Genomic DNA, 118,417 nt, shown 5'->3' on the forward strand with positions numbered 1-118,417 from the left:
AAGTTCGGTTTAAAAGTTTGGTTTCAAAGTTCGGTTTGAAAGTTCAGTTTGAAAGTAAAGCTTCTTCTTTAATAAAAACTTTAGATCTGTCTATGGTAAATAATGAAAGCCCTGCAAGGAACCAAATTGCATCTTTTAGCTTTTGGCAGTCTATGAAAACTGAAGTCCTGGGCTATGAGCTGCAGCCTTCCTATAGTCATTGGAAGACATCCTTTGCTCATTTTATTTTGGATGAAGTACGGAATCTTTCCATTTCTTTGGAAGACTGGGTCTTCCAAGGATCTTGTCTGTCTTTTTTAAGAAGTGCAAATATATATAACTAGGAAAATTACTTCAGGAATCTTCAGATGTAGAGTCGGGCATGAGCTGAAGAATTCATGATAACTTGGTGGGTGGACTTTTACTCCTGTGGAATTGGAAGGAAATGTTTAGCAAATCTTGCTGGAGTTACACAGAATACTGTTGCCTCTGTGTTGAGGCATGTCTGATTTTCTCACTGAAGTTTCAAATACATCATCCAAAGCTAGCTTTAATATAGTCAGCTGTAAAGAAAATAATAAATAAAAAATAAAGAAAATCCTATCATTTGTTACCAGGGATTTGTTAGAGAGCAGTGAGGTCACCCCTCAACCTCCTTTTCTGCAAGTGTGACTAAGCCAGTGTCTCCAGCTGTTCCTCACAAGAAATCTTCCAGTCCTTTTACCAGTGTTTTGTTCTCTTCTGCATGCATTCAAGTAACCTAGCATCCTTTTTATACTATGGAACCCAGAACTGCACACAATATTCCAGGTGAGGTTGTACCAATACTAAATATAGTGGGATAACCACTCTTTTGACTGGCTGACTATGCTGAGTTTAATGAACCCCAGAATACATTTTGCCCTCTTGTCTGCCAGGGCACTCTGCTGACTCATATTGATCCTGTCAACCTGCACCCCCAGATCCCTTTCTGCAGGGCTGATCTCTATCTACTTGCCTCACAATCTGTAAGTGTGATCAGCATTACTCTGTCCCAGGTGCAGAACCCAGCATTTACTGTTTTTGTGTTTCATGCCATTGATGAGTGCCCAGTCCTCCAATCTATCTAAACTCTTCTGCAAGGCTCTCTCATCCTCAAGAGCATCAACAGCATCTCCCAGTTTAGTATCAACAGCAAACTTGCTAAGGATGCATTCAAGTCCTGCATCCATATTATTGATAAAAATATTAAACAGAACGGGACCTAGAATTGAGCTCCGGGGAACACTACTAGTGACCAGCCACCAACAAGATGTAGCCCCATTCACTAACCCTTTCAGCCCTACCATTCAGCCAGTTCTTCACCCAGCATAACATATACTTATTGATCTCACAATGGGACAATTTGTCCAGAATGATACTACGAAGGACAGTATCAAAGGCCTTTTACTAAAATCCAGAAATATTATGTCTGCTGCCTTCACTTCATCAACTAAGCAGGTCACTGTTGTCCCAAAGCTGGGTTCCTTTACCTGGTGTGCAAAGAGCTGATTTACTCACAGAGTCGAGATATTTGTTTGTTTCATATCTACACAGAGATGGGTCCTTGGTGGTAGCTACACAAAGCTAGCACATCTCTCAACACTGAAAATACACCTTTATAATCATCAATTATATACAAAATTACTCCTGTTGGTGTTTAAGTGAGCATAACAACTTCTCATTGGCTAATTCCCTTTAAGGGGATTAAAGGAAAAAGGGGGGGGGGGGGGGGAGAAGTGTTTAAAGGAAAAAAAAATAAGTGACTCTCTAATTCATTGTGCATGCTCCATGAGTAGTGGGCTTAAAGTGAGGAACGGGCTCTTTTTGACCTGCAGGTGTGGTTTTCTGTTGTAAATGAGGATAGGTCACTTGAAGTTCAGTTAAGAAGTCATTCTGTTTCTTTGGCTATTCTTTATCCTTTGTTTTTGACAATTATTTTTGTACATGTTTTGCTAGAGCTCCTTTTCCTTTGTTCTTAATTCCTGAGTTTATCACCAAATCCTCCATTTCCTTGGGCTATAGTGTCCTTGTTTACATATTTACAGTTTGATCACCTGTGATTAACCTTCTATCACACTTCCTTCTCTGAAAAATTCCACTAATTTTTACTTCTACAACAGCTTTTCTCAAACTTTGATCACTTGAACATGTTCTTTCCATTTTCTGATTGCATAACATACCTGTCACTACTACAGCAATAAGGATTTGAAGAAAGTATAGAGAGAAAACGATGAAAAACTAAGTTTTAATTTCCCTGCACCAGAATAAATTTTAGATTGTCTATGAAAATATCAGGATTATCCTGAATATAGATGGGTGGAATCTAGTACCTTTTCTATTTAATGCTCTGTGGTATGATATATAATTTTCTCTTTTTACAGAAAAAGAAAAAATAATTATTAACATATTAATAAGAATAAGAAAGTTCAGACAGCATTATTTTACATGGCAGTCTGAGGATAACCTATTCCATTTATTGTTGACAGATCTCATATTTAGTTGTAAGGCTGAAAATTGTTCAAGTCTTAAAGTCTGTGCTTTAAGAGTTATAAATAGATGATGAATTTGAGTATATCTTTTAGTGACTAGTACTGTTTTTGACCACTGTGGGGAAATACCAGTTTCTTCATAATTGAAGTGGAAGCTAGCATAAACCCAATTAGGCTAGACATCAGGAAGAGGTTCTTCACTGAGAGGGTGGTCGCACACTGGAACAAGCTCCCCAGGGAAGTAGTCACTGCACCCAGCTCGTTGGAGTTTAAGAAGCGTTTGGACTGTGCACTTCGGTGCGGACCTATGTTTTCTTTGGTTCTCCTTTTTCTGTTCACATATCTAAAAAAAACTTCTTTTTTTGTCTCCCACAGACATGGCCAGCTTCAACTCTAGTTGGGCTTTGGCCACACGAATTTTCTCCCTACAAACACGAACAGCATCCCTGTATTCCCTCCTCATCGCCTGACCTTCCTTCCAGCAGCTGTACACTTTCCTTTTTCACCTAAGCTCCAGTAGAAGATCCCTGGTCAGCCAGGCCGGCCTTCTGCCCCGCTTGCCTGACTTCTGATATTTTGGAATCGCCTGATCTTGTGCTTTTAGGAGGCAGTGCTTAAGGATTGACCAGCACTGATGGACGCCAATGCCTTCAAAAGCAGTTTTCCAGGGGACCTTGGACCAGGAGATGAGGGAACTTTTGTCTTCTGCATAGCAGGAGACATTTGTGCTGCGGCAGGCTCGTGAGTCTGTCTCAGAGAGGGTAGAGTACACCTCCACCAGTCAATTTCCCTCTCTGACTCCCTGATGCTCCTGAGCCTACTCACCTCCTCCCGAAGCTCCACTACCTGGCTGAGCAGCTCTTCAATCTGGGCACACCTGCCACAGGCATGCCTCTCGCTGCTGCTGTTGGATACCAACAGAAGACTTGGGCACACCCTGTAGCCCAAGACCTGGATGGCTGCGTGTTTCCCTGAGCCCTCCGTCTGAGTAGCCACATCGGTGACTGTGGCTAGAGAGGCTGCAAGAGATGCGGAGGCCATGGTTTTCTGCCTGGGTGATACCATGACCAGGTTCCTCACAGGCAGGTTACAAGTACCGAACGGAAAGACTGCTGCAAAAGAGCGGCGAGGGGCCCTCCCTGCTCGAACTGCCGCGCAAACTGCCACGCCACGCCCTTCTGACGCGCCATGCCCCTTGGGGGTGCTTTTGAACAGCCGGGGAGAGGGCGCTGCTGGCTCCGCCTACGCCTCGTCAGCCTCCCTTGCGAGGGCTGCCGGCTCCTGGTGGTTCCCTCGCTGCTTCGAGTGGCCTCGATGCAAAAAAAAAAGCCCTGCCTGTCTCGATCCCCTGCTCTGCTGCAGAATGCGTCTGCTCCGGAGCCGATCGCCTCGGCAAGAGGCGATAATTTCCTTGTTATTTGTCTTATACCTGACAGGCAGATACATGCATAATAGTGTCAAGCTCCTTGCCAAATTCTCGTTGGCTAGGCTGGTGCTTCATTCACTCTAATCAGATTTTTGCCAAACAGACATAGTTTTGCCCACTTCTTCTCACTAATGCAATACACTATATTAAGTTCTCTATATTAAGATGTGTGGCTTGGATCCTGTTAGACTGCAAAATGCAGAATTGACTGAATTCTCTCTCTTTTTTTTCCCCACATTTTTGAAGTTTTGGTTATATCTTTGGACTTTCTTTGCAAACGTTATCTTGCTGACTAATTTGCATGAGTTGGTGCAGACCTGTTTACTGTCTCTTCACTCTTCATTGCAAACCACATGTGGAAACTACATGGAGGAAACTTGAAAATGTTACTGTTTCATAAGGTCCTCCATCAAAATCAAATGCCACTGAATTAAGCTGAAGTGATCATCAAGAAGGACATTTGATTCCATAAATGACATGCTATAGATCAAATATTCAGCTTCTATAAAGCTCTAAAGAAGAACTTATACTGTTTTTTGCTGAGGTGGAGTTAATTTTCTTCATAGTAGCTTTTATTGTTCTATGTTCTGGATTTGTGACCAATACAGTGTTCATAACACCCTGATGGTTTACCTATTGCTGACCAGTGCTTTGCACAGTGTGAAGGTCTTTTCTGTTTCTGACACTGCCCCACAAGCACGTAGGCAAGGAATGTGCAAGGAGACACAAACTGACCAAAGGAATAGTCTATACCACTGGACACTGTGCTCAACAATAAAATCTGGGTGAAAAAAAGAGGAAAGGGAGGACATGTTTTGGCATGTCATCCCAAGTAACCATTATGTATGAAAAACACTACTTTCTTGGAAATAGCTAAATATCTGCTTGCTGATGGCAAGTAACAAACAAATTTCTTATTTTCCTTTGCTTGTGCAAACAGCTTTTGCTCTACTTATTAAACTGTCTTTATCTCAAGCCAGGAGTTTTCTCACTTTTACCCGTTCCCCATCTCACTGCAGGGGAGAGAGTGAACAGCTGCCTGGTGTTTAGCTCAATCCTGGGATTAAACCACAACATGCATACAAGGTCCTGACATGGGTAGAGGGATGCAGCCGAGCTGTGCGCAGCAGAGGCAGTGGAAAATTCACTGCATTTGACCATCCTGGTTGTGCTCTTCTTCCAGGTTTTTGCACCAAACTGTTTACTGTGTGTGAACCTGAAATGATTACTGGTACTATTGCAGCCTCCATGGTTTCCTGCCGACACACTTGCTGTGCTTGCAGTTGAGTTGTGGAAGTTCTAGGTTCTAGGACTAGTTCTGCAGTTGAGTTGTGGAAGTTCTAGTTCTAGGAATGTGGAATCAGTCCTAGAAATCACATTAAAATCTGACTTGCCTTTTGGTCTATAGAGAATTGTTTGGGTAAATACAGGTCAAATTTTTAGTTTATTCTTTGGTATTTACATAGCTCTGCCTGTAAGCAAATTCCCATTGCCTCAAGAGCATTCAGGAGTTGACTCACTTATAACAGATTTTTCTTACTGTAACCGAAATTAAACAGCAAGAGCCTGGCTGTAGGATGTCCTACATCTAACCTCTCACATTTAGAGTAAACCAGAGTGGTCTGTGCTCTAAACTGAATTGAACCTATTTGTAGCTCCATAGCACGGTCAATAGTATGTGGACCACATCTAACTGCCATAGCAAGCATCTCACTCTTGTCAGCAGAGTGTTTCTGCAGGCAAAACTCAGCAAAGAGCAGTCTACAGGGGGAAAAATGGTTGTTTCCTGGTCACTGCTGACTATTAGAAATGCCAGGTCAGTAAGCATTGCTCTTATTTACAGTATTTCTGCTGCAGTTCTGCATGGCTCAGCACATTTTAGGTCTGTGCTTGTGGCAGCATCTGGTTTTCACTCTACTCTGCCTCCAAGCTGGGAACATAACATAACTGGTTTAGTGGGTGATAGTGGCGGTGGGGGGTTGGTTGGATGAGATGATCTTGGAGGTTTTTTCCAACCTTAATGATTCTGTGATTAAAAGGTTAATATTGAATAACAGCTCAGTTTGTCAGTTTCTATATTGCTGTTGCCAGTAAAGGAATAGTCAGCCTCTCAACTGGTAATATTGCATTGTGCTTGATGTGTGTGTCCCTTCTTCTGGCACCAGTTATTTCTGCCCAGCTGTTGCAGGTCAGCTACTCAGGAGGGGTGGTATCAGTGATGGGTCAGTAAAAACAGTGAAACTGCTGCCATAAAAGTTGGTCAAAAAAAAACTCTCTAAAGACTCAAGTTGGAGTTTTAGAAAGCAGGCATTCTTTAATTGCAGTGCCGGACACATGGGGGATCACTCTGCCTAGTGTGCATGCCGAATTGTACAAGCTGTGAGAAATGTCTCACAATAATTTTTTCCAGGTGGGTTCTCTGGTGAAGGAAATATATTTATTCACAATGACAATGGCGGGCATCCTGCAAGCAGGAGTGTACCTACTAGTTACATGGCACAGTTTATACACTTTATGTCACGATGACCATCCCCTGTTTCCCCACTGACTGGGTACTCCAGGTTCACAACCTATCCAACGCTTCACAGATCAGGCTTTCAGTTGCCAGCCTGTTATTTTTCAAGTTTCTTGTGGCTTTTCACTCTGGGGTGGTAATATTTCTTCCCTGATCAGACTTGACACCATGATTCTGCCTAATTCCATTAAGGAGTCTGGTCATTGTCTGCATTTTACAAGATTGTCTGGTAGGTTTCTTATCACTGCAAGCATATCTCAACACCACATTCCTTCCTCCTAAACAGTGTAACATCTCTTTGCAAAAACACAAAAACACTCTTTCTTACAAAGCTTCAGGAATTATATACAATCAAAACATATATATTCATTATATTTCTGAGAAACAATCAGCATATTCCTACTATTTCCTGTAACACGTTAAAATATGTCAAATTTCCTAATGCATGCACAATCGTTTCTACTGGTGGTCTTTTGGGGGTCTCTGGTGGCCGTTGGTAGTCTTCCTCACTATGGTCGCTGCTTGAACCTAGTTCTTGCACATGCTCAGACCATCTTCTTTCTTATATTGTTGTTCCAACTTAGCCATGCATACTAAACTAAGTCATTTACACATCCAAAGACATGTGCATACCATAAGTTCCTCACCTATTCTTTACAGGCCTAGGTTATATTGCCCCTCTCCCTCATCCTGGTATACATTTCTGTATGGTCTTACAGATGAGGCTGACAAATTAGTGAGTAAGGTAGCATCAGGGTTACAAAGATTCTAGAATTCCTTCTATCTAATTAAATGTAGTAAAATATTTCAAATTTGGTTCTATTATTCTATCAGGGAGAGAACCATATGTACTCAGTATCAAAAATGTTTCACTGTTTAAAAAAACAAAACAGACACAGTGATACAATCAGTGCATCTTGGTTATACATGAACAGTAAATTTTAGTCACCTGAGCATCTTTTTGTTAGGTTATGTGATGAAAACTCATCTGCACACTCAAAAAGGTGCAGAGAGAGAGACAACAGTGGGGAAGGGGAACCCAGAAGAAATGCTAGCTCCTTCTGAGAGAGGGAGTTAAGAGAATCTTAGTAGATGGGATGCTGATTAATGAATATCTAGATTGTTGTTTTGAACTAGTAGATGTTGCTGCTAACTATTGTGCAAATTAACTGAAGCAAGAAGTTTTGGGGCCCCTCATAAAGAATAGCTCCTGATAAAGATGAAGAACCTGTCTCAAGAACTGGCTGAAACCGCTCCTGTGGTTTGGACAAAGGCCAAGGATTTAAAAATGCAAGCGCCAGGGAAAAAGGTGAAAAGTTCAGATATGAGGAAGAGGAAGGAAGAGCCTTACTTCATCTTAAGAGACCACCAGAGACAACCACCAGAGAGCAGAACACAGGTGTGGTTGGGAGGACCACATGTAGATTAGTTCTCAGAACTAATTATAATATGAAGTGGGGATAGGTTATGCATATGTATAAGCGTATTGGGAAACTTCATGCATATGTAACTCTTTACTGCATATAACCAAGGCAAGTTGCTGCGCTGGGGTGCACATGCCTTTGGGAGCTATCCCGCATGCGCCTGGCGCCGAAATAAACATACCTACTTTATAACTCATTTGCTTTGAGTTGTGGAGTTCTTCCACAAATCACTTCTGAGCTTTGTTGGCTCCACAGGGAAAGCAATTGCTTTTGTCACCCACATTTTGAATAAAAGTGTGGAGCAAATCAAACGACCAGAAGCTGCAGACTCATACTATCACTCTTTTATTATTATTATTTACAGTGCGGAAGGCAATACTTTTAAGGCCCACTCGGTAAATTTCAACCAGGAACTTTGAAACTTTCAGAAATTAATCTGTGATTCTAAAAAACTATATAAAATAAAAAATCACGCAACATCAGTTTATCTGAATTCACCTTAAAGGTTTCAACCAATATCAGTTTTTGAAAAATTCTCTATTGCCTACATAAAAGAATAATAAAAAAAAAAAAAAAGAAAATATTGCCATATTTGGAAGCATCCCTGTGAGACATGGAACAAGATAAAGGATGTTGATTCCATAGCTCTTAGCTAGCACAATTGTATGTTAACGACACCAAAGATAAGGGAGTAAAAGACTGTACGCATAGATAATGGAACCAGCAAAAACTGGCTTGACTGCTGAAGTCTGTGAAAGACAGGAAAGGTCAGAAGTTTAGCAGTGAGGAAGACTTCTGGCCTTCATCAAAAGACCACCAGAGTATGCCAGACGACCACCCAAGGACTCCAGTACGCATGTGAATAGGGAAGGGAACCTATGTTAATGATTCTTCGGAGACCTGATGAATATGCAAGAGACTTATGGGAAATGAAGTGAATATATATTTATCCCACTAATATAAGCACACTGCCAGTAACCCTTGGTGTGTGTGTGTTAGGCGGAGTGAACCCCCACACACCCGTCACCATAATAAAGAATACCTGCTTAATAAATTTGGTTATTGAGCTTTCACTGCATCAGATTGGCGACCTAGATGGGACACCCTGTTAGGCTCTGGAAGGCATTGAGATGCAGGAGAATTGTAGCTGTAGACTTGAGTGTTGAAATTCCTCAACTTCCCAAGTTTGTCACCATTTGCTCTAAAACACGAGTTTTACATGCTCATCTTAAGTGAAAAGGAATTGGCAATTCATTCCCCATCAGACTCGTGGTCTCAGGTCCCTCACAAAGGATGCTCCAGCCTACCCGTGCCTCAAGTACAAATGCTGGCCCCCAAGACTGAAGCTGCACTGAGCCAATGCCCTGAGGGGCAGCAGAGAGATTTGAGGATTGGGGTGGCTTACATTATTGCAGAAACTTGAAGGTGTCCTCCAACAATAATGATTCTACGATTCCTCCACCACCTATTCCTGCACTAATTCCTCCTCCTCCTCCTCCACTTCCACTGCCTCCTCCTCGTCCACCACCTCCATCAACTCATTCACGTTCTCCTTCTCCTCCTGATTCTCCTCCTACAATGCCTATTCCACTTCCACCGTCCCTTCCTTCTCCACATCCTTCTCCTCCTCCTCCGTCTCCTCCTCCACAAGCACTGCCACCTTCTCATCTACCGCCTCCTCCTCCTCCACCGCATCCATCACTTCCTTCTCTTCCTCCACCTCCACCATCTCCTACTTGTCCACTGCCTCCTACTTGTCCACGGCCTCCTACTCGTCCACCTTTGGCCGTTATATAGGGAAGAGAAACCACACCCCCTATAGTTGACAAGCCAGTTACAAAACAGGCAAAAATCGCTAGCCAGCCAATCAGGGGACAGGCAACGAATCACAGAGGGTCAGGAAGATGCTAGGAGCAGCGAGCTCCTGCCTTACAGGGCCACGGTGCCATGGTCCTGCTGGTTGACAAATGGAAGGAGAACTATGAACGGTGGGCAGCACTCACGACCTGACCCTCCCACAGAAGCCACCTTTCCACACCTGGTCCCTGGCAACTGCTCCTTACATCTCTGGGCTCATGATAATTGCTACTACTGTGCCCTAGCCAGGGGCACGCAGAGCAAGTTAGCCAGGAATTTTCTGCCAAGGTGGAGGAGGCGATGAAGGAGGAAAAGGCAGTGGGGGAAGAGGTGGTGGACGAGGAGGAGGTGGCGGTGGACAAGGAGGAGGCGGTGGTGGACGAGGATTCATAGAATCATTATTGTTGGAGGAGACCTTCAAGTTTATCCTGTCTAGCCATCACCCTACTACCAACGTCACCAACTAAACCTTGTCCCAATGCGCCAGGTCCAACCTTTCCTTGAACAGCCCCGGTGACACTGACTCTACCAGCACCCTGGGGAATCCATCCCAGTGCTCGACTACTCTTTCTGAGAAGAAATGTCTCCTAATTCTAACCTACACTTCCCCTTGGCGCAACGTGATGCCATTCCCTCTACTCCTTTTGCTAGTTACCTCTGAGAAGAGACTGACCCCCAGCTCCCCACACCTTCCTTTCAGGTCATTGGAGAGAGTAACCAGGTCTCTGCTGAGCCTCCTCTTCTGCAGAATAAACAACCCGGTTCTCTTAGCTGCTCCTCATAGGACTTGTGTTCCAGGTCCTTCATCAGCTTTGTAGCCCTTCTCTGGACACGCTCCAGGACATTGATGTCCTTCTTGTACTGAGGAGGGGCAGGTGGTAGTGGAGGTGGTGAGGGAAGAGGTGGAGGAGGTGGAGGATGTGGAGGAGGAGGTGACGGAGTTAGAGGATGTGGAGGAGGAGGAGGTGCTTTCCTACCCTGATTTAAGCACTGGCTTCTGAAATGTTTAAAGAGGTCCTCACAATGTCCCTTACTATTTGGGTTTATTTTGTGACAAATAGGACTTTTGAGTGCAATGTTATGCCTTTAGGTCTTTATAATCCTCCCTGTACACACTGAAGGGAGTGAGGCTATCAGCCGTTCAAGTGCAGAGGTGAGAACACAGGAGACACCGTTGTGCAATGCTGGTGACAGAAGGAGAATTGTGGCTGTAGACTTGAGTGTTGAAATTCCTCAGCTTCCCATGTTTGTCACCATTCTTTCTAAAACACAAGTTCTCATGCTCATCTTAAGTGAAAAGGAATTGGCAATTCATTCCCCAACAGCCTCGCTGGGGTCTCAGATCCCTCTCACAGGATGCTCCTGCCTACCCGTGCCTCAGGTACAAATGCTGGCCCCCCATAAAAAGTTGCACTGAGGCAATAACCTGAGGGGCAGCGGAGAGATTTGAGGATTTGTGTGGCTATGATTCCTGCAGAAACTTGAAGGTCTCCTCCAACAATAACGATTTTACGAATCCTCCACCACCTACTCCTGCACTAATTCTACCTCCTCCTCCTTGTCTACCGCCTCCTCCTTGTCCACTGCCTCCTCGTCCACGGCCTTCTCCAACTACACTGCCTCCTCCACCTGCACCGCCTGCTCCTCCTTCTCCTTCTCCCCCTCCTTCTCCTCCTCCACTGCCTATTCCACCTCCACCTCCTCCTCCTCAACCTGCTTCTCCCCATCCGCCACCTCCTCTACCTTCACCGACTCCTCTTTCGCCTCCTTCTCCACAACCGCCATCATTTCCTCCTCCTATTCCATCACCTCCTCCTCAAACACCGCCTCGTCCACCTCCACCGCCTCCTCAATGGCTTCCTCCACCTCCACCGCCTGCTCCACAGCTGCTGCCACCAGTACAGTACCGTCAGCTGTCACCCCTCTCCAGCGCTGTCTCCCACTGTCCCACTTTGGCCCTTATAGAGAGAGAAGCCACACCCACTATTGATGAGAATCCAGTGGCAAAACAGCTAACAATCACTAGCAAGCCAATCAGGGCACAGGCAACACATCACAGATAGTCATGAAGATGGTAGGACCAGCCAACTGCTGCCTTAGAGGCCCACGGTGCCATGGTCCTGCTGGCTGACAAATGGAACTAGAATTACGAGCAGTGGGGAGCGCTCACGACCAGAACCTCCCACAGAATACACCTTTTCGCAGCTCGTCCCTCGCAATTGCTCCTGAAATCTCTGGGCTCACGATCACTGCTACCACCATGCCCTAGCCAGTCACATGCAGAGCAAGTTGGCCAGGAACATTTTGCCAAGGTGGAGGAGGCAGTGGAGGAGGAGGAGGCGGTGGAGGAGGAGGCAGCTGCGGCAGAGGAGGCGGTGGCGGAATGTTCATCAGCATTCTTTCTAAAACACGAGTTTTACATGGTCTTGTTAAGTGAAAAGGAATTGGCAATTAATTCCCCAACAGCCTCCTTGGGGTCACAGATCCCTCACAAGGAATGCTCCTGCCTAATCCTGCCTCAGGTACAAATGCTGGCCCCCAAGACTTACTCTGTACTGAGGGAATGTCCTGAGGAAGAGTGAAGGAATTTGAGACTGGGGTGCCTTCACTTATGGCAGAAACTGGACGGTCTCCTCCAGCAATGATAATTCTATGATTCGTCCACAACATACTCATCCTCCTCATCCACTCCCACCTCCTCATCCAGAACCTCAACCTCATCCACCGACTCGTCCTCCCCATCCATCAACTCCTCCTCCTCCACCACCTCCTCAACATCCACGCACTCCTCCTCCACCGCCTTTTCAAAAACCATGCCTCCTCCTAATCCACCTTCTCCTCCACCACCCCCTCCTCCTCCATCACCTCCAACAACACCTTCTCGTCCACCGCCTCCTCCTCCTCCACCGCCTCCTCACCCTCCACCGCCTCCTCCACGTCCACCGCCTCCTCCACATCCACCGCCTCCTCCACATCCACTGCCTCCATACACGTCCACCGCCTCCATCCTTCATCGCCTCTGCTGCCACCAGTTGCAGTACCGTTTAGTCACCCCTCTCTAGCACTCTGTCTCCCACTGTCCCACTTTGGCCCTTATAGAGGGAAAATCCACATCCACTATTGATGATAAGACCGTGGCAAAACAGCTAACAATCGCTAGCAAGCCAATCCAGGCACAGGCAATGCATCACAGAGGGTCATGAATATGTTAGGACCATCCAGATGCTGCCTTACAGTCCCACAAGCCATGGTCCTGCTGGCTGACAAATGGAACGAGAACTATGAGCGGTGGGCAGCGCTCACGACCAAACCCTCCCAGACAAGCCACCTTTTCACACCTACTCCCTGGTAATTGCTCCCTACATCTCTGGGCTCACAATCATTGCTCCCACCATGCCATAGCCAGGCACATGCAGAGCAAGTTGGCCATGAAGTTTCTGCCAAGGTGGAGGAGGCAGTTAAAGAGGAGGTGGCGGTGGAGGAGGAGGAGAAGGCGGCGGTGGAGGAAGACCAGGCAGTGAAATGTTCATCAGCATTCTTTCTAAAACATGAGTTTTACATGCTCATGTTAAGTGAAATGGAATTGGCAATTCATTCCCCAACAGTCTCGTTCGGGTCACAGGTCCCTCAGAGAAGGTGCTCCTGGTTACCGCTGCCAGAGCTACAGATGCTTGCCCCCACGACTGAAGGTGCATTGAGACAATGCCCTTAGGGGCAGAGGAGGGATTTGAGGATTAGGGTGGCTTCACTTATGGCAGAAACCTGAACGTTTCCTCCAACAATAATGATTCTAAGATTCCTCCACAACCTAGCCCTCCTCATTCTACAACTCCACTGCCTCCCCCTCCTCCACCGCCTCCTCATCCTCGTCTACCGCCTCCTCATCCTCCTCCACTGCCTCCCTCCTCCTCCTCCACCACCTCCCTACTCCTCAACAAGTGCAACTAGAACTATGACATGTGGGCAGCGATCATGACCACACCCTCCCAGAGAAGCCACCTGTTCACACCTGGTCTCTTGCAATTCCTCCTGAAATATATGGACACAAAATCATTGCTACGACCATGCCATACTCAGGCGCATGCAGAGCAAGATGGCCAGGAAGTTTCTGCCAAAGTGGAGGAGGCAGTGGAGGAGGAGGAGGAGAGAGAGGAGGAGGGGGAGGAGGAGCAGGCGGTGGAGGAGAAGCGTGCGGTGGAGGAGGAGCAGACTGTGGAGGAGGAGCAGGCTGTGGAGGAGGAGCAGGCCGTGGAATGTTCGTCACCATTCTTTCTAAAGCAAGAGGTTTACATGCCCATGTTAAGTGAAAAGGAATTGGCAATTTATTCCCCAACAGCCTCGTTGGGGTCTCAGGTCCCTCACACAGGATGCTCCTGATTACCGCGGACACAGGTACAAATGCTGGCCTCCAAGACTGAAGCTGCATTGAGGCAAAGCAATTAGGGGCAGAGGAGGGATTTGAGGATTGGGGTGGCTTCACTTATGGCAGAAACTTGAAGGTTTCCTCCAACAGTAATGATTCTAAGATTCTTCTGCTACCAAGCCCACCTCATTCTCTAACTCCACTGCCTCAACCTCGTCCACCGCCTCCTCCACCAAGTCTACCGCTGCCTCCTCCTCCTCCATCGCTTCCCTACTCCTCCTCCACCGCCTCCCTGCTCCTACTCCACCGCCTCCCTGCTCCTACTCCACCACCTCCTCTTTCACAGCCTCCTCCTCCTCCACTGCCTCCTCCTCCTCCACCGCCTCCTCCTCCTGATCACCACAACCACCTCCCTCTCTTCCACCAGCTAATCCTCCTTCACCACCTCCTCCTCCTCCACCACCTCCTCCTCCTCCTCCTCCACCACTTCTTCGTCCCCTGCCTCCTCCTCCTTCACCGCATCCTCCTCCTCCACCGCCTCCTCACCCTCCTTCTACTGCTCCACAGACTCCTCCCCCCCCATCACCTCCATCCCCCTCCACCGCCTCCATCCCCCTCCACTGCCTCCATCCTCTTCCTCCTCATCTACAGCCACCTGCAGTACCTTCTGCCATCAGCCTTCTCCCGCGCTCTGTCTCCCACTGCCCCCCTTTGGCCCTTAGGTACGGTGAAGCCACACGCACTATTGATGACAATCCAGTGGCAAAACAGCTAACAATCACTAGCAAGCCAATCGGGGCACAGGCAACGAATCACAGAGGGTCATGCATATGTTAGGACCATCCAGATGCTGCCTTACAGTGCCACAAGCCATGGTCCTGCTGGCTGACAAATGGAACGAGAACTATGAGTGGTGGGCAGCGCTCACGACCAGACCCTCCCAGACAAGCCACCTTTTCACACCTACTCCCTGGCAATTGCTCCCTACATCTCTGGGCTCACAATCATTGCTCCCACCATGCCATAGCCAGGCGCATGCAGAGCAAGTTGGCCATGAAGTTTCTGCCAAGGTGGAGGAGGCGGTTAAAGAGGAGGTGGTGGTGGAGGAGGAGGAGAAGGCGGCGGTGGAGGAGGAGCAGGCGGTGAAATGTTCATCAGCATTCTTTCTAAAACATGAGTTTTACATGCTCATGTTAAGTGAAATGGAATTGGCAATTCATTTCCAAAACAGCCTTGTTGCGGTGTGAGGTCCCTCATTCAGGATGCTCCTGGTTACCGCTGCCAGAGCTACAGATGCTGGCCTCCACGACTGAAGGTACACTGAAACAATGCCCTTACAGGCAGAGGATTTGAGGATTCGGGTGGCTTCACTTATAGCAGAAACTTGAATGTTTCCTCCAACAATACTGATTCTAAGATTCCTCCACAACCTAGCCCTCCTCATTCTCCAACTCCACCGTCTCCACCTTCTCCACCGCCCCCTCCACCTCATCTACCTCCTCCTCCTCCTCCTCCACCACCTCCCTGCTCCTCCTCCACCGCACCCTCCGCCTCCCTGCTCCTCCTCCACTGCCTCCCTCCTCCTCCTCCACCACCTCCCTACTCCTCAACGACCACCACCCTCCTCCTAAATGGAACAAGTGTAGCTAGAACTATGACATGTGGGCAGCAATCATGACCACACCCTCTCAGAGAAGCCACCTGTTTACACCTGGTCCCTTGCAATTCCTCCTGAAATTTCTGGGTACACAATCATTGCTACGACCATGCCATAGCCATGTGCATGCACAGCAAGATGGCCAGGAAGTTTCTGCCAAAGTGGAGGAGGTGGTGAAGAAGGAGGAGGAGAGGGAGGAGGAGGGGGAGGAGGAGGAGGAGGCGGTGGAGGAGGAGTATGCGGAGGAGGAGGGGGAGGCAGAGGAGGAGGAGCAGGCGGTTGAACTTTCATCAACATTCTTTCTAAAGCACGAGTTTTACATGCTCATGTTAAGTGAAAAGGAATTGGCAATTCATTCCCCAACAGCCTCATTGGGGTCTCAGGTCCCTCACACAGGATGCTCCTGATTACCGCTGTCACAGGTACAAATCCTGGCACCCAAGACTAAAGCTGCAATGAAGCAAAGCCCTTAGGGGCAGAGGAGGGATTTGAGGACTGGGGTGGCTTCACTTATGACAGAAACTTGAACGTTTCCTCCAACAATAATGATTCTAAGATTCCTCCGCTACCTAGCCCTCCTCATTCTCCACTTCCACTGCCTCCTCCTCGTCCTCCCCCTCGCCCACCGCTACCTCCTCGCCCACCGCCTCCTCCTCCTCCACCGCCTCCTCACCCTCCACTGCCTGATTCTCCTCCATCACCACAAACCCCTCCTTCTCTTCCACCACCTATTCCTCCTTCACTGCCTCCTCCTCCTCCACTTCCTCCTATTCCTCCACCTCCTCCTATTCCTCCACCTCTTCTTCCTACACCACCTGATCCTCCTTCAAAGCCTCTTCCTCCTCCACCGCATCTTCCTCCTCCTGCTAATCCATCTCCTCCTCCCCCTCCACTGCCTCCTCCTCTTTTAATGACTCCATCCTCCTCCACCGCCTCCATCCTCCTCCACTGCCTCCATCCTCGTCCTCCTCCTCCTCCTCATCTACCACCACTTACAGTACTGTTTGCAGTCACCCCTCTCCACCACTCTGTCTCCCTCTGCCCCCCTTTGGCCCTTAGGTACGGTGAAGCCACACACACTATTGATGACAATCCAGTGGCAAAACAGCTAGCAATCGCTAGCAAGCCAATCCGGGCACAGGCAACACATCACAGAGGGTCATGAATATGTGAGGACCATCCAGATGCTGCCTTACAGTGCCACGAGCCATGGTCCTGCTGGCTGACAAATGGAACGAGAACTATGAGTGGTGGGCAGCGCTCACGACCAGACCCTCCCAGACAAGCCACCTTTTCACACCTACTTCCTGGCAATTGCTCCCTACATCTCTGGGCTCACAATCATTGCGCCCACCATGCCATAGCCAGGTGCATTCAGAGCAAGTTGGCCATGAAGTTTCTGCCAAGGTGGAGGAGGCAGTGGAGAAGGAGGAGGAGAGGGAGGAGGAGCAGGCGGTGGAATGTTCATCAGCATTCGTTCTAAAACGTGAGTTTTACATGCTCATGTTAAGTGAAATGGAATTGGCAATTCATTTCCAAAACAGCATCGTTGCGGTGTCAGGTCCCTCACACAGGATGCTCCTGGTTACCGCTGCCAGAAGTACATATGCTGGCCCCCACGACTGAAGGTGCATTGAGACAATGCCCTTAGGGGCAGAGGAGGGATTTGAGGATTAGAGTGGCTTCACTTATGGCAGCAACTTGAACGTTTCCTCCAACAAAAATGATTATAAGATTCCTCCACAATCTAGCCCTCCTCAATCTCCACCTCCACTGTCTCCTCCTCGTCCACCGCCTCCTCCACCACGTCCACCGTCTCCTTCTCCTCCACCGCCTCCTCCTCCTCCACTGCCTGGTCCTCTTCCATCACCACAATCACCTCCTTCTCTTCCAGTGCCTGATTCTCCTTCACCGCCACCGCCTCCTCCACCGCTACCGCCTCTTTCACCGCCACCGCCTCCTTCACCGCCACCGCCTCCACATCCTTCACCTGATCCTCCTCCATCACCACCAACACCTCCTTCTCCTCCAACGCTTCCTCTTGCTCTTCCACTGCCTCCTCCACCTCCGCCACCTCCTCCAACTCCCCTGCCACCCCCACCTCCACCGCCTCCTCCACCTTAACCGACTCCTCCACCTTAATCGACTCCTCCACCTCCACCGTCGCACCCTCCTCCTCCTCCTCCTTGTCCTCGTCCTCGTCCTCATCCTCCTCCTCCTCCTCCTCCTCCTGCTCCTGCTCCTGCTCCTGCTCCTCCTCTGCTGCTGCCACTTCCAGTACAATCTGCCATCATCCCTCTCCACCACTCTGTCTCCCTCTGCCCCCCTTTGGCCCTTAGGTACGGTGAAGCCACACACACTATTGATGACAAGACCTTGGCAAAACAGCTAACAATCACTAGCAAGCCAATCAGGGGACAGGCGACACATCACAGAGGGTCATGAATATGTTAGGACCATCCAGATGCTGCCTTACAGTGCCACAAGCCATGGTCCTGCTGGCTGACAAATGGAACGAGAACTATGAGCGGTGGGCAGCGCTCACCACCAGACCATCCCAGAGAAGCCTCCTTTGTAAGCCTGGTCCCTGGCAATTGCTCCTGGAATCTCTGGGCTCATGATCATTGCTACCACCATGCCCTAGACAGGGGCACGCAGACCAAGCTGGCCATGAAGTTTCTGCCAAGGTGGAGGGGGCAGTGGAGGAGAAAGACTTGGTGGAGGAGGAAGACGCGGTGGAAGAGGAAGACGGGGCAGAGGAGGAGGAGGCGGTGCACGAGGAGGAGTCAGTGGCAGAAGAGCAGACGGTTGACGAGGAGCAGGCGGTTGACGAGGAGCAGGGGGTGGACGAGAAGCAGGGAGTGCACGAGGAGCAGGGGGTGCACGAGGAGCAGGAGGTGCACGAGGAGCAGGAGGTGCACGAGGAGCAGGCGGTGCACGAGGAGCAGGCAGTGGATGAGGAGGAGGTGGTGGATGAGGAGGAGGCGTTGGAGGTGGACAAGGAGGAGGTGGTGGTGGAGGGCTAAGTGAGCACTACCCACCGGTCATAGTTCTAGTTCCATTTGTCAGCCAGCAGGACCATGGCTTGTGGCACTGTAAGGCAGCAGCTGGATGGTCCTAACATATTCATGACCCTCTGTGATGCGTTGCCTGTCCCCTGATTGGCTTGCTAGCGATTGTTAGCTGTTTTGCAATTGGCTTGTCAACTATAGGGGGTGTGGCTTATCCTCCCTATATACGGACCAAAGGAGGGGTGGGGGGGCGCAGTGTGAGACAGAATGTTGGAGAGGGGAGATGGTGGAATGTGCTTCAACTGGCAGTGGCAGCGGAAGAGGAGGAGGATGTGGCGGAGGAGGTGGCAGTGGTGGAGTAATCATAATATCATAGAATCACTAAGGTTGGAAGAGACCTCCAAGGTCATCTGGTCTAACCATCACCCTACTACCAATGTCACCCACTAAACTATGTCCCTAAGCACAAGGTCCAACGTTTCCTTGAACAGCCCCAGGGACGGTGACTCCACCAGATCCCTGGGCGACCCATTCCAGTGCCTGATTACTCTTTCTGAGAAGAAATGTCTCCTAATTCTAACCTATACTTCCCTTTGGTGCAACGTGAGGCCATTCCCTCTAGTCCTTTCACTTGTTACCTGTGAGAAGAGACTGACCCCCAGCTCCCCACACTTTCCTTTCAGGTCGTTGGAGAGAGCAACCAGGTCTCTGCTGAGCCTCCTCTTCTCCAGACTAAACAATCCCCGTTCTCTCAGCTGCTCCTCACAGGACTTGTGTTCAAGGCCATTCACCAGCTTCGTAGCCCTTCTCTGGACATGCTCCAGGGCCTCAATGTGCTTCTTGCACTGAGGTGGGAGAGGAGGAGGTGGTGGTGGAGGAGGAGTTAGAGGAGGTGGTGAAGGAAGAGGTGGAGGAGGTGGAGGAAGAAGAGGTGGGGAAAGAGTTGGAGGAGGTATTGGAGGATGTGGTGGTGACAGAGGAGGAGGAGGTGGTGCAGGATGAGGCGTTGCAGAAGATGGTGGAAGAGGAGGTGGTGGTGGAGGAGGTGGTGGTGGTGGAGGTGATGGTGGAGCAGATGGTGGTGGAGGAGGTACTTTCCTACCCTGATTTAAGCACTGGCTTCTGAAAAGTATAAACAGGTCCTTGCAATCTCAACGACTCTGTGTTGTTTTTTGGTTTTTGTTCTTTTTTTGTGTGTGTGTGACAAAGTGGATTTTTTTCAGTACAATGTTATGCCTTCAGGTCTTTATAAAGCTCCCTGTACACACTGAAAGGAGTGAGGCTATCTGCTGTTCAAGTGCAGAGGTGAGAAAACAGCAGACACAGGTGTGCAATGCTGGTGACAGAAGGAGAATTGTGGCTGTAGACTTCAGTGCTGAAATTCCTAAACTTCCTATGTTTGTCACCATTCTTTCTAAAACAGGAGTTTTACATGCTCATGTTAAGCGAAAAGGAATTGGCAATTTATGCCCAAAAAGCCTCACTGGGTGTCTCAGGTTCCTCACACAGGATGCTCCTGCCTGCCCCTGCCTCAGGTACAAATGCTGGCCCCGAGACTGAAGATGCACTGAGGCAATGCCCTGAGGGGCAGAGGAGGGATTTGAGGATTGGGGTGGCTTCACTTGTGGCAGAAACTTCCTGGCCACCTTGCTTTGCCTGCTAGGACATCGTGGTAGCAATGATCTTGAGCCCAAAGATGTCAGGAGTAGTTGCCAGGAACCACGTGTGCAAAGGTGGCTTCTCTGGGAGGTTCTGGTCATGAGCTCTGCCTGCCCCTCATCACAGAATCACAATATCACAGAATGTTAGGGATTGAAAGGGATCTTGAAAGATCATCTAGTCCAATCCCCCTGCCAGAGCAGGAACACCTAAATCACATCACACAGGAACATGTCCATGCAGGTTTTGAAAGTCTCCAGAGGAGGGGAGTCCACAACCCGCCCGGGCAATCTGTTCCAGTGTTCTGTCACCCTCACCGTAAAAAAGGTTTTTCTCATATTGAAGCGGAAACTCCTATGTTCCAGCTTGCTCCCAGTGTCCCTTGTCCTATCATTGGATGTCACTGAGAAGAGCCTGACTCCACCTTCCTGACACTCACCCTTTACATATTTATAAACATTAATGAGGTCACCCCTCAGTCTCCTCTTCTCCAAGCTAAAGACAGCCGGATCCCTCAGCCTTTCCTCATAAGGGAGATGCTCCACTCCCTTAATCATCCTCATAGCTCTGCGCTGGACTCTCTCAAGCAGTTCCCTGTCCTTCTTGAACTGAGGGGCACAGAACTGGACACCATATTCCAGATGTGGTCTCACCAGGGCAGAGTAGAGGGGGTGGAGAACCTCTCTTGACCTACTAACCACACCCCTTCTAATACATCCCAGGATGCCATTGACCTTGTTGGTCACAAGGGCACAGTGCTGACTCACAGTCATCCCGCTGTCCACTAGGACCCCCAGGTCCTTCTCCCCTTCACTGTTCTCCAGCAGGGCAGTCCCCAACTTATACTAGTGTCTGGGGTTGTTCTGGGGTCCATTTCACTTTTTAAAGGTTACAGGTAGACTATGCTGCCAGCAAATGGTTATAAAAATCTACTGGTAATAGCAAATCAATTATCTGGATGAGTGGAAGCTTTCCCCACAAGAAAGACTGACATGAACAGAGTAGTTAAGGCTCTATTAAAGGATATAATTCCAAGATATGGAGTCCCACAAATCAGACAGGGGGACTCATGTTATGCCTCATAAAACAACTTCATAAAGTCTCAGCGATCAAACAGGACCTACACACTCCAGGAGGAGAGAATGAATTGGACATTAAAAGAGAAAATAGCAAAAGTATGTATCCAATACTGGATTGAAGTGACTGGAGACCCTGAACTTAGCCCTATGGGATGTCTGAAATGCACCAAGGCAAACCCTTGGGCTAACAGCAAATTAAATTCTCTTTGGTAGACATTTAGCTCTACCAGGAACCTTTATCCCAGCTAAGACCAGCCTGTTAGACAGATGAACAAGTAACTCAGTACGTAATGTACTTGCAAAAATGATTTCAGCACAATCTTAAATATACACAATGTTATCAAGTAGTACCACCCAGATTACAGGTGCATAATATGCAACCGGGGAAATTATTTAGTAATTAAAATATTTTTATCAGAAAACCAAGCTAGACCCAAAATGAGAAGGACAGTATAAGGCTGACGATTTGCACAAATTATTAGACTATATATTAGATAATGTACAAAAAATCTTAATCACCATCCATCATGATGCAAAGGAAATACATACTCTTCTGAAGAGGGTTAAGAAGGATGGTGGATACCACTGGTGGGAAGAACTATTGGAGTGGTCTCCCACCACTAATGGGGTTTTAAATCTCATGTTACATCCAATCATTGCATTGATTATAACGTTGATAACAGTAGATAGTTAACTCTGTTTTGTGTGAAAGAGATAAAATATGTACTTTGAGGAAAGGGAAAGATGACCCAGGCCTTGGAGGTTTCTAAAGGATGATTAACTGAGGAACTGCTAATCAGAAAGACCATTATTTTGACATTCTTGAAGGAAACACCCAGACATATGCCCCTGATTATGTCACCAATCAATGTAAGGTGAATAGTTGGCTGAAAAACAAAGATTAGGAGTATTATAATGTGAAGTATCCATGAACTATCCTCATTATAATAGTAAAAATCACGCCCTTAGGCTGAAAGATTCCAGCCCAACAAGGGACCCTTCCTCTCTGAGGATGTATAGAATGATTCTGTCATGTTAGCAGTATGCTAACTGTGTAACCAGTTGGAGGCTAGGGGATTGTACAAACATGTAGATATATTGATAAGGGTTTGTACAAGAGTGGCACAGAAAATCCTTAGGGATGCCCAGCTTCGTGGGAAACCACCTGGTACCCACACATGCAACTGAAATAAACATCTCGATCTAGTATGTGGATTGGATCATTACACACCAGGTAACAAATCTGAACTTTTTATTGGACAACAGTGTCAATGACCTGTCTCTGTCTCTGTGTGTCTATCTAGGATACATGCTCAGCTTTGCTATTGGTTGCACTTGCAAAGGAGAAAGCAGCAGCTGTGTCTCCCAGTCTGGGCAGAGACCCTGGGTCCCCAAACACTTTGGTGGGCCCCAGCAGTGAGGCAGGAGCAGTTCTGGGCCAGAGTGGTTGGAGGAGGTGGCTGCATTGGCTGCACTTTTTACCTCACTTAACCAGTTTTTTATTGCAGAGCATAATGTCATGCAGTATAGAATATCCCTTTGGTCAGCTTAGGTCAGCTGTCCTGACTGTGCCCCTTCTCCACCTCTTGCCCACCCTCAGCCTACTGGCCTTTGGGAGTTGGGGGGAGTTGGAGTGACAGCCTTGATGTGGTGCCAGCAGTGCTCAGCAATAGGCAAAACACTGGTGTGACCCGCAGCTCTAGCTACACAGTGCAAAGCACAACACTATATGGTCTGCTGTGGGAAATGTTAACTCTATTACAGCCAGACCCTGCACATTGTGATGCTGAAGTAGAATTCTCAATGGAAATAATTGCAGATGTCTTCTTGGAAAACAAGCCCATCCTACACAGCTAGTACAGGGCTACCACATAAAGTTTGCACGTTTGTAAAAAAATAAAACAACAAAGCAACTTGTCACTTCATCCATAACACAATGCATGGAATGTTGTTGTGGTTATTTTTCCACTTCTGCTTTTCCTTGCTTATATGAGCAGCCATTGTCAGTGATCAGGAGGAGTAGGCTGTTAAGAGCATCGTTTCTGGCCATGTGAACTTGGTCCCAGGTTTCACCTAAGGTGCTTCACATTTAGGCTTTCCAGAAGGTAGAGTTGCACCTCTCCCCTTCAGGCTGATGTAAATGAGCAACTTCTGGATTTTAAACCTTACACTTGGCCGATAGTTTTGAGCTGTTGCACTTTAATTAGTGTAGTGAGTCACCAAACAAATAATCCTGTATAGTTCAATTCTGTTATTTCTACCAATTATGTGTTTTCTTCATGAGACCAAAAAAAGGCTGTCCTGGGTGACCATTTCTGAATCTGAAAGAACAGTTCTAATAAATATATACAAGTATCTTATGTATACAGTGGCCAGTTGTGCATCCACCATATGAATAGTGCCTGTCAACTGGCTTATGCAGACCATGAACTGCCTATGGGGATCTTGAGTGCTGTCAAAAATACCCACCTGCAGAACTCCTGTAATGGTGTGTCAAATACTTTGTTGTGAAAGCAACTAGGATTTCAACCAATCACCTCATATCATGTCAATCAATCACCTCAAATTAGTTAAGACAATTCTCAACCACCAGAAACTAGCTGTAGAGTGCTTCAGTCACTAAGACTGTGCTGAGCGTGCGCACTGGCACAGGTATAATACCCATCTATACTGTGATGGTAACTTGTTCCAAATGAATATATCTGTATAAATAAATATCAGGTAGGGAATTACAGATTGCCAGAAGTGCTTAGAAAGCTGAGAAATCAGGTTGGTTTTAAACTGTAAAATTAAATTTTTACTAAATTCATTTATTAGCAACACACTTCTTGATAACAGTTCTTGTACAATACTATCTTAACTACATATACAAAACTGTTACTCTATAACAACCATATTTTAAATTACTTGTGAGTATACAATATCATGGAACTGATGCTGTACAGTTAGCACTACTGGCTCTTAGTCACAGAAGTCAGGATGATCAGCAACAAACCAAGCTGGAATATCCTGAAGTTAGGGAAGCCCATTGTCTCCTTCAGGAGAATCGGTCTCCTCAGGCATCTGGAATTCACTGAGTCGACTCTCATTTAGAGCAGAGAGAATTTGATGGTACCCATATGGTACCCAGGTCTAGTGGGTTTCTTGGAGGAACCTTGACGTTCCTACGTGTGGAGCTGGGCCTGTAGAGCGCTGAGCAGTTACCACTCCTTTAGGATGCCGGTGGCATCAGTGGCTTTTTATTTTGCAGCATCTGTGCCACAAGTATTCTTACCTGATCTGGATGGAATTCTGACACTGGAACAAGTGAGAAATACTGTAGTTGGGGATGTTACCCTTTTTCTCTCTCTCATGTTTCATCTATTACCTGAAGGAAACAAAGCAAACCATGAATATAAAGGTCCCAAAGGGACCCCATTCAAGACTTACCCTGGGTTCTTATACCCATAAAATCATTTTGCCCACTGTATTCCAGTCAGATCCTGACACACATACCAGATTGGAGGTTCTTTGTTGTGGGGCAGGATGACTACTGTTATCTCTGGGGACAGGCTCCCATATGGCATCATCCTTGGTCAGCACATCCTCCCTTCCCCCATTGGTATCACCCAGAGCCTCATACAATGTGACTCACTGTTGCTCAATCACCACTACGTACAACGTAGAGTTCATGCTGCAGCCTAAGGCTTCACCAAATTTACTCTACTAATGTCAAGCAATAGCTACCCGAGTTCCTTACCTACCAGTGGTTTCTTTCCTTTTCACTGATTATTACACTAACAGTTTATAGCTTCCACAAGCCTTTGCCATAGCCACAAACTAAAGGAGAAACTTGAATTTCAATCTTATATCACAATAAAAGCTTAAAATTAGATAGATCAAGCCACAAGATCCATTCATGATCGTTGTCTTCTTAGGGTATTTTCTAATGTGAAAAATTTTGTCTCTTTCATTCACAACTATAGTTGTGCTGAAGATAATACAGTGTTTAGATATGGCAGAGTATCACTCAGCCACAATAACTTTTAAAAATCTAATCTAAAACCATATAAAACACGTTTAGCCCAAGGGAATAATGAAGATTAGACTATTTATTTGACAGTGCTCTCTACCTGACTATGTCCTAGACCTCTCCTGCTGTCTTCCTCTTGCAAACCACAGTGTGAAGAGTTTTGTTTGATCTTTGATACTGCAAATTTTAAGATTCTAATTGGCAATAAAACATGTTTGGTTTGTGCTTTATCTGTGTTTGGATGGAAAAAATATTTGGTAAATCTTTGTAATACGTGATCATGTCCTATTATATTACCTGAAATGAAAATCCGGGTGGTGTCTTTGCGTTTAGGGAGCATTTTGTATTCTCTTCAAGCATGTGCAAAATAAAGAATGTACAGCAATCAACTAATTCTCCACAACCCAAAAGGCAGATTAATATTACAGGTTAATATGAATTTAGATATTAATATTGTAGATTGCAATACTGGAACAGAGTAAATAACAGGCATACAGTAAACCGGAGGCAGAGACTAAGCTTCTAACCACGTGTATTTCACCCATACGTGTCAGAAATTTCAATAAGCTTTCCCATTAAAATTGTTCTTCAAGGTCTATACTTCTCTTTGACCATCATTTCCAGGGACCTTTATAGGATTTACTGTGGCTTAAAGCTATATATTTTTATTTATTTACTCTGACAGCAAGACACAGAGTAACATATTATTTTTGAGAACATCAGGTCTCAAATTTCTCGAGCCATTTTCTCCCAGAATGAACATGACCTTTCACATGCCACTTTGAAAACATGCCTTAAATATACTTGTAACATGAATCTTCTATGTTTTTAGATTACTCTAGGTTTCCTTTCACCTGCCTACCTTCTTTGGAAGTTGGTACACACATGGATTAAATACTTCCAAATCATCATTTTTATGTATTTCTAGAACATAAAGTGCATGAGAGAACATGTGCCTTTTTCTTACACTTTAGACTGATTGTATTTAATTTATTGGGGACCATCATCAGGCAGTATTATAAGCAAGTACGACCTAGCTTTGGTTCAGTTCTAGACTAGTTCTGGAAAATAAGCCACATTGCTCCAGCTCATGAAATACATGCAGACTTTCTTATTTTTCTTGTTTTTGTGGGATGCAACAGGATTTGGGCAATTCTGTCTGGAAGAGGAAGGAAAAATGTAAACTGGGAAGAAAATAATGCCAACCCCCTATCACAATTAAAGTTGCTTGCTTGTCAGTATTTACAGCTGAACTCACGAGCATGTGTTGAAAGAGAGTTGTTGAGCAAATACTGAGACACGTAACAGAATGAATTACTCTATATGACAGTTATAGAAGAGAATAAGACAGACAGCTATCTGCCAGACCTGACTTAAATGGCTGCAGTGATTCTCATAGACCTTCTATTTAAAACACCTTATGAGAGTGCTCTCAAAATGTTATGCATATCCCTGAACATGGTAAATAAAATACCTCCAGCATTTTCCAACCTAACAAGAAATCAATAGTCAATCCCACAACAAAGGTGAGAGAGAAAAAGAAAAAAAAAGAAAAAGAAAAAAAAAAGGAGAGTTGACGATGGGTGAAAAAGATAAAGTGAGAGAAACCAAGAATCACAGAATCACAGAATGGTTGAAATTGAAAGAGACCTCTGGAGGTCTTCTGGTCTGATACCCCCAGCTCTAGCAGGACCAAATCGAGATGGCTTCTGGATATCTCTAAACAGAGACACGCCTCAATGGGCAACCTATGCCCAGTCCCCTGCACAGTGAAAAACTTTTCTGATGTTCAAGGGGAAACTGCTGTCTTTCAGTTTGTGCCTATTGCCTCTTGTGCTGTCACTGAACCACAGAATCACAGAATCATCTAGGTTGGAAGAAACCTCCAAGATCACCTAACAAGTGAGCTAACACTAACAAGTCCTCCACTAAACCATATCACTAAGCTCTACATCTAAACATCTTTTAAATACCTCCAGGGATGGTGATTCAACCACTTCCCTGGGCAGCCCATTCCAACGCCTAACAACACTTTTAGTAAAGGCACCACTGAAAAGAGCCTGACTCTGTCCACTTTGCACCTTCTCTTCAGGTACTTATCTACATGAAGATGCCCCCAAAGCCTTCTCTTCTTTAGGCTTTTCGGGCCCACCTCTCTCAACCTTTCATCAGAGGAGAGACGCTCCAGTGCTGTAATCATCTTTGTGGCCTTTGTTGGATTCTCCTGAGTATGTATGTCCTTGTCTCTCCTGCACTGGGGTGCTTAGAAGTGGACACAGTACTCCAGCTGTGGCCTCACCAGTGCTGAATAGAGGGGAAGGATTACCTCCCTTGACCTGCTGAAAATACTTTGCCTAATGCAGCCCAGAATACCAATGACCTTCTTTGCAGCAAGGGCACATTGCTGGTTCATATGCAACGTTGTGTCCACCAGGACCCCCGGTTCCTTTTCTGCCAGGCTGCTTTCCAGCCAGGCATCCCCCAGCATGCACTTGTGCCTGGGGTTGTTCCTCCCTAGGCACAGGACTTAGCACTTCTCCTAGTTGTGCTTCATTAAGTTCCTGTCAGCCCATTTCTCCAGCCTGTCAAGGTCCCTCTACATGGCAGGGTGACCCTCTGGTGTATCCAACACTCCCACGTTTTGTGCCACCAGCAAACGGCCTGGGGGTGCACTCTGCCCTGTCATCCAGATGATTAATGAAGATGTTAAACAGGACTGGACCCGGTATTGACCCCTGGGGTACTCTACTAGTTACTGGTTCTCAGCTAGACTTCATGCCACTGACCACTACCCTCTGGGCCCAGTTTTCAAAGCACCTTACTGTGGATTGAAGATGACAGACAACAGCGACATTAGGCAAAAAAAAAAAAAAAGACAGAAGTAATCTCAATTATTTCAGCTTCATCAATGGTCTAGTCAAATTCCTTTAAGCCTGTATGACACAACAATTTAAAAGTTAAAGTACATACTGTAACCTAAGAGGAAAAAAAAAAAAACGAAACTACTAAGGTATCATACTTACAAAGCAACAAAATACCCTGTTTGAATGAAATCAGGATATTTTTACTTCTCTGACCTTCACCTCATACTTGTTAAGGAAAGTAGCTGTAGAGAAAAGCAGGGCAGATGAAACAGAAATGGGTCTTTCATTTAAATATAAAAATTCCATCTGATTCCTGCAAACGAGACAGAAAGAGTTTTTCACAAAAATGAAAGTTCTTTAAAAGCCATCACACAAGAGCAGAAAGTGACAATATAGCATGGAAGCTGGTAATTTCCATTTCATTTCAGTAAAGATTGGGTACATGCTTCTGAGAGTACCTCACCTTTCTTCTGATATGCCGTGTGCCCAGATGAAATGTTCTCTGTCCACTGATAGCTTATGAAGGAGAGCATTACAAAGTAGTTTAGCTCTTCAAACAAATACATACCCCTTCTCTACTGTGAGCACTAAACAAAATGCAAGCAATAGTCTTTTACTTCTCTGAACATATTTTTTTCTGTTAACACGTTGGCTGCATTATCAAATCATTTTGGTACAGACGCGTACATACAGATTCTTTGTTTTTCAAGGCTTCAGGAGAAATATCATTTCACAGAATCACACAGAATCACAGAATCACTGAGGCCGGAAAGGACCTCTGAAGATCACCTGTGGTGGTGCATATCTCCCCCTCGCCCTTGCCCTTGCCAGGGCACTCTGCAATCTCAGGATAAACTAACATTATGTTCTTGCCACTGTTACAAGTTCAGTGAGTTGGGATGATTAGGCACTCCATAACTGTACCTGGAACTCCTGCTACCTGGATACCAGAACTGTACAATATGGAAGGTACTGGAATGTATGGTTGTATGGTTGGTGGGCAACACAAGAATTACCTAACTTGAATTGTGGCCAGGATGGAAAAATACTTCCTAAAGCCAATCACCTCATGGTCCTCTAAATACTACTAATAGTACCCCCTGAGATGGGATGGGTCTCAGGGCAAGACTCCTCAAGGTTCAATGGTCCACTGTATATGCAGATGTAAAGAAGGGTGAGTAATTCACCAAAAGATGAAAAGTTCTTGACCATGCAACTAAGTTTAGAAATCCCCAAAACCTTGTTGTACAGAAATCCCTAATGCCTCACTGTATAGAAATCCCCAATCCCTTGCTCTATAGAAACTGCTAATATCTTACCATAATTCGTGTGTGAACCTTGCCATTTATGAAATCTTTAACTACTTTGCTGTTCTGATTGTAGCAAAAACTACTGAATTATTGTGTTAAATAGGCTAATGATTAACTGATGATTAAGTGCTACTAAAAAGAAAACAAACTAACAAACTAACAAAAACAGTCTAATTTGTGATTTACCATAAAAGAATTAATAAATCTTGAATTGTTGATACATCAGACCTGTGTAAAAATTTCATCTGAGACATCACCTAGTCCAATCCTTACATGCAAAGGACTATCAACTAGACCAAATTGCTTGATTTTGAATATCTCCAAGGATGTAGACTCAAAATATCTTTGGGCAACCTCTGTTTGGTCACCGTCACAATATAAGGTTGTTTTCTTGTTTTTTTTTCTTAGCATTCAATGTCCCGTATTTCAATGTGTGCCCATATCCCAAAGGAAGGACTGGTTTTTTTATAACAGAACACTCAAGCGTAACAAATGCAATAGTTTAACACTGATCCATGGCATGTGAATATTTATTGTGACCTATAGTGCTCTTCTACTTTAAATTCTCCTATCTTCAGCTGTTCCATCACCGTTAAACATTCTTTGCCTGTCATGGCTACCCTGTGCTTCTCCACTTGCTACAGATTTGTTCACTTTCCCTGTCAGTCCTCTTCTGCCAGTCCTCCACCTGACCTGCTTCATTTTCCACATTTTCTTTTCCTTTCCTTATTCATCCTTATAATTCCAGTCCATGCAGTTTAACTGGAGCACTTTGATTGTCGATCTATTGCCATTGCTTTGAAATGATGCCAAATTGTCAATGCTTGAAGTACATCTTACCCACTTCATTGGGATCATTACAGCAGCACCCTCATTTCATCTTCTTCCCCCAAAAATTTATTTTGGAGAGAAAGTTTAATCAGAGGAAAAGATGTTCTCTTGTTCATGTATGTGTTTTTCTTTAGCTGATCACATATTTCAATGATGTTGCAACAGAAACAAAATGGCTTTCCTTGATGTATAAAGTTCAAAGGGTTGTGCTTCTTTATGCAGCAAGATGCTTTTTTTTGGCCAGCATTTAGTCTGAATTTCCCAAGCCATGACTTGAAGCTGTTGCATTCTTCATGTCACCTGACATTACCAAGAGGAGTTTGGTTCTATCGTCTAACAATTCTTAAAGCTAGTCATAAGCCACTACTGAGTGCTTGACCTCCACTGCACCATACCCAGCAAGCTCTACTTTCCCCAGAGGTTTTGTGCCATAACAGACCATCTTGGTAATCATCCATTGAACCATCTCCAATGTGCCCACCTATTTCTTGAACCAGGGGACCAAGAACTGGACAGAGAATCAAAGATACAGTCTCAACTATACCACATAGACAGATCATAACTTCCCTTGATTCATAGGCCACATTCCATTTAATGCAGCTAATCATTCAGTTGACCTCTTATGCAGTGAAAAAGCATAATGAATCATATTCAACCTAGCTCTACACTCCTATCCTGTAACCCCTAGATGCTTTCTACCAGGACTGCTCTGCAGTCAGATTCTCAGTCTGTACCTATGCATGGGCTTATTTTACCTCAAATGCAGACCTGTGGATTTCACCCAAGCTAATGGCAAAACTGGGAACAAGCCTGATCCTCCAGAGGGTTAGAACCACAATATTGCCACACTGAGCAAGTAACAGAGCATTTGCAGCCACAGCTGCTACTATAGAAATAGGAAGTAATAAATGCTTCCTTTTTCATTTTCTCTTCAGCTCTACTCTACTTCTATTTGTGACCTTCATATTTACTTTACATATCATGCATTCAAATTCAGAATGTTTTTGACATCTCTTAGCTTTGTTACAAACACACTTTTACTATTATAAAACTATTATATATGTGACAGTGCTGTTTTCTTTGAGATCTAACAAAACAAGGGGTCAGAAATATGTTCCAAAACTCAGTCTCAATGGCCTACTTTCATTCTTAAGTATTCTCAGTTTCGGTGTTCCTGTGAATTTCAGTATCAACAGGAAATTGCACTGAGGCCTGTATGAAGGTCTGGCCAAGTATATGTGCGTACACATACATATTTGTATGTTTAAACACAGTGGTTTCAGTCTTTGAAAAGATATTTCTAATTGATTCTTGCAAGGAATAACTTCAACACACAAACTGAGTAAAAAAAAATAATAAAGTTCTGAAGGACAAATAATTTTCCCTTTGAAATAAAACAGCTTACAGCAAATGGTGTGTTTTCAAGGCAGTTTCCTCAATCACACATAGAGCATAAAAGGAGGACTGGAGGAGTGAGGACACGAACCATCTGGAAGATTTTCAAATGAGTTCAGGGCCAAAATACTCATCCTTATGCTGGAAACCCTGAGACTGGAAGGTTTTCCTGTAAAGTGCTTTTTCCTTCTGTAAAGCACTAGGTTCAAGGATGAGCAGTCAGGTATCGTGTGTTAAGAAAGAAGTGGAAGAAGATGAGAACAAATGCCAGGTCAAGTCACATAATATCTGAAGTGGAAGAAGGAAGGATCTATATCAAATCTCTGCCTGCTAGTTTTGCTAGTTGCTGAGTGCTTTTGAAAATCTGATGCTTCATTTAATTGACTAAAGAGCGATTGAGCTGAAACTAGAAATACAGACTTAGCTGTCAAAGAAAAATGGAAAACATGTCCTAGAGTTGTTTTGAGTAATCTACTTCTTGTTCTCTATATAGAACACAGGTTTACTCTAAAAGGTTTTATTAAACTAATCTTAGCTATGTGTATTACCTGAAAATAAAGAAGATACTCTAAAAGGTTTTATTAAACTAATCTTAGCTATGTGTACTACCTGAAAATAGAGAAGATACATGAAAACTATGTAGGTCAGCCAAAATGCATGCTGACTAAAATTTCATGCACTTGCTAATTATCAGATATTCATGACATACCAGAAAAAAACAAAATGAAAAAAAGGATTGCAGAGACTTTCATTTTCTATTTGCACATTTTTTTTTCTTATCCCTCCATCTAGAAATCAAAGTTAATTAATGAGAAAATGTTCCATAGCCCAAGACTAAGGGCAACTTTGGAATACTCTAAAATAGCTACCTATGAATTTTCATGTTTTGAAAGTTTTAAGACCTTCAAGAGCTCTATGAACGTCCCCTCAAAAACAGGGAAAATGCCCTGCTTCCACATCTGTTGCCATTTGAACCTTATACAGAAAGAGTGTGAAATAAATTCCACTTTATAAATAAAAGACTAGTGGGTGATTACTGAAAAAATTTAGCAACAGTATGTACCTAATGAAAGCTCTTGAGATGTTAGGATAAATTTGATCTGAAAGGAAAAGCAGGCTTCTGAACAACTGAATAATCAAATGGCTTTGCAAAATATCTTACAGAGGCCCAGTATGAAACTGCATGGCATGTGTCTCTAAAACATACTCTCATATTCGGAAACATTTCCATATCGTACCATTGTCCCCTACATGGCATGTTCTCATTGCCATTTGACATATCAGCATGTCACATACCTTCAGCTTCCCTGGGTTGCTTACTTCTATGTGATTTATTGCATATCCATGAAATCTGCTGCACACCTGCTGATCTGTGTTTACTCTGAACACAAATTTATCGAAGTCATTCAAGTAAAAGGCAGAAATTAGCTTATTTAATTTCTTTGCACCTAGTTCCTTATCTCCATGGGGTGGGAGAATATTTTTGCTCTCTGCTCCTTAATTTATATTCTCTATCCCCATTCCTCCACCCCTGGAATATTTCAGCCTCCTGTGCACGGGTGCCTCCTGTGGTTCTGGCAGTAGCTGATGACATGTCAGTATTGTAGAGCTCAGCTGAGGATAAGCTGTAATTAAAAGACATTAAAATAGTGTGTAGGGGACAAAAAAGCAAAATCTATCACTATCTCTCACTGATGTAGCATCTGAGCAGGATACATGCTTAAAATAACACACAGAAAATAATCTTTCAAACCTTTTCTTCAGGTCTCTATTGACACCCCCAGAAGAAATGATTTCAAACTATTCAGAGAAAAGCAATCCTGCTCTAGTCCTTGAAATCCTACAAGCTACACACACCCACACACCTGCATTATTTCCTCACCTCCTCCGTATAAAAACAAAACAAAAACGTGAGAACAGTGGGCTGGAAATGGAGCTGCAGAATGTGAAGTTGGAAGGATTAATTATGTAACACACCCCCACTCCTACCCATACCCACAGCAATACGAGTGAGGTAAACCTAATTCTCCCAACTGGAAACTCCGAACTAGAAAGGAGAAAGCGATGGAGGGGATGGAGGAACAACAGCTCGATAAACATGTCAACAAAATGAGTGGAACGTTGTGATGCATTGTCATGGAGGAAGATGGCATTATGTAAAGATGTCTAATAAATGAATAAATAAATAATCCAAGCTTACAAAACATCCTTAGCCCCAGCGAGACCTCTTCTTCCCCACCCCCCTCTCACCCTCCCTCCCACCCACCTTTTTCAGCGGTAGCTGCATCCAACCTGAAACTGTATTTTTACAATTCATGGTTATCCGATGGTGTGGATCCTGCTGAAAAATTCAAGTGAAACAGAAGATGGGTGCACATACAGGAAATTAAGATAAATTAAGAAACCAGGTTTGCTACTTGGAGCAAAGAACTCGGAGGAAAGAAGCTGAAGTAGGCTTCTTCAGCAGCCCTGTAAGATCCTTGACGAGTATCTTTGCAAAGAAAATATTGCTGATTTGAAAGATGAGACAGGATGGAAAATGTTGCATGCCTGTGTGAGAGGGAGACAACGTAGGTGTGCGTGGGTGCGTGCCTGTGTATGAGAGGGCGTAGGCAACGAGTGGGGGGAGCTTGAGATAATGCTTTTCTACGAAAGTCACGTGAGTGCAATTCCCAGAGAAGGGCACTGAGCATTTAACAAAAGTGGAAAGGGAGGAGAAAGATTGCTCTTTCAGAAGACATTAATGGAAAGACAGTGGCAAATACTGTGATCATCTTTAAAGGAAGTTTCCTGGAGACCTAGAGAAAAAGAAGCCCAAAGAAGGAAACTAAAGGGCTATGATTTCCTTGTCCTGTTGCTTTGTCTCTGGCTCCCTCTGCCTCTGGAAGAATACCCACAGGACACAAAGATGCCCAGCTGGTCACTGCACGCCCAAGTTCGGTTTAGCTGGTGCTTCTCTCCTGTTTAGCCTGACTGCTTTCTCTGAAGGGGAGGATTCGCAACCCGACAGCCCTTTAGTTTAACCTGAAGAGTGTGTGCCGCCTCTCTGATCATCTTAAGAGCCTACTAGAAGCGCAAGTGAGAGGAAAAGAGGAGAACTTGCAAGTGCCCAAGGAGCTCCTGATGCCAAAAGAAGATAAACATTCCTGTGGATGAAGCAGAAAGAACAGAGAAGACTGATTTATTGCTGCTTTCCGTAATATTTTTCTCCCTGTCCTCTGGCACACACAAGTGTTCGGAAATCTTTGAAAACATAAAACAAAACACCAACCCCGAAGCCCCAACCCCTTGGCTAGCTCTTATGGGAATGAAACACTCCTCCCGCTGCCTGCTCCTGAGGAGGAAAATGGCGGAGAACGCTGCCGAGAGCACTGAGGTAAGGACGCGAGGCAAAGCCCTGCACCCCAACTCCCCCACCCCCCGGGCTCCCTTAGCAGAAACAGCAGTAAGCGCAGATAAACTTTCCTGGATCCTTCGGCATGTCCCTGCCTCCGCTGTTCTATGGTTTTCTGCATGTGCTCCCACCCTCCCGCTCCGTTCCCCCCTGGCAGAGAACTTTGCACTCGGCTGGACCGTCTCGTCGCTCAGGCGGCTTCCCGGAAGCAGCTGCTCTACGGCTTCTTCCCGAGAGGCTCGGTGAGCGAGAGCGGGCTGGCTAGAGGAGAGGCTTTGTGTCGCTATGGGGAACGGGGAAGGGGGGGGGGCGGCGGTAAGGGAGAGGGGGCTGTTACTGTGTGTTTGAGGAGGCTGTCATGGACAAAGAAGGTCTTTTTCTACAGCACCTTGGCCAGCTCCTAGTGTTTCTTTCGCCTGAGAGAATGCAGTGGTGGGGCAGGACTACTTGGGGGAGTTAAGGAAAATATATCTCTGCAGCACCCCAGTTATCACCAAGCGCAACTGCCTGAGCAAGGAGCGGAGGGCAGGAAGAGCATTTCCCCTTGCGCCTGGCTCATCTGAGCTTTGCATTTCATTTGGGCTGAGTGGGTATCCTGCGAGCTCTCCATTTTTTCTTCAAGAAATCAGCTGCCCCCCTCCCCCAAATAATGTTTGGTTCCCTCAACCTTTCCCATCTCAGCAACAGCCCTCATTTGCTTCCCTAGGGTTGTCTTGACCTGACTGAGTCTTCTTAAATGATACAGCGGTATGCAATGTCTCAGCTCTGGGAAAGCAGAAGGATGCAGGATGCAATCCCAGTTTCTCTGGGAGCATGTGAGAAGGAGGCAGGCAAATGTGCTAATGCGTGCCAAACTCCCCGTTTCTATTAATAGACTGTGCCTAACACTCCCACTGAACATTTAACGTATGGTTACGCGACATACAGCACAGCCATGTGCGGGCCCCCAAGGATATTGCACCCCAATCAACTTCAACGGCTTTGCCATTACATGCGCAGGTAACACTGACCCTCCTTCCCATTGCCCTGCAGATAATAAAGAACAAAAGCACCGCTTCAGTATTAGTGAGAACATGACTTCCCCCTCTTACTTCTTCCCATGTCTCTGCCAAATGCCTCCTGCTTTCAATTAGTCCTCACAGTAGGTATCCTGCTCCCTCACGAATCCCATGTTACTCCTCCTAATAGGGCAATAGTGCTCCCTCTGCTAAGAAAGATGTGCTTGATGTTTATAAATATGCCTGCATTGCCATGCCAGATGAAGACCAGAATTATCTTAAAGTAGTTTAATGTAAGCAGTAAATCAAAGAAAGTGCCTGTTACTGCATTACAACTCCATAGAGTACCGTTTGCAGAAGATACATCTATATGTAGCAAGAAGTCTAGCTGCACATCTGTAAACTGTCATAGTACTGACAGAATGTATTACATTAAATGACCCAGGATACTGGACCGTATTGCAGGGAGAAATATACAGGCATAACCAGTTCATTTTAAAGCCCCTATTCAGTGGAAATCATCTTTAGATGATAGCAGACAAATAGGTGAGAGAAGATTTTTTAAATATTCCTCTTCTATTTCAGCTCTGTATTAGTACATTTTTGTTGTTTCAACAGCTTTGCTTTTCTGTTTGTGCAATGCTGCACACACTGCAATGTGCTGTTATGGAGAAGGCTTTCTTAACGATAAGTTTCATTACAATGCTGCATACAGGACTATATTAAAATGCTGTGCTTCCTCTCCTCAGAGTATCCACCAGTGACAGATTTGTGAAATGAGAGTGAAAATGTTGTAGATTAGGCATCTTCTAATGTGCCTTAAAACCAGAAGTGTTATACTCATAACATGTGCCAAGATATTTCCTATTTTATTAATTTTCATCTTAGTGATGTTAAGCTCTGTTTTGTTCTGAGAGGTCTTAGAAATGCTCCAGATAAAATATGCCAGGACCTTTGAAGCTCTTTCACTAGTCAAGCATCTATATTTAGCAAAGTCATATGATACCAGTTTGACCTTCAAACCTATATTTCTCTGACTTTCTTTTGAGGTTATCAAATGTTCTGTGACAGAAGGAATGCAGATCAAAGCACCTCACTTTTGGAGTTGTCATGGTGTAGGAGAAAATTAGGAATTGGTATAAATTTGCTTCATTTGAAACCAGTTGTTTTTCACTAATGTTCAGGGTCTGATACTCATTGAATTTCTGAAGTATTTTGTTGCCATGGTGACAGGCATGATTTGAAAAATGTCATCCAGAGAGAGATGAACAGTTAAAACACTTAACAAATGGTCAAAATGTCCCACTGGCAAATCATTCCAAAAAAACATTATAGTTCTTATTCAGACTGATTTGAAGTTCCTAGTGAACATATGATACAACGTCACAGTAAAATACATTGTTTTGTTGAAATCTACCACAACTAAAAGAGTCTTAATCTTTTCAAGGTCAAATATGGCAAGTATACTGTTTCAGTAGTAGAACAGTTTACAAAGAATATGTTAAAACAGAGAACATGGACTCTGTATGAGAAACATTTTACTCTCTTGATTCCCCTCTGATGACCATCATGCTATCTTCTTAGCCCCAAAACCTTTAAGAGACGATGACAGCAAGTCTAGACAAATGAAAACCAAAGCTACACTATGTCAATACTCACGATATTCTGCAAACAAGGATACAATGTAGTAAAAAAGCAATATCTCACCACTAAACTTACAATACCTTGTTACCAGATTGTACAAACATCTACATTATCAGTATACCCACAGGTTTATATCTTGATCCAAAGCCTAGTTAAGTGAATAGAAGTCTTCCCACAAGTGCAGATGGATATTGGATCAAGCTAAAAATAGTTCTGTAATTTTATTCAACAATTATGTAAGTGTGCTGATAACAGCCAGATATCAGTCTGTCTGCCAGAGTTTTAACTGGAACAGTTTTTGCTTTTTTTCTTGTGTTTATAGGAGTCTAAGTGCTTTGTAGAATAGTAAATGTCAATGGAAATAAAACCCTCAAAAGTCCTTTCTGTTTAGAGCCTCAGTGAAGGCAATAGGGGTCCCACTAATATAAAACTTGCTAGAATGGTTTCAGATAATGTTTTTCAGATTTCGAAGATTGCAAAATGAAAACAATTACTTAGAAAGTTTTTATTCCCCTAGGCCATCCCATGAACTTCAAGAGAACATTGTTCATTGGAACAAAAGCTCTAGAATCTCTCAGAAAAACAATATAAAAAATTAATCTCTGTATCTTTAGTCAAGAAAGAAGGCTTGTATACATAAATCAGGTCTGTTTTCATAAATAAAGGTCCATAATTGGGTTCTCTACAGATAATCAAATGCATTCAGACAGAAAACAAAATAAAAGATAAATTGTTCTTTGTAGAACATACACATGAAGATTTCTCAAATGTCACAGTGCTGACCTGCCATGGATGTCAGCTTGTGGAGCTTTTTATATTAAATGTAGGTGGATATTCACGGAAGCCATATTAATAGTAGGCCTGATATCAGTGGTGGGAAAGAAATTGAAAGAAGTGAGATTTCCGAAGGAGATATGTGCATGAGTGTGTCTGGTGAACTTGTGCCAGGTGAAAGGAATAGCAAAAAGTGCCAAGGTTTATGTACACATCCAACAAATATACACATCTACATGTAATAGGTTAGTTATTCACTTCAAAGTGGCAAACATTAATTTAAAAGTGGCAAAACTTAGATTCTAGGACCTGAAACTGGGATCATTTTGTAGAATGCACAGTGACTTCATAAGATGCAATTCTCATGCTGAAGACTTTGCAGTGTTGATAGAAAAGAAGTCTGTTGTACTGCAGAGAAAAGAGAGATTAGGCAATTTATCAATGGTAAAAAAAATAGACTCCTCCTTGCAGGTCCTATTATATAAACCTTAGGTTCTGGTTAGAAAAAAAAATCTTTTGAAGATTTGAATTAACAGACATAATGGACATGCTTCCCCATACATATGAGTGTAACTGTTACAGTATCATGAGATTGTTTATGCACATTTCTCCAGCCAGTCCAGGTCCCCCTGCACGGCAACACGTCTGAAGTGGTTTTATTAGACACTCTTCACAATTCTGTGTCATCTGCAAATTTGTTGAGGGTACACTCTGCCCCGTCATCCAGGTCACCGGCACATACGTTAAGCTGTATATGACCCAGTATTGACCCCTGGAGGTACATCACTAGTGACTGACCTCTGGCTGGACTCTTCCACTGATCACTACCCACTGGGCATGGCTGTTAGACAGTTTTCAGTCCACCTCTTTATCCAGTTATTTAACCCATAGTTCATCAGCTTGTGTATGGGAGACAGTGTCAAAAGTCAAGACAACATCCAGTGCTCTTCCCTTATCCACCAAGCCAGTTACCTCATCAGATGCAGAAAACTAGATCAGTTTTCTTAAGCTCAATTTCCCCTTTGTAATTCCATGCTGACTACTCATGGTCACCTTCATGTCTTTCATGTGGACATAATCCTGGAAGTTGTTTCCAAGATTATTTGCTCCATAAGCTTCCCAGGAATTGAGGTGAGGCTGACTGGCCTGTAGTTTCCTCAATCCTCCTTGCTCTTTTTCAACAATGAAAAGACATTTCTTTTTTTTCCAATCTTCAGGAATCTCTCCCGGTCAGCATGATGAAAGATTATAGAGTAGCCCTGCAATGACATTGACTGGCACCCTCAGCACATGCAGATACATCCTGTTAGACTTCTGGGATGTATGTAGGTCTGGTCGGCCTCAAACATTCCCCAATCTGATCCTTCTCCAAGTGAGAATGAAGCTTCCTTGATCCAGGCTCCTGTGTTCTCTATGACATGGGATTCCTGAAGGCTGATCTTGCTAGAAATGACCACGGTGAAGAACACACTGAGTACCTTGGTCTTTTCCATGTCCTTTGTCACCAGGGCTGCTTCCTCATTTAATGTATTAGAGCTTCCTTGAAATTCTCCATTGGAATTTGTTTTTACCAGCTCCAGCACTGTCTCACAAATGTTTAATCAATGGTTAAGCTCAGAAATGATTGACTCAACATATTGTGTAATGAGCATGATGTTTCACTGATCATTATCCAGCAAAGCCAAGTGAGTCAGAAAACATAACACACCTTACGTATTTTGGAGAGTTTCTGCTTTTACCTCAAGGTTCAGCTCTTGAATGGCTTCCTTCCCTGTTTTTCAGTGTGCACCAATGGATGCTTTCCTCATGCTTTTCCCATTTTTTATGGGGAATTCTTAAGTACCCTGTATTCAGTTCTCACATCTTTTCATTCTCTATTAGCAGAAGGTCAGGATGGGCTAATCTCTCACAGAAGCTTGGAAGTATTTCATAGACCTGACTGGAAGTACATCTGTTCAAAACAGATGCCCTTCCACAACATGTGATAAGTAAGCATCTGGAAAAGGGAATGTCTGTAGTTTAGCCATCTGACAATGTGTATATCTGACTACAAAACATGACATGGCACCATCACCTGCCACATAGTTATGACAATGCTTCAGAAGCAATTTATCTGGAATCAGCATAGTCTTCCATGTTTAAAAACTTGTAGAGGAAAGGGCAGCAGGAAATGGATCCAGTTCATGGACTGGGCAATACTTACTCCTAATTTATATTTCATAAATGCCTCCTCTTCTTCATAACAAAAAATCAATCACCACCTCATTGGTGTTGATTTATAGTGGCTCCAACTAAAATTTAGGTGTCTGTTTCTGACTTTTATGCGGCAATATTTAGCCATCATCTTAGCTTTAACTTAGATTTAAAGGTATAACTTTTTTTCTCAAGCTCTTCCTGTTTCCTGTTTTTGTGCTCACGATGGACAATACATTTCTTCTGCCTAACAGGCCTTTGGTGTAGGCATTGCATTCAAATCAGATCTCTTTAAGGGTGTTCATTTTGAAACCACGTTAGTTTTATTGACACAAGTGGAAAAGTATCACCCAGACACTGCTAGGTTTACTTTATAAGAAGAGACAGACTCTGACAGTGAAAACTTTTCATGCACTCTCGTTGCCATGCACACACACATATTGTTTTCTAAGATCTATCCCAATCACCTCTCCAATGAGTAGAACCAGAGGAAATGGAACACTACTTCCCACCAGTCTCAGTCTCAGTATCTTGGGCAGCAGCTCAGCATCAACTCGCCACAGTTCCACCTCATGCACCTTCTCACCTTCATATCTGATCACGGTCTAATTGTCCTTGCTGAACCTGACGCATATAATCTTGATTCTGTCATCTACTCTGAATACTACTGTGAAGATCATTTTCCTAGCTTGTTTTAACTACAGTACTATTCTATTAAGAGAATTTTTATTTAAGCAGATGAACCCTAAAGGAGACAAGTATAGATAAGGATCTCAAGCAAAGAAGGTGCTATTATTTATTACTATCTGATTTTCACAAAAACATGAAACTTTTCTTCTAATTTTTTTTAAACAGAAGATGTGCTGTCATGTAGCCTCAAGTTAATTATTTTGTTAAAGAAAAAAAAAAATCTCTGTGCCATCTTCCTATATGATAGGTCTGTTCTTTTCTCAAAAGAGAGCCAACAGTTCTTCTCATTAAACTCATAAAACGTCTTTGTTCCCTTGTAAGTTGGAAGGCAACAGTGTTTTTGCTTGCAAGGTATTTTTTCAGCAGATAGAGTTGAGTATTCTAAGACCTCAAAACAGGTTTACCCTGATGTAAGTGCACCTGTTTCAGCAGAGAGAGATCTTGACAAATTAGAGGGCTGGGCAATCACCAACTACATGAAGTTTTACAAGAGCAACAGGGAGGGGACGTCCCTGGATATATGTGCAGACCGGGTGACAAGGGGCTGGAGAAAGCCCCTGTGGAAACCTGTGGAAAGGGCTCTGGGGCTTTTGGTTGATGGCAAGCTGATTATGAGTCAACAGTGGGCCCTGGCATCCAGAAGGGCCTACTGTATCTGGGGGTGCATCAGGCACAGCATTGATAGCCAGTCAAGGGACACAATTGTTCTGCTCTACACTGCACTGGTGTGGCCTCACATTGAGTACTGTGTACAGTTTTGGGTGTCACAATATAAGAAGAACATAAAACTATTACAGAGTGTCCAAAGGTAGGCTACAAAGATGGTGAGGGTCTAGAGGGCTAGACGTATGAAGAATGACTAAATTCACTTTGTTTGTCACCAGCCTAGAGAAGAAGAGACTGAGGGGAGACCTCATGGGGACCTACAGCTTCCTCATTAGGGGAAGCAGAGGTACAGGCACTGATCTCCTGTCTGGTGACCAGCAATAGGATACCAGGAAATGGCATGAAGCTGCATCAGCGGAGGTTCAGGCTAGATGTTAGGAAAAGGTTCTTCACTGAGAAGGTGGTTGAGCAATGGAACAGGCTCCCCAGCGAAGTGGTCACAGCACTAGGCCTACTGGAATTCAAGAAGCACTTGGACAACACTCTCGAAAATATAGTTTGGTTTTTTTGGATGGTCCTGTGTGGAGCTTGGAGTTGGGCTCAATGAACCTTGTGGGTCCCTTCCAACTCAGGATATTCTACGATTCTGTGATTCATACAGTCAAAAACAGCTCATATCTGTATATAATGACTGTATTGAAAAAGATGAGTGTCAAGTGATTTTGCTCAAGAATTGAGGGTTGATCATTACACGATTGTATGAAATGTTAGGAGCATATGTTCTCTTATCCCTTTCTTAACTATGTTTAAAAGATGGGTGTGGAATAACAAAAGCTTATTCACAAAGCCGTACAAGCTTGGTTTTTATCATCATGGTTATCACCAACTGCTTTCAAAATAAAATATGTAGCTACCTTTTTAACAGGTGCAGTTCAGATCCTACTGGAGTTGAACATATATTGATGAAGATTTTTGAACACTTTAACAAGTGTTCTATTGATAATGAAAGAAATACTGAACATCCTGCTATGCTTCTGTGTGAAAGTAGCTCTCAGCATGATAATTTATTGTAGAATCCTATGAAGAGAGGCTGAGAGTGTTGGGATTGTTCAGCATGGAGAAGAGGAGCCTTAGAAGGGATCTTGTCAATGTCTATAAATACGTGAAGGGAGGGTGCAAAGAGGATGGAGCCAGTGGTGCCCAGTGGTAGGACAAGAGGCAATAGGCACAAACTGGAATATAAGAGATTTGTTCTTAGCATTGGGAAGCACTTATTTACCGGGTGGGTGACAAGACACCAGAATGGTTGCCCAGAGAGGTAGTGGAATCTCCTTACTTGGAGATCTTCAGAATCCGTCTGGATATGGTCCTGGGCAATCTGCTGTAGGAGTATCATTTCAGACTCTGACTCTTAATGAACTACCAAGATATCCAGTCACATTGACACAACAGTTTCTACTCTAACAATGTTTCAAAATAAGAAAGTTACTCTATTCATCACATAAAGACTGAAATGCAAATACAATACACAATGCTAGTTCAGGATCATCAAGGCTACGCTATTAATAATTGAATAACTGTCTTAGCATTGAGATCATTTGTCATTTCAGCCACACTTTAATATGTTTGCTTACAAAATTACTTATCACATGTATGTCTTTATGTATGCATATATATACAGAAATGCACACACAAAGTTACATATTTACATAAATTCAAACTGCATGTTATGCCATGACTTTCATTTCTTTGCACAAAGTTGTAAGAGTTATAGAACTATGTCAGAGAATACAATACTGAGCTGATCTGGACTGATATACTGAAGAATAACATCCTGTTTAAAGTCTGATATCACATCAAACATTTATATACTTCTCTGTTGATATTGCGATTAAGTAAATTAAAAACTGTAACTCTGTGTTTAAAAAGGCAGTCTCTCAGAAGAGTCCTAGCTTTTCATTCAATAACATCTTTTATATTCACTATCTTCCTTGGTAAATATATTCTGACAAAATTCAGTTTAGTTGTGGAGAATACAGGAAGCCTTCCACTTCAAATTGAAATAACAAGCTCACATTTCAGATACAGTACTAGGAAAGCTCTAAAGTCAGTTTCAGACCAGTTAACTTGGTGATCTGTTAGGAATACAAACTCCCAATTCAGAAAAGGAACATTTGAAAATATTTGACTGTCAGTATAGATCACTTCCAAGCATTTATACCTTTGATTCATCAGTTAAATATAACTTGTCTTGTGTTCTTAAATTCTGAAACACCTACACATCTCACAGAGGTCTGAGAAGAAGACACTTAGCACACTTGCAAGTCAGATGATATGCAGTTTAATTACTCTCACAAAGGTCATTGATTTTAACATTTTTTCCAGGTAAAATACATTCAGAAATTTGTAGAAGTTCAATTCTCAAAAATATTTTTTCTTCAATACCTCTTCAGTAATTTAGGCATTGTTGTTATCATTGTTAGGGGATCCCGTTGTTTCCCCTAGCAGAATGGATCTCCCCAGGCATCTGAAATTCATTCTAAGAGTCAACTCTTATTTAAAGCAGCAAGAATTTAATGGTACCTGTATATCAGCTCAAGCTGGGTGCCTCCAGGGAGGGACCTCACTTGAGTCTTTCCCTGAGATCTGTGCAATCTTTGTTTCATTTGCTGTAGTCTAATCAATTCTTGACACATATATGTTATGTTCCTTCAGATTGGCTGTTCTTTGTTTCAGGGCAGGATGGTTTCTGTTATCTCTGGTGTCAGGCTCCTATACTGGCACCATCCTTAGTCAGCACATCCCCCCCTTCACCCATCGGCATCCACCCAGACCCCCACACAATATCACTCACCGTTGCTGAATCAACCAATATACCATGTTCAGGTTACGCAGAGTTCATGCTGCAGCCTAAGGGTTCACCAAATTTACTCTATTAATGTCAAGCTACTAATGCCATGCAATAGCCTCCTGAGTTCCTTACATACCAGTGGTTTCTTCCTCTTTCAATTCACTGAATCGCTCTGTTCAGGCATCTTTCACCATGCCTACAGAATCTCTTTTATGCAGAATATGTACAACTCAGAAATACAAAGGAATTATTTGTTGCCTAACATACCAGAGGCAGCTATTAACAAGCTACTGGGATGAGCACTAATATGCTTGTCATTCCCAACACAGGATGTACAAAGATTTTTTGCTAACTACATAATCATGAAGCAGGGAGGGTAGGTCAGCTTCTGTTGCTCCCAGGAGTGTTCATGTTTTCCTTTGTGCTTTATATTCATGTTCATGCTTCATGCTTCATGTTCCTGTTGCCATCTTTAGACTCCTTTAGAAGGTTATACCTCTTTGTGTTACAATTTTTCTTCCTGAGTCCCTCGAATTTTACATCTGTGTTTCACCTCGTTTTATCTTTCATGGATCTATGCTACAGGCTTTTTCAAACTCTCTCTTACAATTCAGGAATTTTCTCATCAGTCTGAGCCAAGGTTACACATCTGGGCTGTTGGTCATTGCTAGGCCTTGAATTCCAGACTTGCTGAACCCCTAAGAAGAGGGGCTGGAAGCTACAGAGAGAGTGGGATGCAGCACCTAGGAAGATACTGAGCTCAATGGGTACTTCTGAAAGTAACAGATGTACATTTCTGAATATTTCTCTGCCTACATACGTTTGAAATCCTGGCCCTCATCTTAGCTATACTCTATGCCTGTACTTACTTAGACCTTTATTCTAGTTTTGCATGGAAATGTTGTATAGGTTAAATATAAGGATTTTCAAAAGTTTACGTACAATTATACTACAATTGGAATGGCCAAGTAAACCCAGTGTGTTTTGAATGATGATTACTCTGCACACCACAAATAAACCAAGTCTGTGACTTTTTGTGCAGTAAATTCAATGCCACACAAATATGCTGAAAGTAGTGTATATGAACCACAATTGTCTGTGCAGGTGATCAGACATTTCCTGAAACATACACATATTTCTGTCCATTAAATCATAGACAAATATAATAAACTTATTTTAACTGGCTTAAGACTCCAAGCCTTACTGAAATACTAGTAGATCCACCATTTATAAGTAGCTATAAATGACTATAGATCCACTAGGAGAATGACATGGAAAAGTCAATTGTACCTGTAGATTAGGTACAAATAGGTTAGATTAACTGTGCCAAATACAGATCATGTATTAAATCAATAAAGTCTTAACGTATGATCAAAACCTGTTACAATGTTCTTCCTTGAAAACTGGTTATATACATACATAAACCCATGACCAATACAGTTTTACAAAGCCAGACAGAAATGCAACAAGTTATGGTGACAATTTTTAACAGGATTTAACAATTTCAAATTATGTAGAGATTGTACTGCACGCACACAGTATCTTGCTTCTAAAGATGAGAACAGTTCTCTAGCAGCTCGTGTTTCATAAGTTATTGGCAGTACATTTTTCCTATAAGATGTTATCATAATGAACATCAATATTAATCATATTCTATAAAGCACCATTTATATTTTCCATGACATTTGCTATTTAGGACCTCTTGACTGCATCAGATGTTTTTCATTACTTGAAGACTTTCCAGAGGTGTGAAGGTCTAAGCCTGTGTTCAAAACACATGGGCCACAGGGCCACTTTTAAGTTTCTCTTAAAAGCCATTACCTCTCACATCTCTGCTAAAGGACTGGAAGTTATAAATGTATAGGAAGAGTGAATAACAACAGAGGACTACAATTTTGACCAAAAAAAAGGAAATCTGGTAAGCAATTCCTGTTTCTACCCATTTCCTTGTTTTGGTGATCTCAAATGACAGGGAAAAATACAAACATAAAATAGCCCAAACACCAATTTTACGTCCAAATAAATCTGAATAAGCAAATAAAACACAAGATATAAGAACATTGGGAAACTAAAAATTTTATACATTCTATTAATTTTCTTCCCTTGTCTGATTAAACAAACAAACAAACAAACAAAAAACAGTAAATTAAGGAATTTGTAACAAACGAACACAGTCCCTGGGTCTCCTTAAGCATTTAGACCTGTGAAATGCTGAGTATACTCACATCTCTATCATCTCTATTGACTATTTTTCTATTCCACCCAACAATATGAAGGTCTTAATAAAATGAGTTTTTATGGTGTGGTTTTTTTTCCTATTTTTTTCCCCAAAACAACAACAACAACAGCAACAAAAATTATTTCTTACAATTGCTGGACTGTACAGAGTATGCAATTCAGAACAATGGAAATCAGGACATTTAATTGCATAATGCATTTGTCAGCAATTCTATATTTAGCTTTTATCTAGTTGCATTGTTTAAGTCTCTTAGCTGTTGGATACAGCTTCAATATCTCTAACACCAACTTAAAATCAAAATCCTACTTAATCAAGATCCTACTTAATCATCTGTTTTTAGTGAGAAATCTTAGGTGGAATAGAGATGGACTTAGTTTGGATGGACATTTTTAAGGAGGTAGAGAAGATGCTGTTCTTCTCTTGTTCTTCTTTCAATCATTTAGACTTATCTTTATGATATGGTCTTTAAAAGGTAGCATGGTCTTCAAAAGAAACCTTACTGCTTCTCATACTTAATTTGTGTCAGTAGTGCTACTGGTAACAGAACAGGTGCATTCCTCTGAATCTTATCGTGCTTTTGTTAGGGTCCTAATATTGTCTATCACCAGATCCATTATCAATTATTTTCTATTACTATATTTTAAATCAATGAACTAGGATCTGGCTTTTGCTCACAGAACTTCAAATGACTTAACAAAATGTCTGAGTTGGTGGCCTACTTGTCCTGTCTCATCAACAGAGACAAATACCTCTGAATTGCAACTCTGCCCATCTCAAACCTGAATCATACTTTAAAGGAGCTTCTTTCTTTATGTGGATCCCAGATAGAGCCTAGGGTGGCTAGGCTGCCAACCTAGAGGCTTCGCTTAACTGTCTAGAGTTAATAGTATGGTTCTGTGCCTACAAGTACTTTTGTATAAACAAACTGATTCAAGGTCATGTGCTGGAACCTTGATAATAGAATCATTGGGTACAGCACATCTAGTTTTTGTGATATTGTAACTGTGCAGATGTGCCACTTCACTGCTGTGGTCCCTGCAGTAATGATAACAGACAAACCACAGGTATTTTCATTTGTATAGCAGCTCTTAAAAATATTCCCTTGATTCAGTCATGTTGAAAATCCCATTTCTTCTGTGTTTCTCACACTATCTTTCAGATTCTTTTTCCTATCATAAAGCTCTCCCTCTCTATTAATTCTGAATGTACAGCGAGATCAGATGTGAGAACTGATGATTCTCTTCCTATCCCACTGAGATGACAGTCATTCCAGGAACAGAAAAAATATTTAAAGAAACAGGATTCCAATAAGCTTGATATGTTCCAAAAAGAAAGAGAAAAAGAAAGAAAGAAAAAAAAAAGTACCCATTAGTGTCAATAAAATCTCGAATCTTCTATTCCCCATGTTAATCTACTGTACTTTCCAACACCATGTAACAATCACCACTAGGCAGGCTGGGAAAGAGGTTTCTTTCTTGGGAATGAGGCATGAGTAGTACTGGATTGCAACAAATGCTGTTCTTGTGGCTCTGAGATTCATAAAAAAGATAAATAAACTTTAGCAGATCTGAATACAGTGACATGTCCAGCAGCACGCTCTAGGGAGAAACTTTTTGCTTATATTATTTTGCTCACTTGTGGTTGCTTTCTGTTATTTTTATTTGTTGTTGTTGTTGTTGTTTTTATTTATTTCTGTTCCTTAAATCAGATTAATGTTCAGAAAAGTAGCAAGTGAAACTTTCAGTCCTATCCTTTGACTCACAGTTATCTTATATAATGCACAGATTTTGCTGGATTTTTTTAATTATTATTATTATTTTTTGGCCCATCATCAACATGTCAGAAGGCAAGAGAAACTGAAGGCCTGTCCCACCATCAGAACACAGAAGGGGTTGGTGCAATAAGGAAATTTACATTGCTGCACATCATGCTGTGCCCATATTGCGGCTAAAGAGCAATAATGCCAACATCATATGTGGAAAGGTGATGAGACTAGCTAAAAAAAGATACTGAATTTGCGTCATCGAGTTCTTTTTATAGACCCTTCAGTACCAGGAAACTTTCACTTGGTGTTTTCAAGGTTTCTTCATAACTGTGAATGGTGATAACCTTTCTAAAGCAGAAATTCACCGTCTAAGATTTTCAGGGCAAGAAAAGTCACATGAATCTGTGAAAATCACAGGTCAGAAGCACTTTAATCAGAGAATATCAGTCTTCATGCTAATCAACTTATTTACATATGCATCAATGCAAGATTATTTTGAACAGAAGCCTAGTTATACAGATAGTTCTACTGTCAGTTACACTTTCTGCTCATGTTGTTTCTAATCATTTCCTTTTTGCTCTACATTTCTTCTCAGTGAAGACATTTCTGAAGAACTTCTTGAGCCTGTAGGGACTCTACAGCAATTCTTTGATTTATTCCTCTATTATTGCACAAGTAAAGACAAAACATTTGTTCTCATATATGCAAGTCTTAGTGTCCATGGGTTGTTGTGCATGCATTAAGCAGAGCCAAAGCTTTTCCCTGCAAGAAGGAAGAATGAAGCACCACACAGGATGTCAGCAGAAAAGCATGTGAGGGTGTGCAGCAGCAACAGAAATGGGGTACCAGAATACAGGCTGCATTTTCTTGCCTGAAACCTGCAGGAAGGATTCAGCTTCAGCAGAGTGTGAGGTTCAAGTTGCAGTTTCTTGTTGCAAGGAGGGACTGACTACTGTCAGGACAATCACAGGTTTGAGTTTGTGGACAAAGCATTCTATACTGTGTCCATAAATGAGGCTAAGATTTCCATCCAGTCCTATCCAAGTGTGTGCCCTCCCTTAGCACACAATAATATATGCTGCTTTCTGAATTAGCATCAATGAAAATGCTGTGACCCAATCCCTTATGCTGGGTATCTTCCTGAACTTCCAGGTGCCAAAGAGAGGTCGGAGGCAGAACTATCCTCCCACTGCACACTTACCAGTCTTGTGAGGCAGAAAAGCTACTATTTTTGTTTTAGCAGCTGTGGCTGCTGAGCACAAGGCAAAGGCTTTCTGCCAATTTTCTTCTCAAGGATTTGTTTGCGGTTGGAGCCTGTACATTTGATAAAGTTACACTTTGATTCTTCTCACAGGCGTTTTATTCTAATGTTTCCAAATTAAAATATTAGTTGTGGAGAGGATGAAATACTCTGATAACCCACATTAAGAGATGGCTAACTCCTTCAAAGTCACACAGTGAGATGGACTTAGAATCAACATGAAGGACAGAAGATAGCCAGTTGTGTCACGACAAGAGATTAAGAGAAAATTTGTGCTGTAAGACACAGTGAGTTACAGCTTCAGAAGAAGTGGGAAGATGTCTTTACTCTGTGCAGGGAAACACTATTTTTCAACTAATTGACAAAAGAAAGTGCCAAATGTGGGACCTTATTCAATATTGGTCTCTGTTAGCTCTTAGTTCTGAAGCTGCATTGAACTGTGTAACTCCGTGTATTCATTTTCTCTGGCACTTCAGCTCAGCAACTGTCATTTCTCAACGTTTTTCTCCTTCCTGTCCTCATTTATCCTGCAGAGGTTAAAAAGTAATAATGGATAAATCTGGATACTCCTTAAGCTAAGACCTCTTCTAGAGTTTAGAAACATCAGAAACTACCCTGAAGTGCTCATCTAAAGCTTGGCTAGGGCATGGAGTAGGTGATCAATTGCTGGTATTTTTTTAGCAAAGTCTATAGGAAATACTGTCTTCCTAGAACTGTTGTTCTGAAATATCTGAACTTCAGTGATGAGGAGGAGAATGTCTGGGACACAGGATGCAAAGTGACTTTCAGGGGTCAGTGCATTAAAAACTTGCTAAGCACACAACGGACTATATGCACAAAGCCTATTAAAAATGAAATGAGTTGCTTGACTCCCTTGTTAAAAATAGTACAGTTACATCAAGAATGGGAAATGAAAATATGGGGAATTTAATACTCTCAGTGGTTCTATAAAAACTCCAGTAAAGAAAGTAGACTCTCAAAATATAGTCCAGCCTGAGTACTAATTACATCATAACCACATTCACAAGGATTAATTTAGGATGCAACTCCTCTATCCTAAAAGTCTAAATGATTTTTTTTTTTTGTAAACATAATTGTTTACCTTTCTGAAAAGATTTTTCTACAGGTAAATAATTTAACAGTTATGAGGAAACACATATTTCTATTAAGCTGAAAGAGCAGTGTTCTCTGTAGGCAGAAATTACCATGCATGTTGTCTGTCAGTCTCATTATACTATAGGTCTTTACATGAGGTGATCTTTTTGTCAGGAGTCCCATTCCTCTCTGCCATTTACTTTTCCTAGCAGAATCTCAGCAATGCTTTGTCTTGGAAAAAGAGCTGGGAATACTTACTGTGTAATAACTCAATGAGCCATCCTGGACAGTACCTATGCTGAATTACAAGTGTTTATTTTAAAGTAATAAGGAAGTAGATGAAGATAAAACCCACAGAGTGACTTTGGATTCAGTCTCAGTGTCCACATGGAGAGAAAAAAAATGATTAAGTATTATGCTCTGAACCTGAACCTTACTTTATTTTGTGGAGGCAAGAGGTGCTGCAGATGTCCAAGAGGACTAACTGTGGTTGCTCTACCTGGGTTATCCAGGTCTTGCAGTATGTTTGTTCTAGTCTCCAACCTTTAGGCTCCTATTAGAAATGTAATTCATCACTAGCACTATTCCCTTACCCATCTGATTTTTCATCCCTTAAAATGTAATATCAAGAAATAAAAGTCAAGAGCACATTTTCCAGAGTAAAGACTGCTCTCTGGAGTAAGAGCTATAGATCTTGGTCCTCTGATACGGAGTTTCTATGAGCAACAACCTTATAGTTTTGGTCGTCTCAATGCAGGCAAGGGGATGAGCACTAGTCTGGGCTCTCCTCACATGGAATTCAAGCCAGATTGAGGTACTTTGGCAGAGCAGATGGTAAACATCTGTTATGTAGATAAAATGAGGATTTTATTCTTTAGTACTGCCAATCTGCTGCCTTTCATGAACAGTAAATATTTCAGACAAAAAAAAAAAAAAAAGAAAGGAAAAAAAAAAAGAAAGAAAAAAAAAGGCAACTAGGCAGCTGACAAGATTAAAACCATTGGAGGAGGGATCCAAAACCTGCTACATGTATTGGATTCAGTCTTAACACCTGCAAGCCACCACTCCACTTGCTAGCTGAAGTCAACAGTTCTTTCAAGTAACCATTAAAGTAATTGGCTAAATAATGTCTGAAAACTTATTTTCTATTTCTTGTTCTGAGGCTTGTACCTCAGAACAAACCTCAAAATTTGATGAACAAATTCGATGAATTCTTCACCCAGACTTCATAAAATAGAACTCTGGGTGAAAATTACACCATCTCACTGATGTTGCCTATCATTTTATTCTAAACCAGCCCTAACCTGTTTCTTCATTTTGGGTGAAAGCTGTCTTTTTGAGTTTGGTTACTTAAGCCTTCTACTGTAGCGATAGAAAGGCTTCCATTACATTTAACTGACCCTTCTTCTAGCTTAAGAAAATAATTTGTACAGATTCTGTACTATTCTGGCTATTTTTATTAATAATTACCCTCTAAAGATATTAGAGTTCTATTTTTTCTTGCAAATTTCAGCTTATTCTCTGATACTGGGAAAAGACCTCAAAATAACTGTTCTCATAGCTTATTATCATTTTCTGATTCTTGTTCTTCATGTCACAAGACACTCAGTCAAGATGACGATGGAATGCCAAAGAGGCTGTCCAGTGGTACAGCTGCTCCCTCATTACAAGAAACACATCATGAGCATTGATAATGGGGCCTATAGGGTGATGTAACATTGTAACATGATGTAACATGATGTAGCATAACCAGGCTATTTTTGTTTCCTTTCCCTTTGTGTCCATCTGGAGGAATTTCTCTGAAGAGGGTATATTACTTTTTATTTATTTGCATGTCACTGGAACCATGATTCTGTTCAGCAAGGCAGGCACTTATGCAGCAGCAATGATAACAGCAACCAATTAGAAAGTCATAATGGTGGATCTAAACAAAAGTTCAAAGATCTCAGGTTTTGTAGCTTCATAGCTCATTATGCAAAGAGCTGCAACAAACTCATTGCACTGTGTTCAACTTTGATATATTCAGTACAAGTTCCTAGAACTTCTGTGCCTTGAGATGCGAGATGTAAAGTAATCTGGCTCATGAATATTTTTCTTCACTTGTAGGTGAACAAACACCACCAGTCCTATTTAAATTTCTTGTCACTGCTCCTAGATAACAGTAGCATGTCTTCCCTAGCTTATAGGTGATCACAAAGTGAAAACAAACGTTAACAAAGCTAGGGTTTCATGACTCAGGAAATGACCTTGCCACAAAAAAACAATTTTCTAACAGAAAGAGGTGAATTGCGTCCTTCAATTACAAGTAAACTACCATTTGTTAACCGTCCTTTAATATTCTGACAATAGATCCCTGTGCACCATTCATAGCTTCATAGCCATAATAATAAGTAGTCTGTAATTCAGAATTTACGTGGAATTACATCAGTTGACCTGGGTGACCCACCACAGACTACAGAGGCTTCTTTTAAAGGGCCTGGTACACTGAATCTTGGACTCTGCAGAGAAGTGAGAGGACAGTATTTATTCTAAAGTGCAGTCTATCTACACTGTGAGCTATACCAAAGAAAATAAGTCAGGTGACACCAATGAGTCCTCTCCGATGCACATAGAAAGGAAAGGCCCATCAAGGGCAGAACAGCGAGAAACCTGTATCACCCTCCAAGCTAGTCCAGCTAGGTCTGAGTAAAGTAGAAGCAAAGGCAGTCCTAAAAAACTGCTTTATTATTTACTGAACCCTACAGTACAGGAGGAAGAGGAGCTGAATCATGACTATCATGACTTCCTAAATAACAATATAGGCTTTGAGCTACCCTTAGGGAAATGTAACATTAAACAATTTCTTCAACATATTTGATTGCAAAGTGCCAAATCTAGCCAAGCAGCAGCGAACATCGTTTGAACTATCAATGGAGACCTTAAACTATGTGTCTGTGTGCACACAGGAGGAACTGTTACTCTGAGACCAGCTACTCAGGTGCCCTAGAACAAGTGCTGGATTGACAGGACTTGAAGACACCACCCATATAGACACATATAAATCTGAGGTTTCCCATCCCATCTCAAAAAATGAGTCAAGACTGGTGCTTTTTGATTGTTGATAACAAATGCACCTGCTATTGCAGAACTAGTGCATTGACACAAGTTGGACAGCTGAGGCTGCAAGACCTGAAGGGAAGGAGAAGACTGACAGCTCTAGTTTAAGCCAGTACTGTTCCAGCAGTAAGACACTTTCATGATATTCTCACTCTGCTATGCCAAACCTGATCACAGGATTTGGAAGTGGTAGTGTGAGTTTGGCCCCTGAACAGCATGACATAATTGGGTGTTGCTTGTTGTTGGTATAGAAGTTCTTGCCTGATCAGGCCAGACAGGACATTCAAATATCAGTGCAATTAGTAAGCACTTAATGTTAACAATTGCCTCTACTAGATTTAGAGCGGACTCTGCAATGAATAGCCAGGAATTTAATTGGTATAGTTTATTTTTAGATTCCTTGAGTCCATGACCAACATTTCAAAATCAGCTGTAAGAATTGATGCACTTTAATAATACAGAGATATTTCTTCCCCTTGTACAGCTCTCAGAAATGCAGGTAAGAGATGAACTGATGCTAAACTTGTAAAAGATCATTATTTCCCAAAAGCTGTAGCCTAGTTCAAAAGGAAAATTCTGCAATCACCTTTTCATCTTTCCCCACTTTCAACAAACAGGCAATAGGTATACCCCAGACCTTCCCTCTCAACTAACACAAAAGCCTCTAATAGCCTTGTCAGAACAGCAGGCTATTTCCTCTTCTTACATTTGTGCATCTTGATTGCCTTTGTTCTAGAGAGTTTTGGATGTAGTACTGCAAGAGAAGAGATCTGGTATTTCTGGTCCTGTCAAAACTCCTAAGAACTAGAAACCTCAGAACAAAAATCTGTTACCTGAAAACATATAGTTTGTACCTGCTGCTTTTCTTCCTGGATAATTGAACGGAAGAAAAACAAAAACATTTCATGGTGATCAAACAATTTAAGTGCCCCTGGGCCTTTAAAAGCTACTTTAGATATTAGGTGTGCTTCCAATTTTGGTAGCAGTAACATCTTATTCTGTAAACTATGGCTGGCAATTACATTCTTATCTCTCACAGATGATCTCAGTTTTTATTTTAAATTCCCATGATTATATCAGTTCAACCAGTCACCACCCCTTATTAGGGCACCTTCCTATTTTTTACTACTGTAAGGTCTCATCTCTTCCCAAATGAATGAATGATGAAATTATGTTAAATTCTCACCTTCTTTTGTCAGAAAAAGAGAGGCTTAATACACTACTAAAATAAGAAGGATTTTTTGTCTTCATTTGCTTTTATTTCCCTGTCATGAATCCTTAAAAATGGTCTCTTGGTGGAAATTGTTGACTTGCAGTGTTACCATGTCACACCTAGCTGTAAAACTGTATGAAACCAGAAGCCACAACCTACCAGAGCCCTGTGAGTCTACTGATTGCAGTTTATGCTGCTCTGTGATCTGCACACCAAACTCAACTCTTCAGACTGGATTCTGGAACAGGAGAAGGACTGGGCTGCTCTAACCTGCAAAAACCGAAGAGCAACTTCTTAGCAAGGCACCAAATTCAGAAGAGCTCTATTAGAAAGCATGCTATATCTGAGCCACAAAAAGGTTGAAAAGTCTTGCATACCTCTCATAAACACAGTAGCCCTTATTATCTAACCTTTATTTCTCAGCCTGCTGGATTTGCTTATGGGTGTTAAGCTTGCATCAAAATAACCAGTGTACTTGAGTGAGGTCACCTGTTCCATTCTTGATCACACTGAAGAATGGAAACAAAACCTCAGAACATCTATCCATAGAACATCACAGCTTGTCTCCTTCATGAGCTTTAAAATTCACCTATATCAATTCTCTACTTTTCAATTCTTTAGTCATGTAAAGAGAGACCATTACACTGTAATGAGTCTGTACACTGTATGTTTATTGGGAAGGAACAACATGGCTATCAGTGGAGATTCACATCCATACAATTGATTGCAGTGATTTAGACTTTGCTGCTTGAAATGGAGAATGAGTTTAGCAATCTGCCATCTGTATTCCGCTTTAACACTGTCTTCCAGATGGTTCTTGATTTACTACTGAGTTGAAGCATACGAGACTTGCTATGACTTCAATAGAAAGAGATTTGATACTAGCCAGTACTTGAAACCCTTCACAATGGAACTTAACTCACTTGTCATCAGTCTTGAGGCACTTTAAACAGATGGACAACAGAGTCTAATGAAGTATTTTTTTTTTTTTTTTTCTGGAGAATACTGTTAGTAAGGTCAGAGAAGAAAGGGACTGGGGCAAAAACAAGGTGAACATAAAAAAGAGTAATTCCTGATAATTTACTGTAAAATTCAGCTGAGCATTTTCATTTGCTCATACTTGTGCTCATGGACATTGAGCTTTTGCATTTGATTTGCAAAAATATTCACAGAACACAAAATAAAGATGGATACTTTTATGTAATTATTTGTATTTGAAGTGGGCCCTGTACTGTGAAAGGCTCACAGGATCATCAGAATTTATTGATACCTTTGTAGAAATTGCCATACCAGATTCAAAGTGTGTGTATGCTTCTAATTCTACTCCAGTACCCTCCCTGCAAAACTAACATAATTATTAGAACAGAAGGTTCAGACAAAAATGAAGAAAAAAGTTCAGAATGGAGAGAGAAATACATTTCTGTGCAACAAATTCTTTCAGATTTAGTCTCATCTGTGTTGTGCCACCAAGCTTCTAGTCCTTTACATCTTTTTTTTCCAAATTCTTTTTCGGGTCTTTTTTATTCATAGATAAACATTTAATACTTGGCCAAAACCTACTAAGTGCCACATCAACATTATCTTTTTCCAAATGTTAATTATACACTTGATGAATATTTATGCTAATAAAATTTTAATTAGTTTGCCTTTTAAATTTAATTTATTTAGTATTATGAAGCAAGTAAATAAGGTCTAGCTGACCAGGACAGCTATAATTACAATCCCTTCAAACCTTTGTAGACTCATTCTTGAGTTGAGCTTTTCTGTCCAAAAATGGCATCCTACTATTGAGCAGAAAATGAATCACATGACATCGTGAAGATTCACTTGCATCTCACAAATTCCATAGCTAATGCCGTTAGAAAAGAGCATGCATACACACAAAAAAAATATGGATGCACGATAGACCATCTGCTCTACACAATAGTGTGTAGATGAAAGCACAAGGCGTTTCTCCAGTTTTTTCTTGTAACAGTGATCATGTAAATTAAGATGTTGCAGTAAAGTCTGTGACATTAAGTCTAAAACAATAGCTCTATCACATGCCAAAGATAATCAAAACACAACCTTGTCCTAAGGAAAGGCACATCTCAGCACATTGTAAATAATGCTTTGCTATCCTTTCATGAGTTAGTTTGCAAAGAGTAAATTTCAGTTAATAGGAGTACGGTTCTCTCATATTTCCTTCTGCTCTATGCTGAAATGGACTGTCGTAATATATACTGTTCATGCTGTACATTGGACCTTCTACTTTACATATGTTGCAAATTCTCTTTATAAAAGGGAACACAACTTCCATTAAACTTCAATGTCCATAACTGCAGTTTGTCACCTGAACCTGTTTTTAGCTGCTGCACCGGAACTGCACTGTAATATGTAGTAATCAGTCAAGAGGGCAGACCAGATGCATAGCATTATTATTATCTGTACTAGACATGGACTAAAACTGCTTAAGCTTTTAGCTACAGCTACTTAACATCACTCCCATCCTTACATACATCCATAGACCTGCTGTTATATGTAGCTTCAAAATCTTTTCCTTCCAGAGTTTTATGTCTTGTTCTTCTGACAGTGCGCATTCCTTAATCTCGTGAAAACAGGTTCTGTTTCTATTGCATATGTAAATTTTTAAATCCATATTTATAACCAACTCTGTAATCTGCACAGAGATCAGGTTTATAAGTTTATCCTACCATTGCCACTGTATCTCCTGCATAGTACTAATATAACTGTCCATGTCTTGATATCATATAATATAGGTGGAAGGAACCTGTGAAGGGACCTCTTTTCCCCATTAAGAATCTTGACAGTATCTAATATCCTGGGCGAGATCCACAAAAGTATCTCAGTTCCTGTCTCATATTTGGCTTTGGATACCAAAATTACTTTTTAACTTTCAAAGAGTAAGTAACAGATTGCACACCTTTGTGATCTTTGCATTCTTTTTGCTACTTGGTGTTATTTCTGCTGCAGCCTAGATATGCCAATTGTTGCTAGCATCTTATACTTTGACTTTTGGGGGATTTGACCACTCAGTGTATAATCAAGTTACTTGTATGATTCCTCAGTCTCAGTTGTTCTGGACAAAAGCTTTATTCCAAAGCAAGCAATAGAACCTTATATTTGAGAACCTGCCTCAGTGTTTTCACAGTATTTTTGTTATCACCATAGGGATAACAGGTAGCAATTATAATGTGCTCTAAGCTATACTTGTCAGTAATGGACCATGAATTTCCTGATAGTAAGTGGACAGGTTTGTCTATGATGGGTTGATCTGACATTGTACATTTCAGATACACCATTTGAAAAGTTTAGAGAAGTGCATGACTTTGAAGTGGCTGAAAAAGTAGTATCTTCAAAGCAAGCAGTTTTCAGAATCAGATCTCTATCCCTATTTTCTTAGAGTCTAACTACTGAGAAACTCAGAATTTCCATGCAGAGGACAGATTTACAGCTGCATTTAACTCACAGTTATCTGCAATTTAGAATACGTATGAGGCTCTTCCATAGAATGGTTTGGGTTGGAAGGGACCTTAAAACCCAGCTGCCATGGGCAGTTCCACCCAACCCTGCCATGGGCAGGGACACCCTCCACTACACCGGGTTGCTCAAAGAACCATTCAGCCTGGCCTTGAACACTTCCAGTGATGGGACATATACAGCTTCTGTGGGCAAGCTGTCCCAGTGCCTCACTGCCCTTATAGTAAAGAATTTCTTCCTTATATCTGATCTAAATCTACCCTCTTTTAGTTTAAAGCCCCTTGCCCTATCACTACATTCCCTGTAGAGTCGCTGTCCAGCATTTTTGTAGGCTCCCTTTAGGTACCAGAAGTCTGCTACAAGGTCTTCGTGGAGCCTTCTCTTCTCCAGGCTGAACAACCCCAACTTTCTCACCTGTCTTCAGAGGAGAGGTGTTCCACCTCTGTGCTTATCTTTGTGGGCCTCTGGATTCATTCCAACAGTCCCATGTCCTTTTTGTGTTGGGGGCTCCAGAGCTAAATGCAGTATTCTCAATATTTGCCTTCTCCATCTTCCTGGTTGAGTGGCCTGTAGCAGACCCCCACTATAATGTCACCTGTCTCTTCCCTCCCTTTAATCCTGACCCATAAGCTCTCTATCAGCTCCTCATCCATCCCCAAGCAGAGCTCCATGCACTCCAGCTGCTCATTGGCATAGAGTGTGATGCCCCCTCCTCGTCTCCCCTGCCTGTCCTACCTAAAGAGCCTGTATGCTTCAATTCCAACACTCCAGTTATGGGAGACATCCCACCATGTCTCCGTGATACCAATAAGATTATAGCCCTGCAGGTGTGTGCACACCTCTTATCTCTTCTTGTTTATTCCCCATGCTACATGTATTTGCATAGAGACATTTAAGTTGGGTCCTTGATGAAGCTGATTTACTGGCAGCAAATAAACAGAGCTTAATTTTAATCAAGGAGAAAATAGATTTATAGCTGCTGAGGAAATGGCTATTTCAGCCTGATTGTGAGAAACATCACAACATAAAGACGCCACTAAGAAAAAGAAAATCCACAAGGAAAGGCAAATATTCTTTACTGGTCTTTCAAAGCCTCACTTCTTGAAAACATTTACCTAAGACAGACATAACTAAGGTCCTTGTTTCCAAATAGTAATGTCTGTCTGCAGTTCAATGTTTGTCTTACCTGGTCTCTGAAGGAATCCTTTGGTCTCTGTCCACATTGCATTGCGTTCCTTGTATGCTTCACATCCTTTGCATAAAAAGGTTTTTTCATGAGTAGGGAAGCTAATGAAACCTTGTTTCCTGCAAGTAGGTACTCTTTATCCCCTCATCTGCCATCTTAGTTCTGAGCTCTGACTAGAATTTTTCCTATATTTTTATTAATGATCAAACAGTATGGTTAGTCTGGAGACTACAGAGTACACATGTAACACAAACCAGTTAGCTTAATAAGTTGCTAGCAAGTAGAAACAATGACAACTAAAATCTGGCTGCTTCACCTTCAGTGGATCATTAAATTGTCAGTTCTTCTACCAAATTTCTGATTTAAAAAAAATGTGTAGGAATACATCCGAGTACAGAAATGCTGTCCAGATGTGCAGGGATGGAATCAGGAAAGCCAAGGCACTGACAGAACAAAACTTGCCGAGGGATGCAACGAATAACAAGAATAACAAGTTCTACAGGTATATTGGCCGCAAAAGAAAGGCTAAAGAGAACATATCGCCTCTGCAGATGAAGATGGAGAACTGGTAACAACAGATGTGGAGAAGGCAGAGGCGCTTAACAACTTCTTTGCCTTGGTCTTAACTAGTGATAAGGCTTCCCATATCTCTCGAGTCTCTGAACCTCTAGGTGGGGGCTGGGGGAGCAAAGTCCCTCCCACTATAAGTAAAGAGCAAGTTTGGGACCTCCTGACGCAACTTAAAAACTACAAGTCTATGGGCCCTGAAGACATGCATCCCAGGGTCCTGAAGGAATTGGCTGATGTAGTCGGCAAGCCACTCTCCATCATATTTGAAAAATCATGTCTGTCAGGTGAAGTCCCTGGTGACTGGAAAAAGGGAAACATCACTCCCAGTTTTAAAAAGGGTAGAAATGAAGACCTGGGGAACTACAGAGCAGTGAGCCTCAACTCTGTGCCTGGCAAGATCATGGAATGAATCCTCCTCGGAGGCAATGTTAAGGCACATGCGGGACAAGGAGGTGATCAGGGGCAGCCAGCATGGCTTCACCAACGGTAAATTGTGCCTGACCAATCTGGTGGCCTTCTATGATTGAGCAACTGCATCAGTTGACAAGAGGAGCCCGACAGATGTCATCTACTTGGACTTCTGTAAGGCCTTTGACATGGTCCCACATGACATCCTAATCTCTAAATTGGGAAGATATGGATTTGAAGGGTGCACCATCTGGTGGATAAGGAATTAGCTCAATGGCTGCACCCAGAGCATAGTGATCAATGGTTCTATGTCCAGGTGGAGGTTGGTGACAGGTGGTGTCCCTCAGGGGTCTTTCTTGGGACCCGTGTTTTTCAGTTTCTTCATCAATGACATAGACGATGGGACTGAGTGCACCCTCAGCAAGTTTACAGACGACACGAATCTGAGTGGTGCAGTTGATACCGAAGAAGGAAGAGATGCCATTCAAAGGGAGCTGGACAGGCTGGAGAAGTGGGCCCATGTGAACTTCATGAGGTTCAACAAGTCCAAGGTGCTGCACCTGGGTCGGAGCAATCCCAAACAGGAGTATAGACTGGGAGAAGCACTCATTGAGAGCAGCCCTGGGGAGAAAGACTTGGGGGGTTCTGGTGGACAAAAGGCTCAATGTGAGCCAGCAGTGCATACTTGCAGCCCAGAAGACCAACTGCATCCTGGGCTGCATCAAAAGAGGTGTGACCAGCAGGTCGAGGGAGGTGATTGTCGCCCTCTGCTCTGCTCTTGTGACTCCCCACTTGGAGTGCTGCATCCAGGTTTGGGGCTCCAAGCACAAGAAACATGTGGACCTGTTCGAGCGAGTCCAGAGGAGGTCTACAAAGATGATCAGAGGACTGGAGCACCTCTCCTATGAAGAAAGGCTGAGAGAGCTGGGGATGTTCAGTCTGGAGAAGAAAGGGCTCCAGGGAGACCTCATTGCAGCCTTTCAGTGTTTAAAGGGGCCTTATAAAAAAGATGGAGCAGGACTCTTTATTCGGGTAGATAATGATAGGACAAGGGGAATGGTCTTAAACTAAAAGAGGATAGATTTAGTCCAGACATGAGGAGGAAATTCTTCACTGTAAGGGTGGTGAAGCAGTGGAACAGCTTGCCAAGAGAAGTTGTTAGTCGGTCAAGGGACGTGATTGTCCCACTCTACTGTGTGCTGGTGCAGCCTCACCTCAAGTACTGTGTGCAGCTCTGGGCACCACAGTACAAAAAGGATGTGAAACTATTGGAGAGTGTCCAGAGAAGGGCTACAAAGATGGTGAAGGGCCTAGAGGGTAAGATATATGAGGAGAGGCTGAGGTCACTTGGCCTGTTCAGCCTGGAAAAGAGGAGGCTGAGAGGAGACCTCATCGCGGTCTACAGCTTTCTCACAACAAGGAGTGAAGGGGCAGGCATCAATCTATTCTCTTTAGTGACCAGTGATAGGACCCGAGGGAATGGTGTCAAGCTGCGACAGGGGAGGTTCAGACTGAATCTCAGGAAGAGTTTCTTCACTGAGAGGGTTGTCGTGCACTGGAACAGGATCCTCAGGGACGTAGTCATGGCACCAAGCTTGTTGGAGTTTAAGAGTTTTGACTGTGCTCTTAGTCATATGCTCTGAATTTTTGGGCAGACCTGTGTGGTGCCAGGAGTTGGACTCGATGATCCTTATGGGTCCTTTCCAGCTCAGGATATTCTATGATTCTATGATTCTGAGTTGTGGATGCCCCATCCCTGGAGGTGTTCAAGACCAGGTTGGATGGGGCTTTGGCCAACCTGATGTAGTGGGAGGCATCCCTGCCTATGGCAGGGGGGTTGGAGTTAGATGATCTTTAAGGTCCCTTCCAACCCAAGCCATTCTATGATTCTATGAATGCAAAGGTGTTTGATATTTCCACTGTTCTTTCAATTTAAACTGCTGAAAAGGCAGTTCTTTCAAATGAAACTGCTCAAAAAGCAGACGAGCTCAAAAGTTATCACTGGGGTACACAGACAAGATATTGTGACAGCTTCATTTCCTTAGAAAATCAGGTTAAAACTGCCCTTCCACAGATAATGAACCAAATTTTTTGCTCAATCCAAAGATCACCCAAGATATGCTCCCACTTACCTGGAAAAAGATTTATTCCACAAGAATACAAGCCAAAGGAGTCAAGAGAGGTTTTAACCAGTGCCATTGTGTAACGATTTTCAAGAAGACATTGTAGAAGTAAGCCTCAGTTTTGGGAGGAGGATACCAAACACCTCTTATATGTACCTACGCTCTTATATCTGCAGCAGGAAGAAGTTGTATTGTTGGAACTGCTAAGGTGGTTGCATATCAGGTGATAATCTCTTGCATGTTAAAGGAGTAGATTATTACATTCAGACTGATGAAGATGGAGCTAGGCATATTTTATTCTAGTAGTTCTGACATAGAAAGCTATCTGGCCCAGCAAATAATTATACTTTCGGATATCGTGAAACTATTTGTTTAAAAATAAAAGAGAATGCCGAAAGTTATTCATATTAAGCTGTAACACCATTCTTAATGAGTGTTGTTTCTTAATGAAAGGATAGACATTAATGAAAGGGTAGACAGAAGATATTGTTAACCTCTTCAATGCCATTAGAATGCCATAAAAGATTAAGAATTTGACAAGCAGAAAACACTGTGGCTTGAACAACAGTTTTATAAGTATTTGAATTTTAACTGCCAGACCTGCGTCTCCCAAGCAATGTCAAGAAACTGGCATTGAAATGCAGGTTTATTTTTACTCCATACACCTCAGCTTTCGTCACAAACCTCCTAAAAAGAAGTAGTGCGTATTTCCCTTTCTCAGCCCCATCTTACCTTTCTGTAGGTAGACCAATATACCTAAAAGACTCAGATTTTCAAAACAGGTTGACTACCAAGGTAGTCTTGAATACCCAGTTCTCTTTTGTGTTATGGGAATTGTACATCTAGGTAGCCTCCTCAGCCCATGTTGACCTAGGTACCTAAGTTTTCAAGAAAAGAGAATTTCAACACTTCCCATTGATGAAAATGGACAACTCCACATATCTAAATTTTAGATTTTAATTTTAGATTTTTAATTTTTAGATTTCAATATTTTTTTTTGATTTTTGATTTTTTTTTAATTTTACTGATGTCAAGGTATACAAATGTGAGATTTTGAGAAATGAACGACAGTTATGAATCTTGCCCTCTGTAAGAACACAAAGCTTTTAAAAAAGTGGTCCCGTACTAATATCTTTAATGCAGCTGTAGTCTGCCAACTTTGTCCACAAATAAAAAAATAAAAAAAAAAAGGAATTAAACTTTCTTTAATTTTAAAATACAGGAAAATACTTAGCTAATTTCCTCTGACTTAAGTGTTGAAATGACATAGAGTACCAGGATCTAAGTCCCATAGTAATGGTAGAAAAAGATTCCTTCTGAGATCCTTCAGATCCTCCAACTGCAACAAATGGGAGATGGAAAACTACAGGGATGCATGTTTATCACAGTGATGAATGCATTCTGAAGCAGCTGCTTGCATTCTTTCAAACTGTATTGGCAATGGCATTGGCCAATGTTCTGGAACTCTGTGCAGCTGGCTGGAATCCATATTTTTAATAAAAATGATTTACCCAGATCTAATTTATTAGATCACTTAATTGATGTGAGGTTCACATCTTGCCCAGATGCTTTCCCTTTCCAGGACTTATTCAAAAGATATGTTTTTAACAGGTAGGGTATGTGTGTGCTAGGCTTGTAAATCGTATCATGGATTTTTTTCAGTTCTGGAAGGGATACAGGAAGGTATCAGTGATCACCCACATACACACAAACATCACTCAATAAACACAGATAACAACATCCTTCTTTTCCTTTCCAGCTGATCAGGTTCATGCAGAAACTAGTTAGAAATAAGATTTAAATAGTCTGCAGTTTGGGTGCAGGGCTTAGTCAGATGAGCTCTCTGACCAATACCCTGTTTGCATAAAACTAGCCCTTTTACTACACATAATTTTGATTTTACCATGCTTGTTCTTCCCCCATCCACCTTAGCCCCACCCTTTCTCTACCCTTCATCTCTCAAAAAAAAAACACTTTATATTTCTGATACCATTACATGGGTAACTTTGACTTTACATGGTATTATTGATGCAGTTACGTAGATGCTGCTGGCCTTGCAATTTCTACTCACAAAAAAAGATCCTTGTTATTCCCCTCCAATTATCCGTGAATTTAGCCATCACATAACCATATAACTCCTCCTTAATCACCTGTGAAGTCCAGACATCACTCATTGTGATATCTGTAAATATTAGCTTCTCACTTTCTTATTTGTTATATTTAGACTGTCTCTTGTCATGTCCGATAGCTACTCACAGTCTGTTTGGTTAGCTAAACCTCAGACCAGGTCCTAATCATCTCTCTGAATGCCTTAAAAAACAATTATTTGTTGATTAATGCTCACAGAAGATAGGTATGACTAACATGCTACAAGGCTTTACTTTTAGAAAGCTTCATCTGGCCAGCTGGTCATCAAACAGATGTGGGAATTGTAAGCCTCCAGTATTTCTTGATATTAATTGATCCTCTGTCTTGCTGGATTGCTGTTTTCTGACTCTTCACCAGGGTTTTATACCTCCTGTCAGTATTTTTCTCAAATCCATCAGAAACCTAGTACTGTCTTAATAGCAATGATGCTTTATTCATCTTTTTTTTTTTTCCATCTTTTTGTTTGTTTGTTTGTTTGTTTTTCCTTTTCCTTTTGAATTTAGCTTGTTCACAGCACCCCCATAAAAGCTCGTTGGTAAAGATAAGCCAAGGTCATAATGCATTTGTTCATCATGAAACTGGACTCTGCTTCATGAAGCCTCCTCTGGTGGGCTACACAGATTTTTGGAAACACAGATGACGGCTTTGTACTGGAACAGATAGGAATCAAAAGCCAGTAGGAAGGGGCATACAGAGCACAAGTGTATTGTGCATATTCCTACTATGCTGTGAGAGCACAAAACCAGTTTAGAAGTGACTAAAGTGCTGATACAGAAATTTTGAATACAAGAATTGGCAAAGCTACAGGACATTTTAGCTACAGAACATTGTTTTGTCTCATGTCAGACTCTTCCTAACAGTCTTTGGACAAAATTCGTAGCTTGTGTAATTTCAGTGATGGTAATATCTTCCTTTAGGGATGTAAACTACTCTTGCAAATTTCTCTTACTGGAAAATTGCCAACAAGAGTGAATAAGTAATTCTGCTGAAAGATTGCTTCTTACACTCAGCCAAATTCATCCGTCTTTTAAGTTCACAAATGTAACTCCTTGACTTAGTAATCTTTCTTCTGATGCAACTTTGTGTATAGTTAAGTTCACAAGTAGTGCTCACCCATGTGAACCTTTTGAGAGGATGATCAGCTGGTAGGAGAAAGTGGAAGAAATGAATCTTCTCCAACTTGTCAGGTACCCTGTATTGACTCATCTTTGTGTATCACACATGATGCAAATACTATCACAACAGAGCACCAGCTCAACATGAGCTGGCAACGTGTGCTTGCAGCCCAGAAAGCCAACTGTATCCTGGGCTGCACCAAAAAAAGCATGGCCAGCAGGTCAAGGGAGGTGATTCTCCCTCTCTACTCTGCTCTCAGGAAACCCTACCCGGAGTACTGCGTTCAGCTCTGGGGCTCCCGGCACAAGAAGTACATGGACGTATAAGAACAAATCCAGAGGAGGGCCACAAAGATGACCAAAAGGCTGGAACACTTCTCCTCTGAAGAAAGGCTGAGAGATCTGGGGATGTTCAGCCTGGAGCAGAGAGAGCACCAGGGAGACTTTACAGTGGCCTTTCAGTACTTAAAGGGGGGAGGGGGGGCTACAGAAAAGCAAGAGAGGGACTATTTATCAGGGAGTGCAGTGATAGGAGAAGGAGTAATAACTTTAAACTAAAGGAAGGTGGGTTTAGATTAGATATAAGGAAGAAATTCTTTTACTGTGAGGGTGGTGAGGCACTGGAACAGGTTGCCAAGAGAAGTTGTGGGCGCCCCATCCCTGGAAGTGTTTAAGGCCAGGTTGGATGGGGCTTTGAGCAACCTGATTTAGTGGGAGGTGTCCTTGCCCACAGCTGGGGGTTTGGAACTAGATGATCTTTATGGTCCCTTCCTCCCCAAACCATACTATGAACCTATGACCAATAAAATAACATTTATGTCTCCACCAACTAGCACAAAAGAAATACAAACTTTCTTAGTGTTTTTTGTTTGTTTGTTTGGTTTGGTTTGTTTTTTTGAGGATGTCTTTAACAAATTGGAGACATTTGAGAATATATATTACAAATTACAGTCTGATTGTAAGCCCTGGATCCAGTGACACGGAAGAACAATTACAAATGGGGCCCTGAGCAATGAGAAGCCTTTGAACAAAGTACAGTAGCCCTTGGGCCAGGCTGGACAGGACAAGGTGAAAAAAAAGTGCTTTACACCACAGCAGGGGAGCAAGGCCCCACCAAGAGCCTTTGGCAGCAAGCACCCCTTTGGAATTTTGGAGTCAGGGATACGGATAATCTGTGGCCTGCTGCACTCCAGCTGAAAAAGAGATACTAGCAGCATGTGAAGGGGTTTGAGGTGCTTCAGAAGTAGTTGGTAGTGATGCACAGATCCTCTTGGAACCTCGATTAACTGTGCTAAGCTGAATGTTCAAAGGCAGGATTCCCTCTACACATCATGCAAGCGCTGCTACATGAAGTAAGTGGGTCACACTGACAACACAACAGCATTGGATAGGAAACCCCAACCAGACACAAATCTGGGAGGTGATCATGGATTGGCAGAGATTTCAGACTATCACCAGAGGAGGAGGTGATGTCTGATGAAGAGATCCCATTGCGTAATAAACTACCAGAGAATGACAAGCAATATCTCCTCTTCACTGATGGGTCCTGTAGTATTGTAGGAAAGCATCAGAGATGGAAAGCTGCTGTACGGAGCCCTAAACAAGAAGTCGCAGAAACTGCTGAAGGAGAAGGTGAATTAAGCCAGTTTGCAGAAGTGAAGGCCAGCCAGTTGGCTTTAGATACTGCTGAATGGGAAAAGTGTCCAGTGCTTTAACACTATGCTGACTCATGATGGTGGCAAGTGCCCTGTGGGGGTGGTTACAACAATGGAAGCAGAGCGATTGGCAGCACAGAGGCAAACCTATCCAGGCTGCCGCACTGGGGCAAGAGATTGCTGCCTGGGTAGAGAACCTGGTTGTAAAGGTACATCATGTAGATGCTCACATACTCAAGAGCTGTGTCACTGAGGAACATCAAAACAACTAGCAGGTGGATCAGGCTGCTAGAATTGAAGTGGCTTAGGTGGATCTAGACTAGCAACATAAGGGTGAATTATTTATATCTTGTTGGGCCCATGGCACCTCAGACCATCAAGGAGGAGATGCAACATATAGATGGGCTCATGATTGAGAAATGGACTTGACCGTGGACATCGCTGCATGGGTTATCCATGAGTGCAAAACATGTACCACGATCAAGCAAGCCAAGTGGTTAAAGCCACTCTGGTATGGAGTACGTTGAGTCACATATAAATATGTCATACATATTTTATACATAAATATGTGTACCTGAAGACTTTATTGTTTCTGATAAAAATAACAGCTTTCATCACATTCTTTGCTTTGCTACATTTAAGGTTTTTCCCAGATATTTGCTGTCAGAGGACACTGGCAGAAATTGTTTGCAGTACCTATAGCAAACCTATGACAGAGAGGTTTCCTGAGCCCCACTCACAAAATTATTCTTGTAGGTACCAACTTTGCCTTAGAGTTTCAGAATTACAGTGTTACACTGTGGTGGTTTTACTCAGGTGGGCATCCACGCTCCACAACAACCTCTCTCTCACTCCCCTTCCTTAAAGGGAAATTGGGAGAAAATATGATGAAAAGGGCTTAAGGGTTGAGACAAGGACAGGGAGATCACTCAATATTTATTGTCATGGGCAAGACAGACTCAGCATAGGGAGATTTTATTACCTAATACTAACAAGCTAGAGAAGTGAGAAACAAAGAAAACAAACTAAAAACACCTTCCCCCATCCACTCTCCTCTACCTCCTCCCACCTAGCAGTGCAGGGGAACAGGGAATGGGGGCTGTTCCTCCATGGTCACTCTCTTCCCCTGCTCCAATGTGGGGTCCTAACCATTGGATACAGTTCTTCGTGAAATGATCCTGTGTGGGCTTCCCACAGGCAGAAGCTCTTCAAGAACTGCTCCAAATATACGGCATGGGCTGCAGGGGGACAGCCTGCTCCACCATGGCTCTCTCCACAGGCCACAGGGGAACTTCAGCTCTGGCGCCTGGAACACCTCCTCCCCCTCTTTCTTCACTGACCTTGGTGTCTGCAGGGCCATATTTCTTACTCCTCACTCTCCCAGCTGCTGTTGTGCAGCAGGTTTTTTCCCCTTTCTTAAATCTGCTCTAACAGAGGTGCAAACAGCATCGCTTATTGGCCCAGCTCTGGCCAGCGGCAGGTCCCTTTGGAGCCAGCTGAAGCTGGCCCTTATCTGACATGGGGCAGCTTCTGGATTCTTCTCACTGAAGCCACCCCTGCAGCCCCCCGCTACAAAAACCTTGCCACATAAACCCAATACATACGCACAGTTATTATTGCAGTATGTAATACAAATGCTAGAAAAATTACATCATTTTAATTTGCAAGGTCTTTTTTCTGTTAATATGTGTAAAGCAGAAATGATGCATCTGTTTTAAGGTCCCTGTGACACAGAGTGTAGCTGACTCTCCAGGTCACCACCTCTTCCCAGTTTTCTGTTACCTCTTCTGCACAAGACCATGATAAGCATAGCACAGGACTGACAGTATGTGATCTAATGGTATTGACAGTCCAACGTTGTCACACAACAACCATCAACACATTTTACCATGGGCTGCTTGGCTACAAAATAAGAAAGATGAGAAGCAGACCTAAAGCTTCTGCTTCTTTTGCTACATGGGATATGCAGTCTGTTGCAGAGAGGTGGATAGTTAAGAAGAGTAACTTTACAGGCTTTCTCAAGTTCTAATACTGTCTCAATGACATAATAAAAGATATCTTACCAGTCTTTGGCTGTTGAAGAATTTGGCTGTCTTGCAGACTATGAGGTAACACTGTCAATTCCTTTACTGCAAACAAAATAAATTAGAAAACTTTTCCTAGCCTGAATTGCTGAATTTAGTTTCATTCTGTACCTTTAGTCAGAGTAAGTCTTGTTCTGACAATCCTATCTAGACAATAGTCATGCAGCCAAGAACAGACTTGATATTGGGACTCAGACAGAAGATTCACCTTCAAGACTGGTCTCTTTTCCTGTAGAAAAATATTTCTTTTGTACAGCAAACCACATCTGAACTTGTGGTTTGACATCAACAGAAATGCTAATACCACTTTGGTTTCATTTAAAGAACTAATAATCATTTCTCAGAATCACAGAATGGTTGAGGTTGGAAGGGACCTCTGGAGGTCTTCTGGTCTGACACCCCCAGCTCTAGCAGGACCAAATCTAGATGGCTTCTGGATATCTCTAAAGAGAGACACTCCACAACCTCAGTGGGCAACCTGTGCCCAGCACCCCACGCAGTCAAAAAGTGTTTTCTGATGTTCAGGGGGAAACTGCTGTCTTTCAGTTTGTGTCTATTGCCTCTTGTGCTGTCACTGAGCACCACTGAAAAGAGCCTGACTCTGTCCACTTTGCACCTTCTCTTCAGGTACTTATCTACATGAAGATGCCCCCAAAGCCTTCTCTTCTTTAGGCTTTTCGGGCCCACCTCTCTCAACCTTTCATCAGAGGAGAGACGCTCCAGTGCTGTAATCATCTTTGTGGCCTTTGTTGGGTTCTCCTGAGTATGTACGTCCTTGTCTCTCCTGCACTGGGGTGCTTAGAAGTGGACACAGTACTCCAGCTGTGGCCTCACCAGTGCTGAATAGAGGGGAAGGATTACCTCCCTTGACCTGCTGAAAATACTTTGCCTAATGCAGCCCAGAATACCAATGACCTTCTTTGCAGCAAGAGCACATTGCTGGTTCATATGCAACGTTGTGTCCACCAGGACCCCCTGTTCCTTTTCTGCCAGGCTGCTTTCCAGCCAGGCATCCCCCAGCATGCACTTGTGCCTGGGGTTGTTCCTCCCTAGGCACAGGACTTAGCACTTCTCCTAGTTGTGCTTCATTAAGTTCCTGTCAGCCCATTTCTCCAGCCTGTCAAGGTCCCTCTGCATGGCAGGGTGACCCTCTGGTGTATCCAACACTCCCACGTTTTGTGCCACCAGCAAACAGCCTGGGGGTGCACTCTGCCCTGTCATCCAGATGATTAATGAAGATGTTAAACAGGACTGGACCCGGTATTGACCCCTGGGGTACTCTACTAGTTACTGGTTCTCAGCTAGACTTCATGCCACTGACCACTACCCTCTGGGCCCAGTTTTCAAAGCAACTCACTGTCATCCCATCCAGCCCATACATCAGCAGTAGGTACGCTTAGTGCTCAGTAGCTACCCCTACCTTTCCAGTAGATAATTTTTGTGCAATTGCCTGTGGAGTGTCTAGAAGCCTTCTCACCTAAGAGAGGAAGACAATGGAGAGTTCACTGGATGTTAAGTTTATGGTTTTTTTTCTTACAAAATGATGCAGGACAAGATTTGGGAGAAAAATATAAGACTTCATAGAGTTCATATTAAAATTATATTAAATTTCATATTAAATTAAAATTAAATTAAAATAAAAATTTTTCAGCATCTTCATCGACGACCTTGATGAGTGAATAGTGTTCACCCTCACCAAGTACGCCAATGATACAAAGCTGGGAGGAGTGGCCAACACACCAGAGGGCTGTGCTGCCATTCAGCAATACCTGGACAGGCTGGAGAGCTGGTCAGGAGGAAACCATATGAGGTTTAACAAAAGCTAGTGTAGAGTCCTGCACTTGGGAAGGAACAACCACATGTATCAGTACAGGCTGGGGGATGACCTGCTGGAGAGGAGCTCTGTGGAGAAGGACGTGGGTCCTGGTGGACAACAGGTTGGCAATGAGCCAGCAGTGTGCCCTGGTGGCCAAGAAGACCAATGGGAACCTGGGGTTCATTAAAAGAAGTGGGGCCAGCAGATCAAGGGAGGTGATCCTCCCTCTCTACTCTGCCCTGGTCAGGCCTCACCTGGAGTACTGTGTCCAGTTCTGGGCTCCCCGGTACAAAAAAGACAGGGATCTCCTGGAAAGAGTCCAGCGGAGGGCCACAAAGATGATACGGGGCCTGGAGCATCTCCCCTGTGAGGAAAGGCTGAGAGACCTGGGTCTGTTCAGCCTGGAGAAAAGAAGACTGAGAGGGGATCTTATCAATGTTTACAAATACCTTAAGTGTGGGAGACAAAGGGATATGGCCCATCTCTTTTCAGTGGTCTGTGGGGACAGGACAAAGGGCAATGGCCACGAAATGGAGCACAGGAAGTTCTGCACAAACATGCGAAAGAACTTCTTCACAGTGAGGGTGACAGAGCACTGGAACAGGCTGCCCAGGGAGGTTGTGGAGTCTCCTTCTCTGGAAATACTCAAGACCCATCTGGATGCCTACCTGTGCAACCTGTTCTAGGGAACCTGCTTTGGCAGGGGGGTTGGACCCAATGATCTCTTGAGGTCCCTTCTAACCCCTACAATTTTGTGATTCTGTGAAAATGCAGTGCTGAACATCTACAGTTTAAATCCTTGTAATCTAGTGGAACAATATAGAAAGGACTGCAGGGCAAGTTAACTACAAAGATTTAATAATGTGTGCACCACTGGAGAAAAATGTTAGATTGTAAACCCAAGTATATAATTAAAACTATCAGGATTGAATTTAGAAGAGTTGAATCAATCAATACCTTGACAGAACTGGACAGGACAAAAATACAAATACCAGTTGGGAACAATTATATTCTGGATGAGAGGTGAACTGGATGAGGCGATAGAGTCAAAAAAGTCAGAAATAGAAAATAAAGCACTTCTGGATCATTTGGGACAAAAGGCTTTACAGGTACATAAACTACTTGTATTCCTTCTCCCAGAGTGACCAAAGAAACTGTCAAAAGGTGACGCATTTAAATCTTCAAATGATCTGGGGAAAAATGTATTTTTTTTTTATATTGAAGTAAACTGAACTAGGCTAATTGATGCTATACATAGAGAGTACAAGGGAATGTTTTGCAGTGACACAGTATAGAATATAGGGCAAAGTCTGTAAAAGTATTTAGGAGAGGCACATCTTGTCCCCACTGGGAAATTACTGAATTTGAAAATCAGAAGAAGGTAGAAGAGGAGTTGACATAGTTTAAGTGGTGTTGACTTTCTCAGTACCTGAAGTTGTTGACCCATAATTTGCAGGTCACTTGGCACACATGTGACGCTGTAATATCTTCTTCAGTCTTTCTCAGTTTTCAGCATTTTTCTTTATGTTAAGGATGAAAGATGGAGATATACCCCTAGCCAGACCATGGTCTGTATCTCTTTCCACTTAAACTGGTTCTGAAACATTCTATATTCTGTCTTAGAGGCTACAGACGTAAAATCTGAGTCAAGGGATTATAAGAATTCTGGCTCTATTGAAATTTTGCTACTGAAGGTGAAATACCAAGGAAAAACAAAGCACAGTGGGCCAGGATGTGTTGGCACCACATGACTCCCCAGAACAGTAAATTAAATTAAGAGATAACTGTTGTGGTTTAACAACTGATGGGCAGCTAAATTCCAACACACTGCTCTCTCACTCCCCCTCCTCAGAAGGACATGGGGACAAAAAGTAATGCACAAAAGAAAAACCTGCAGGTTGAGAAAAGGAGCAGTTTAATGAAAGGGAAGAAAAAGAAAAGCCACGCAGAAGCAAAGGAAAAAAATTACTCTATACTTCCCATCAGCAAGTTATGTTCAGCCATGCATTGGGAAGCAGGGCCTCAATAGTGGTTGCTCGGGAAGTAAAAAACTTTCACAAAAAGTGTTTCTATTTCCCCTTTGTTCCCCCTCAGTTTTTATTGCTGAGCATAATGTCATACAGTATGGAATATCCCCTTAGTCAGTTTAGGTCAGCTGTCCTTACTATGTCCCCTCATCACCTCTTGCCCACCCTGAGCCTACTGGAATTGGAGAGACAGCCTTGATGCTGTGCCACCATTCTTAAGCAATAGCCAAAACATTGGTACAATATCAGTTCTGTTCTAGCTACAAGTGAAAAGCGCAGTGGTATGTGGGCTTCTGTGGGGAAAGTTAATTCCATCCAATGCTGACCCAGTACAGTAACATATCCCACACAGCTTCTTACACTGCTTACTGAACGTGCTCACAGATTTTCAGATAGTGTAAGGGACTTTCAGATATTGTGAGCTTTCTCAGGCCTACCTCATCAATACAGCCAGATATATCACCTGACAATTAAGAATCTATTATGGATCATGTCTTTCATATTGGCAACACAGTGTTCAAAATCCTTTGATTGTCGGCCCTTATTTGCAGGAGAACTATTAAATTATTACAACTTGCCTTTTACAAAGCTGTGGCAGTTTGACAGAGAAATTTGTTACTAAAGCAGAAAACCTAGCTCTTAACTGCCATGTGTCAATGTTAATGCTAGTCAGTGCATGTTTGGAGTCACCCACTTAAGCCAACACCAGTGTTTTCAAATTACTTTGCACTGATGACAGTATCTGCAGAGGGACATCAAGGAAAAAGCCATTAAGGAAAATTTCTAAGACAGAGCAAATAAGTTAAAGAGACAGGAATAGTTAGCAGCTATTTTCCCAGATTTCACTTATGATAACCCGGGTGTCTTTGGTGTTACTACCTCTTAGCTCTTTACAATATTACTATGCTAGTCATAGAGAGAAAGGTTCTTTTTTAATGATGCCTCTTAACAATACTCTGTATTCTCCTAGGTTTGCCCTGTCCCATCCCAGCCTCCACAGCCTACTGTTGTTCCGAAACCAGTTCAATCTGTCATACATGTCCCATTGCAACCAAGCTGCCCAGGACGAGGCAAGATGGCAAAGCTCCTCAATCCAGAAGAGATGACATCCAGGGATTATTATTTTGATTCCTATGCTCACTTTGGAATTCATGAGGTAATATTTATCTTTATCTCAGTGATTATTACAGAATAAAAAATAAATAAAAGTTTTCTGTGATGTATGAGTTATTTATCCCCCTCACACTTCCTAATGATTATATTCTGCCTTTCCTCAGAACACTGGATTATCTGATCAAGTACCAAAGATATCATCCACTTCTCCAGAGATCTGTGTTCAAAACCTCTGTCCCACTTAAATCCTTACATATATGAATTTGCCACAGCACTTATATTAGCTACGTGTACACTGGTGATCTTCATCTGAGTACAGTTTAGTGCATTGGTGAGGACTGCAAACTAACCCAATCACACATGGAAACTACCTCGTTGTTAAGTTAGTCTTTTGTTCTCTTGCATATCTGAGCACATGCTAACAGAAAAGTTACTCAACTGACAAAGGAAGCCAAGTAGTTTTTTGACTCCTGGCATGTTACTTGAATGTACAAGCTGCACTAATGGGAACATATAGCTCAATATCATCCAGGAAATCCATTCCTGGAAAGAATTCACTATACACAGGGGACCATATTTACTAGAAAAAGTTGTCTGTGGACCCACTCTAAAGATACTAATAACATCTTACATTTGCATGACCCAAGAGTATGGGATTTTAAAGACATGGCAGCAAAAAGGCCAACAATGTGAAATCAGTGGCACTTTTCACAAACCACATAATGAACTATTTCCACTAGTCTAGTAATTGTTTCTGGAGCTTTTATATAAACAGGTTTCTGTCTGCCAATTGCACCTTGTCAGTGTACCATTCAGATATTCAAAAATATGATATTCAGATATGGAAGAAGACAGAGGAACAGTTGTGTGGGAAGGAGACTAAAGAGAACTACTAAAAGATACATTGGAGACCTCAACTCAGATTGAGTTCCTGATGGAACGATACAGCTCTGTAGGTTTCATGGAGTGCAGGGAGTGCCTCTTGCTGAGGCTTGAGAGGTGGGAAATGGCCTCTTTGCCTGCAGGAGGTCTGCTCTGGTCTGCACTGATCTGCATCAACAAGTAAAGGAGCTGCTAGAGGAGGCTGGCAGACTTTGCAACATCAAGGATGGGAGAAAGACTGACTAGGTCTTCTCCAAGGTACAAGAGCCGGGTTCAGGCTCTTGTACCTTGGAGAAGACCTAGTCAGTCCCTAAATGTACTGAAGGGAGGAGAAATTTGAGTGGTTTTGATTGATATAGTTTGATTAATATATACACAGTTGAGAGCAAGTTGTCAATTGAATGAAATTCATGTACTGCTGCAATCAATGAAGTAAAAATCAGCTCCTAACAATGACACCTTAAAATAGTGAAATAGTGGTCTAGGTTATACATAAATATCTTCTCAAAATTGGTCCTATGAATGAGTGAACAAAAGAACCGAAGGAGATTGCCAAATAGAGCACATGATTTCCAAGCTCAGCTGTGGACTAACTACATCTCTTTCTGCAAGGCTGACAAGATTGCCTTTTTAAAATGCTTTAAGGAATTATTTCTCTTGTGTTCAAAGAGGAACCTCAGAAAGTCTATAGGCTGAGGCTCTAGGTTGTTCATGATTTAGGAGAAAGAAGGAAAGTTTGCATTTCTGCATGGCTTCTGTCTACGCCCAGAGCAGTGCTGTGGTCAGATTAAGTTCTGATTGCCATTTGTCTATTTGTAACAGTGAAGTAATATTTAGAGAAATAAAATTGTATGAAGGGCATCATGCTTATTCTTAACAATTCACTTCTAAGTAGCTTGCCTTTTACAGTTGCTTTGATGTGTGCATCCCAAAGTACTTGAAAAACTCTTCAGGTTGTTAATAATGCTTGAATTACAAGAAGGAAATAAATTCAACAGCAATGTTGAATACATATAAGCACTTCAAATAATACGACAATGTTTTGTTGTTTGGTGTTTTTTGTTTGTTTTTTTTTTCACCACAGGAAATGTTAAAGGATGAAGTACGTACATTAACCTATAGAAACTCAATGTATCACAATAAACATGTTTTTAAAGATAAGATTGTCCTTGATGTTGGAAGTGGCACAGGAATCCTCTCCATGTTTGCTGCAAAGGCAGGAGCCAAGAAAGTATATGGGGTAAGAAGACTTCCCATCATGTTTTGGGTTTGTTTGCATATTTTGCCTGAGAAGAAAACAAGGAAAATAGATTTACATTGATTTACGTTTCTTACTTGTCTTGGTTTGAAATTCGTCCCTCCAAGCTTTTGTATGACTTGAGTTACAGTGCCTTCAGTGGAGGTCTGAAGTTTTCTATGATCTGCAGTAGGGCACCCTTTCCAAATCAAGACATACTGCCTGCTTTTTGGTGGAAAAGGGGGTCTGGAGGAGAGGGGAGGGTCTTTGGTGTTCTGATACATATCCACATTTCCTCCTGGCTGTCTCCCAGATCCCTGGCCATATGGTCTTCCTCCCTCCTCTAATTCTAGAGTGAGTCAACTCACTGGTAGAGAATTCACCCAGTAAAAGAAAAGTAAATACTTTTCCATGAGTTTGTTGTTACTGTCATTGTTTGCTTTGGATTTCTTTACAGTTCAGGCTCTACCTCAGGCATTTATAAAGCTCAGTGGTACACGAGTGTCAGCTCATCCGTGGACCGTTCAACACTGAAGCTAGAAACACAGGAAAACTTAGCATTCAAGGAATTCATTTAGGTGGGAAACTTCTCTGCGACAGCCTAAGAGTTTCAGCATTCTTGTCACATGAGCTACCTCACCATAAACCCTGTCACCTATCAGGCTGCAGAGTTGTATTTGTGCTGGAAAAACAGACATTTCAGAGATAAGGAAGCGGCAATCACATTCAAATTCAAAATTAACTCTATGATCCTTTTAGCAAAGAGTCCCAGTGGAAACTGTGATTGTTCTTATTAAAAAGCAAACATTTGACAGGAGTTATTACACAGAGCTGAGATGTTTCAGTTTCTTCTCTACAGTTAGTTTTTCAAATAGCATGTTAGGGGAACTGTTGACAAATGCAGTGTTGGTTTTCTGGCTACCATGACACTGAAATCAGTCCTTTTCTCACTCTTTTCCTTCTTAAGGTTCAAATTCATCCATTGTCCTGCCTAGTTCTTCTTACCTGTTCTCATTCACTGTTGGAACTTAGTCAATGACACTCAGCCAACTGCTAGAATCATCTCAGGGTCTCCAGGAGGTGCAAAGTATAGAATCACTGACTCAGAAAGATTTAGTCTGGAAGACCTCTGGAAGCCTCTAATCCAAACTCATGCTCAAAGCAGTTAAGTTTAAAACTATATCAGGTTGCTCAAGTCCTTGTGCAGCTCAGTTTTGAGAACCTCCAATGATGGAGAGTAAATTCTCTCTAAGCACCAATTTCAATGCTACAATCAGCGGAAATTTCCCTTGGCGCAGGCCATGACTACAGTCTTTTGTTCTGTTACTGTGCAATTCTGAAAAGAGATTCACTTTTTTTTTTCTCTGCAATCCCTTTCTGGATAGTTTAAGACAGCTATTGGATTTCCTCTTAGGCTTTGTCTTCTACAAACTAAACAGAACCAGTCCCCTCAGTTATTCTTTTCTTCATGCCTTCCCATACCCATCATGGGAAGACAATAGCAACGAAGCTGGTGAAGGGTCTCAAAAACAAGTCTTAAGAGGAGTTTCTGGGAGAGCTGGGGTTGTTTAGCTTGAAGGCTCAGGGGAGACCTTGTTGTACTTTACAATTACCTTAAAGGAGCTTGTAGCAAGGTGGGGATCAGGCTCTTCTCCCAAGCACCAAGTGATAAGACGAGGGAAAATGGCTTCAAGTAGCAACAGGGGAGGTTTAGGCTGACTATTAGGAGAAAATTCTTTACTGAAAGGGTTGTGCAGCATTGGAACAGGCAGCCCACAGAATCACAAAATGTTAGGGATTGGAAGGGACCTTGAAATATCATCTAGTCCAAACCCCCTGCCAGAGCAGGAACACCTAAATCACATCACACAGGAACACATCCAGGTGGGTTTTGAAAGTCTCCAGAGAAGGAGACTCTACAACCCGCACGGGCAATCTGTTCCCATGTTCTGTCACCCTCACTGTAAAAAAATTTTTTCTCATATTGAAGCAGAACCTCCTATGTTCCAGCTTCCACCCATTGCCCCTTGTCCTATCATTGGATGTCACCAAGAAGAGCCTGGCTCCATCCTCCTGACACTCACCCTTTACATATTTGTAAACATTACTGAGGTCACCCCTCAGTCTCCTCTCCTCCAAGCTAAAGAGACCCAGCTCCCTCAGCCTTTCCTCGTAAGGGAGATGCTCCACTCCGTTAATCATCCTCATGGCTCTGCGCTGGACTCTCTCAAGCAGTTCCCTGTCCTTCTTGATCTGAGGGGCCCAGAACTTGACAAAATTTTCCAGATGTGGTCTCACCAGGGCAGAGTAGAGGGGGAGGAGAACTCTCGACCTACTAACCACACTCCTTCTAATACATCCCAGGATGCCATTGGCCTTCTTGGCCACAAGGGCACAGTACTGGCTCATGCAGGACTCCCAGGTCCCTTTCCCCTTCAGTGCTCTCCAGCAGGGCAGTCCCCAGTTTATACTGGTACCTGGAGTTGTTCTTGCCCAGATGCAAGACTCTAGAATTGCCCTCATTATATTTCATTAAATATCTCCCCGCCCAACTCTCCAGCCTGTCTAGGTCTCACTGGATGGCAGCACAGCCTTCTGGCGTCAGCCACTCCTCCCAGTTTTGTGCCATCTGCAAACTTGCTGACAGCGCACTCTATTCCCTCATCCAAGTTGTTCATGAATATATTGAATAGTACTGGTCCCAGTACTGACCCTTGAGGGACTCCGCTAGATACAGGCCTCCAACTAGACTCCATCCCATTGACCACAATGCTCTGGTTTCTTTCCTTCAGCCAGTTCACAGTCCACATCACTACCCGATCATCCAGACCACACTTCCTCAGATTAGCTGTGAGGATGCTGTGGGAGATGGTGTCAAAGGCTTTACTGAAATCAAGATATACCATATCTACTGCTTTACCATCATCTATCCACGTGGTTATATCCTCATAAAAGGCTATACGTTGGTCAAGCACGACATCCCCTTGGTGAAGCCATGTTGACTGCCCCTAATGACCCTTTTATCTTTGATATGACTAGAGACAATGCCAAGGATAAGTTGTTCCATTACCTTTCCAGGGATGGAGGTGAGGCTGACCGGTTTATAGTTACCTGGGTTTTCCTTCTTGCCCTTTTTGAAGACCAGATTGATATTTGCTTTCCTCCATTCTTCAGGCACCTCTCCTTTTCCCCACAACTTACCAAAGGTGACGGAGAGTGGCCTCGCAATGACTTCCGGCAGCTCCCTCAGCACCCGTGGGTGCATCTCATCAGGATCCATGGATTTGTGGATGTCCCTATTACTTAATTGGTCCTTAACCCATTCCTCATCAACTGAGGCAAACTCCTCCTTTATCCTGACTTTCTCTGGGGCCTCAGGGGTACAGGGCTCCTCAGGAAAGCCTCCAGCAGTATAGACAGAGACAAAGAAGGCATTCAATAACTCTGCCTTCCCTGTATCTTCTGTCACCAGGGCACCCACCTCATTCATCAGTGGGCCTACATTGCCTCTAATGTCAGTTTTATCTGCAGTGTATTTGAAAAAGCCCTTTATGTTGTCCTTGACCCCTCTTGCAAGGTTTAATTCTAAGGAGTCCTTAGCTTTCCTAGTTGCCTCCCTACATCCTCTGACAAGTCTTATATTCCTCCCAAGTAGCCAGCCCCTCCTTCCATGATCTGTAAACTCCCCTCTTCCACTTGAGTTTGCCCAGCAGTTCCCTGTTTAACCATGCAGGTCTCCTGGCTCTCTTTTCTGACTTCCTACCTGTTGGGATGCCCTGTTCTTGAGCTCGGAAGAAGCAATCCTTGAACGCTAACCAGCTATCTTGGGCTCCTTTTCCTTCAAGTACCTTGTCCCATGGGATTTCCCCTAGCAAATGCGTGAAAAGGCCAAAGTCAGACCTACTGAAGTCCAGGGTTGCAATTCTGCTTGGTACTCTGTTCCTGCCACATGAGATACTAAACTTCACCATCTCATGGTTGCTGCAACCAAGGCTGCCCTCAACCTTCAGCACTTCAACCAGTCCCTCCTTGTTAGCGAAGACAAGATCCATCAGCGCTCCTCTCCTAGTTGGCACTTCCACCATTTGCATCAGGAAGTTATCATCAATACACTGAGGGAACCTCCTGGGCTGTGGATGGCTGGCTGAGTAGGCCTTCCAGCAAATGTCAGGGTAGTTATAATCCCCCACAATAACCAGTGCCTGTGTTCGCGAGGCTGTTGTCAGCTGTCTGTAGAAGGCCTCATCAACTTCCTCATCCTGATCTGGTGGCCTGTAATAGACACCTACAACAGTATCCCCCATGCCAGGCTGTCCCTTAATTCTCACCCACAGACTCTCAACTCGCTCCTCATCCACTCCTGGACAGTACTCATTACAATGTAGTTGCTCTTTCACGCAAAAAGCTATTCCGCCACCTCACCTTCCCGGTCTGTCTTTCCTGAGAAGGACATACCCAACCATGACCACATTCCAGTCATGTGAGCTGTCCCACCATGTCTCTGTAATTGCCAGTAGATCATAATTTCCTGACTGAACATGGATTTCTAATTCCTCCTGCTTATTCCCCAAGCTACGTGCATTGGTGTACAGGCACTTAAGGGAGAGAGATGGGCACATCGATTTCACTAAGGGGGTGGGAGGTCTCCTGGTCTTCACCACTGCTATTGCGCTGCCCCACTGGTGCAAAACCCAGCTACAACCAACTCACATAGTTCTAGTTCCATTTGTCAGCCAGCAGGACCATGGCACTGTGGCCCTGTAAGGCAGCAGCTGGCTGGTTCTAGCATCTTCCTGACCCTCTGTGATGCGTTGCCTGTCCCCTGATTGACTGGCTAGCGATTGTTAGCTGTTTTGCAACTGGCTTGTCATCAATAGTGGGTATGGCTTCTCCTACCTATATAAGGGCCAAAGGGGGGCAGTGGGACAGAGTGTTGCAGAGGGGAGATGGCAGATGGTGCTGCTGCTGGTGGCAGAGGCGGTGGCAGAGGAGAAGGTGGTGGTGGTGGTGGTGGTGTTGGCAGTGGCGGCGGCAGTGGTGGTGGTGGTGGTGGTAGTGGTGGCAGTGGTGGTGGCAGCTGTGGCAGCAGTGGTGGTGATGGTGGAGGAGGACGAGGTGATGGTGGTGGTGAAGGAGGTAGAGGTGGAGGAGAAGATGGTGGTGGAGGAGGTGGTGGTGGAGGAGGATGTGGTGGTGGAGGAGGAGAAGATGGTGGAGGAGGAGGAGGAGGTGGCGGTAGAGGAGGTGGAGGAATCATAGAATCACTAAGGTTGGAAGAGACCTCCAAGTTCATCTGGTATAACTGTCACCCTATTACCAATGTCACCCACTAAACCGCGTCCGTTAAGTGCCAGGCCCAACCTTTCCTTGAACTCCCCCAGGAATATTGACTCCACCAGCTCTCTGGGCAAGCCGTTCCAGTGCCTGACTACTCCTTCTGAGAAGAAATGTCTCCTAATTTCTAACCTAAACCTCCCCAGATGCAACGTGAGACCATTCCCTCTAATCCTTTCACTAGTTACCTGGGAGAAGAGACCGACCCCCAGCTCCCCACACCTTCCTTTCAGGTCATTGGAGAGAGCAACCAGGCCTCCGCTGAGCCTCTCCTTCTCCAGACTAAACAACTCCAGTTCTCTCAGCCACTCCTCACAGGACTTGTGTTCAAGGCCCTTCACCAGCTTCATAGCCCTTCTCTGGACACACTCCAGGGCTTCGATGTCCTTCTTGTACTCATTGTCCTTGCAATCTCACTGACTTTGTGGGTTGTGGGTTTTTGTTTGCTTGTTTGTTTGTTTGTTTGTTTTTGTTACATAGAGGTCTTTTCAGTACAATGTTATGCCTTTAGGTCTTTATAAAGCTCCCTGTATGCTCTGAAAGGAGTGAGGGTATCTGCTGTTCAGCTGCAGAGGTGAGAACATAGCAGACACAGGTGTGCAATGCTGGTGACAGAAGGAGAATTGTGGAGGAGAAGGAGGTGGTGGAGGAAGAGGAAGTGGTGGAGGAGGAGGAGGAGGTGGTGGAGGAGGAGGAGGTGGTAGAGGAGGGGGTGGTGGTGGAGGAGGAGGAGGTGGTGGTGAGAATAAGATACAGCAACACTTCTCTCATAGTTGGCTCATCCACCATTTGCATCAGGAAATTATCATCAGTGCACTGGAGGAACCTCCTGGACTCTGAATGGCTGGCTGAGTAGGCCTTGCAGCAAATATCAGGGCAGTTAAAATCTCCCACAATAACCAGGGCCTGTGATTGCGAGGCTGCTATCAGCGGCCTGTAGAAGGCCTCGTCAACTTCCTCATCCTGGTCTGGTGGCCTGTAACAGACACCCACAACAGTATCACCCATGCCACCCTGCCCAGGGAAGTGGTTAAGTCACCATCCCTGAAGGTCTTCAAGAAACGTGTAGATTTAGAACTTAGTAGCATGGTTTCGTGGTGCGTGACCTTTAGTACTAAGTTAAAGGTTGGACTAGATGATCCTAGAGGTCTTTTCCAATGTGAATGATTCTATGATTCTGTGATAAAAGCAGAACCTACAATGATGTTCATCTAACTGGGGAGCTGTTGTAGGACATGTAGAGATATGATTGGCATGTCTGTTCATGGTTGGGAATGGGAAGCGATGGATGAAAAAATAAGTTCAATTATCCCTTGAAACCCTAGCTCATCTTCTGCATTTAGTCATACAAAATTCAGACCAGTCACTGCAGTAGAACTATCCAAATTCTATGTTACTTTCAGACAAACAATACGGTATTGGTAATAAGGAGTTAAACTGATACATGAAACCAAGGTACACAGTGGACGTTAACTGATTTAGATAAAAAGGTGGTGGTGAGGACACAACCCAGGGGAAAAAGAAATCTGGCAATGTGGTAACTGTATCAGAAGAAGATTCAGTAGGAGGAGATAGTCACAGCATTATACTAATGTCTGAAAAATAAACTGAAAGTAGGAGTGAATATACGCACAATGAACTAGACACAGTTGTAGAAACAGATGTTTTATTGGAACACACAGCATTCATAAAATCCAAATGCTCTGTAAAATTTGACAGACTTAAGCAGATCATTGAGTTGAAAGAGAACCGGGGAAAAAGCTGAAAAAGCTGAGCTATTTTCCTATTTTTTCACCTACAGAATTAAGTATGTTCTTGTTCTGAGTTCCTTAAAAAAAAAAAAAAAAAGTACCACAGTATAAAGCCCAAGTCAAAATACAGATTAACATCTTTGACCATCCTAAAGCAAGTTTATTTTCTGAAATGTATCTGCCTTCCTGGAGCATTTGAGCCTTGTTTTTTGACCTTTTTTTGGGGTGGGGCGGCGGGATGATTTTGCTTCTTTGGCAATTATGCTAATTTTCTGAGTCTTGCAACCACTGATGAAATAGAATTTTTGATTCCTTTGCAACCTTTTCTCTTGAAAGTTTGGGAAGCCAACCCTAAACCAATACATGCCCACGTGTTATTTAAGAATCATCCCAAAAAAAAGCCAAAAGAATGGTCAATGGACAGATGTGAACACAGATAGGAAAAGTGAGTATGTTATAGTGGCAGTAGGTACGGACAAAGCTTTTAGTCTATACAGTGTAAGGGTATGTAGAAGGAGAGTGTTCCTTCAAGGGATCTGGTCAAGGCCCTTTTCTGATGCAATTATGGTTAATAAGAAAGGGAAGCAGTGGTGGGAGCAAAGTCTGTTCAGTCACACTAATTGATGAGGGCATGTGAGAATATTTATTCCATCAGGGTTATCTGTTTGAGGATTTATAAGTCGGGAGACAACAACCAGAAACAAACCTGGTCAGTAGTACTGATTGATGAGGAAAGAGACCAAACGTGGGAATGTTGATGCAAGCAAGGTTTTGGACCAAGGACCTCTAAAGCAGGATAATAATAAGAAAAAGAAGGGGGAACAATAACGAAAATTGCTGAGTCACAGACCTGACAAAGCAAAATTGAGATAATGACAATAAACAAAGCTCCCCATCACACTAGCTGATGAGCTATCAATGTCCAGGCACCACTTCCAGGAAGTTCAACCTACATTTTGCAACTGATAAAAGCAGGAACCAGGAAGGGGCCAGACTGGGAGCGGAGTGGGAAGCTGCAGAGCTTTGCAAACCACTTGAGGTGTGCAGAGGAAGGTGGGGCCAAAGGGACAAAGAAGGGGGATAGGTAGAAAAGGGTATGTAAGGACAAGTCATAGGTAAAACGGAATTCGTCAGTATATTTGTTTGCGTCAGCCCTGCACCTGATCACTGCAGCCTGTCCTTCTTATATTTTCTCATTAAATCTTTTCTTAACTCTCTCTCTGAATATTGCCACCGTCTCTCCTGTGTGTATGTTTGCTGCAAGAACTATGTGCCAGCTACAGGCAAGACCTTTGTGTCTGTGTTAGTGATGACTGGTGCCTGCTACTGTAGTCAGACTGGGGGAACAGGCACCCCTGGCAGTGGTGCCAGCTGCCGGACCAAGTGCAGGGGCCTCAGTACCATTTCCTGGTGAGACCTGTGTGGGGGTGAGTGGAAGTTAGTGCCAGCTACTGGAGTCTGGCCAGGGGTGTAGGTGCCCTCAGCATGTGGTGTCTGCTACTACAGCAAGCGGGGTCCTAGCATCAGCTACAGGAGCAAGTGGGGGTCTTTTACTCCCAACCCTTGGAGCAGGAGCATTGACTGTTCCCAAGACCAACTGCTGGAACATGAGCAAAGTGAGTGCAGGGCTCCACAACGGCAGGTGGAATAGTGGTCACAGCCCTTGTGCCTGAAGCCTGCTGCTGAGCAGGGGGTTGAAAGCTTGTATCTTGCCCAGACCTGGTATATGTGGGCTTTGTGTGTATTCACTACCAAACTTTAAGCTGGACTAACTAGTGAGTAGTGTGGCCTTGTGTGTGTGCCTGCAGTAATGAAATTCTATTCTAACAGCCGAAGAGAAGGAAGGGGACTTAGCTGTCTGTGCTTTATGTGAGTACTGTGTGTAAGTGTCATTGAAGGCAGCACTTGGCAGGGGCAGCCTGTGAGACAAGTCATGTCCATGACCTGTCTCTATCTACATGGCTGTGTGTCTCTGGGATATGTACTCAGCTTTGCTACTGGGATATGTGCTCAGGTTGAACCTGCAAGGAGAAAGCAGGAGCCACATGCCTCAGTCTGGGCAGAGTCTCTAGGCGCCCAGACAGCAGGGCGGGAGTGGTCTTGGCCTGGAGCAGCTGGAGGAGGTGGCTACATTCTTCATTTAACATACAGTTTACTGTACGGGAAGAAGAAGCTGGATGTAGGGAAAGGACAGAGTTCTCCCAAAGGGGTTTCTTTTCTTCCTGACAGACTTCTTCCTGGACTGGCCCTCTGATGGTCCCTTCTATATGCCAACTTTAGTTTATGTTCAGGCTATTGAGTCAGACAACTTAAGGAGTGGTTTACATCCGCAAGCAAACTAAGCAAAAATAATGATCATGTTCCCATGGGGACAAGGATTGATATTATGACTATCTGTTTCCTGGGCTATATAAAAGGAATAGAGGATTTGTGTGTCCTTCCATTTGCTGTCATGCCGTTCATGAGCGCCAGCAAAGAGGTCAAGCACAGTTTGACTTTTAGAGGATAACTGAAAATCCTTGGACATAAAAAACACTTCCATGAGATAACAGAATTCTATTTGACATTGCCATGGGGAAATGATAGACAAAGATTATACAAAGTGTTATTAATAGTTTAAGGTCAAATTTGAAAGAGCTAAATTAGGAATTGATTAGGCAACTATCAGCAATTTTGACCCAAAAGAGCCCCCCCCCCCCAAAAAAAAAAAAAAAGTGAGATTCAAGGAATGCAACATTTCTCTAAGATATCAAAAGTCTTTGCAAACATGGGCTCTTTGCTAGAGCTCAAATTTAAGGGCAAATCTTTAACTAGGAGGTACTTTGTAATTCCTTTCCTACTAAAAGCACAGAATTGGTCATAAGAAAAGACGTAGATCTGGATGGTTTTGTAAATACAATAATATCCATATTTTCTTCTGTGTAAAATTTCTGACTTCTTTTTTGATAGCATGCATTGACAAATACAGATTTTCATGGTTGAAATAAGTTCTTTTTGAAACAGACCATTATTGTCATGGTTTGTTTTTTTAACATTATTCACAAAGTTTGAATGTATTTTGTTTTCAAATATATGAGGAAATAGACGACCATGCTAATTGATTCAGCAGATTTTGAAGGGGGGATAATATTGTGAGGTACTGGGAATAAATTAAACAATGTTATTTATAAGTTATATAATCTTGTAGTTATGAACTCTTTTTTCCACATTTCAAGTTTTAAAAACAATCCTTTCTATGTGAGTCAATTTAACTCATACACAAGCTTTTGTTTAAATATTAAGGTATAATTGATCATGATACTGCACACACAGATTTGATTTACTCTTTATCAGTAGTTGCACACTCTGTACAGGCTCTGCTGCCTTCAGTAGATTTTGATTCTATTCATATATCTGATGTCTGTAACACAATTACCTTTTCTCTTGCTTTTCTTTTTTCTTTTCTAGATTGAATGTTCAAGTATATCTGACTACTCAGAAAAAATTATCAAGGCCAACCACTTGGACAACAGTAAGGAACATATAAAAATAATTTTTAGGAGAAAAAAGAGATAATGTTTTTCACTTTTTCTGTTTTGTTTATGTTGTATGCTTAATATATAAATGGTAGTTTTGCATTATGTATTTATATAAATACAAAAAAAACCAAACTCATTCTAGGCACTATAACAAATCCTCACAGGAGGAGTTACTTGTACATTTACTTCTAGGCTCACAGACAACAGATGTAAGTGGGACTTACCAGCTGTTTGATTTAGCAAAGCAGTCAGAAGATTGCATACTAGAGCTGAACAAGCATCAGAATTCCCTTTTCAAATGAATTCTGCCATTTCAATTCCACTTTATTTCATAAATGGAATCAAGACGCATACAAACATGCACTTTCATAAACTGAAATTTAAATGATGTTATGAACAAAAAGTATTCCAAATCAATACAGATTTATCAGAGTTACTTCTGACTTACAAAATAGATATTTAAAAGAAAAGAAAAAAACTCATTGAAATACACAAACACAAATCAAAATAATCAATTCTCACATTAATGATATTGAATTTTTTTCTTTCTTGAAAGGAACCTGTTGAATTTCCTAGAGATGTGGAAATATTTCAATTTTTTAAAAATATTAAAATGTCCCCCAACCTATTGAAAACTCTGAACAAAAAAAATCTCCAACCAGCTCTATTTCATATCTTCAGTTCTCCAAATCACAACACACAAGATCTCTTTCTAAGAACCTGAATAAATCTGGCTTTTTTAACTGAGGTTTTGACACAGTTCTTGTTTAAAGGATTTTTTTAGAGAAGCTTGTCTTTTCTTCAGAGCAAAGCAGGTTACAACTAGCTGGGCTGTATCATTTTCCTCTCCTCTTAGCTGTGTCCATGCTGGTGCTGTGCAAGTGCTCGTTCAGGACTAGTTTCCTGTTCTGTTTTAGATCTGCCCTAATTTTTATTGCTATCACTGCCAGTTTCTGACTAACATGTAGCTGTTTGGAAGAGAGTTTCTCATATATCATGTGTATTCAAATGGTGTGGAAAAAAAAAAAAAAAAAACCAAAGAACATCGCAGTGACATGGTACATAATAAGGCAGACAGTGTATGTAACAGCTGGCTCACAAAAGAAGGATGCAAAGGTCTGGAAAATGCTCTCCTCCACAATAGGGAGAAGGCACTGAAACAATGTCAAACCTCACCTTGATTAGTCTGCACCTGTAGTGCAGAGCAGATTCCAGCTGGGGGCTGGAATGGAGGCTGCAATTTGTCCCTAATGCTTTGCCTCCACCGCTCCTTCACGGTCACTCTCTGCCCTTGCTCCAGCATGGGGTCCCTTCCACAGGATGCAGTCCTTCCTAAACTAATCCTGCATGGGCTTCCCACAAGGAGCAGCTCTTCAAGAACTGCTCCAATATAAGTCCACACCATGGGGCGCAGTCTTCCAGGAGCTGGCTATGGGTTACCCACGGGCAGCAGCTCCCACCAGATCACCTGTTCCTGCATGGGCTTCTCACCATAGGCATCACTTCCATCCAGGAGGCTGCTGCTGCAGGGGCTGTCCATGGGCTGCAGACTCCTTCAGGCCTGCTCCACCTGCTCCACCATGGGCTGCTCCACACATGGACTGCAGCATGGAAATCTGCTCTGCCATGGTACTCCATGGGCTGCAGGGGGACAGCCTGCTTCACCATGGGCCTCTCCACAGGCCACAGGAACTTCTGCTCTGTCACCTGGAGCACCTCCTCCATCTCCTTCTGCACTGACCTTGGTGTCTGCAGGGTTATTTCTCACTCCTCTCTCCCAGCTGCTTTCCTGCAGCAGCTTTTTCCCTTTCTTAAATCTGCTCTCACAGAGGTGTAACCAGTGTCTCTCATTGGCTCGGCTCTGGCCAGCAGCAGGTCCCTTTGGAGCTGGCTGGAACTGGCTCTTACCTAACATGGGGCAGCTTCTGGACTCTTTTCACAGAGGCCACCTTTGTAGTCCCCTTGCTATCAAACCCTTGCCACATAAACCAGCATACCATAAATTAATTTGCGTTAGTTTAGATTTCCAGCACTAGGAATTGCACATGAAGGGACATAGTAACAGAATACATAGCATAGAAGTTGACCATGACAGTTTTTAATTGTTAACAATTCAGACAGAATCGTCAGTCTAGAAAGAATTGATCTCAATGTGCACATAAACATATATATTCATAAAGCATTCTTGTTTTGCTGATTCTCTACAAGACTTGTGCATATATTCAAACAGTGAGTTTTCAAAAAAAAAAAAATGTTTCTTGATGCTTGGAGCAGGACCTTAGGGTAAATGCATTATGAAAAGAAATGGAGTTTTAGAAAATCTAACCTATGGTACAATTGACTTTTCAGATCACTTCAGTTATTTAATTCTGACTTCAGAAGATTGGGTCAAATATATTTTTAGTTTTATTTCTGAAGAACAGATGACCAACATAAACTTCCTCTGTGGGAAAAGCATGAATGGACAATGTTCCAATTCACAAGCAGACACATCTGAAATTTAGTGATAGATCCAGACCTAATATAATCTGTGACTCTGTAATTCTCCCCTGCGAAGTATTTGGTTTGATTTTCTATAGTACGGATAGACTGATCCCAAGAATCAGTGTTGTCAGTCAGTCTGAAACTATTATAAAACAGCTGAATCTTTGCTGATGTAACTGTTTCTATACAGTCCAAAGTTGTAAGGCTATAATGAAATGAGAAACACCTCAGCTCACCTATGCTTAAAGGAAGAAGTCCTCCGTCCCCTACTCCCCTTTCCTTCCTATGCTTACTTGTGGCTTACATTGTGCTGGCACTGTCATCTAGTAGACCACTCCATTGTCAGATTCAGCTCTCTGGTTTAGTGAGTTTAATTCTGGTTTAGTGAGTTTAATTTGTTCCAAGAAGGGTCCAGTGTGCTCCAGAGGTTTCATGTGGCATTTATCTCTGCTTCTTTGTCCATACTTTTTCCAGGCATTCTTCCTCATTTAAACAGCAGCAAGTCCTTGAAAGTGTGAATAAAGAAGCAGAGACTACTCTCCTGTGGCAGGACAGTGGCTGATTTACACATTTTACACTGACACACATTCACATTCATGTTAATGTTAGCAGTACTGACCCAAAGGATATTATTGCTCATGGCAATTTTTCCTTTTTTCCACCTAATTTTTGATAAAAAATGCAGAGTCAGCAAAAGGGGCTGAAACAAGAAAAAAACTGCTGTTTCCAGAACAGATGCAATACAGCTGGGGACAGCACAATTTGTTCCCACATGGTGTTTTGTGATGATTCATTGAAGTAAAGGGAAGTGGAAGGAACTGGTCTTGCTGCTGCTCACACTGTGGCTGTTCTAGGTATTAACAGATGGCTTCAAAGTCTGCAGGTGTGTCACACTGGCAGCTGTTAACAGTGCTAAAATTGACTCCAGAATAATTCTTTCAGGAGAAAAGAGAACTAAAGAGAATGACTGAACCTTATAAACATAAAGAGCCTGCAATACAACAGATGAACTATTGAACTACTAATTGCAAAAGGAAGGAGTTTAGTGAATGGAAATGAGAATTGTGTTCTTTTCCAGTCTGAAAAAGAACAGAAAAAGAGTCCTCACATCAGCTGATACTTTGTGTTACCAGTCTGAATCAGAACTTCCCAACTTCTTAGAGGGCTATTTTGGATTAAAAGTTTGTTTGCAAATAAAGTAGTCACATATGGTTAGAGTAATACTAATACTGCATGTATTTTGGCAAAATGAAACCTCATTTTTTCCTCAGTTATGTTCTAAAAATCACTCGGCCCACACTCCCACGGTCAAACAGCTAACCTAGTTCTAGCAAAATGAAAGTATCTTCATATACCCCAAATTGAATGTTGAGCACTTTCAGCAATAAAAATTGCCATCAATAAAAATTACCAGTTATTAAGAGTTATACAGTCATTCTGTCCAATAGTGAGTGAAAGTAAAATTTTCACTTCACATTTTTATTTCTAGATTTAAAGCACATCAGTTACTTTGTGAAGGAAGAATACAACACCATGAGATTTTGTCCACTGCAACAAACAACATAAATAGCAGATGAACATAAGCTGAAAATTATTTTTTTCTAGAGAATTTGGAATAATTTTGAAAATATTTTGAAATATATCCAAAAATTTCAAGAATGACTGGTGAATTGTGTAGTGATCCTATCAGGAAATTATTTGTTATACGTGAACTACATAATAGACTGGTATTTAATTTTCCTTTAAGTAAAATATCTACTATTATAAACTAGTTCTGTTAATAGACTGTCAATCTACTTTTGCAACATCCCCACTCTAATGTAAGTAGTTTACAGTATTGCCATTAATTTAATGAGCTGTGTTGTATATAGTTTCTGAGAATCTGATATTATGTTACATCAAACTTCTGTCAAGCTTTTTGAATTCCTTGAAACTTATATGTTGACAGAACACCTGGCAGCAATGTTTTCTAGAAGTCCCATTAGGTAACTGTGGAAAGCCATCCATGTCTAAACTAGAGAGAAGATTCAGACTGAGAACACCAGTGTGTTATAAAAGATGAAATAATGAAGCAGAGAGGAAGGAATATCATTTTTAATTACAGAAACATGTTTGTACAAGTTTTCTTGATTGCATACTGTCAGGCTGAATTTGACTTTTCTCAGTTGAGTCAGCCCCCAGAATTCATGTAATAAGCCTCAGTTCTCTCATTATGAAGCCAGCATAACATTTGAAAAACAGATGAGAATTACATTCTAGTTCCATAAATCTCTAATATCTCAACAATGAGATCATGATTGTGTAACCCTACAAGAATGTTTAAAGGATTCTAGGTGGATTTTTTGCATTACATAGTTAGTAATCTAGAAATCTACTAAATTCCATAGGGCAAGTAAAATGAGATCATGCAGGTAAACCAGGTAAGGCCTCATTTTTCTGTTGTTTTTGTATGGGCTTTTTTTTTTTCCTCTTATACTGATGCTAAAACTTGTGTTTATTGTACTTACTGCAGAGAGCTTTAGTGTATAAGTCCTTTGAGTCACATGAGGTCACCCCTAATCTACAGGCATTCAAGAAGAGAATGATTTTGAAAAGGTCAACCTGTCATTCACCAGCAAGAAAGTCAGGTGTTTTATTATGTGAAACATATTTCTTTGGATTCTTTTTTCAGTAATCACAATATTTAAAGGTAAAGTGGAAGAAGTTGAATTACCTGTGGATAAAGTAGACATCATCATCAGCGAGTGGATGGGTTACTGTCTTTTCTATGAGTCAATGTTAAACACAGTCATCTTCGCACGAGACAAGTGGCTGGTAGGTGCTTTGCATGTTATGCTCCTTTCTGGAACAATCAGCACTTATTTTCTGACTACAAGCCTTCCTCTGATACTGTCCCCATAACAAGAGACAATTACATCTCCAAATGCAATTTCCTAGGCTTTAACAAAGAGATTAACAAAGGGAATCTCAGTAAAAGAGATTTGGTTTTGATTGACTGCTGATGTAATTCATATAGACACTATCTAATGACATTGCCACGGGCTGCAAGAATTGCTGAGATTAAAGCTGATGTGACAATCTGAAGGAAAACAGTAAAGGCATGCAAGGGGTGCTTGTCTGTTTTTCGTATGTGCAGTTCAAAATGTGATGTCTTTGTCAGGTGAATAGATTACGAGATCCATTTCCCCACAATTCATCAACAGAAACCAGGAGGGCTAATGTTTCCAGACCGAGCTGCTTTGTACGTGGTAGCAATTGAAGACAGACAGTACAAGGACTTCAAAATTCACTGTGAGTACATGCCTAACAATAAACACTTTCTATTGTTATTTCACTGAAATATTTGACTTACAGTGGCCTGATTTAATCTCTTCAATGACAAAGTTTTGCAAAGGCCAAAAAGTCATACTAACCGGGCCAGAATCCCAATATAAACATAAAAACTAAGAAAACTCTAGCCTTGTGATAAATTTGGGAAACTTTCAGTAATTTAAAGCGCACAAAGGGAAGATATGTGAATAAATGATGTAGACCTTATTTAGAGTTATACTGATACCTCTACATGTATTTTACAATGTATATTTTAGGAGGTTTAGTTTTGTTGTTGTTTTAGTAAATATATCATCCCACATAACTGCCATTAAAATTAGAGTCATAGAATGATTTGTGTTGGAAGAGACTTTAAAGATCATCTAATTCCTACTGCCCAGGCCATGGGCAGGAACACCTCCCACTAGATCAGGTTAGCCAAGGCCCCATCCAGCCTGGCCTTGAATACCTCCAGGGATGGAGGTAAATCTACCATCTTTTAGTTTAAAACTATCACCTCTTTGGTAGTGAACATTATCAAAAAGAGAATTCTTGCCATTCAGGTGCTGAATTTTTTGTATTTAAAATAACAAGAACAACAGAATAATTAATAAGATGCAATTAAATTGTAAAGGTTAAGAAATAACCTTAGAATAAATTATATCTCTATAATAAGCTTGTCAAGAAGAAAAAACATGTAATGGTTTTTAAAACACAATATGTGAGAATTTTAAAATGAAAAATAAGGGTCAGAATATTCCATTCACTTTGATGTGAAAAAAAAAAATTATAAAGTTTTTTGCTTTTAATTCACAAAAGCATAAAATTCACATTTCATTTACATTTAAAATGTGTTTTTTGTTGTTGTTGTTTTTGTTTTTTCTTTTCCCTTTAAGTTTCATTGAATAACTCATGCTTTAATTGACCTGTAGAGGTCATCTAGTCCAGCCTTCTGCTCAAAGCACACCAGATTTCAAAGTCAAGTCAGGTCACTCCGAAGCCTGTCCTACAGAATCCAGTGATAAGGCTTCCGTAACTTCTCTGCGCACTTGTGCTAATGCTGAAGCATATTCAGGAGCAAACATTGTGAATGTCTAGTCAGAATTTTCCTTGCTGAAACTTTATTATTCCTCTTTACCTGAAATGAATCTGATTTTTTTCTATCTTTCGATGGTAGCAGGGAGCAATTAGATCCCTCCATTAAACTTCACTGTGCCAGGCTAAGAAAACCCATCTTTCCTGGAAATGTCTCATATCTCCTCAGTATGTGGTTCACTTTTATCACTATAGTGCCATACACCGGCCTCAGGTTCAACTTGATCTCCCCTAGCTCTCTCAAGTTTTGAATCTATTTCGTCATAACAGAGTCATAGAATGGCTCAGGTTGGAAGGGACCTTAAAGATCATCTAACTCCAACCCCAGTAGATCAGGTTGGCCAAGGCTTCATCCAGCCTGACCTTGAACACCTCCAGGGATGGGGCATTCACAGCTTTCCTTGGCAAGCTGTTCCACTGCTTCACCACCCTTACAGTGAAGAATTTCCTCCTCATGTCTGGGCTAAATCTATCCTCTTTTAGTTTAAGACCATTCCCCTTGTCCTATCATTATCTACCTGAGTAAGCAGTCCTTCTCCATCTTTTTTGTAACACCACTTTAAGTACTGAAAGGCTGCAATGAGGTCTCCCTGGAGCCCTTTCTTCTCCAGACTGAACATCCCCAGCTCTCTCAGCCTTTCTTCACAGGAGAGGTGCTCCAGTCCTCTGATCATCTTTGTAGACCTCCTCTGGACTCGCTCGAACAGGTCCACATGTTTCTTGTGCTGGGGGCCCCAAACCTGGATGCAGCACTCCAAGTGGGGCGTCACAAGGGCAGAGCAGAGGGCGACAATCACCTCCCTCGACCTGCTGGTCACACCTCTTTTGATGCAGCCCAGGATGCAGTTGGTCTTCTGGGCTGCAAGGATGCACTGCTGGCTCACATTGAGCCTTTTGTCCACCAGAACCCCCCAAGTCTTTCTCCCCAGGGCTGCTCTCAATGCGTGCTTCTCCCAGTCTATACTACTGTCTGGGATTGCTCTGACCCAGGTGCAGCACCTTGGACTTCTTGAACTGCATGTCTTAAGAACTGCATGCCAATAGACTTGCAGTTGTTAAGTTGCGTCAGGAGGTCCCAAACTTGCTCTTCGCTTACAGTGGGAGGGACTCTGCTCCCCCAGCCCCCACCTAGAGGTTCAGGGACTCGAGAGATGTGGGAAGCCTGACCACTAGTTAAGACTGAGGCAAAGAATTTGTCAAGTACCTCTGCCTTCTCCACATCTGTCATTACCAGTTCTCCATCCTCATTTGCAGAGGCGATATGTTCCATCAGTGTGATTTGTCCTACCATATTTCCATGATAGCAATCCAATTACAGTTTTCTAATTGCACCGTGGCTTCCAACTCTTCCTGCTTGTTTTCTCATACTGTGTGCATTGGTGTAGAGGCACTTCAGATGGGCTATGGGCTGCGTCGCCTTTCAGAGAGGTCCTTTCTAAAAAATGTTTTTGATAGTATGAGCAAATTCTACATTGTTTCAGTTTTCCTTTTTTCTTTGGCTCATATTAATTTACTTTTTAGAGTGGGTCAATTTCACATAAAGGCATTTTCTGTTATGGAAAAAAAATATCACAAAAATGCCTAAGCAGCTCTATTAAGAATATAAGCTTCCGTAACATTTGTGGGTCCAGCCAACCTGCAGATAAAAATGACAACTCTGCATTCTTTTCTACTCAAGAGCCTCTCAGAAAAAGAAGTTTACTGTTTCTCTAATCAAATTCAGTTGCGATAGTTAGAATTGCCAATGCATATGCCAAAGCTACCTTGGGTCAAAAGCAATCCCAGTGTAGTGGGGTGGTAAAAAAAAGGTCTCTGTAAGTGCAAGGGAAAATTATATCAACTCCTCAAGTACAGCCTAGATTTTTTCTCTTCACTTTTGTGGTGACCTTGACAGCTAAATTCATTACAAAATTTATAGATTCAGAAGGATGCTTATGGCATTCATTCTGTAAAAGAATCAAAGCCACAGGATTAAAAATTCCCTTTTTTTATCTCTATTTTGAACTCATTCCCTTCTAGGCCTTGAGCCTTTTTCTTTTCTCACAGACAATGCACCTGTTTTTAACTCTTTTTTTTTTCCCCATAGTTTAAAAAAGCTTCAGGCTTTTTTTTTTTTCTAAAATTTTATTTTCTTTTAATACACATTCTTTTCTGGTTTCACCTGATTGGTCCTCTCTTTTTATACCTCCATTGTTTACTCTGTATTCAATTATTTCTGTCTCTCTACCTATATGCATTGCTGCCTTGTTTTTGTTTCTCTTTTTGGTTTATAACTCCTTGATGGTGTCTCCTTACATTTCATTTTTTCCTCTCTTAAGATGGGAGACAGAGTCTTGTATTCACAAGAGAGGCAGGGCTGAGTATTTCAAAGTGCACTCAGAAAATATCAAATTAATTCTGATTTCCCAAACTCTTAATGCCACAGAAGGCTACTGTAGTCAATTTGATTTCCTGCAAAATGTAAAACAGAATTTTATCTTGTAACTCCTTTGATACATTTCTAATATAGACTGTGGTATATATTCAAAGGCATCCTATCTAGGCTGAAGTACATCAAGTGATGGAGATCTCAACTCTGTTAATGAACTTTTTCTTCAGGGTTTCCGAGTTAATCTTTTCTAAGTAAACACATGAAAACAAATGGCTTCTATAAATGTAATCTGAAGTTCCCATATAGTCACAGTACCAGAAACTAACATTTTGATCACCAACCCCCCTGAAATGTTGAGAAACTAACAGCCCAACAAAAAGGTAAGGTATCAGAGAACTATTCATGTCCAGTTTAGCTCCCATTTAGAACCACACAGATTTTTTTTGCTCATACTTCATTTTTACTCATAGCCCACTAGGAACACTGGTAGCATAAATGCTATGTTCTGAGGAGAAAAGAAAAAAAAAAAAAGACATTTCAAACTTGCATACTTTACTTGTTTTCAAACGTTTTTTTAAATGTTCACTGAATTTTTCTAGCTGGCCTTCTGCTCAGTACAGGCTGTAGCCCACAACAACTTTGTGACTTTCTTTTCAGCCTTTCAAATGGATTGCTGAATGGAACTTGATTCAGATGATTCATAAGACTAGCATTTCACTTTTATCAGGCTTTTGTTTTCATTTTGTGAAGAGATCTTAAAAGCAGATCCACTGTACTGTTTCCTAGGGTACTGTTTATTCAAAAAACAAACAAACAAAAAAAAAACACGCAAGAGGCATTTGTTGGGACAATCAGAAAAGTTCAAACACAGAAGATCAGCATGGCTTTTAAATAGTTTAGAAGGAGGATATTTTTGCTTTTTGTCATAGTGTACATGCAGATTAAAGCTTGGATCCTCCAAATATTGAAATACACATGTAACTCTACTCCTGTCAGTAATTTGCTTCATAAAACTAAAAATTACTTAGATAATTAAAAGAGTATGCATACAAAGAGCTGACCAAATAACAAACTACAAAAATAAGGAAATACTACCCAGAAGGAATAGGAAATACTCCTGAAGGCTATTCCCAAGTCTCAACCTGACATGCTATATTACGTGATTTGGGGCAAAACTCTCAGATATCCAAAACTCTGAAAATCTACAACAAATCTCACATAACATAGCATAGGGAGGATACCCAAAACCAAAGGCCACTTATTGAAAGATATACATTGACAGTTATTTTGCTGTGACTGCTTTATCTATAAAATATGATACAGACTACTGTGGCAGCAAGCAAAGAGTTAATGAGGAAAACTGAAATTTAGCTGATCATACAAATAATTTCAAAGGAAATATGCTTTGAGAAAGAAAAAATATTTTTATTATTACTGCTGGTCTTTGACACATCTATTTGCATTGACAGGGTGGGAGAATGTGTACGGCTTTGACATGACCTGTATTAGGGATGTTGCCATGAAGGAGCCTCTGGTGGACATAGTAGATCCAAAGCAAGTGGTGACCAATGCCTGTTTAATAAAGGTTTGGTAATTCCAAATACACCTAATTATGAATGTTTATACCTAACTGTAGAATTCTTTGGAGACCTGCTTTTGCTTTACTAATATTTTTGTATGCTTTTAACCAGCTACAGAAGCAATCATCATAGAATTCTATCACAGTAAGAAGGAAAACTGTACAAAGTTTTAAATTAGTACTGGTATGTTGCACATGCTTAGCTGTCCACTGAGCAGAACAAGAGCATTAATATCTTGATTCCTTATGGAATACCCAAAAGTGAGATGCTTCTTTTGACTCTGTACTTATCTGGCTACTTCTATAAGTGGATGTCAAGCTGTAACTTAAGACTTTTATAATAATACATGTCCAAATACTGGATAAATAGATACATGGTATTTTTAGATATGAATTTTAATTGCCCTACCTTGTAAATAGAGGTTGAAAATTACTGATAGCAAGCTGCTGAAAAAGGCTATTTTAATTGTTTGGAGTAAAAAAGACTGAAGCATTGATTTCTGAATTGGTCAGCTCTGGTGAAATAACACTAGTTTATTCCAGAACATGAGATCAGAATTGGAACCTAGTTTTTGTGCAAATTTCTAATTTTTAGCCTTATCGAGAATGTTACTGTGCTCTTTCAGCCCCAACACCTGCAGCCAGGGATTAACTTGTCCCCTGTTCTACGTATAAGACAGAATGGTCACTACTCTCTGTTCACAAGACCATGTTAAGAAACTGTGGCCTACAGGAATGCAAAGCTCTAATATTCCTCCCATGTTATGTGGGACTAGTCACATGAATAAGGCTGTCTGCTTCAATAGCAATGGCACGATCAGTTACATGAAGCCCAAAGTTTGCTCATTTATCCCAAAGATTTAGTTCCATTTTGTTCTCTTAATTTTTTTGCCAATAATAAACACAATATTAAGTTTTCCTATACACAAGAAAGAAAGACATACCTGTTGTCTGTAGAACCTTTACTGAAAACAGCAAAAAGGAATAGAAGATAGAAACTCTTTGTGAACACATATGTGCTAAAGGGAATACAAGATAGTTGTGTCATAGTTGTGTCTAAAAACAGCCCAAGCCAGAAAATAAGTAATTGTTTAGATTCCATAAAATATCTCTGGAGAGTGAGAGCTCAGGTGGCAAAATGGACTGGCTTCTCTGGTAATAAACAATTTTAAAAGATGCATGCTAATTTGAGAATAAACAAAGCAATAATGTTTAATTGTTCAAATGTTTTATTATGGCATTTCAAGATGGCATGGCTGATTCACAAAGGGTATTTTTAGGGGTCAATTCAACCTGCCTGCTGTAAGAGCTAATTTAGGGTGCCTACCAGATGAATCTAGGTTCCCTGTACATCACTCAGTAGATGGACTAGTCGCTAGATGCATTCTTAATGGACCACCCAGAGCCCTGTTCTGCAGTTATTTCAATTCTCAGTTTAGATGCTCTGAATTGTTCTACAAAACTAGCAAAAGAAAACAACCTCTGTGTGCTATGTAGCCATGACACTAACTTAGAATGCTGGACATGAGTAAAAATTTCCTTGTTTGTACTCTTCAGGAATGGGCTGTAACCCAAGTCTTGAACCACTCAAGGAAGTCTCTAACTGCAGGTGCACTGCTGCAGTGTGTGCAAGGAATACAAGCAACTTCTCTGATATGGAAACACTTCTGCTTTGAATGATCTCTTAAATATATCCCAGGGGCATAGGAATTTTCCTGGAGGCCTCTGAATTCCGGACAGGGAATCTGGCAGGGAGGGCAGTGTGATCAAAGCATCTTCAGTGACAGGTAACCAGAGTCAATAAACATATCTCAGGAAAAGTGTACAAATGGCCTTCTTATGGCCTACTACTTTCAGTAACATTGCTTGAAAAAATTAAGTAGTTTGTTTCAAATTTAGTATAACAGTTATGTTCTCTTCTCTGATACCTTTGCACATTACAGAAATACACCTGTTTGTGTTGACTCAAAACTTTTTTCTCTTCATTAATTTTGATTTGATGTCAGCACCAGAGACTACAATAACAATAAATCAATTGGCCACACAGATGTAGAAAAACCTGCAATTTGAGTGACAAAAACTCAGAACCATACAAGAACGAAAGATATGCCACATCCAGTTTGTAATAAAAAATACTGTTGGAAAACACTTCTGAATCTCCTCCACTGTCTAGCCACGAAGAACAAAAAACTATCTTCCTCTATTCTCCCATTTGTCCCACACATTCCAGGAATAGTTTAAAGCCCCTGCAGGTCACAATAGCAATTTAAGATTACATAGTTTAATGTTATTTAAAACATGAACCACCTTTCTTGAAAAGAAAAGAAAAGAAAAGAAAAGAAAAGAAAAGAAAAGAAAAGAAAAGGAGAAAAGAGAACAAAAGAAAACAAAGGAAAGGAAAGGAAAGGAAAGGAAAGGAAAGGAAAGGAAAGGAAAGGAAAGGAAAGGAAAGGAAAGGAAAGGAAAGGAAAGGAAAGGAAAGGAAAGGAAAGGAAAGGAAAGGAGAGGAGAGGAGAGGAAAGGAAAAGAAAAGAAAAAAGAAAAGAAAAGAAAAGAAAAGAGAAAAAAAGAAAAGAAAAAAGAAAAGAAAAGAAAAGAAAAGAAAAGAAAAGAAAAGAAAAGAAAAGAAAAGAAAAGAAAAGAAAAGAAAAGAAAAGAAAAGAAAAGAAAAGAAAAAAGAAAAGAAAAGAAAAAAGAAAAAAGAAAAAAGAGAGGGAGAAGAGGGGAAGCGGGGGGGGAAGAAAACTGTGTGGAAGGAGAAAGGGGGGCAGAAAGGGGTGTGTGGGAGGGAGAAAGGTGTAAGGGGGAGGGGGAAGTGTGCGGGGAGGAAAGTTGTCGGGGGGGAGAAAGGTTTTGTTGGGGGGGTGAAAGGTGGGAGGTGAAAAGGGGGGGGAGAAAGAATGGGGGAGAAAGGTGGAGAAAAGTAATGATTTTTAATACACATTCTTGTTTATCAGAGAAAAAAAATGCATAATTGCAAAGCAAAACCAACCTATATACTCAAATATCCAATACATTGAGACATTTCCACTATTTTGGAAATATCTTGATTCACCTATATGGAGCCTAATTTCAAAGGACCTGCAGTATTTTCTGCAAAAATCTACCTTTGCTCAGAGAAACATCCAGCCACACAGGTGAGGCACTTGTCTGTGAACTCCAATGACTCTTATGTCCTTCTCCCATCATAATCTTGACCCATGAGTTTAGAATAAGACATTTTCCTCTTCACACTCTGAGACTTTCCTCTTGCTTCACTGCAACTTGAGAGAGCTCCCTTATCACATTCCTTTCTTCCAGCTTCTCCTGAAGTAAAGCAATAAGCACCTATGCCATCCACTTCTCACCTTTCTTTCTAGGTTATTTTGACTAGTTTCTAGGCTTCAAACACTTTTTCTCTTCTCCATTCTTTTCTCCACATGAAAATCTCTCTTGCCTCCACTAAATAACTTTCCCTGTCACTCTTTCCTCTCCAACTATCCTCCCCACAGTCTTTCAGCATCTTCAGATTTAACTCTGCCTATGCCTCCCTTCATCCCCCTGCCTCCCTGCCCTGCCAAAAAAAAAAGTAAAAAAAAAAAATCCAACCTAATAACTTTGGGATTTCGTCCTGTACAAACAGGAAAAGCTGTCAGAAAGCAGGAGTCCAAGGCCTCTGCTGTCTTAAAAACCCCAGCTACACTTGCTCCCGCATTATTTTGTTTAATAGAAACTAGCATATGCTATGATACCTAGTGAAAACAAAACAATCTCTGATAATCAGTTCTTCCTTTCATTGCCCATCCCAAACACAGAAGTTAATGTTGTTTGTTCTCTTCCCACATTAATACTGCACTCCTTAAAAAAAAAAAAAAACCTTTCTCTTTTCTCTAGCAACTAATTTTACCGATTTTATTTCTCAGCCTTCAAATCAATCCATTTCTGAAGCTGACAATATTGTTTCTACCAGTGCTGCCTGTCCCCCAAGTCTACATCAGTACATGAATAGCACTGTCTTCACTGTCACACCCTACATGTGGGTGACCATTCGACCCTCATTGTCCAAACCAATGGAAGAAAAAAGAAAGGAGAGGAAGAAAAAACAAAACAAAAAGCAATCAACCCCTTTCACCCTTCCCCAATCATAGTCCTTATAGAAGTAGAAAAAGAGGCACTAACTGAGATTTGAATGTTTATCTGATCTTCTTGACCACACAATCCTAGCTGAGTATGTAAGTGTAGCGCACCCTAGAAGCAACCTTAATTAAGTGAGAAAATGGGTCAATCATCAAGTCAGCATTTTTCCCATCAGTAGACACGATTCAGAGCCATTTCTCCCATCAATTATGTTTCCTTCAGCTAGAAATTATACCATTCAAACATCATAGCTGGCTACACCTCATCTGAACTTCACTGTAATCACCCCTGTGATACTAAATTATATTCTATACATCATTTGCTCAGTCCTAAAGCAATTCTTCTCACACAGCCGAAGAATTAAATCTGTGCAGTTTATAAAAACATAGTCTCTATCAGTCCCTCTGCAACAATGTACCACAGGATGCCTCATGGTCTTTCATGCAGCATCAGCCACAGCATGGACATCCGTATTTAGCTGATGTTTCTGACACTTTTGTCATTGCTCAGCTTAACACATTTTGATTTTATAATATAATTAGGAGCTATATTTTGATGAGATCCCTGCTTAACTGTGACCATTTTGTTGTTTGTTTGTTTTTTCAGTAAGTTATTTAGAAAGAAATGTGGTAAATCATGACTTTTCTACTTATTTTATGCAAAGGTAGATTTATTCTCTAGACTGTTAGCTGTAATCAAGCAACATTCAATGAACAGTGACACTTAATATCAGAATATATAGTTGATAGAGTAAGATTCAAAGGGATCACCAAACCAGGGATCAGACCAGACTCAGAACTGAAATTCTTATTCCTGTTATGCTTTTTTTAAATTTATCTTCTTGTGTGTGTGTGAGGAAGAACATTTGAAGGCTAGCCCAGCTCTAAATGACCACTTACAAGCATGGATCAGTTATAAGCTGTAGTGACTCACAGTGCCAATGCAATGTAATAGAATCACTTTCATTACAGTTAAGTTATTCTTCAGCAGTATTGTGAATTAGATAGACTGAAACTATAGCTTGCTTAAATCATCTCACTATAAGTTTTCAGATTGTCAGAAATGCATGATATGTGATCTATGCAAAGGGCTCAGTAACTGAGATATGGTTGAATCTTCTGATGTCTATTTTTGCAGACTTCTCTTAGATTATAGAATGTAATCACCAAAAGATCCCTCTATTCTGCATGGACATTCCAGTTCCTACTCTGCATTACTGCAGTGTATGTCTGAAGTAATGCTGGTGAGATCAATGATATGATTCATAGTGTTGGTCCTCATGTTGGTGGAATAGAGGAAATTTGGATTTCTGCTTACAAAACTTTTATTTCTCTGTCAGCATGGACAGTTTTGTTGTTAAAACTGATTCTCCTGATAATAGAGAGCAAAACAGTTTGAGGGTCTCCTGCCAAATAAGTCCTGACAAGTACAGTAAGGATAGTGAAGCCAGATACACTTAGAATACCACAAAGTATGCTGACAGGAAAGATTTCCCATAGCATTCAAATATAATTGATAGTATTTCAGATGTAGTATCCTCCCTATCATGAGTACCAGTCTTGTTAGTATTGCAGACAAAAGCAATACCTAGCTGAGAAAATCAGATCAGTCTAAAAAAACTCAGTTTAAGCCTTGAACAGTGAGTTTTGAATATCAATAAAAATAAGCCATCTTGTAGACTCGTTGCTCCCAACTACTGCAATCAATCCATAATATAATTTACATGATTTCCATCTGTATATTTGAAGAGTAACATCCCTGTGTGTTGTGGTTTAGCCCGGCTGGCAGCCAAACACCACACAGCCGTTCGCTCACCCTCCCCCCTCCCTCTCCGGGATGGGGGAGAGAAACGGGAAAGTGAAGCCTGTGAGTTGAGATAAGGACAGTTTATTAAGACAGGGAAAATAATAACAATAACAATAATAATAATAATAATAATAATAATAATAGTAATAATGTGTACAAAGTGATGCACAATGCAATTGCTCACCACCCGTTGACCGATGCCCAGCCTATCCCCGAGCAGCCGGCCCCCCCACCCCGGCTAGCCACCCCTATATATTGTCCAGCATGACGTCAGATGGTATGGAATACCCCTTTGGCCAGTTTGGGTCAGCTGTCCTGGGTCTGTCCCCTCCCAGCTCCTGCTGCACCCCCAGCCTGCTCGCTAGCAGGACAGAGCGAGAAGCTGAAAAGTCCTTGGCTTGGTGTAAGCATTGCTCTACAACAATTAAAACATCGGCATGTTATCAGCGCTCTTCTCATCCTAATCCAAAACATAGCACCCTGCCAGCTACTAGGAGGAAAATTAACTCTGTCCTACCTGAAACCAGGACAGATATCCACCCCTTATTCCATACCATTTATGTCAGGTTACACTCTTTCCAATACCTTCTAATTAGTCACCATTTTCATCTATGATATATAGCAACCATGGTAGTGATGACATACAGTGTTATATGATAATTAACATACTACAATTCAACTCATGGGCTATTCTCACCCAGTATTAGGTCCCCTTGAGGTACACACCGAACCTCCCCATTCTTTTGCATTACCCACCAAGTGCATCCAGGTCCCTGGGCAAAAGCAATCCCACGAATGGGCTTGCCTTTTCCTGAGGCAGGAGTAGCCCAGACTGTCTTACCCAGCATGTTTCTTACGTGCACTACAGGAACTTTATCCCCTTCTACAGTGCGTAACAGGTTTGATTGGGCAGGTCCAGCTCGGTTGGCAGATCCTCTAGTATTGACTAACCAGGTGGCCTTTGCCAAATGTGTTTCCCAATTTTTGAATGTCCCAGCACCCATCGCTTTCAGTGTAGTCTTTAACAGTCCATTGTATCGTTCAACTTTCCCGGAGGCTGGTGCATGATAAGGGATGTGATACACCCACTCAATACCATGTTCTTTGGCCCAAGTGTCTATAAGGTTGTTTCGGAAATGAGTCCCATTGTCTGACTCAATTCTTTCTGGGGTGCCATGTCGCCATAGGACTTGCTTTTCAAGGCCCAGGATAGTGTTCCGGGCGGTGGCATGGGGCACAGGATATGTTTCCAGCCATCCGGTGGTTGCTTCCACCATTGTAAGTACGTGGCGCTTGCCGTTGCGGGTTTGGGGGAGTGTGATGTAATCAATCTGCCAGGCCTCTCCATATTTGTATTTCAGCCATCGTCCTCCATACCAGAGAGGCTTTGACCGTTTGGCTTGTTTAATTGCAGCACATGTTTCACAATCATGAATAACCTGTGCTATAGTGTCCATGGTCAGGTCCACCCCTCGGTCACGAGCCCATCTGTATGTTGCATCTCTACCTTGATGGCCTGAGGTGTCATGGGCCCATCGGGCTATAAATAATTCACCTTTATGTTGCCAGTCCAGGTCCACCTGAGCCACTTCAATCTTAGCAGCCTGATCCACCTGCTGGTTGTTTAACCTTAAACAAAACCTGAAGCGCATTCAGGAGACATAACAACAAGAACATGCTGGTCTGAGTATCCCAAGGATATTCAACATCTTGGAGAGCTACCGTAACTAGCTCGGGGGATAAGAGGGTGGTGAAGGAGGAAGGGAGAGTGAACAGGTAGGAGAAAATATCTTCCCCTGTCCCCTCCAGAGATTGACTCCCTGATGAAAAAAGGCAATAGGTGTAATTGCTAATAGTTTCTGAGATATGGTTTCCGAAGTATAGAGTCGACGACAGTGCTGAGTACAAATACCAGGTTAGAGTCATGACCAGATATCTCATCATTTCATAAGCCATCGTTACACCACACAGTACCATAACAATCTTGAACCAGGGCCCGGAAAGGATAAACAGCACGACAGGGAGCACATACAGAAAGTAACTTGCTATAAAACTCAATCTGGGAAACAGGTACAGCAGACTTGAGATGAAAGCAATCAACATTGTGACTAGCAACTATTAAGCAGGTCGAATACTTATACCAATTTTAGTTTAACACACTCGGGTCAAATCTGTCGATATCTCAACCCTTCGTGCCCCACGTTGGGCGCCAAATTGGCTGTTGTGGTTTAGCCCGGCTGGCAGCCAAACACCACACAGCCGTTCGCTCACCCTCCCCCCTCCCTCTCCGGGATGGGGGAGAGAAACGGGAAAGTGAAGCCTGTGAGTTGAGATAAGGACAGTTTATTAAGACAGGGAAAATAATAACAATAACAATAATAATAATAATAATAATAATAATAATAGTAATAATGTGTACAAAGTGATGCACAATGCAATTGCTCACCACCCGTTGACCGATGCCCAGCCTATCCCCGAGCAGCCGGCCCCCCCACCCCGGCTAGCCACCCCTATATATTGTCCAGCATGACGTCAGATGGTATGGAATACCCCTTTGGCCAGTTTGGGTCAGCTGTCCTGGGTCTGTCCCCTCCCAGCTCCTGCTGCACCCCCAGCCTGCTCGCTAGCAGGACAGAGCGAGAAGCTGAAAAGTCCTTGGCTTGGTGTAAGCATTGCTCTACAACAATTAAAACATCGGCATGTTATCAGCGCTCTTCTCATCCTAATCCAAAACATAGCACCCTGCCAGCTACTAGGAGGAAAATTAACTCTGTCCTACCTGAAACCAGGACACTGTGCCTGCTATTTAGCATCCACTACCTGACACAGGATTAGAAAGCATAATCAGCAAAAAGCAGACCCCTGTTTTGCCTCAAATGTTTTGACTGCTTAACATCACCTAGTCAAAGCATATTCCCTTCCAGAGCTGCTCAAACAAATCAGAAGTTTATTCTTATGAAAAACAAAAATAAAAACAATTCTGCCGTCTTTCCTCATGCTGACAGTCCCTGACGATGAAAAGTCTTAGAGCTGGGACATATATATCCATTTCAACATCCACTATGCCTCTATTTGTCAAAGCACACTTGTACCTTGATTTCCTCCAGCTCTTGCAGCTCCTTCCTGCCATTCCCAAGGGCACACTCTTCTGTGACTGACCTCATACTGTCAACTCAGTCAGGTAACTGGATCATTTGCTGATGATTTGATATGTTCAAATGTACTGCAGATTTCTTACAGTGTAAAGGGCTGACAGTTGTCTTTGTTACTGATTATTAAATGAAATGATTAAATACATACTTAATGCTTAAAGTCACAGACATCTGCATATAAATGTGTTTTTTTTTCATTTTCTTCAGGAAGTAGACATCTATACAGTGAAGACTGAAGAACTGGCATTTACTTCTGCATTCTGCCTCCAAATTCAGCGTAATGATTACATTCATGCTTTGGTCACCTATTTTAATATCGAATTTACAAAGTGTCACAAGAAGATGGGATTTTCTACAGGTATTCTGTGCTTCTTTTTGTTACATTTCAATATTGGTGTGTCAGTACTGCTGGTCAGATGGTACATGACGGTTTACTATACCACTAAGTTTTCATTTCAGTGACAAAAATTCTTGTCACTTTGGAGGATGTCAGCAGGATGGGGAAAGGCAACTGCATATAAGAACTCTGCAAAAGCAGTGGCAGAATTTCACAATGGCTACCAAGCTTAGAGCTCAGAAGGAATGAGCCAGGAGTTTGTGCCTATTACCAGTTCTATCTTAATACTGTGTCAAGTTTCTCAGATTAAATATGGGATTGTTGCCTCTGTAAGAGACAGAGCTCAGTTTCCATGTAACTATAAACTCAACAAACGTTTCTTGGTTTTCTGAGTCTAGAACAATACATTATTTTTTTTTTCCCAAAATATAACTACACACATACTGCTTATGTAAACCGTCTCTAACAACCCATCTGCAAAACTCTAACTTACCTTGGTGAGCAGATACTTAAAAGAATAACTCCATTCCTATGAGGAATGGTTTGCTAGACCAAATAAACCAGCCGGTGTTTCAAGAAATGTAAAAAACTCATAACTGGTTTAATGACAAGAACAACAAAATATTGTTTCTGCTGGTTGTTCCTGCCATCATTACACAACTCAAAGTAGTGTAAATGGAACCTGATGTAAGTTAAATATTTTGGGAAATATCTTTTTTTCCCCCTCACAACTCTTAGCTCTTCACTGAGAATCAAAACTTGAAGTACTTTGATAAAATGTTTACTTATATTTTATTCTAGAAGTATAACCTTATGGATGATATTATTTGATACCTCATATTCTTATGTTTTTTCAGTAAACACATTTCCCTGGTCTGTAAAGGTTTTACACTACAGTACTTCCCACACCATGATAGGTGTCAGTAACCAATGACAGGCAGAAATTACCAGTGCAAGTTCACTAGGGACTACTCAAACATCTGAATTTAAATCAGAAATTAAAACAAATAAGTAAATCAAAATAAGTAAAATGAAAACCTGAAAGAGGGGCAAAGGAAATTGGCACCATTAAATTAAAGTTTACAGGCATAGCATGTACAGAAATAAACAAATTAATTCCTGACCAGCCAGTCTTACACAACAGGAAAAAGTCTCAGAGATAAGTATCTAAAAGACTAATACCCAAGGCAGAATAAAAATATCTCCTGAGAATATACTACTCTAGAATAATCCATTAATAAGCAAAAGGGAAACATTGGATACATCATTTAAAATACACTTGCAATAATCATTCCAAGAGGACCTCTGTCACAAGCAGGTGTTGATTGCAGCTTTACATAAATTTTGTTGGAATGGAATTGATATTGGGGCCAACTATATGCACTATCTAGATTCTCCTATTCTCAAACAAGAGAAAAGGCAGTTCATCTCACCTGTTTTAGGAGAAGATGACCTTTCTTTGGAAGTGGCTATCTCTTCCCATTAGCTGAGATGATGGTTTAGCTTTGTCACCTCTCTTTGAGATGAACGTCATTTCTGCAGTGTAGCATTCTGAGAACAGGTGAGAGTTCTAAATTTTGGATAATCCTCTGCCTCAGCTCTCTCTAGCTTGAAAAGGCAAGCTTTTCCAAACAGCAAGTGGGGCAATACTGGAGGTCCAGGTTTGAAGTAGGATTGCAAAGTGTGTGCTGTTGTCCTCATGATCTATAACATATTTAGTTTTCTCCCAAAGATAAGGAGCAGCACTGGGATTTTGAGGGAAAAGAAATATAAATACAAAATAGTTGTCTAGTTCATGCTCAGGCCTGAAAACAGGTATAAAATGAAGACAAACCCAAAGTGAGTATTGATTTCTAATGACACAATTAAACTAATTAACTGAAATACTTGAGCAAAGGTACCCCAGATTTAACCAAGACGGACACTTGGCAGAATTTATCTTTTAATTATAAACTTACAGGGCATCAAAGTGAATCTACTAAGCAAGACTGGGGGTTCATTTAGATCAGTATCCATCTCTGGCAATCACCTATAGCATATAGCATTAAAAAAAACCTAAAAGCAGGTCAAGGTGCAAGTACCCTATCCCCAGCTGTGTTCTTGAAACATCTATTTTGTGCTGTTTCAGGATCATGAGTCAAAGGTTTCATCTGTGTCATTGTGATTAGCAGTTTTTTATGAAGCTTTCTTCCATGGTTTTGTGTAATTGTTTTTGAACTAATTTTCACCTCTGACATTCAAATAACTTAGTGGTAAAGATTTCCTCAACTTGAATATATGTAAATTGAAAGGAAAGAATCAAAAAAGTCCCTGTCATGATCAGTAAGCTTCTTCATAGACTCCTTCTTGTTGGGTGAATCCACATCTGACATATTCCAGTAAAAATCGTATGACAACCCATTGACAGTCAATAGAATGGTGTTGTAAAGCATGATTGTTAATATATTATATGAGTTAGATCATTCTGTGAGAAGAAGGGCCTTTTTTCAATTGTTTGCAAATCTTAATTTGGTTTATAAGGTAAAAGTCCAATTTAAAGGTCAATAGTAATGCCCATATATATATATTTAGCACCTGATGCTCCCTATACTCACTGGAAGCAAACTGTCTTCTACTTAGAGGACTATCTAACTGTGAGACGAGGAGAAGAAATCTATGGAACGATATCCATGAAACCAAATGCAAAAAATGTGGTAAGTCAGCACCACTGCTTCTAATTCCAACTCTACTGATGACAAATGTTAATCAATAGTAAATAAAATGCATATAAGTAAAACAATGAGCATGCTAAAGGCTCTAAATTCATGTTTATTACTAAGAGCTGTAGTCATAGCTTCATCAAAGCTCGTGACAGCAATGATAATGCAGTGTTAACATTGCAGAAGACAGCTTGCAAACAAGCTAGCAAGGGGAGGAAGAAATGGTCCAGATACATCACCAAGTCAGCTGCCCTCTGCAATCAGTTTGGCTCATATTTTGTGACACAAGCAGGCAAGGATCTTTTCATATTGTCACTAAAATCAATGGTAAGACCCCCCTGCCAAACATAGGATGATCAAGAGTAAACTCCACACCTATGCCCACATTTTCCACTCAGTGCCCAAGAATTCACCCTTCAGGAAATTAAGTAACAGTTTTCAGTGAATCTCTGTTTGAACTCACTAATCAAATGTACTTGAACTCACTATGGTTGTTTCAAAGTCGTGACTGTGCACATACTTATGTTTTGTTTAAAACTAAAGCCAAAACACGACGGATATCACACTATAATGACTGAGAACTTCCTCAGTTTCTCTGCTATGGGCTGATGCCAGTTATTCAGAGCTTCTTTAAACTTGTAAGGAGACTGTGAGACATGGTGTGATGAGCAACCCCTGCCTGTACAGACGAACAGAAGTATGGCTTCTGTGAGAAACAGTGGTACCATTTTCAGCCAAAACCCTTGAGCGGAATCTCCTCACTTTTTATTACCACATACAGCCATTAATATAACCTGATAATAATCCATCCATGCAGTAGCAGTTCTTGGAATATTGTATTTGGTGACTGTGGCAAGTCTTAACATATCATTACCTTCTTTTTTTTTTTTTTTGCATTACTTTTCCTGTTTTTTCGTACTAAAAACAGATTGGATATGGTTTTCGCAGTAGTGTTGATACAGGGGAAGAAATAAACAAAAAATAACCTTGTCATTAAAACAATCACATTCACTCCTGAAGCTTACTGCTTGCTGTGAGAGTAGAGGAGAACAGTGTGTTCCCACCTTGATGTCCTTGGACAGACTGAAATATTTTCTTTTGGGCTGTAGTGAGATGGGGGTCTCAGTCACTTCTCCCAAGCAACAAATGTTAGGACAAGAGGAAATGGCCTCAACTTGTGCCAGGGGAGGTTTAGGTTGTATATTAGGAACATTTCTTTCACTGGCAGGGTTAAGAAGTATTGAAACAGGCTGCTCAGGAAAGTGTTTGAGCCATCATCCTCGGAGGTATTTAAAAGCTGTGTAGATGTGATGCTTAGGGACATGGTTTACATGTCCCCGGTACAAAGAAGACAGGGATCTCCTGGAAAGAGTCCAGCGGAGGGCCACAAAGATGATACGGGGCCTGGAGCATCTTCCCTATGAGGAAAGGCTGAGAGACCTGGGTCTGTTCAGCCTGGAGAAAAGAAGACTGAGAGGGGATTTTCATCAATGTGTATAAACACCTGAGGTGTGGGAGACAGAGGGATTTGGCCAACCTCTTTTCAGTGGTTTGTGGGGATAGGACAAGGGGTAATGGCCACAAGATAGAGCACAGGAAGTTCCGCACAAACATGTGAAAGAACTTCTTCACAGTGAGGGTGACAGAGCACTGGAACAGGCTGCCCAGGGAGGTTGTGGAATCTCCTTCTCTGGAGATATTCAAGGCCCGTCTGGACGCCTACCTGGGCAGCCTGCTCTAAGGAACCTGCTTTGGCAGGGGGGTTGGACCCGATGATCTTTCGAGGTCCCTTCCAACCCCTTCAATTCTGTGATTATGTGATTCTGTGATTTAGTGTTAGACTTGACAGGTTAACAGTTGGTCTTGATGATCTTAGGTCTTCCAAACCTAAATGATTATATGAATGTATCAATTCATCGCCCTTTTCTCTAGAGGGTAAAATAAAATATTTCAATTTTTTTTGCACAGAATCTGAATGCAGATTTAGGTGCTAAAACAAATGTGTTCTTGATAGTTATCTTAAGACAGACTATTTTGATTCTCTTAGTTTTGAAAGGCTTTCTTAATTCTTTGCTCTTCTGAAACATGAAGCCTGTAGAGAGACACCTTCATTACGTAGGTCTATGTAGTGCAGCTTTCCAAAAAACATGTGATTATAAGAAAAAGAATGGCTGAGGGTTTGTCTACAATGGGAAGTTTACCAGATCTATTTTGGAATAACTCCTAGTTTGAAAGCCCTTTACGCTAAATTAAGATCATCTCAATCAGGTATGCCTTAAAAAATCATTATAGAATACTTATGATAGCACAGCATTTCAGGTTGTAACCAGGACACTAAAGCAGCCTTGAGCAGAATACACAAATATGCCCTAAACATAATGCTATTACATATCTTACATCCTGCTTTTTCAGTGTTAGCAACGTTTAAAAAGAAAAGTTTGAAACCACAGTATGCATCTCCTGAATCTTCAGGTCTTTTCAAACTCAGAGATAATAACTGAATTCATAAAAAATTAATGGTCTTGCTTACATGTTACATTTAAATCTTTTTACAGCGTGACCTGGATTTCACAGTAGATTTGGATTTCAAAGGACAGCTATGTGAAACATCAGTATCTAATGACTACAAAATGCGCTAGCAAGAAACTTCTCAGTGAGATGAAAAGAATTGTATCAAGTCCTGAACTGCTGAACTTCAAGCTAGGAACAAGTGATCACAAGATTATTATATTAAGCATTAGAACGTTTACTCCAATGGAAAGTGGTAACCTGATCCGTCTTGCAGATAGTACAGAGGGCTGAGATCCCTCTGTGAATGTACAGTGTACAGAACCACAGCTTTTGTCAAACATATAGGAAAAACAAACAGTATTGAGTGTTCTGGTTAACTTTAGGATGGCAGAGGATGCATATAAAAATTGTACTACTTACTGTGAATTTCTGGTTCTTCCAAGCTTTGCATGTTACAGGTGATTAGAGCAGCGTCTTCAATATAGAAGACCACTAAAACACATCACCATGATAGTATTGAATATTAATTAAATATTAAATATAGTATAAATATTATATATAATACAATATAAAATAATATAATATATATATTGTACATGAGAAAAAAATGTTGCTTCATAATTGGAATTTGTTTTGTGATTACTTAATTTTCATTATGCAGTTACGGAAAGATAATAGCACTACTCTAGGCAGTGTTATATTCCAGGTGTCATTAACTGTCCAAAATTAGAGCTTTGGGAAATATTCCATGCAAAATGTAGGTAAGAGCTGGGACTTTATAGAAGGATAAACAAGTATCTTTTACAATATCCATCTGGAAAATATGGACCATGATTTTTAAAATTCACCTCCACAACTGGACATCTGTCACAGCTTTAAAGAACATTAGCGTTTTATTTTTGAATATATTCTGTGGGGAGTTTTTATAGCTGGATTTTGCATGAGACCTTCTGAAATCAGACAGCTGGTATTTAAATGTGCTGAATGCAAAGTCTCTGAAATGGTGGGCAGTTCATGTTTTTTGGCCTTGTAGTTTTTTTGCCCATTTCTGTTCTCTGCAAGATACAAAACCATTTTCAAAAATAGGAAATTAGTGTTTCCTTTTGTTGATGTTTTAGATGAGTTTTAATATGCAAATACTAGTCTCAAGAGTGCAGTGATTTGCTGGAACAAGTTGATGTCTTTAAAAAAGTATCTATGGCTTCTGATATTACTAAGATGTCTGTATCTTTCCCATCCCCTTACATTCCTTGTTTTTGTTACAATACCTTATGGTTATAGGTAATGTATTAACTGCTGATAGTTTTTCATACGTATGCATTGAGTATTTTTAATATATGAATATTGACCATTTAATCACAAGTAATTTGTCAAAAACTGTATCATTATTCCTAACTATAAATCTTCCAGTCACTATAGCATTAGGCACTAAATCACGTTCCATTATTTATTGGATGAGATTGCCTTTTTTTTTTTTTTTTTCCTGAAAAGTCTTTTTAATCACCTGTAAATAAAGCTTACTTGAATATGTGAGCTAAGAATGCTGCTGATCAGTAAGCTGTTTGCAGGTTCCTGTTTTGCAAGCATAGGATTGTCAGCTTTTCACTTTTTAGAAACCTGAAATATTGCTTTTCTCTTCATGAAAACTGTACAGTACTTCCATTTTCTTATAGTCTAAAGATTATGGTCTAGGGATTGTATTACATGGTATCTATGTAGAATGAGATTAAACTGTAATTCAGCAGTAAAGATTACTGTTTGCAGTGTCACAGTTCTTTTAAAGCATCACAGTTCTTTGAAAGTACTTTATTTCATATTCTTTGAATGGGGTAAATAACTTTCCTCACAAAATTACTGGCATTATTTCTGTCAAATATTGCTGTAATTTTCAAGAGATCCACACAGTGAGTAATGGCTTAGAACAGAAAAACCTCCAGAAATCTCTTTCTGTCAACACTTCTGTGATTCTGGAACTTCAAGGTAAGGAATTCTAGATTTTTTTCTCTGCCCCCTCCATTTATATAAAGATACTCTTGACTTTAAAACAACGGCCAGACCAGTCACTTTCAGCTCCGGGAAACTGACTTGTGCTTTTCTTCACATCAAAAGCATAACACATACTTCTCCATCACATAAAGAACTAATCAAATCACAGTGATCAAAAGGAAAATTTAGGCTTCCAGGGCCCTTACACGTGTTATCTGCCACTAATATTCTGAAAGCACCAATGAGTTTAGCATACATAGGGTCTCTTAGCTCAACATCAGTGAAACATAATTGCAAGGAGCTTGAGAGCCAGGTGCAATGGGTTGGTGGGCTGATAGGATGTTGTGGTTTAACCCCAGGAAGCAGCTAATTACCACACAGCTTTTCACTCACTCTCCCCAGCACTCAACTGGATGGGGGAATCAGAAGATCAAAAGTCAGAAAACTCATAGTTTGAGATAAAGACAGTTCAGTAAGAAACAAAAACACAAAACCAAAATCAAAAACAAGTGATACAAAACACAATTGCTTACTACCAGCCAACCACCGCACAGCCAGTCTCCAAGCAATGGCAGCAGCCACCAGGCAACTCTCCCCAGTTTTATTGTTGAGCATGATATCATATGGTATGGAATATTCCTTTGGTCAGTTTGGATCAGCTGTCCTGGTCACTTCCCAGAATATTGTGCACACCCAGCCTACTTGCTAGCAGGCAACTTTAGAAACAGAAAACATCTTGACTCTCTCACTGAACAGCACTGATCAGCAACAAATAAAATATTAGTATGTTATCAACATTATTTTCATCCTAAATCCAAAGCACAGCACCATACCAGATACTGTGAAGAAAATTAACCCTATTCCAACCAAACAAGGACAAATTCCACCCCTTATTCCATACCATTTACATCATGCTCACGCCTACACTTTCCAGGGCATCCTCATTAATCACCACCACCTTTCCTAACCTTTTATATATACACACAGATCTCATTCCCTTAGTCTGTTGGTCATATCTTTAAAATGCCTGTTGACTTCATTTAGTCCATGACTTTTGGCTCCATCTATCATAATGGTCCTTCAGGACAAAGAGGTGGTGCGTGGCACTGAATTTTTGCATGCTGAAGCTATCTCTGGTTCTATCACCACTGCATTTGCCTGGTTCCTTACAAGATTCTTCACTAGTTCAGGTGGCTCCTACTGTAATAGAATTGACATGATATATAGCAGCTGCAGCAGAGTTTGACCCTTCCCATAGACAAGTTTGACTTTTTCCAAGGCAAGAGTAACCCAGACTGTGTTTCTCAGACAGTTTTTTAGGTGCACTACCTGTCCTTTAACCCCTTCTACAGTATGTAGAGGTTTTGATTGGGCGGTGTCAGATTGTCTGGAATCCTTTAGTGCTAACTTACCAAGTGGCCTTTGCTAAATGTGTATCCCAGTGCTTGAATGTCCCAGCATCCACTGTTCTCAGAGTAGTCTTTAATAGTCCACTGTATTGTTCAACTTTCTGGAGGCTGGTGCATGATAAGGGATATGATATACCTGGCCAATACCATGCTCTTTGACCCAGGTGTATATTAAGTTGTTTCAGAAAAGAGTCTCACTGTCTGATTCATTTCTGTCTGGGGTGCCATGTCACCGTAAGACTTGCTATTCAAGGCCTAGGACAGCATTTTGGGTGGTGTCATGGGGCACAGGATATATTTCCTACCATCAAGTATTTGCTTCCACAACTGTTAGTATATAGTGTTTGCCTTGAAAGGTTGGTGGTAGTGGGATATAATCAGTCTGCCAGGTCTCCTCATATTGAAGTCCATACCAGAGAGGCTTTAACCACTTGGCTTGCTTGATCGTGGTACATGTTTTGCACTCATGGATAACCCATGCAGCGATGTCCACGGTCAAGTCCATTTCTCAATCATGAGCCCATCTATATGTTGCATCTCCTCCTTGATGGTCTGAGGTGCCATGGGCCCAACAAGATATAAATAATTCACCCTTATGTTGCTAGTCTAGATCCACCTAAGCCACTTCAATTCTAGCAGCCTGATCCACCTGCTAGTTGTTTTGATGTTCCTCAGTGACACAGCTCTTGGGTATGTGAGCATCTACATGATGTACCTTTACAACCAGGTTCTCTACCCAGGCAGCAATCTCTTGCCCCAGTGCGGCAGCCTGGATAGGTTTGCCTCTGTGCTGCCAATCGCTCTGCTTCCATTGTTGTAACCACCCCCACAGGGCACTTGCCACCATCATGAGTCAGCATAGTGTTAAAGCACTGGACACTTTTCCCATTCAGCAGTATCTAAAGCCAACTGGCTGGCCTTCACTTCTGCAAACTGGCTTAATTCACCTTCTCCTTCAGCAGTTTCTGCGACTTCTTGTTTAGGGCTCCGTACAGCAGCTTTCCATCTCTGATGCTTTCCTACAATACTACAGGACCCATCAGTGAAGAGGAGATATTGCTTGTCATTCTCTGGTAGTTTATTACGCAATGGGATCTCTTCATCAGACATCACCTCCTCCTCTGGTGATAGTCTGAAATCTCTGCCAATCCATGATCACCTCCCAGATTTGTGTCTGGTTGGGGTTTCCTATCCAATGCTGTTGTGTTGTCAGTGTGACCCACTTACTTCATGTAGCAGCGCTTGCATGATGTGTAGAGGGAATCCTGCCTTTGAACATTCAGCTTAGCACAGTTAATCGAGGTTCCAAGAGGATCTGTGCATCACTACCAACTACTTCTGAAGCACCTCAAACCCCTTCACATGCTGCTAGTATCTCTTTTTCAGCTGGAGTGCAGCAGGCCAC

General features: G+C 41.9%; 1 protein-coding gene and 1 long non-coding RNA gene across 2 annotated transcripts; one reads left to right on the top strand and one right to left on the bottom strand.

Annotated features, from left to right (window-relative positions):
* Positions 1-24,480: 24,480 nt before the first annotated feature.
* Positions 24,481-28,635, bottom strand: LOC118247577 (uncharacterized). The gene is made up of 3 exons (XR_004778488.2): positions 28,516-28,635; positions 24,755-24,847; positions 24,481-24,672 (listed from the first exon to the last, which is right to left on the bottom strand). It is a non-coding gene; the product is annotated as an uncharacterized LOC118247577 (long non-coding RNA).
* Positions 28,636-35,179: 6,544 nt separating this feature from the next.
* PRMT8 (protein arginine methyltransferase 8) lies at positions 35,180-114,011 on the top strand. Its single transcript, XM_035545672.1, has 10 exons — positions 35,180-35,268; positions 75,294-75,479; positions 77,403-77,558; positions 88,088-88,151; positions 93,314-93,456; positions 93,846-93,933; positions 98,887-99,002; positions 108,278-108,428; positions 110,979-111,100; positions 113,662-114,011. Exons 1-10 carry the CDS (start codon positions 35,194-35,196, stop codon positions 113,743-113,745), a joined length of 1,185 nt encoding a protein of 394 aa, XP_035401565.1. The 5' UTR covers positions 35,180-35,193; the 3' UTR covers positions 113,746-114,011.
* The last annotated feature ends 4,406 nt before the right edge of the window (positions 114,012-118,417 follow it).

The sequence above is a fragment of the Cygnus atratus genome, chromosome 1, assembly GCF_013377495.2.
Source record: "Cygnus atratus isolate AKBS03 ecotype Queensland, Australia chromosome 1, CAtr_DNAZoo_HiC_assembly, whole genome shotgun sequence".
Classification (NCBI taxonomy): domain Eukaryota; kingdom Metazoa; phylum Chordata; class Aves; order Anseriformes; family Anatidae; genus Cygnus; species Cygnus atratus.

Excerpts from the sequence above, each read along its gene's own strand:
- PRMT8 (XM_035545672.1), top strand. The coding sequence starts at position 35,194 with ATGGGAATGAAACACTCCTCCCGCTGCCTGCTCCTGAGGAGGAAAATG. Across the intron at positions 35,269-75,293 it reads ACGCTGCCGAGAGCACTGAG|GTTTGCCCTGTCCCATCCCA; the intron begins GTAAGGACGCGA and ends GTATTCTCCTAG. Across the intron at positions 108,429-110,978 it reads GAAGATGGGATTTTCTACAG|CACCTGATGCTCCCTATACT; the intron begins GTATTCTGTGCT and ends ATATATATTTAG.